The sequence below is a fragment of the Zootoca vivipara genome, chromosome 16 (assembly GCF_963506605.1).
Source record: "Zootoca vivipara chromosome 16, rZooViv1.1, whole genome shotgun sequence".
Lineage (NCBI taxonomy): Eukaryota > Metazoa > Chordata > Lepidosauria > Squamata > Lacertidae > Zootoca > Zootoca vivipara.
The window spans coordinates 39357151-39470934 of NC_083291.1; the positions used below are offsets into that span (position 1 = coordinate 39357151).

Consider the following 113784-nt stretch of genomic DNA (forward strand, 5'->3'; position numbering starts at 1 on the left):
TTTAAGGTTCATTTCTCGTTTGCTATTGTCTGCTATAGTCACAGTTTTTGCAACTGGTAAAGTCTTGCAGTTCCTAAGACTGCCACAAGATGTCGCCGGTATTAAACTGTGCGAAGCCCCACTGTCAATTATCCATTTCAAGGGTTGTGGGTTCCTTTTAGAGCTCTGTTGCACTACCATTGCAGACAGTCCTTTATTAGCACATTTTCCCCCTCTGGGTCGTTGACTCTTGTAGTTCTCACGTCGTTTTCCTCTGTAGCTCTGGAAACTGGCCTTGGGCTGCTGAAATTCCTGTTGCTTTTCTGGGCACTTTGCTATTAGATGAAATCTGCTTCCACATCGAAAACATGACTTGCTGGCCATAGCAGACACTTGTGAGACTTCCTTACAGCTCTGCCTGCCAGTTCCCCCACACTGGGAATTCACCTTCTCTCTGGGCGTGGCTCTATGGTGAATATGCTTAAGGGCTTCCCAAATTTCAAATGCAGACCTTAAGCCTTCCACATGGGGCAGTTGAGAGTCATCTATCGATACCATTAACATGCATCTAGCTTTAGTATCCATTTTATCATGTTCTCTATTCTGAGCATGTGCAGCAGCCTGTTGCTCTGCTGTGGCATCTGCTGCAACAGCCACAATTGGCTTTCGCCTCTGGACATAGTCCGCCCAAACTTCTTTGGCTTCCAACCAGACTTGAGCCCTCTTAGACCACTGCACATAATTAGCAGAGTTCAGCTTTGGAAAGGGAACCTGGAAATTTTCTGCTGCCATTATTGGGGTCTATTGCCACCCCCTCTGAGTGCCCTTGCTTCTCTTCCCCCTTGGGATTTACTTTACTCACTTTTCAGACGCTTCAAGCCTTCTCTGAAGCCTTTTAAACTTTTCCCCTCCGTGTCTTCACTAGCAATCTGCCACCGTCTTGTGTTTATTGGCAAAAAAAAAACACGACGGGAGATCAAACTAGCCTTTTGCAGTTAATTAAAGCTGTAAGCCTTCACTTACGCAGCTCTCTCGGTTCCTCCCTTGTTTTATGGCTTGATTTACGACCAAGCAGGTCTTCTCACATCCAAAGCCACTTTCGCTGCCTCTGCACACGATACAGCAATCAGCACATGAGAGTCCACAGCATTAGAATCCAAAACATAACTCAGTCCATAACCTAAAGAGGTTTTCTGCACTGGTCCAGTAAAAACGCTTTTGCTGCGCTATACAGACCAGAAACAGTTCTCTTTGCAGAGCATTAAGCACAGCGGCTGGATTCTTCTTGTTGTAGAATTCTTGTAGCTTTGCAGCAGAAAACGACTCACCAAGCTCAACTTTTGAAGACAGCTTTATTGTAGAAAAATAACAGAAACACCTCCAGAGCTTTCAGACATGATTGCTCCACACCCCACAGGCAAACAAAACAAACGCTCTATATATACTGAGCATCTTAACAACTTAACAACTTAAATCACATGACCTTGCTAATTTGCCAGCGTCTCAGGTTTAAAGTCCTAACAAAATCCCCACAACGGGGTGAGCTCCCGTTGCTCGGTCCCAACTCCTGTCAACCTAGCAGTTCCAAAGCACGCCCCCCCAAAAGTGCAAGTAGATAAATAGGTACCACTCCAGCGGGAAGGTAAACGGCGTTTCCGTGCACTGCTCTGGTTTCGGTGTTCCGTTGTGCCAGAAGCAGCTTATTCATGCTGGCCACATGATCTGGAAAAACTGTCCAGACAAACGCTGGCTCCCTCAGCATGTAAAGCGAGATGAGAGCCGCAACCCCAGAGTTGTCTGCAACTGGACTTAACTGCCAGGGGTCCTTTACCTTTACGTTTTTATTCTGCCACATATCACTGATGAATGATAGCATTGATGGTGGATTTATACTGGAGCTTCCACACATGAATTCTGCTTTCTTAGTTGCTCTGTGATGCCCATTGCATCATTGGAAGGAACTTGCCCTGCGGGGCTGGGCCTCGGTGACTGCAGCCTCTCCTCCTCCTTGCCTGCTCTGCAGCAGCCGCTACTAGCTGCTCAAGGGATGAGGCCAACAGGGCTGACCATGGAGGGGCCACAGAATGCTCCTTCACAGCTGCCACTGCTGCCACCACCGCTCATGACAAGCACTGACATCCTCCTCCCGGACAGCAGAATTAGGGACATTCCAGAATCAAATCAGAAGCCAGGATCCTAATTCTGGGACTGGCCCTGGAAAGTAGGGGCATAGGGCTTTTCTTGCATTCTTAAAAGCTGATAGTAAGTCAGAGAGGAGCCCCACCAGGTGGGTGTCTTTCTGCGGTTTATTCTGCAACACATCACTGATGCAATAATAGTGCGTTTGTGGTGGATTTATACTGGATTGCCGCCACATCGTTCTGCTTTATTAGTTGTTCTGTATTGCTTTCCTGGTGTTACTGAATTACTGCTATCTTGAGGGGCTGTAGACACACACACACACACACACACACACACACACACACACACACACACACAAAACAACAACAACTAGAACTTTTATGGGATGAAAAGTTATGGAATTTCAGCAGTACGTTACAGGATATGCATTGGTTGAAAATGAAGTGGTATGACTGCCACAAAACCTTTGCAGGTGCAAAGTGGGATCACGCATGACTGCCCTGCTAGAACCATAAGCACACAGGGGCCCTAACTTCCAAACAAAGCAGATAGGGTGCCCAGTGAACAGTAGGCATGGCATCACTTCCATGCCAGCTTTGGACAAAGCAGTCAGGACAAATGATAAATAGAACATCTGGAAGCACCCTGGTACTTCTAAGAAGGGGGAGGTTGGGGAGGGGAAGGAGCTTCTTTCAGGCCTCTAGAATGAAGCAGATCAGGGCAGGAGGACTCTGGTACATCAAGGGTCAAGTGCTGAGAACCGGGAGGCTAGTGTGCTGTCCAATTTTCTGAATTGCTTCTCCTCTGCCAGTTGGCCGGGACCTACCCTGAGTTGCATGAATTATGTTCTGCAGATAAAGTGGGAACATACACACAAGACACTGGCCAGCTGCCCACTCCACTCAACCCTGCCCCTCCCAGCTCTCAACAAGGCCATAAAAGGGATAGGATTGAGAAGAGGGTTGGGGGAATGCTGGGGGTGGGGAGCAAGGGAATGACAGAATTTCAGGAGGTATTGGAGCAGGGGACCCTCTGGATGTTGCAGGACCCCCAACTACCATCAGTCCAAGCTAGCATGGCCAATGGTCGTGGGGCAATGGATTGGGTACTGTAGTCCAACAGCAGCTGGTTCCCCATCCTTGACTTAGGACAGTCTTCAGCTTGGGGCTCTCCAGATGTCTTGGGAGTTGTAGTCCAAAACACCAAGGAAAAGGTGGCAACCTCAGGAGACAAAGGGCTTATCTGTACTTCCTCTTGTCCCGTGGGAGAGCAGGCGAGGAGAAAGAGGAGAGGTTGCCATCGCGGAGGCCCAGCCTCACATGACACGCTGGGTCTGAGGGGCAGGCAGAAGGGAGGGTCCCGTGAAAATGCTTGCTCTTTTTTAAAATGTGTTTATTGGTGTGTGTTTTTCTTTTTGTAAATCTACCAAAGAATAAAATAAAATACAATTGGGGTTAAGGGGTTTTCTCAGGATGTTGCAGGGCTTGCGTGTGGTGTCCCGTTGGTGTAGTGGTGAAGGAAATGTCCCTATTTTCATCTGAGGAAAGTTGGAGGTACACAATATCCCAGATATTATCTAGATTCTGTCATTCATTTATTTCTTGGGTTTAGGGAGTTCCCCCCCCCCTACACATAAATAGCACTATGAACCAAGCTCTGGTTTAGAAGGTGCAACTGTTCTTTGGAATCCTGGGGTTGGAGAGGAGGGTGGGCAGTAGGGTAGGGAGGTGGGCATTTATATTTCTCTCCCATGTTACTCAAAGTGAGATTTTCAGGTCTGGAGTGGTGATACAATCTCTCTGCCCCATAACCCCTTGTCCGATAAGGTGCCAACTGATGTGGAAAAGAAAGGAAGGAACTTCATTCCTTTAAAGTAAGGCTTGGGGAGCGGTACACGTGCACACGTTGGATTGGTAATCCGGGGCTTCTTGCTTCTATCCAAGTGAGCATTCGCTTCCTACTTTGGACTCCTTCGCCTTTAATAGCTGCATGGAGCAGGCAGAGTATTCAGCAGGTGTGGCTTTTTCCTGGACCCTCTGATTTCCTGGCTGTTGTGGAGCTGCTAAAAGCCAAAGCGTGCACACACCAAGGTTTGCCAGAAAACAAGGTGATGGCCTTAGTTCAGGCCTACACAATGTGTGGGTCATAAAATGCACAGGACTGCCCTGGAAGGAAAGCGGTGTCTTATTGGTTAGAGCATGAGGGGCTTGGAGGTAGAATGCTTTGGTCCTAGGAGGCCCAATACATTCACACGAAAGTCAAACCATTCTGGATGTTGAGGTTTCCAAGTACAGAATTGGGGTGAAGTTGGCACTGAGGTCCATGTTGTGTTCCAACCGTTCACACATTTGGTGGCCCACCAGCCCTTCTCCTGCTGCTCGTCCTGTTTCCTGTAGGTTCTCCTTCCCTCTAGAGAGAATCCACCCATTGCAGAGTCAGTGTGTTTGGCACCAGGTCAAGTTCTGTGTCAGCTGTGTTGCCCAGGGGGTGGGAAAAGGGCGGCTCAACTGGCCCTCTCCCCTTCACTGGACCCCTCCCTTCCTCTGCCCCTCCCTCCCTCCCTCCCTCCCTCCTAGCTACCCAAGACTCATACACGGACTTTCTCACCAACTTTCTCCCTGAGAGGAGCATTTCAGCATCCTCACTGCCAAGATTCAGGAGAGAGAACTTGGAGGGCTTCAGGAGATGCCTCTAAGAGGGATGTATCCAGCATCTCTTTGAATGGGCCACAGCTTCTCTTTCCCTGCTGGGTTCTACAAACAAGCTGTGGGCAGCAAACATGGTGAGGTTTCACCTCTGAAGCTACTTGCCAGCTGATGCTCTGACCATGGATGACAAGGTAACTGCTTGAACAGGTAACGCACCAAGGTGGCCTGAGTTTGCTCTTGCATTCTTGTTCTCAGTGAGAGTCCAGCCCCACTGTCTGCCCCATGCACCCTCATTTTATTCTACTGGGCACTCCTGCAATGCCCCCTCTTTTACTCCACTACAGAAACCTTTCTATGAGGCAAGTTGACAGTATAGCAGGCAATGGAGAGACCTGACCTGTGGGGCATGATAAACCAGGACTTTGTCACATGTCTGGCTGGCCTTGGGAACAGGATCTCTTCATCAGCATTTGTAGAATTAGGTGTTCCGTGAACACTCCGCCCCCAAGTGCAAATGAATTATAACTACATCTGGGGAAAGTTATGGAGGAGCCAGTTGCTTATGGGGAAAAGAGGGGGATAACGCAATTGTGTTGCATGCAGCATCCCAGGTTCAATCCCTGGCTTCTCTGGTTGGTGGGTATCCATGCTGCCTGTGACCTTGGAGAGCTACCAGTTGGATAGGCAGGACTGGGCTGGATGGACTTGACAATGTCTGACTCCTTACAAGGCAGCAGCTACATGATATCCTCTTTGGGATAGCGGTACCATTAGACTTTAAGGAAGCAGTTGATCTATGTATCTGCAAGGTGAAGGCTGGGGGAGAAATGCCATCACTTGCTGTCTCCAACTTAGCCATGTCCATTCATAAAGGTAAAGGGGCCCCTGACCATCAGGTCCAGTTGTGTCCGACTCTGGGGTTGCGGCGCTCATCTCGCTCTATAGGCCGAGGGAGCCAGCGTTTGTCCGCAGACAGCTTCCGGGTCATGTGGCCAGCATGACAAAGCTGCTTCTGGCGAACCAGAGCAGCGCACGGAAACGCCGTTTACCTTCCCACCCTATTTACCTACTTGCACTTTGATGTGCTTTCAAACTGCTAGGTGGGCAGGAGCTGGGACCGAGCAATGGGAGCTCACGCTGTCGCAAGGATTCGAACCGCCGACCTTCTGATCAGCAAGCCCTAGACTCTGTGGTTTAACCCATAGCGCCACCTGCGTCCCTGGGTCCATTCATACGCCGCTGCATTTCCCTGTGAAATTATGAACACTTGCCAGGGAAAACCATCTTGCTGCTGTTCACATTGCCCAGTGCATAGGAGCCAACTCCTAGGGGCCAATAAAATATTTGATGGGTACTGCCATTCAGCAGGTGTGTGTGCACCGCATCAAGTGATCAATTATGCAAGACAGGGCTTACTTAGCCCTGCCCCCCCCCGGTATTTTATTCAAGTTGGCACCCCTGGCCCAGTGGCCTCTAAGGTGGCTTGTAACTAGTGACGGGCAGGGGGATTCAATTTATGTTATCTTTCATAAATTACTTGGCTAATTTGTGTGTTCCAAAACACAACCATCCTTTGAAATGCACACTTCTATGAATTTTGCAGTGCAGTTCTCCAGCCAAGTAATGTCTACAGCCATTTTTTATGTGCTCATTAAAAAGCATTTACTGTATTTGTTAAAATTATATATAAAAGGCAACTGGTTTGCAAAAAAACGTGTTTCTTAGGCAAAATCACATGGAAAAATTAGGAGACATTTGTGCCAAAATGCTGAGCGGGGGGCGGGGGGGCAGGGTGTATTATTTTAAAATGCAGATTTTTGTCCCTTTCTGGTTTACCAATGGGCAGCTGGTAGGGCTTAGGACCACACACTTTAAAAAAAAATCCAACTTTGTGGAATTTTGTATCTCAGAAAATGTTCATCCTAAATATTGATTAAAAAAATAGTGCACACACAAGGAAACAAAAACAAATGCCCCACAATGGGGCATGGAGACATTGAGGAGGGGAGGCAGTCAAGACCCCCACTACTTGTAAAGTTCACTCTCCGTACCCCTCTAGTGTGTCAGGATCGCAAAGCAATGTGAACAGAGGAATTCTGGGCTGGAGAACAAGCCCCATCCACTTCAGACTCTTAGTGTTCACACAGTGTTAAACAGCAGGCTAATCCTGTATCAGATTTCCCAAGAGCAACAGTTGAATTCCAGTTTGGGCCAGTTCTGATTTTCTCTGTTCATAGTCACACACACACACACACACACACACAGTGCACTGGGCTCCCCTCCCACCCCACTGATCAATTGCGCATTCAGGAAACGTCCCCAGCCATTAGCTCCCGCTGAGGAAACATCAGTCAACCATCCCTGAGAGTTAGCAAACAACCCATGCAAACGAAACAAGGCAGCCGTTACAATACCAACAAATGCACTTTCAGTAAAACACCCGAGCTAGGCTTGTTTGTTTTGTAATCTGTCAAATATGAAAAGCATGCCATTCCCAGTTGAGGAGGTCAAGGCTGTTGGTGTCGGAAGCATGAAGTGAAAGAAGAGACTGGTTGCTGGACCACCATGAGTGTCCAAACATTCTGTCCCTGGCCTGCAGGAGAGCCGATATGGGATACTGGGCTGGACGGGAGACTGTGCTGAGGGCCCAGGCAGGCATGGAGACAGGCTTGCTCAGCTGCTACGGGGCAAGCAGTGATTTGGGGGTAACAATGGGGGAGGCATTGGATTCAGTTCCCATTTAAGGTGGACTTGCCTACTTCACACTTTCTGAACCAAAACACAGGCACCCTTCAAAATTCGCACCTCCTCAAATTTTGCAGTGCTATTCTCTGGCCATGTTCGGGGTACAAAAATGCACATGCTAGGGCAAAGTGTGCATACAAGTGCAAATATTAAAATAGCATGCAGAAATCTGTTGCATCAGGGGAGATTGCTTTGCTGAAATGTGTATACTAGGCTAAGTTGCATACAAGACTCTATATCTTAAGAGAAATTCACACTAAAATGCCAATGAATTTTCACAAGGACCTTTTAAAAAATCACAAACTGATGTGGAAATATAGCAGACTGCTACAACTGAGAAAAAGAAAAGTAGAGGGAACCTAAAGTTGGCAGATTTGCTGATTCCTATTTAGGGATTGTTATACTTGCTCTCTGTTTATGCTTCTGAGTTGATTAATTCAGATTCTGCATGCATTACAACATTCATCATCAATGGCAAAGGATGATGGGATTTGTAGTCCAAAACTTCTAGAGGGCACTATGTTGGGGAAGTAAGTGTTGCCTCCAAAAAAAACCCTTGTATTGCAATAAACCAGATCTATAGCTGAATTTAGACTAATATCCTTCCCTTGATTCCATCCCTGTGTACCCTTGAGTTGCATGAGTACACCATTTAATCATGCGTCTGTGTTTCATCCCTGTGTTTGCCTTTGTAGTGCTGAGTGACATGGCAGTTGGATTAATGGGTGTATACCATAATGTTGTTTGGATGTTGTTCCCTTCCATTCGCTCTCTTACCTTCTGCAGAAGCAAATGCTCAACGCCTCTTCCACGCTGCCTGTCCCCACCTCCAACACATCCCTCCCTCTATCTGACGACCGTGACGACGCTCTAGCCCGAGTGGAAATCGCCATCTTGGCCTCCATCTTCCTGCTAGCCACTCTGAGCAATGGGCTGGTGCTGGGAGCCCTCTTCCGCCGCACTCACCGGGCCAGCCCCATGCACCGCTTCATCTGCCACCTCTGCCTGGCCGACCTGACCGTGGCTCTTTTCCAGGTGCTGCCGCAGCTCATCTGGGACATCACCGACCGCTTCCAGGGCCCCGATGTCTTGTGCCGTGCCATCAAGTACTTGCAGGTGGTTGGCATGTTTGCCTCTTCCTACGTCATTGTGGCCATGACGTACGACCGCCACCGAGCCATCTGCCGGCCCATGCTGGCTTTCCGGAAGGGCCCAGCTAGCTGGCATCGCCTGGTGGTGGCAGCATGGACCGCATCCTTCCTCCTCAGCCTCCCACAGCTCTTCATCTTCTCCAAAACCAAGCTGCCCAGCGGAGCCCACGAGTGCTGGGCTCACTTTGCAGAGCCCTGGGGAGTTCGGGCTTATGTCACGTGGGTGACTCTGATGGTCTTCGTCTTCCCCACTTTCTTCATTGCTACCTGCCAGGCCATGATTTTCCGTGAGGTCCACCGCAGCCTGCGCCTGGGCCCAGAAGGAGCATTGCGGGGCCGGGACAGCCGGCAGGGACCCTCCCCCATTTCCGGTGCTGTGTCCAAGACCGCAAAGATGACCCTAGCCATTGTGCTTATCTACGTGTTCTGCTGGGCCCCCTTTTTCCTAGTCCAGCTGTGGTCCGTGTGGGATCCTCAGGCCCCCCTAGATGGTGAGTCGTGCACCAGCATTAGGGTGTCAGGTTCCAGACTATGCAGCATTTTGATCCACGCACACATTTGCCCCGCACTTCTGGGCACAGATCTGGGCTTTTCAGGTATGATCCAAGTGCTTCCCGTCCTCCAAAAAAACCCTCTTTACCATTGTATTGGAACAAACTGCAATCCACCCCCCAAACCTAAATTGATGTTTCTTTCAATTCAGCATTAAAGAGTGGGTTTTCCTGGGGGAAATGGGAGGGCAAAAAAAGAAATCACTTGGACCAGGAGCAGGAAAGTGCAGAGCTGTGCCTAGAAAGCACGGGGCAAGTGGTAAGTGTGGATGAGCCCTTAAAACCACCTTCCTCCTTCCTTCTTATTGTATGCTGAGCAGCAGAACAAGGGCACATGAAAAAGGTCAAGGTTACAGCTAGGACACTATTTTTCTTGCTTTTAAAAGAAAGGTCTGCCACTTCTTTACTTCCTTCTGTCTACAACTATGGATCCAAACTACAGGCTATGTTTCACATATGTAAAAGCATGCTTAAGAAAAAATGGTTTACTCTTTAAAAGAAATAAACACACACACAGCTACACACAGGGCCGGTGCATCCATTTAGGTGAACTAGGCAATCGCCTAGAGCGCCAAAATGGAGGGGGCGCAGGCCAGCCTGCCCAGGGCCCTCCTAGCCCTGGGCAGCGCCACTCCGCCGCTTCAGCTTGCTTGCTTGCTTGCTTGCTTGCTTGCTTGCTTCCTTCCTTCCTTCCTTCCTTCCTTCCTTCCTTCCTTCCTTCCTTCTTTCCTTCCTTCCTTCTCTCTTCCTCCCCCCCCCACCCTGCACTATTATTATTCTGTGGTAGCAGGGCTGCCAATGCTTTGGAACATGTAGCAGAGATCATGGTTACAAGGAACAGGTTGGATGTGAAATACATCTGCGCTTGAAATATGATTGGTAGGGGCCTAACCACCACTACCATGATCCAGATCAAGGACTCCCCATGGGTAGCTGTGGAGGTGACTGTCAGTGTGCAGCTGGGGCCTGCAACAAGCTCCAGAGTTTCAGCCTGGCCAGCTGGATCCCATTTATGGCCTATAAATCTACCTGCTGCCTCCTATTCTATTCTCTTATCTCACTGCTCTATGACCAAAGATTCCTGCAATAATGTTTTCATGGGCTCAGGGTAAATCATCACATGGCAAAAGGCAGGTGACTGGGTTTGGCAGTTGCATGCACTGTATTGAATTCCATTATCTGTGAATGAAATTTAAGCACAGCATATGGACTCATATTACTTAAATTCTATGCCTAATACAGACAGTCCTACTGAACCCTCCATTGGGAGTTGGGGACAAGCAAGGATAAGGAGGAGGAGGATTAAAAGGAATTTATATACTGCTTTTCATTTTGAGAAGATATAGCAAGATGGTTCACAGGCCAGTTAAAGCCACCAGCAGAGCAATGGTGCAGGTGGAGTGGAGCTGGCAGGGAATAGAACTGGAGGGTGTTGTCTCAGCCCCCAAGGTGTATTCTCTTAAGGATTTTACTTCCTGCCAGACGTAGAGAGATGGATAGAGATAATCCCACACAGGATCACATTTCTTCCCTACAATGGTTTTCAGCTAGGGAGATATGAGGTCTCTTTGGGAACGACATTGCCTCCCCTGGAAGCCCCAAAACATGTGAGCAGGCTGTGGTTACCCAGTGTTGGGGAAACTGCACTCTATCTATTCTCAGAGGTGCCTTTATTCTTTGTCTTCCGGGACATGTCCCATGGCTGAGCTCTTGCAATTCCCAGGCTGTGCCAACAGCCCAGAACTGATCTTTGCTCCTTTTCTCCTCTCCAGGTCCAGCTTTCACCCTGCTGATGCTCCTCGCCAGTCTCAACAGCTGCACCAACCCCTGGGTCTACGCCACCTTTAGCAGCAGTATTTCGGGTGAGCTGGGTCAAATCTTTTGTCCCAGACTGGCCCGTCAGCAGATTAGTTCCCTGCAGGAGGACTCCACCTTCACGGCCAGCTTCTCCCTGGGACGGGATGCCCTTTCCTGAGCCAGAGTGCCACTGACCCCCATGGTGCACCTAGCAAGGAATATGTTCCTTCTGCTGAACGGTGGCTTCAAAGGCATTGGAGCCTGACCAGAAATCTGGATGCAAAAGAAACTCCCAAAGAGGAGAGCCACTCTCTCACCAGCCAGTTCTATAGGTGGAAGGATGTCCAGCTTAACAGAGAAGCCGGTTCCACCAGAGCAAAGTCCAAGGATGTAGGGACACTTAGCATGACCGGAAGACCATTGTTTTCAGTGCCCCCTGGAACCTGTAAAGTAATGCCTTTCATAAACCTGGTGCGATCCTGGGAAGGTAGGAGTTGCAGCCCAAAACATCTGGAAAGCACCAGGTTGGAGAAGGCTGGATTAGACCAAGCCACCACATTAAACATTGCAGCACTTTTAAGTGAAACATCCTAATCTTTTGTACGATTTTCTCTTTTTCATGCTTAGAAGGGGCAGGTGCAAGATGAGAGGCAGCCCTACCATAGAGCAAAAGAAGTGCCCAGGAAACCTGCTGTTTACCGCAGAATCTGAACAAATGGTCAATTCACAGAAAAACCGATGGACGTTTGTTTCTGATTCATCAATAAACAGCAGGTTTCTCAGGGAAAGCGGCAGGACAGGTGGAAGTGTGGACGAGCCCTTGGCCATGTTTATCAGCTTCAGTGGGTCTACTCTGAGTAGGACTAGCATTAGATATCAGCCATTGATTTGATCCAAGGGCCCAACAGGTGCTTGCCCTTTCTTCTAGGATTGCCATATTTCAAAACCTGAAAATCCAGACACAAAGTTGTTGAGCTTTTTGAGCTACATTTCCAGCACTGGTTGCTAGGTTGCCATATTGCTGGAAGCTGTTTACGAGGGCTGATTGCCGGCTGGGTCCTGGAAATTCCAGGCGTATGGCAACCCTATTCTATTCCAATGTGGCTTCTGCAGAAGAACCTACCACTGGATGGCACCCCATGTTAAACTGGTGAGGAGCTGGATTTCCTTCCTCTTCAGAGAACAAACTGTCTTAAAGGCAAACAAGCAACCACAGAGGTAGCAAGTCATATACCTAAAGGGCATAAGAACGGAAGACCAGAAATCAACTTGGAAAACGGCCCTGCAAAATTTGGAGAAGTGTGGATTTTGAAGGATGGCTGCTTTTCGGGTCATGTATTGTTTCAGGAAGCGTGAAATAGGTAAATCCACCTTTAAATGCAAACTGAATCAAATTTCTTCCTCATCCCTACTTCCCACAGCCCTCCCTCCCTCCCTCCCATAATTTCTAGTTTTATTGAGGTGGCTGCATTACACGGTTGCAGATGGCGACTATATGTGCTGCTGCAGACTTGACCCAAATAACTGTTCTTTATTTCTGTTAAACATTTTCAATAAAAATCATTTTAAAAGAACGGCAACAAAAACAAGTTGCTAGTTGAATGAATTACTTACACAGCGTTGGGTAAAAGGTAAAGGTAAAGGGGCCCCTGGCCATCAGGTCCAGTTGTGTCCGACTCTGGGGTTGCGGCGCTCATCTCGCTCTATAGACCGAGGGAGCCAGTGTTTGTCCACAGACAGCTTCCGGGTCATGTGGCCAGCATGACAAAGCTGCTTCTGGTGAACCAGAGCAGCGCACGGAAACGCTGTTTACCTTCCCACCCACCGGAGCAGTCCCTATTTATCTACTTGCATTTTGATGTGCTTTCGAACTGCTAGGTTGGCAGGAGCTGGGACTGAGCGACGGGAGCTCACCCCGTTGCAGGGATTCGAACTGCCAACCTTCTGATCAGCAAGTCCTAGACTCTGTAGTTTAACCCACAGCGCCACCTGGGTCCCCTTGCAGCGTTGGGCAGCCTTGCGCAAAGACATGTCCCCTCCAGGCAGGTGCTTTATTGCAGGTGCACTCTGCAAGATGTTATTGACCCAATAATGGCGGTGGATTTATTCTGCTTTATTCATTGTTCTGTGACGTTTCCCTGATGCTACCACATTATTATCCAGAGGGTACAACAAAAGCCCAACACAGCACAACAAAAAGCAGAATTTTAGCTGGAAGTTGCAGGAAATGAAGCTGTATGTCCTCCCCAAAGCTTTGGCAGGCACAAATAGTATTAAAAGCAGGGTCATGAATAGCCACCTGATACATCGGAGCCAACTCCTAGGGGCTGAGGTCCCTTTGCATGCCCAATAAAATACTTGAGGCCTCCCCCAAAGTTGATGGGCGTTGCCATTCAAATGGTGTGAGCGCACCGCATTATGTGATCGATTATGCAGGGCGCAGCTTACCTGCCCTCTCCCCCCCAAAATTATTTCATTCAAGTTGGCATCCCTGGCCTGATACCATCAAGAGCACAAATAATCATGAATGCAGTATCAAAAGGATGTCTGGAGGGAGGCTGGGTGAGGGCTCCAGCTTCTCACATTCTTCAGATTCCCAGGAGGAATACACAGTGAGTTAAAGCTATAACTATCCTACCCTAAACTCTGTGGGACTCTGTTGTGCATGAGGAACACCTGCATAAGGAAAGGTTTCCCTGTTCATTTTAATGCCTGTATCCCCCTAAATGCAGTCCAGATGCCAATGAAGGGCCCTGCCAAGTCTCACTCTATTCTGCCTTGGTCAGACCACACCTGGAATGCAGGTACCAGCTCTGGGCGCCACAAGTTAAGAAGGATATTGGCAAGCTGGAACATGTGCAGAGGAGGGTGGCCAAGATGGTCAAGGGTCTGGAAACTAAGCCTTATGAGGAATGGTTGAGGGAGTTGGGTATGATTAGTCTGGATCAGTGCTTTTCTTCTAGAGAAAAGGGTGCCAGTACCCTTGAGTAGCCCCAGAGAAAACCACTGGCCTGAATAAGAGGAGACTGAGATGAGATAGGAGAGCCATTCTCCAATATCTAAATGGCTGTCACATGGATGGTGGTGTGAGCTTGTTTTCTCCTCCTCTGGAAGGAACCAAAGGTTTCAAATTACAAGAAAGGAGATTCCAACTAAACACCAGGAAGAACTTTCTGGTGGTAAAAGCTGTTCAACAGTGGAATGGACTCCCTCATAAGGTCATGGACTCTCCTACCTTGGAAGTGTTTAAGCAGAGGTTAGATCTGTCGTAGATGCTTTAGTTGAGATTCCCACACAGCAGAGGGTTGGACTAGATGACCCTCAGGAATCCTTCCAACTCTACAATTCATAGAATCATAAAATCATAGAATTGTAGAGTTGGAAGAGATCACAAGGGTCAACTAGTCCAACTCCCTGCATTGCAGGAATCTTTTGCCCAGCATGGGCCTTGAACCCAGGACCTTGAGATTAAAAGTCTCACGCTCTACTGACTGAACTGTCCTATGAGAATGAGAATTCTCTGACTGTGTGGACCTTGAATCGGGAAGCCCCCTGCGAGTCCAATGCAACCTATGGGTTTGGGGAAAGTGATGCAGTTCATCATCAGCTTCATTTGGGTCTCCCAGAATCCAGCAGAAGCCTTTAAAATGCCAACATTTTATCCCAGTCCTATAGAACCCAAGGAAAGTTTCAGATGCCACAAAATGCCTCAGATTCCTGCAGTTTTGGTCCCACGAGTGTTGCTGAAAGTTGGCAAAACTGTGCACTGTGTGATCTCTTGACCTGTTGAATGGTAGCTCAGAGCCACTAGATGGTGCCCTGGTATAGGTCCCATTTATCTGCCATTGGTATACACCCTATTTAATTCACCTGGCTCTGAGCCCTGCTGCTGCGACCCACTGCGCCCCATTCTTCTCCCAGTTCCAAGAATACCCTGTGCTTGCATACACTGTATTTAGCTGGGCCGCCTTTCCCCATTTCCGCTCCTCAGCAAAGGAACTCTGGGACGGTGGCATATTTATACCCCTTGTCCCAATGCATCTAGCTAACCCCATGGCTGCAAATACCAGGCGGGGGCGTGCAGCCGCTGAGATCCTCCCTCCTCAACTCCCCTCGCCCTCCAATCTATGTTGGCCAAGGCTGAGAATAGAACGGGAGTCAAGTTCCTGCACACAGATGGAGAGAAATACTGTGCAAGTGAAGAGTGGGCAGGCAGGTTAAATAAGAACAGACAAGACAGTTTCAGTAAAACACGAAGCCTATGCAACAAAAGGAAGTGTTAGAGGCAGAATTATAAAGAGGTGCTTGTCAGCGTTACTGGATTCCCCCTTCTGAGAGAGCAGCCGTGCCTCCGAGTGCTGATCTTCTCCCTCCTAGCAGGATGATCAATAACGATTACCTGATTGAGTGCAAGTTGGATCCAGAAGACCCTCATTTGCAGGAGCCAGGATCTCCCATGTTCCTGCAGTCCACTATCAACACACCACCCAAGGCAGACCCTCGGGACCCACGTGGGATCAACCAGCACCTTAAGGTAACAAAGGGAGCTAACCGGCCTGATGTGTGGCAGGGTGGGGATGCCTAAATTCTGACTTCCTAAAATCTAAGGGCGCAGCTCTCTCCTACCCACCCATGGCGGGAGTTGTATCCTTGTTCAAGCTCAAACTCCTCCCAGCCCTTCACCTGCAGCACAACCGATTCTTCTCCACCCCATTTGCTGATTGCTGCTCCTTACATGCCCCAGAACTACACAGGAGGAAACGGCATGGGTCCTCCTGATCCCAGGATGCTTTGCTCTGCCTCAGAAAATTCTCTCCCTTCGCTGGAGAATCTTCAGTGACCAGATTCCCCTCTTCTTCCCGGCAGCTGGAATTCTCCGACATCCTTGCTGAGCCTTCCTCGTTTCGCAGCTTTGACCGGGTTTGGACCTGGAGTGACATCGTCTTTGAGAGTTCGCGCCTCTGGTGCTACCGCATCATCTCGCTGCTGTGTGCTGTGCCCGTCTCCCTGTTCTCGGGCTTTCTCTTTGCCTGCCTAGGCTGCCTGCACATCTGGTGAGGGTCTGCCCCCTTTGCTCTGCTTCCTCTTGCCCCTTGGCTCTGCCAAGGCCCTTGGCTCATGACCAGCCTCTTGCTTCCAGTTGGTTGCACATTCATTGACCATTAGCAAGGCTAATTCTAGTGGTTACATGGGGGAACGGCCAACAGGAGGAGGCTGTGTTACTCTAACACAGACTTTGCCAACCTCCAGGCCCTTTGGACTACAACTCCGATCAGCCTTATTGCTGGCTTGGGCTGATAGGAGTTGTAGTCCAAAATGTCTGGAGGGCACCAGGTGGACAGAGGCTCTTCTAGCACTTTGACTTTTGACTTGTCCTGTAGGTTTGTGGGTGCTTCAGGGAGTAGACAAACAAATGGCAAACAAATCTCTTAAAAGACACTTTGCCAAATACTTATCCCAGAGGGAGTTGGTGTTAAAGTATGTGTCGCAACCCACATGCATGTCCAGCACTCACATGTATTTATACACACACCAGTGAGGGGTTTGGGGTCTTCATTTGTGTGTAAGAGAAGTGACTGCCAAATCCACTTCTAATTGCACAACCTGAATTTGCCAGGATGTGACTGAATCTGATCTGCAAAATAGCAGGACACTAGATCTGGAAGCACCTACTGTTTGTGGGATGTCCTTGTTCTGCTAGTTGGGGGGAGCAGATAAGTACTGCCTGCCTAACACTGATACTGTATGAGGAATGGAGGAATCTGAAGACAGAAAGCTGTATAACCTCCACTCAATTTTTTTTAGAAAGAATGCTAAATAAATTGGTCACTTGGTGGGACCCAAGAAAACAAGGACATGAACCAAAAAGGAGCTTTCCTTCTTTCAAAAAAGTTGGAAGAATGGGGGGCATCTTCTGGGGGTGTCTGGGGCTGCACGCAGGGTTGTATCCAGTGCTAGGCCTACACAAAGTAGACCCATTGAAAGTTATGAACCTGTTACCCATGTTCATGCATTTCTACTAACAATGCTGTAGGTGAGTATATATTGGCCCTTAGGTTGCCTAATCGGAGTCTAAATGTTGGGATGCTTTGTTGTTTCCTGGAGGCTGCCAGCCACATCTCTCCCCCTCTTCCTCCCTCAGGTGTGTGATGCCCTGTATCCAGCTCTGCACAATGGCAATGCCTCCGGTTCGCACCCTCTGGGCCAGCATCCTGGATGTTGTGGTGGCCCCACTTTTCACCAGCCTGGGCCGCTGCTGCAGTGCCATCTACCTCACCATTACTCAGAAGTGACACAGAGGCGCCTCCTCCCCCAAGACCCACATGCCAAAGACTTTCCTTCCCATTTCATTCAGAGCCACTAAACAGGTTGGATTTCGCAGCAGAGAGTAGAGCTCACAGGGAGCTTTTAGCCTTGGGTCAGAAAAGGGGAATTGTGGGTGAGGGAGCAGGTCAGAGGGAAGGAAAACAAGGAGGCCAGAGGATGAGGGAAATGGTGCTTCAGAGAGAAGTCTCAAAATGAAACATTCGTATTCTATTCTCTTATTCTTCTATTCTCTTTTTTGTCCAGACCTGCAGAAAGAATTCCACATTATTCTAGGAGTGGGCTCTCCATGGTCCTCCCTGTGTTCCTTGGATGAAGGGTGGTATAATTTTTAATAATAATAATAGGTGAGGAAATTTCAAAACTACCCTCCTCTGTCCCTGAGATTCTAGCTGGCTCATCTGTTGGTTAGTATCTCAGAGACAGGGATGGGGATCCACCTGGCTTTGCACACAAGACAGTCTCTGGCTACTGGCCATCCTGTCTGGGGCTGATGGGAGCTGAAGTCCAACCACTTTTGGCCTAAGCGTCTCCTCCCCCATCATTCAGCCCGGACACTGAGGTCCAGCGCCGAGGGCCTTCTGGCGGTTCCCTCGGTACGAGAAGCCAAGTTACAGGGAACCAGGCAGAGGGCCTTCTCGGTAGTGGCACCCACCCTGTGGAATGCCCTCCCACCAGAGGTAAAAGAATAACAATTACCAGACCTTTAGAAGGCATCTCAAGGCAGCCCTGTTTAGGGAAGCTTTTAATGTTTGATGGATTTCTTTGTTTTAATGTTTTGTTGGAAGCCGCCCAGAGTGGCTGGGGGAACCTGGCCAGATGGGCGGGGTATAAATAATAAATTATTATTATTATTATTATTATTATTATTATTATTATTATTACCCTGACTCTGACAGCCCACATAAGAATCTCCTCGAGGAAAAGTAACACTGGGATTCGCCTTCTGACATTTTGCACAGTCGGGAGACTAGGGCAACTCCAGACCCAGCGCTGGGCTCTGGGAGAAGATGTGGTCCTTTCTGTGGGGGGCAGCCTCCACTGCCTCCAGCCCCTCCTCCCACAGCAATAGCTGAGATGTAAAGCTCTGTCGGCGTCGTCCCCCCCCTTATTTAATAAAACAGAAAAGTTGATTTGCTTCCCCTTGTGTTGGAGTTCTTTCGGTTCTGTTCTGGCAAGCCAGGCACAAGTGGGTGTTAAAGGGATGGGATGAAGGAGGAAAAGGTTCTGCGCCTCACAGAGGGGCTGCAGAGGACTTTGGAATTGGGACATCAAAATGCTAGGGGCAGAAGTGACAGGAGAAAGGAGCGGCGGCAGCGCCATGCCTCTCCTCTACAGGGCTCCAGCATGCCAGGGAGCTGTGACGGCCGCATCAATCCTGCACCTCCACTCCCAGGTCAGCCCTGACCTGGAGACAGAAGTGGCAGGGAGAAAAAGTGGTGGGGCTGGGCTTCAGTGGCAGCAGCTGCTAGGAGCAGCGGGGGGGGGGGGGAGGCTGGCAGTGGCGGCCATGGAGAGGCTCGGCTGGCTGGCTCATCCTCCTCCCTGAGCTGAGTGGCGGTGGTGCTGGAGGGGGAAAGCAGGACATTCCTGGATCCAAACGGAAGCAGGAAATCATAGAATCATAGAGTTGGAAGAGACCACAAGGGCCATCCAGTCCAACCCTGCCAAGCAGGAAACACCATCAAAGCATTCTTGACATATGGCTGTCAAGCCTCCGCTTAAAGACCTCCAAAGAAGGAGACTCCACCACACTCCTTGGTAGCAAATCCCACTGCCGAACAGCTCTTACTGTCAGGAACTTCTTCCTAATGTTTAGGTGGAATCTTCTTTCTTGTAGTTTGAATCCATTGCTCTGTGTCCGCTTCTCTGGAGCAGCAGAAAACAATCTTTCTCCCTCCTCTATATGACATCCTGTTATATATTTGAACATGGCTATCATATCACCCCTTAACCTTCTCTTCTCCAGGCTAAACATACCCAGCTCCCTAAGCCGTTCCTCATAAGGCATCGTTTCCAGGCCTTTGACCATTTTGGTTGCCCTCCTCTGGTCACGTTCCAGCTTGTCTGTATCCTTCTTGAACTGTGGTGCCCAGAACTGGACACAGTACTCCAGGTGAGGTCTGACCAGAGCAGAATTCAGTGGTACTATTACTTCCCTTGATCTAGATGCTATACGCCTATTGATGCAGCCCAGAATTGCATTGGCTTTTTTAGCTGCTGCATCACACTGTTGACTCATGTCAAGTTTGTGGTCTACCAAGACTCCTAGATCATTTTCACATGTACTGCTCTCAAGCCAGGTGTCACCCATCCTGTATTTGTTCCTTTCATTATTATTTTTTGCCCAAGTGTAGTACTTTACATTTCTCCTTGTTAAATGCCTGTGTGAATCCGGGAGTGTCCCACTTAAAACAGGGCAGTTGGAGGGTATTGGAGGAATGACTGGTGGGCGGATAGAAGTTAACAAGAATCTGCAGATTGCAATTCACACCCCTCTCCATCTTGTGTGAGACGGAGCCCAATTCAATCTTGAGTTTGCTCAGATGTAAGACCCGCTGGATTCCAGTGGGCATAAAACTGCAGTAGGAGTCTCTTTGTCTTCTCCTGCAGCCCCTCACTAATCTAATACCCATAGGTGACAGAGATAGTGCCAGGAACCACACCTTAAAACGCCACATTTCCTTTGCACGCTGCTGCCAGGAACACTGCATGCTTCAGCTGCTGATGCCCATCATCATGGTACCCCTTAAAACGCTGGCTGGCAGCAAGCCTGTTGCGTGCAAGGGTAACATTACGAGCACATACCTCTCTTTCCCAGCCATGTCTCTGACTTGGCTGGGAGCCCTTCTATAGCTCTGTACAGTTGCACTTAATGTCAGCAGTTGCTGCCCACCACTGTGGTTTTGTTATTGTCGCAGATGTTATAAAAAGAGGCTGCTGGATCAGACCAATGGCCCATCTAGTCCAGCGTCCTGTATTCACAGTGGCAGGACCAAATGCCACAGCAGACTCCTAAATTGCAATTCCCAGCAACTGGAAATCAAAGGCTTAACTGACAGTGGAGCTAGACAATAGCCTTATCTATGTATTTGTCTAATCCTCTTTTAAAGCCATCCAAAATGGTGGCCATCACTACTTCCTGTGGGTGTGAGTTCCATAGTTTAACTATGTGGTGTATGGAAAAGTGCTTTCTTATCTCTGCCTGAATCTTCCAACATTCAGCTCAGGCATCCCCAAACTGCGGCCCTCCAGATGTTTTGGCCTACAACTCCCATGATCCCTAGCTAACAGGACCAGTGGTCAGGGATGATGGGAATTGTAGTCCAAAACATCTGGAGGGCCGAAGTTTGGGGATGCCTGTTTCAGCTTCATTGTATACAATGAGAGAGGGAGAAAAACGTATCTCTGTCAACTTTCTCATAGCTTAGACTGAGCTAATGAAAGGTTAAGGAAAGTTTTCATAACATAGAGCAGAGGTTTTCAACCTTTTTGAGTCCACAGCTCCATTAACCAACTACATTCTTTCTGCGACACCCTTGTGGGGCTCAGGAGCCCAGTTATGTCACCCCTTGCCTGCAGAGCTGGCAGCCTCTTACCAGCGGCATAGCTAGCCTCTCGGGTGCCCGGTGCAGTGTGCACATCTTGTAGCCAAGGGCGGGGCGAGCCGCCCATGGGGGCGGAGCACACTGCATGGAGCCTCTTTGCCACCTCCCCCTCAGCTGTAGGGTGGCTGAGGGAGAGGTGGTAGGTAGATGCAGGTAGGTTTCAGGCAGCGTGGAGCCTGCATGCATCCAAGCCACCACATCACTCCCAGGAGAGATGTGTGGCTCGAGCACGCTGCAGGCCCTGTGGTAAGTGCCAGCCCTCATGGTGTGGCATCCAGTGCTAGCTGCATTTCGTTACGTTTGTTGACTGAACTAAAAATTTTCGGGATAGTATTTAAAGTAGAGTAGAGGCCTAGTTTGTAGGCTGTAGAGCTGAGGCCTAGTCTTCAAAGTGGAGCCGAGGCCTAGTCTGTGAAGTAGAGTCGAGGCCTAGTCTGTAGGCTGTAAAGTAGAGCCAAGGCCTAGTCTGTAAAGTAGAGCCAAGGCCTAGTTTGTAGGCTTTAAAGTAGAGGCGAGGCCTAGTCTGTTGGCCTTGGCTTGGGCTAGTATTTAAATGTGAGCCAAGGCCTCCGCCCTGTATCTCCCATTCCTTGACTCTGTGGGTTGTTTGGTAATGGCCGCCTTGGTGGTTTCAGTTGCTCAGTTGATGACATCATTATTTAGCGCCGCCCTTCAGAGCTTTTGCTGGTGACAGCGCGCGATCTGCCTTTCTATTGGATGCTGCTGGAGTCTTCAGACCTTCTGCTGGTGATGTGTAATTTGGGCACCACTTTTTGTGTTTAATCATTATTTTAGGTATGAAAGGTGTGCTTTTTGGGAAAAAATTATGCAAGATCCCTCCCTGGTTTGGCAAGGTACACTTTGCCCTAATTTGATGCAATTCGGTTTAGCGGTTACGGTGAAAGGCTGTTTCATCCGCACACACAGTGGGAATATTTTTTTATATATAGATGCACTTTTTAAAATTTTCACTAATATATGAATGCTTATTCAAACATTACCCTATTATATGCATTTTTTGTATAAATTCCTTCTAGTAACTATAGGTGAGAGCTGAGTGCAAAATCTGTCAGCAGGCAACAATGGCCACACCTTGGGAATGGCTTCAACAGGCTGGCTAAACCAGAGGAAGGTAGCCGGTGGATCTCAAATCCTCAGTGAGTTAGGGACTTCCCCTGCATGCGAAAACAGGCTCTGGCTCACAGACAATAACTCTATGGGGCTAAGGACACCCCAGTCCCCAGCCCCCCAGTATGTTAGGATGGGACTGAGCCCCCCCCCAATCTTAAGAGGCTGGGCCTCACCAGGCCTACCTGCAGGGGCAGTGAACCTTGTTGGGCCTCACAGCCTCCTCTCAATGCACGTGACATCACACGTCTGTATCACACTTGTGATGTCATGCGCATGCAACGAGCCCCCGCAATGTTGAGCAGAACTTGGCTTCAGTGCTCAGTTCTCATAGGTCTCCGTTGATGAACGTTTCGGGACCTGAACGCCGAAAACCCGGAAGTAAATGCTTCCATTTTTTAACGTGCCTTGGAAGTCATACGGCTTCCGCTGCATGTTTTTCAATTTTCTCAATTGCGTTTGCAGCCAGCCCTTTGCAGCTTGGTTTTCAAACATTTTGGAAGTCGTACAATCTTCCAGAACGAATTATGTTCGAGAACTGAGGTACCACTGCAGGTCAAGAAGGCGGTTTCTGCACATGCTGTAGAGGTAAGTGAGGGGCTGACCTCACTTCCACCTGGGAAGGGAGCCCATCCAGGGGAAGGAAAACACTGGTCCTAAACAGCTGCTGCCTTGCAGGGCATCTCCAGGGAAAGAAAGACTAAGGAGACAACCCTACACAAATCTGGAGTGGTTGGGTGGCGCCTTGTATGCCTCCTTCCAGCAACTCCTGCTGGTGCCAAACGTCTTGCTCTGCTTTCCTTTGGACCACACTAGTGAGGCCAAGGTGGGGGGGGGGGTCCCTCCTGGGCAGCCTGGGACCTCCATACACACTGCCTAGGCTTGTGCCCCAGGGAGGTCACTTCAGTGCTGCCAACACAGCAGTTTGACTTCACTCCATTGTCTCTCAAGACAGACAGATGTCAACAACAATACTGTCAGCAGCACTGCATTCCAAAATCCAGAGAAGTGTGCATTTCAAAGGAATGTTTCAAAAAGTACAGATTTTGTAAGTCCACCTTTAAATGTGAACAGAATCAGATTTCTCCCCCATCTCTAGTGATGCAGGCTTTTAACACTGCTATTATTTAGCAGCAGTTCTTAGAGCAGCTGTTCCCCCACCCCAGCTGCCTCACCTGTTACTGTTTTGGTCCACTGACTTTAGATTGGCTGTATGATCTCCATCACACCTGACCTCACAGTAACCCTGTGAAGTACATGGTACTTGTAGGTGTCTCCTAGGACACCATCTACGAGCTGATCTTAAGTTGGCCATAACGGGGGGGGGGGGGGACAACTTTTAAAAGAGACTGGAATGACACTGTTGAATTACAGTTCATTGAGAGTCTCAGGCCACTTGCTTCTGTCACTTGTGAACTGAACCAGCATGATAGATTTTTATCACACACTATGTGAAAATTGCCTTACAGATGTCAAGGTGTCAATGTGTGTAACCAACACAAGTGGTTTCTGGGAATGATCACTGTCCACAATGTAAGGCTGCAGGCACCCCATACATTTGCAGCACATTGAAAGCCCATTATTTCCCCCCACAGAATCTTGGGAGCTGTAGTTTACCCCTCACAGAGCTACAATCCCCAGCACCCGTAAACTATGGTTCCCAAGATTCTGTGGGGGAAATAATGAGCTTTAAATGTATTGTGTACACAGCCTATGTATCACCATTTGTTCTTCTCTGCATTTCATTTCCCTTTGACACCACAGTTTACAATCTCTCCCCTCCAAAATATGTATGTATGTATGTGTACAAGTGTGTGCATTTAGACACACATGAACACCTACTGCTACACTTCAGGGTAACTGTTAACACTTCATGCATCTGATGACGTGGACTGAATTCTACAAATATATACTGTACACCCTATTAAATGTGCTGGTCTTTAAGGTGACAACAAGACTTTGTTATTTTTGCTGCAAGAGGCTAGTCACTTTCAGATGACCTGATTAATCAACCGGCATCCTGATTGGTTTGTGTAAAGGTTAGATGATGTTGTGTCAAAATGAGCATTATCCCACACTTTCCAGGGCCTTTTCCTGTCACTTTTCTTATTGCAACAAGTTGGATCTTTGGGGGAAATTGGTTTCTTTTGCAAGAGCTCCAAATCAGCTTTAAGTCTGCAGCCCAAATTTGCTGGGTTATGATTGAATACCATCTGTAAAACGACAGATTGTCGGTAGAGCACAAGACTCTTAATCTCAGGGTTGTGAGTTCGAGCCCCAGCTTGGGTGAAAGATTCCTGCACTGCAGAGGGCTAGACCAGATGACCCTCATGGTCCCTTCCAACCCTACAACTCACATGTACATGTGCATTCACATTCACAGTTTTTTCAGGCTGGCATCACACTTGAAAAGACACCTTGACAAATAATAATAATAATAATAATAATAATAATAATAATAATAATATATTTATATCCCCAGCCAAGACAGGGCAGCTAACATCAAAGTATATATATAATACATTAAACATAAAATCAAACAATTGATTGAAATACAGCTTAAAATCAAATTAAAATCAGAATAAAATCAGATGGCAACCCAGAAATTATAACTACTGTACAGGGGTTTGGAACATTAAGTGCTCCCCAGGCCCAGCTATTTGTGCTGGTCTTATATGGGCCGGTGGGAAGAGTTAGAGAGGCCACTTACATGCAGGGTCTTGTAGAAAGAGGGGGGTCAGACTGGGCCCCAACCAAAGGCCTGGCGGAACAGCTCCGTCTTGCAGGCCCTGCAGAGAGATGTCAAGTCCCGCAGGACCCTGGTCTCTTGCGGCAGAGTGTTCCACCAGGCCTGGTTGAGGCCAGTCTAACCTCCTTGAGGCCCGGGACCTCCAAGGTGTTATTATTTGTGGACCTTAAGGTCCTCCACGGGAAATGCCAGGAGAGGCAGTCCCGTAGGTATGAGGGTCCTAGGCCATTTAGGGCTTTAAAGGTTAAAACCAGCACCTTAAACCTGACCCTATATTCCACCGGGAGCCAGTGCAGCTGGTGTAGCACTGGATGAATGTGATCCCGTGGCAAGGACCCCGTAAGGAGTCTCACCGCCGGCATTCTGCACCCACTGGAGTTTCTGGGTCAGTTTCACAGGCAGCCCTTGTAAGAGTGAATTACAATAATCGAGCATGGAGGTGACCGTCGCATGGATCACAGTAGCAAGATCAGTAAGGGAAAGGTAAGGTGCTTAGCACGGCAGAGGTGGGAAAAGTCCGCCTTTGCTGTAGCTGAATTCAGCACCAGCTGAAGTTTCTGAACTGTCTTCAGAGGCAGCCCCGTGTTTAATGCATTGCAGAGAGCACACCATGGACAACAATGCTTCCACCTTCTTACTTTAAATTCTCTTCAATTATTTCATTATTATTATTATTATTATTATTATTATTATTATTTGTTAGTCGCTTTATCTTGTCTAAAACAACCCAAAGCAACATACAAAACAACAACAACATTAAAACCAATGGAGAGGGGGGGATTCATTCAAAACATGGATGCCTACTTCTCAAAGACCAAAGCAAGCAGCTGCTTTGCACCTAAAGATATATAATGATAGTGTCACCAAGTGAGCCTTCCTGGGAAGAGTATTCCATAAACGAGGAGTCACCACAGAAAAGACGCGTCTTGTGCTGCTACCCTCAGGACCTCTCACAGAGGAGGCACACAAGAAAGGGCCTCATATGATGACCACAGGATCCTAGTCAGTTCATATGGGGAGAGTTGGCCCTTGAGATATCCTAAGACTTTTAAGGCTTTATAGGTCAAAACCAGCATTTTGAATTGAACCCGGAAACTAATTGGCAGTCAGACCAGGATCAATATTATATGCTCAAACCACCTTGTCCAAAGCAACCAGCTGAAGTTTCTGAACTGTCTTCAGAGGCAGCCCTGTGTTTAATGCATTGCAGTAATCTAATCTAGAGGTCCTCTGTCCTTTAACATTAAAGGTGATTACTTTCCCTATGCTGTAAAGGTAAAGGGACTCCTGACCATTAGGTCCAATCGTGACCTACTCTGGGGTTGTGGCGCTGATCTCGCGTTATTGGCCGAGGGAGCTGGCATACAGCTTCCAGGTCATGTGGCCAGCATGACTAAGCCGCTTCTGGCGAACAGAGCAGCACATGGAAACGCCGTTTACCTTCCTGCTGTGTTGTTGTTGTTTAGTCATGTCTGACTCTTCGTGATCCCCTCATGGATCACTGCCTTGTCGTGGCGAAGGGGCTTGAATAACTCAGAGAAGCTATGAGTTATGCCATGCAAGGCTACCCAAGATGACAGGTCATAGCTGAGAGTTTAGACTAAATGTGATCTACCTGGAGAAGGAACTGGCAAACCACTCCAGTATTTTGCCAAGAAAACTCCATGGACAAAGACCTTCCCGCTGTAAAGGGTAAAGGGATCCCTGACCATTAGGTCCAGTCGTGACCGACTCTGGGGTTGCGCGCTCATCTCGCATTATTGGCCGAGTGAGCCGGCGTATAGCTTCCAGGTCATGTGGCCAGCATGACAAAGCCGCTTCTGGCAAACCAGAGCAGCACATGGAAATGTCGTTTACCTTCCCGCTATAGCGGTTCCTATTTATCTACTTGCATTTTGATGTGCTTTCGAACTGCTAGGTTGGCAGGAGCTGGGACCAAGCAACGGGAGCTCACCCTGTCACAGGGATTCGAACCGCCGACCTTCTGATCAGCAAGCCCTAGGCTCAGTGGTTTAGCCCACAGCGCCACACTGGAGTCCCCACTCCAGTATTTTGCCAAGAAAACTCCATGGACAAAGACCTTCCCGCTGTAGCAGTACCTATTTATCTACTTGCACTTTGACGTGCTTTCGAACTGCTAGGTTGGCAGGAGCTGGGACCGAGCAATGGGAGGTCACCCCGTCTCGGGGATTCGAACTGCCGACCTTCTGATCAGCAAGCCCTAGGCTCAGTGGTTTAACCCACAGCACTGTAATCAGGAGGAAAAGAAAAAGGGAGGAGAGATACCGGTATTTTCCATTTTAAGAAGATACTGTATAGATGACCCAGATATGACAGATGCCCTTTAATTTAATCTGAAATCCTGGCTGCCACCTAGATGGACAAATACAGAGACCCTTCATAGCAACATTCTATTGCAGTTATTTTATGCTATGAAATAAAAAAGGGATAGAGCCATTAACTACACCATAAACTATACTAAGCCTTACCAAAAAAACCACCCCTCTGCCCTACCCTAGAGCAGATGCATTCTGGCTTTGAAGCAGACTATTTTCAGAACAGACTCCCCTATCTGTGGACTGCAGTCAAGACGGAGTCAGCAGGTGGGAGAGGCAGCTCTGTCCTGACAGCCAGTGACAACTGGCTGGCGCTCTTCAGAGTGAAAGGAGCTGAGCAGGGAACGGCCTAGAGCCATGGCCCAGCAAGGAGGAGGAAGAGAAGAAGAAGAAGAAGAAGAAGTGACCCTGGGGAAAGTAGACTCCCGGGACCCCCTCACCAAAGAGATTGATCTGGTGGAAAGAGACCCCAAGCAGATCAACCAAGAAGTGGTGAAGGTGAGAGAGCATTCCTATTTTAATGACAGAAAGAAGCACACTCCTTAGGATGCAAAATGATGAAGTTCCCTTTAGACTGAGAGCAGGTGGGGCGAGGAGGTGGGGGTGGGGGTGGGCAAAGCTTTCAAAAATAGCCCAGGAACAAAAGAGAAAATTCATTCTGCAGATAGCACCCATGCTCCTTTGCAGTAACAAAGCAGTGTGTGCTCTCTAACCCCCTCCCCCTTACGATATTCATTTGTGCACCAAGTGAGACTTAAAACTTGAAGGATCTGCTTTGTCCCCCATCCGCCTCCCCAGAACCCTAAAGACCACAAGCAGGAGCTGGGTGCAAAAGTTGTGAAGGGGGGGGGGGTAAAGGGACAGTGCTCCTCTGAGTGTATCAGCCCAGGAACTTGTTTTCAGTGCCAGAATTGAGCTCACAGCCCTTTCAGGCAAAAGATCCACCCCTCCTTTCCTCAGCATGCTTTCTTCGTTTCACCAGCCTCTCTGGGGTGGGTGGGTTGCTGCTGTTGTGAAAACAATTGGGACCTACTGCAATACCTGTAGATCCTGATCAACCTTCTGCTCATCTCTGCTATGGCACAAAGCTCCGCTAAAAAAGGGAGAGTGGCATATATGCCCCATGGAACATGCAATCTAAAAGCACCTTGAGCATCTCATATTGTGGCAGAAAGGCAGGACATTAATGTTGTTGTTCATTATATATATAGCAAGGGGAAAGGACTTAAGAATAGGGATGGATAGTGATGAGCAGTAAATGCAGTTACTTAGATGAAGTATAGGTTAGTGGCTATTTGGGGGGGGGGCAAATGTGGCCCTCAGTTGCTTCCCATTTGTGCCCCACCACTGACCCACCCATCTAAACTCACCCTTTCCCTCCTTCTCCTGAGGAGACCCAGGCAAAGGTCTTTTACCCTTTTTAAAGCCCTTTCTCCTTCCAGCATGAACAACAGAAGTTCTTGTATACTTGATCCATGAAGCACTTCATCAACTGAGATACAAACAAAAGCCCAAAGTCTGTTGCTATTTGCTACGGGGGGGAAAGAGTAGATTCTCCAAGGATCCTTTCGTCTGTGTGCTCACCCACACTCCCCATGATCCAAGAGGTTTTTCTTTTGTCCTGCTGCTTTTCCCAGGAAAGCCCACTCTTTATCACTGAATTGGAACAAACATCAATCAGGTTAAGGAGCCAGTTTAGGACCACAGAAGTGTGGCTGAGCCCTGTGTCTGGGTGGATATGGCCATTAAGCAAATGCTGCTGTCTGTTCAGTGCTTATATTTGTTTCAGAACAACGTCCTTGTGGACAGTTAGGGCTGATCCAGACTTCCTCTTGTGCCGCTGCTTTCCCCTCGGGAAAACTGCTCTTTAGCACTCAATTGGAGCAAAAGGCAGCTTGGGTTTTCTGCGGATTGCCATTTGCTCCGATTTAGAGCTAGAGTGGCTTTCTCTGGGAAAGGAGCAGGGCAACCACCCAGACCCATTGCTTTCTCGGCACAGGACAAGCTGAAGTGTGGGTGAGCCCTTAGTTGCCAAGGGATGGCTTTGGGGCAGCTGGGGTGAAGATGGCACGGCAGGGGAGGAAGAGTCAGCCAAGTCTTCACAGAAAAGGTTGGGCTTTGAAGAGGGAGGGGGGGAGAAAGAGGTAGGAGGCAGTTTGTGGCCTAAGGGCAGTGAGAGAGAATGGCCAATGGACTGGACCTCTCACTGAGCCAGAAACAGAATGCAGATGTCTTGGCTGACACCCTCTTTGCATTTATTTCAAAGACATGAGCCTCAGGTGCAGGACTGCAAGGCTAAAATTTCCACAAACATGAAATAATGTTTTTGTGGAACAGAATTAAAACAGGAGAGTGAATGGGAGGTCTCAAAGGCAGCTGGAACATTCCATATGAAGTCCTTCAGCCCATAGTGGCAGTCACTTCCTCCTATTTCATCTTTAGAAAGAATTGGTCATCACCCAAAAATTCAGAGTGGTGACTATTTCTGTAACTCAGACCCATATCCACGTTCATTTCTCCCAAGCACCATAGGCTCATGGGAGTTCACAGGTAGGAATTGGCAATTGGTGGCCATGGGGCCTAATGGAGCCCTTTGAGAAATGCTCTTTGGTGCCAAATCAGGGGCATATGATTTGCTGTTATATTGAGGGGGAGTGGACTGCGAACCTGGCTTGCCACTCCAGTTGTCCTCAGGAACTGAGGCAGGGTGGAGGAGGTCCTAAGAATAAGTAATTCTATCTTCATCTCCCCAGTGGACTTACTATACCCTCGCCTAAAGGTAAAGGTAAAGGGACCCCTGACCATTAGGTCCAGTCGTGACCGACTCTGGGGTTGCGCGCTCATCTCACATTATTGGCCGAGGGAGCCGGTGTACAGCTTCCAGGTCATGTGGCCAGCATGACAAAGCCGCTTCTGGCGAACCAGAGCAGCACATGGAAACGCCGTTTACCTTCCCGCTGTAGCGGTTCCTATTTATCTACTTGCATTTTTGACGTGCTTTCGAACTGCTAGGTTGGCAGGAGCTGGGACCAAGCAACGGGAGCTCACCCCGTCACAGGGATTCGAACCGCCGACCTTCTGATCAGCAAGCCCTAGGCTCAGTGGTTTAACCCACAGCTTGTATAAAAAAGATAGCCAGCTTCCTCACTTGATTCTTTGTTTATCCTGCCTTCCTGCATGTTGCTCAGAGCAATGCTCACAGCATAACAACAGCCCTGTGAGGTAGTTTAGATTAAAAGGAGCTAATTTGCCCCAGATTGCTAAAAGAGACACTTGCAATATTCCACATATTACCGTATTGGCCTGAATATAAGCCACACCTTTAAAATTCATTGGGGGGGGGGGAGAGACAAGCCGCTCCCTTAAAATTCCACAGACACTCACACCCATTCCGTTTTACAGTATGTCTGTTTCAGCAGCGATATCGTAAAAGCCAGTTTTTGTAAGGTTGCGAATTTAAGCAGCACTTTAACTTTTCCCAGTTGGAATTTGGAAAAAAAGTGAGGCTTATATTCAGGCCAATACGGTATGTTATACACCTCAAGTGAGTTTGATTCCCAGTGACTCTTTTTTCCTGCGTCCACACCATACATTTAAAAGCATACAACTCCCCTAAAATATTCCTGGGAACTGTAGTTTCCCCACCTCAGAGCTACAGTTCCCAGCACCCTTAATAAACTACCGGTACAGTTCTCAGGATTGTTTTGGGCAGTGGTTTTCTTCTAGAAAAAATAAGTGTCAGTACTGCATACCTTTGAGTACCTTCAGAAAAAAGCACTGCTTTGCAGGGAAAGCCATGTGCTTTAATGTATGGTGTGCATTGACAAGGAAAGGGTCCATAATGCTGTGGGTTCATAAATTTGACTAGCCTGAAAAAGAGAAGGAACCAATCTCTTTCCATATACAAGTGCTTCCAGTCTTACAGGTCACCTCATTACAATTCTTACTCCCCATAGGTGACCAGGCAAGTGGAGTTTTTTTTATTGTACTCCCCAAGGCTGCAAGCTGTGTGTGTTATTCCAACTGCAGTGGGGAAGCAAAGCCTCCTCTCTCTGTGTTCCATGTTTGGCCCTCAAGAAGTAGAACTAGATGCAGTTCTCTTTTTAGCTTTATGATTCTGTCAACGGTTGGTTATCCCACCGTGCAAGGAAGCTAACAAGGCTATAAAAAGGACAGATTGAAAAGAAGAAAGAAAATGGCACTCTGGAAGGATAATGCTAATGTTTAATCCACTTAATGCTGATCACGTTGCTCTACCTTTGGGAGGTCTGCTCTCATTTCTTTTACATTTTAATCTGACTTTTGCTCATGATTTAAAATACAGTCGTACCTTCAATCCCAAACGTCTTGGTACTCGGGAGTTTTGACTCCCAAATGCCGCAAACCTGGAAGTGAGTGTTCAGGTTAGCGAACGTTCTTTGGAACCCGGACGTCCGACGGGGCTTCCGATTGGCTGCAGGAGCTTCCTGCAGCCAATCAGAAGCCGCACTTTGGTTTCCAAATGTTTTGAAAGTCAAACGGATATCTGGAATGGATTCCATTAAACTTCCAAGGTACGACTGTACACCAACCCTGCCCTTCTTGGCAGAACCTGGACAGCTCCCAACAATTAAAAACGGTCTGTAAATTCACACTTTCTATAATCTAGGATGGTTTATTATCAACTTCCACAGAAGTCCAGGGACTATTTTAGTGCTGCGGGGACAACAGTCATAGCTCTGTAAAGGCTCTGTAGAGCCAGTAAAGGCAAGTTTCCCAAGGGAGGAAGTTTCACAGAACCAGCCAAAGGAGCCCACTGAGGTTTCTACACAGCAAATTGCCATCCAAAGCAAAGCCTTTCTCCTGAATATCTGAACAGCCCAAAGGATTCATATGGTTAGGAGCGCTCTTTGATGTAAGCTGGACCCAAGGCCACAGAGAGCCTTAAAAATCACTAAATTGCAGTATGTTAACATTTGCCATGTAATCTGAGGAAATGATCGTGGAAAATAGAATGAAACATGAGAACATAGCCAGAATAACATACAAGAAAGGCCAGTTGGCTGGCACATATCCTGTTTGGGACAGAATCTTCCCCAAAATTGTTTCATCCTCATGTACATTTCTGCTCATTGATTGTGGACCTCCTGGCTCTTCTAGAAGTGGGTGCAGAACCAGGGCAGAATGACAGGCCACCTAAGAACAAAAGATCCCATCGAGTTCTCACAGGGGCCCAAAAGGTGCCTGCGAGCAGAACCTGAGCAGAAGAGCCCTCATGGTCTTCAGAGGCACTATCATAGCAAGTAGCTCCTGCTAGCCTTGTCCGTCATGAATTTGTCTAATTCTCTTTTAAAGCCATCCAAGTTGGTGGTCATCACAACTTCTCATGGGAGCGGATTCCATAGTTTAACTATGTGCTGTGTGAAGAGATTCCTTTTGACTCTTCAGATGTTCATGATGCAAATGTGTGTGACAAAACATAGCTGGCCACTTCTCATGGGAAAAGGCTGTGTGGAACAGTTTGGAGTACTGAAGCAGCTGGGATGGGACAACTGCAACTCCCCACATAGGGTAGAAGACATATGTCTGTGAGGGTGAGCACATGCTTAGAGCTTCACCAAGAGGAAAAACAGCTTTGGGGAGGGGATTTTAAGCAAGCACCATCCCTTGCTGTCTCTCTGCTCATAGCCATTCCATACCAGAAGCTGCATTGGCTAGCCATTTTGTGACATTCAGCTGTGTGAAATGTCTAGCTAAGGGCAAAGAGCACTTAGCCATCACATGCTAGAACCCGGATGTGCAAGGCTGGTTGCAGCTTCCCCAGAGACAGAGATGCTCAACAACACTGTCTGTTCTGGTTACAGGTAGGTAGCCGTGTTGGTCTGGGTCGAAGTAAAATAAAAAAAATCCTTCAGTAGCACTTTAAAGACCAACTAAGTTTTTATTTTGGTATGAGCTTTCGTGTGCATGCACACTTCTTCAGAACTGTCTGTTCTAAAATTCATATCCTGGTTAAAATTAAGCCCTGCCTTACTCATGGCTTTTCCCCCTACCTTGTCAGGTGGACTTTGAAGATGTGATTGCTGAGCCAGAGGGCACGCACAGTTTTGACGGGGTGTGGAAGGCGAGCAACACCACTTTTACTGTCAGCAAGTATTGGTGTTACCGGATTCTGTCAGGTGCACTGGGCGTGCCCCTCGCCTTGCTCTGGGGCTTCCTCTTTGCCTGCATTTCCTTCTGCCACATCTGGGGAGCCATGCCTTGCATCAAGAGCTACTTCATAGAGGTGCAGTGCTGTGGGCGCTGCTATGCCCTCTGCATACGCACCTTCTGCGACCCGCTCTTCGAAGCTGTGGGAAAGGTCTGTGGTGATGTCCGAGTGGCCCTGCGCAAGGAACGTGCCAAGGACTGAGGCTCTGTTTGGACAGGACTCCGGGATTTGCCTTCCTCCAGCTAGAGGCCTGATCTAGGTGGGAGCTTCTGGCTGGTGGAGCTGTTCCTCTACCATAGTTCCCTGTCCTCCACATGCCAAGTCAAAGTGGTGGTCTGGAATGGGAAATCCAAATAATAGCCCCTAAACATACACACATGACAGAATCTAGTGGGAAGTACTTTGCAGAAGCCTCATCATTTAGCCTGGCATGGCAGGCGTATGTCCTATGGGTCATGCATCTGTCTTCTATTTCTTCCCCCATGAAGCAGCCCTCTGTCTCACAGTGTGCCACAGTATGAATTCCTTTGTGTACAGAATTAAAGCACCATGTCTCATGTTGCGATTAGCTCCATCCTCTCCTAGGACCGACAGTCACAAGACTGGTTTCATCCATCTATTCTCTCGTCCCTTTAAAGCTATAGTATGCCATCAGGGACAGCCTTTCAACACTTGTTTTTTCCAAGCAGGGGAAACAGCAGCACTGTGGCAACTGCACAGAGTTACAAATATCCAAGTTCAGCCACTAGCGTCCTGCTTTGAAAAGAAAGGTGATTATTATCCTTTTGTTAAAAGAAACAAAAACAAATCTGCATTGTATGAAAATAAAGCCCAATAGATCCTTCAGTGCCTTGTTTATTCCATTAAAAAATTCCAGCTGGAAGGTGCTCTCTGTGGAGAGTTTACAAATCCAGTTTATTGCAAGAGACAGCAGGGGGAGATCACAGTACAGAATTGTTTCTGGTAATAGAGAAGAGGATCAATACCAGGGCTGTGTGTATGCTGTGATTCTGTGGGAGAACCAAAAAGGCACAGGATGTGGTATTGGGCACCAAATTCCACTTCCTGAGAATCTCAGCTGTATTTTTAAAATAAAAAATTAAAGCAAGTTTCTAGCCTTAATGGCTGCAAAGATATGCTTGAAAGTGTGTGGTCCAAAGCCTGTTGATATTTTAGAAGCCACAGGAGTGGCTTAGTAAGTTTTCCAGGGGGTGGAATCTCAGAGCACTGTACAGATGCTTCGCCCTCTTTTTGACTAGCCCAAGCAGAATAAATTATGAAAGAGACTCCGCGCAAGTTTGCTTAATTTGCATAATTTATACAGGTTGAAGAATTCAGCTTTTCTTGGCACAGAATTTTAAAGCATAGAGTTACACACAGCCCTGATTAATACTGAGCAGCTCAGACTTTTGTGTTAAAAAAAAGGAAAGAGAGGAACAAAGTAGACCTTCCTTGAATGCAAGGGAAATATTGGCACATGGATGCCCTCCCCCAACTATGTCCCCTTACTTATTGCCCCAATGTAAAAGGGTGATGCGCACAGGAATGAGGTTGCACCGGGGACAGCGTGTGGGGGAAGAGTTTTACAAATCCAGACAAATGTGAGAAGCACCAAGGTATACATTGAAGGGTTTGGGAAGGGGGAGGGAAGAGAGGGAAGAAGGGAGCACAGCTGGCAAAGGCTTGTGTGAATCATGTCAGGAACAGAACACACGTACAAGAGAGAGAATCCTCCTTTTCAACACCTTGCATTGTAACCCACACTAGTCACTATTAGCCCCCCACCCACCTGCCAAGAACAGATCCAAAGGAATCCTGGTCCCCCACCTCACCACTTTCACATGCAAATCCAAGTGCAAACCATGGGTAGCAGAGGAGAGGCTGAACGGGTGGGGGCAGACCATCCTAAAAGTTGCCATATGTTTAAAGCAGCTCCCCACCCCCACCCCCGACACACACACACACACCCGAATCCACAACATTAAAACTTCCAGACTCACCGCCAGTGTGCACAAGGACACTGGATAGCAAATTCCGCTAAATGCATTTGGCTTGGCCCATAAAAATCAGATCACCGCCCTCCCAAATCGTTTTGTAACAGGAGAGAGAGAGAGAGAAACTCACACATCTGCCCTGAGTTGGTATTCAGAAGATGAAGGGGGAAGGGGGAGATTATCACAGTATTGGGCAAGACATGTTGGGGACCCTTTCCCCCACCCCCAAGTCTGGCTCACTCTCCGTTCCCAGAGGATTTGAAGACCCCTCTGCCCCGCAGGAGCACCCTGTTTGAAGAGGCCATTTTCGCAGGGATGGCTCCCTTCTTGCCAGCGGGGGTACCCTTTGGGGGGTCTGGCTGTTCAGGGTGGTTGAAGGGATCGTCAGCCCCCATGGGCTTCAAGCCAGAAGTTTTTCCAAGAAGTTCCTTGAACACAGAATCCATATTTCTGGCAACCTCCTAAAAATGGTGAAATAGAGAAAGGCTGGTGAGGGAGCAGGGCAGGTGGGGGGGGGAGGGATGAACTGCAGAAGCAGCAGAAATGTTATATTAGGAGAAAAAGAGAAAATGATTGGCACTTTACCTTATCTACTTCCACCCGTTTCTCCATCTGCCCCTGCCTCTCTGAGCTGTTGACTCCCCAGGGCCGTGGGCAAACTTCTGGCCTGGGGCAGAGCAAACAGCACAGAAGAGAGTATCAAATTTAAGATCTATTGTCCCTAAGTGCATCATCAGGATTCTAGTCCACATAATTAAATCTCTGCACTTCTCTGCTTGCCTCTCAGCTATGTTGTTCTGCGCTTCCATTTCCCAGAGTGATGGGAAGTTATGGGCAGGGTCACAGGGCGCATTTCCTTGGGAGAAGAGACTTAAGGTGTGTTTGCATTTTGCAAATTACTTCTCTAACCACAATGACAAGTGTGGGAGGGAGGGAGGGAGAGAGAAAGCGCTATCAGGCTACAGCTACACTATAAATCTATGGAGTAAATCTATTCCTTATCTTTGTGCAACACAGGAACAGATTAACAGAGGTAAGATGCCTTTACATCTATTCTGGATCTCTGTTCCATACAAACTCAAGTACTTGCCTGCCTCCTTTGCTTTTTTTTTCTGACACTGCTCTGACAAGCTTATGATGTCAGTAACAACATGACTTATGCTTTCAGCAAGCTGTTTCCCTTCAGTATAAAACTCACTTCACCAAACTCTCCCTGATCTTTCCAGCATCATCTTACCTGCACCTCTGTTGCTCACCTGATTCTTCCTTCCCTACTAATGGATCCCTATGGCTGGATCCACTCAAGCAGTGGCAGAATGAGACGGCAGAATGGACTGTTCCATTTCAATCTGCCTACAGAGGAAAACCATTTTTGAATGCTCTCCCATATATATATATAAGATTTCGACTTGCAGCGAACTTTGTTGTTTTTTAATGTAAGGAAGCATTCATGGGGCAGCGACACAGCTTTGCATGCAATCCCAAGTTCAATCCTCAGCATTACCAGAGACAGGCTTTGTCTGAAATCCTGCAACACTTCTGCAGGTCAGTGTAGCCAATACTGAACTAGACGGACAAATGGTGTTCCTTGTTATAAGCCTTCTTCCTATGTTTGATTCTAAAATGAGAATCTCATGTCTACGGTCACTCTACCACTCCAAGACTCCGCCACTTCATCTGCTGCATAGGTTGTAGATCTAACCCCAAGGCCCAACTATTACATTGCCAGAGTGGTGGTGTGGGAGTCACTTCTGCATGGCCAGGTCCCATGCCACTCTGGTGTCATCAATGCAGTTTGAACAGAGGTTCCAAAGAGAGTTCGGATGGCCATCTGCCAGGGATTCTTTAGTCGCAATTCCGGCATTGCAGGAAGCTAGACTAGGTGAGCCTCAGGTCCCATCCAGCTCTACATTTCTATGATTCTAATGAGAAGCAACCCACCTCCTTCTCTTCTGCCCTGTGCAAGGGCTTCCCATGGAACTTACTAGAGTAGCCTCACAACACTGCTCTGATGCCCTGAGCACACCCAGCTGAAAGAGGACAGACAGAAAGCAGTTTAATTCTTTATTAAAAGGTAAAGGTAAAGGGACCCCTGACCATTAGGTCCAGTCATGACCGACTCTGGGGTTGCGCGCCCATCTCGCATTATTTGCCGAGGGAGCTGGCGTATAGCTTCCAGGTCATGTGGCCAGCATGACAAAGCCGCTTCTGGCAAACCAGAGCAGCACATGGAAACGCCGTTTACCTTCCCGCTGTAGCGGTTCCTATTTATCTACTTGCATTTTGACGTGCTTTCGAACTGCTACCGGTAGGTTGGCAGGAGCTGGGACCAAGCAACGGGAGCTCACCCCGTCGCAGGGATTCGAACCGCCGACCTTCTGATCAGCAAGCCCTAGGCTCAGTGGTTTAGCCCACAGCGCCACCTGGGTCCCTCTTAATTCTTTATTACAAAGCATGAACTTGTGGTAGCTCCTAAGGTGCACCGAACACTCATATACGCTTCTGGTGGCTAAGCAGCTGGCATCCCCAGCTCCCAAGCTGTTGAGCAGAATGGTGACCACGTCTCCACCCAAATTTAGGTACCCTTCCCTGACGGAATGTGTGCAAACAGCCTGCAGCTTCTCCTACATGGATGTTGCCACTATGCCTGCCTCTTCGAGCCCCTCCTGGTCCTTGGAGAAAGCAGGGAAGAGGACGAAGGGGACTGGGGATTCCACCACCCACCTCTCTCAGGAACTGTCTCTTCCTTTGCTCCTGGCGTGCTCTGCACTTCCTCCCCTGACTCCGGCTGCTCAGCCTATTCCCCTTCCTCCAGCCCTGGCTGAGCCCTTCCCCTGCCCCTGCTACACACTCCTCAGAGCCCTGCTAGTCTCTGACATCTGATAATACAAGAGTCATAGAATTGTAGAGTTGGAAGGTCCAGCCCCCTGCAATGCAGGAATCTCAACAAGATCATACCTGGAGAGATTGCCATCCTACCCCTGCCATCCATCTAACGTACATTTGCAACCACGGGGAATTCCACCCACCTACCAATGCTTTCGTCTTCCTTGCTCTCACCTTTCCGTTGGGTGAAAGGTCCTGGAGTGGGCAGGCTGCAGGAGGGGGAAGGACAGGCGGCCCCCGTCCATGAAAGGCGACGCCAGCTTGCGGATGGGGCTGCTCCCTCCACCACGCTGGCGACCCCCACCACCCGCATCCGAATTCATCCGCAGCCTGGGAAAGAGAGAGAAAGAACATCTGCTTATAACACGGATCCAGTCCCAAGGTGCCCAGGCACAGCCATCTCTGGGGTGGAATGCAACCGTTTCCTACAGGTGCCGTCATCCTCCACCACGCAGCGCTGAGATGCTGCCACTTCCTGGGAAGAGGTCTGTCTGCCACACCTTCTCCTACCTGCTGGCGGGTTCAGGGAGCGGCTCATCCAGAGAGGATCCCGTGTCAATCTCTAACCTGGAACTCCGGGGGCTAGATTGTTTCTCGCTGCCAGGGTAAGCGACAGGGGGAAATAGAAACTTGTTAAAAAAAGCCGGTGGGAGGAATTTTCCTCCCGAGCTAGCCTAAGGTGCTTCCCCACAAGTCACCTTTCTAGAGGCCCTCAGAGCATGGCCACAGTGAGAAGCTGCAAACACTAACTTTGCTTAGCCCACCCATGAGGAATAGGGAGTCCTGAATTAACTATTCAGCACAGAGGGGCATCTACCCAGCACTTCCACTGCTGTAAGGATCCCACCTCTTTTCCCTTTTCTTTTTTTAAAACAAACTTCTGACACGCCATACACATCATATATTTAAAGCCCATTACTTCCTGGAAAGAATCCTGGGAACTGTAGTTTACCCTGCCAACAGCCACAATTCCCAATAGCCTTAACAAACTACAGTTCCCACGAATTTTTGGAGGAAATTGTGCACTTTCCATGTATGTTGTGTATGCACCCTAAGTCTCTAGTCCTCATTATGGCACATAAAGCTTGGAAATAAAAAGTCACTATATAGGAGCATCATGGGGCATCTGTTTCCAGTATCTTTATGACTCTCTGTTGCCCATTAGTTCTAAATATCCATGAACTTTCCTCCTGAATCTTGGTCTACACACGCAGTTGAGTGCTGGTCCTTACCTTCTAAGCCCCACATGGCTTGAGACCTGGAAACTTGAGGGATCACCTTCTCACATCAAGCAGCCTCAGAGGTTATGTATCAGGTAAACCCACCAAGGGCTACTGAGGAGAGCATCTTTTTCATAGCGGCATCTCACTGGTGGAATTCTCTCACCAGGGAGGCTCGCCTGGTGCCTACACTCATATATTTCTATATCAAACCCCTTTATGCTTTTACCAGGCTTTTAACCTCCAATGTATTTCTCCTCCTTGCTCCCTGGGCCACAAACATATCAAGCACTGCTTTTCAGTGTTTCTATTAGTTGATCTACCCAGGAAATTTATGATTTAAGAGCAGTATACTTTTTAAATAAATAGAGGCAGCACAGGGCCGGCCCTACTGCGCAGGCTGGGTGGCGCAGGGCATCACAGCGCCGGCCCCCAGAGAAACGGGGCGAGAGGGCGCCAGAGAGATCGCGCTGTGCCTGCCCGCCCGCCCACCGCTGGGAAACGGGGCGGGAGGGCGCCGGAGAGATCCGGTGCACCACGGCGCCAGGGGCGCTTAAGACGGCCCTGAGGCAGCAGAATAAGGGCCCTAGAGTCCCAAGGTGGTAGACTTGATTGTGTTACTTCAGGCTGCAAATGGAGGAACTTGCTTTTTAAAAAACATTCTCTCACATAAAAGAACTCCATGCATGGTAAAATATCAGGAAAGCAGGGAGAAAAGTTCTAGCTCAGCCTTCTGTGTTAGTTTTCTTTCTTTCTTCTTCTTCTTCTTCTTCTGCTTCTTCTTCTTCATGTCATTTCCCATCCCACCCACAGCCTGAACCAATGCAGCCCAATTGCCACCTAAGGACTCTATGACCTCATGCTACTGCGTGCCTAGACCAGGCCTGGCACAGCACCATCAAACAACATCACAGCTCTTCAGCAATGTAAAAAGCTGCTTCTTGGAACAAGGCCAAAAGTTTCCTTAAAGAGACAGGCATATTTTAACTCACAACTGCACTTGTGGGTTCTGGGCAAAATGCAGAACTCCAATGAAACAGAGAGGAGAATGCAACCCGGCTCCCACTCGCCCGCAAAGTAATCTGGCTCAGGAAATCCATATCAGCCTTAATCAGTCTGAGGGAAGCCACAGACCCTTTTCCACCCCCCAGAGGCTGCGGATATCGGTCAGTGGTAAACGTGGCGTGTCTTGTAAACAGCTCCTTTCTGTTCTGCAGCTGAGCCCAGGCATGGCTTCACTGCTGCAGGGGATGCCCTGCGGAGTCCCGCTTAGATGACTCATACACTTTGCGCCACTTCTCATCCCACAAGTGACCCACAGGAACCTGTGGTCCAGCATATTAGCTAGTGACTGGCAGCCTGCTTCTGTGGCTTCAGCCATTCTTTTTTTCTTTTCCAAATAATATTTATTGATTTTCAAACATTTCAAAATACAAAAATTCACAAAAATAGAAACAAAGAGCAAAAAGAGAAAAAAATGGCAATATAACATAAACAAAAGAGAAAAAGAAGGGGGGGAACGTATCAATTCTTACATTAACTTGACATTGTAGACTTCCTTGATTCCCCCCACACTGGGTCCATTTTAAAATCTAAATTAAGCAATTTTCCTTTATCATCTTAAATCATTCTAATGTAATTTTTCCATTATCTCACAACCAATTCTAATCTACACAGAGAAAAAAAACATCAACTATCCTCAACCTATAATTCATTAATTAATCCAAATCTAAATTTATTTTCCCATCCATCTCTAATTCTTCCTTTAGCCTCACAATTTATACCCCAATTTCCCCCCCATACATTCAAATACTATTTCTTCTATCATAATAACCTTTAACCACATTTATCTAATTCTATCCCCCTTCCCCTGGACTCCGGTTCTCCCAGATGCATCAACCAGCTCCATAAAACGTTCCAGTTTTGGACCATCTTAATCAATCAGAAAATAACCTCCTCCTCACCCTATTTCCACTCTTCACCCTATTTCCACTCTACTCCTCACCCTATTTCCACTCTTTTGCCACCTATCCACCACTCTCCCTTCTTTGTCCCCTGCTGCCCCCCAATTTTCTAACTGTAGCACAATACCATCCAGCTATGTTTCCACTTTTCAGCCCTATCTCAATTTTTATTCCACTTGAGCTCAGGCCCCAGCTTGGATCCTGCCCTCCCTCTCTCACTGGGAGGACATTATTCCATGCTGGTTCTTTTTTGAGGACTCCTTGAATCAAACATAAGTCTTGTTCCCCCTCTCCCACTGGGGGAACAATATTCCATACATCTTCCTCCTCTTTTTTAAGTTCAATTATATTGTCCAGGACTGATGGATCTTCTTCCTCTTCTGTAAAGTCATTTACATTGTCCGCTTGTTCATCTTGCTTCTCTTCATTCTCTAGTGAAACCAATCCACCTTCACTTTCCACACAGATCTGTCTTATTTTGCGAATCTGTATATTATTCTGCCGCAATTCATCTCTCACATCCAAAATCAATTCCAAAAGTTTTTGAAAGTCCACAAAGTCCAAAGAGCCAGATGATGTTGTGTCTACTGACATCCTGCTCATCTCAAATTCCATGGGAACTGCACAGATTTACAATGCAGGAAGTGGCACTGCTCATATTTCCAAACCTCAGAAACAAAGTTTACCTCCGATCTGGTTATCAACTCTCATTTTTAATTCTTGTTCATATTTTAAAAATCTTATGTCCATTTCTGAAAAGAGCATTATCAAACTTCTTGTACACAGCCTTATATTTGCGCTCTCTTCAAAGTTAAGAGTTCTCTCACTTCCGGAACGGCGCTCTGGAGACCGGGTGGAGGTTTGCGCTCCCGTTTCATGAGGCAGACCTTCTACTGGGGAAAATCAACGGGGCGACTTGGCGTAAGTCACCCCGACCTCAGGGGGGAATCCTGAGGGCAAAAGCCCACGGCAGAGCAAAGAAGGGGTTTTTCTGAGCATTCCTTAGCCCCCAGCGGAGGCAAAGGAGGAGCGGAGAACTCCAGCGCTAAAGGGCAGACAACACTCCCCAGTAGCGACGCCCCAGAAACCCGACGAGAGAGCGTCGCGCTCTCCAGAGAATAACCGCTAAAAACAGGACGTCTTCCCCCCGAAAGACCGGATTAATTTGAAACAAAACCCCGATAAGAAGCGCAAAGGGGATAAGGGGAAAGACGGGAGCAAACGCGGCGTGTTAAGCGGGAAAAAAAAGCGATAAGGAAAAGGGGACCGCGCTAAGGCACAGCTACAGCCTGTTTATAAACTTACAAGGAATTTTAACTCTTAACATCAAAAGGTCTCAAAAAGAGCGTGCATAAACTAATTAAACTAATTAAAGCAGAAAAGAGACTAGATACCTTTAAGAGCTGATTACAATATCGCCATTCCTGCCGGAACTTGTAAAAGACAAAGGCAGGAAGAGGCAGCGAAGAGGCAACTAGAAACAACGTGTGAGAGAGGAGCTCAGACAAAGAGGTGCAGCAACCTAAACAGCGACGCATGTGGTCAAGAGAGGAACAACAGTCCTGTTAAAGGGAAAGAAGCTGAGGACAGAGAGAAATAGAGACCCCCACCGCCACCTGCAGGATAAAAAATAACTGCAGGGGTAATTTAAAAAGCTCATAAAAGCCCACAAAACAGCTCTTTTTTCAAAACAGCCCGCATTCTCTTTTTGAAAAGGTCTCTAAATTGTAACTGCAATCCAAGTGAATGGGTGTCTAGACAACTAAATTAAGGGAACTCCCGCGAGTAATAACAGCGCCATATTAAACAGTGAAAAAAGCTGAATACTAAGATCAGATAAATGGGCTCCAGGAAAAACAACACTGCAAGTGGTTCAAATTCAACTCAAAACCAACTTCGCAGAACATCAATAATAGAAGGAGAAAACAATACAGATATGAAGGATTTAATAACTATAATGGAAAGAATGGAAAAAAATCTAGGCGACAAGATAATGAACTTGGATGGAAATATTAAAACAATTGATGGCAAGATGGAAAGCATGGGAGCAAAAATTGAAAAAAATTCTAATCTGATTGTTGAGCTTGCCAGTCAAATGAACCAACAAATGGCCAAATATAAAGAACTAGAATCAACAATGCAAGAAATTCAAACTCAAGCCCAGAGGCAAGAGGAAGCAATTAAAAAAACCCAACAAGACCAAAGAGAGCTGAAAAGATTTCAAGAGAAAAACAAAGAGGAGATTGATAAATTAAGAAGGACTCAAGAGGAGACGTATGATGCCCTGGCGATGTTGGAAATGAAACAAAAGGAGATGACTCTCCGTATAAAAGGGGTGAAGGAGACACCAAATGAGGAGTTAACAACTAAATTGACGAAAGACATTGCAGCTTGGCTTGGGGTCGAGGAAGAAGACCTGGCTCTGGACATTGAAAAAGTACATAGAATAAGACCTAATAAGCAGCAAACCAAGAAAGGGCCGGGCGATTGCCTAATCTTTTTGAATTCGAGATTGCTAAGGGATAAATTACTACAAAAAGGCAGGACTGATCCATTGACAGTAGAAGGAGCTTGTGTAGAGATAATGAAAGAAATTCCGACCCGCTTCTTGAAAAAGAGAGACAATTATAAGTTCATGACATCGGCGTTGAAGAAAAGCAATATTAGGTTTAAATGGGAGTTCCCTGAAGGTTTGACATTTACCTATAGAGACAGAAGGCGCACCTTTAGATCGGTGGAGGATACAAAGAGCTTCTGGAGGAAATATTGGGAGGAATTAGGCGGAGACAAACTAACAGACTGAAACACCCCAGAGACCATAGGAAAAGGAACTTTTTTTTTTCTCTCTGTTGTATGATTTTTGAGTGTTAACATTCCTGTTTAAATTTCTTTTGTTTTGCGTATATACTTTAATTTTACAGGTCTTCACAGTAAAGAAATAGTAGAGAATAGCGTGAGAGCTAATTTTAGATAGAAGGAGCGTCCTAATTGAATAAAGTAATGGAGATTAAATGTATCTCATGGAATGTAAATGGAATGAATGGAAAGTATAAAAGGAATAAGATAGAGGGGGTTTTGAAGAAGAGTAAATGGGATGTAATATGCTTACAGGAAACCCATATAGTTAAAAATCATGTAAGAGTCTTAAAGAATAGGAGATTAGGAACAGATTTTGTTGCGGCTGGGGCTGAAAAAAAAAGAGGAATAGTTTTGTATGTTAATCCCATACTGAACCCCCAAGAGCTTTTTCAAGATGAGGAGGGAAGGATACTAGGTGTTGAGATTCAGACGAAAGTGGGAAGAATAATTATAATTGGGATTTATGCCCCCAATAACAGGAAAGATGAATTTTTTAGAAGAGTAGAGGAAAGAATGTGGGAATATACAGGAGAAAATCTGATTCTAATGGGGGATATGAATGGAGTAATATCAACAGAGAAAGATAGAACACAAAGAGATAGAAAAGGAGACTCAGGTAAACTACCTTTGTCCTTTTTTCAATTAACCGAGAACTTCGACCTCTATGATACTTGGAGAACTAAAAACCCTACGGTGAAGGACATCACCCACTACTCTGAAGCAAAAAAGTCTGGAGGGAGAATAGACTCCATATGGGCAACTAAGGCATTAATGCTACATTTAGAGAAGGCGGAAATACTGAATAGGTCAATATCAGATCATAATCCGGTGATAATCAAAATGAAGTTTCAAAATAAAACAAAAGGAAGGTGGAGATTTAACGATGAGGTATGGAGGGATGAACAGAGAGTAATAAGAGCAAAAGAGACCCTGAAAGAGTTTTTTGAAATAAATGAAAAACAGACGAAAGATCAGAAATTAGTTTGGGAAACAAGTAAAGCCTTCATGAGGGGATATGGGATCCAACAAATGGGGAGAATCAAAAAGGAAAAGGGGAAGGATATAATGGGAATAAATAAGCAGATAAGAGAGAAAGAGAAAGAGTTGATAGAAAGCCCCCAAAATGAAGATCTGCTGCATCAGATAAAGAGACTACAAGCACATCTATCAGATTTACTGAACATTGAGGTACAGAATAAAATTTTATGGACAAAACAAAGATACTTCGAATACGCAAACAAACCTGGCAGAATGCTAGCCTGGCTGAATAAAGAACAACAAGCCAGTAGGATAATAAATAAAATTGTAGATGGAAATAAAGAAATTACGGAGCCAAGTCAAATTAAAAATTGCTTTATAAATTATTATAAAAAGTTATATAAAGAGGAAAAGATGGATGAGAAAGAAATACAAAAATTTGTAACAAATAATAATCTACCCGAAATTAGGGAATCAGAATATAAGCACCTTAATGAAGAGATTCAGGAAGAAGAAATAAGGATTGCGATAAAGAAATTGAAGGAAGGGAGATCACCAGGGCCAGACGGGATTTCGGCCAACTATTATAAAAATTTGGAGGAAGTTATAGTACCAAAGCTAAAAATAATCATGAATGAGGCTCTAGAGAAAGGGGAAATACCCGATTCTTGGCAGGAGGCACTGATTACTTTAATACCGAAAAAAGGTGCGGATATGAGTCTAGTAAAGAACTATAGACCGATATCCCTACTAAATATAGATTATAAGATTTTTACCGGGATTCTGGCAAGTAGGCTGAAAAAATTATTGGAGAGGATAATAGGAAGAGAACAGGCCGGTTTCCTGCCAGGGAGACAAATTAAGGACAACATTAGAATAATTATTGATTTAATGGAGTATCTAGAAATGAATCCCAGTAAAAGAACTGCAATGTTGTTGGTCGACGCAGAAAAAGCGTTCGACAGCGTTTCATGGAGTTTCCTCCATGGAACTTGTGAAAGCTTACAATTAGGTCCAAAGTTTTTGAACGGAATTAAAGCAATATATAAAAAACAAAAAGCAAAGCTACTGATAAATAACGAAGTTACGGAGGAATTTAGTATAGAAAGAGGGACCAGGCAGGGGTGTCCCCTCTCACCCCTCCTGTTCATTATGACACTGGAAACTCTACTAAAAATGTTGAAAGAAGATAAGGAAATTGGGGGAATAAAAATGGGTAAATATTGTTATAAAGTTAGAGCTTTCGCCGACGACTTAGTCGTACTAACAGAAACACCAGAAATAGGCATATTAAAAACATTGGAAGACATGAAAAAATTTGGGGAGGTGTCCGGATTTAAATTAAATAAAGACAAATCAAAAATGATAACTAAAAATATGACCGAAAAAGAAAAAGAAGAACTGGCAAAACTCACAGAGATAAAAATAGAAAATAAAGTGAATTATTTAGGGATATGGATTACAAATAAAAACACAAACCTTTTTAAAGATAATTATGTAAAGAAATGGCGAGAAATTAAAAATAGTTTTGAGAAATGGAAACATATGAATCTTTCCATCTGGGGGAAAGTTTCCATGATAAAAATGATAGCCCTACCCAAGATCCTTTTTTTGTTTCAAAATATACCGATAATAATTGGAACTAAATACTTGAAGGACTGGCAGAAAGATTTGGCGGATTTTATATGGCAGGGCAAGAAGGCGAGGATGAAAATGGAGACGCTAACTAGCCCGAAAGAAGCTGGAGGTTTTGCATTACCGGACCTGAAAAGGTACTTTGAAGCGGCCTGTTGGACTTGGCTGAGGGAGTGGTGTGTCTTAAAAACAACTGACACCCTGGAGTTGGAAGGGTATAACAAAATTTACGGCTGGCATGGCTATATGATGTATGATAAGAGCAAAAACCACAAAGGATTTAAAAATCATACGATTAGGAGAGCATTATCAGAAGTGTGGGAAAGAACAAGAGAAAGAATAATAGGAAGAACACCATGGTGGCTGTCGCCGCTGGAAGCGAATGCAACCCTAAATTGCTACAAAAAAGAAAACTGGCTGACATACAGGGAAATAACTGAAATTGTAAATGGGGATATTATTCTGAAAAGTTATGAGGAATTGAAAGATAAAGGTGTATCATGGTTGGAATATTTCCAAATTAAGGCAACATTCGAAAAAGACAAAAGCACTAGGGGGTTTGAAAATAAGTCAACACGATTTGAAAAAGAAATTTTGAATAGTAAGGAAAAATTACTTTCCAAAATGTATAGACTCTTAGAAGAATCAGAAACAAATTATGAAGTGAAAAGCAAAAATATGTGCAAATGGGAACAAGATATTGGATACGAAATAGGCATAGACGATTGGAAGAAGTTTTGGAAAAACAGTATAAAGTTCACATCTTGTTACTCCTTAAGAGAGAACTTTATGAAACTCCACCACAGATGGTACTTGGGACCGGACAGGCTTGCAAAAATGAACAAGAACACGAGCAACAAATGTTGGAGGTGCCAAAGTGCGGTCGGCTCCCTGTTTCATATGTGGTGGACATGCCCAGACGTGCAAAAATATTGGGACATGATACATACCGAAATCCAAAAGTTAATAAAAATAGCATTTTCTAAAAAAGCAGAATCTTATCTTCTGGGCATCATAAGTAGTGAAATACCATATGACAGAACCAATATATTTCTATATGCGACGACAGCCGCCAGAATGTTACTTGCTAAATATTGGAAAGGTACCCTTATACCAACAAAAGGGGAATGGGTAAACAAACTATGTGAATATCTGGAGTTGGCGAAACTCACAGATACAATACGACAAAAACCAAAAAATAGGATTAAAAAACAATGGGAATGTTTAAATGACTATTTAACGAAAACAGACAAGGGGACAAAAACATGGTTATGTTTGGAATAACCTTGTAAGGATGAGTAGTGTTTATACAGTATACATTGTTAGACAGATTTAAAGGTAAAATGTTTATTGAAATATCTTTAACAGGTGGATGAAAATGTAACAAGAAATACTGTGCTGAAAGCGGTGGAAGCACTATACCCTCGAGATGATCTTTTTCAAGTAGACCTTTATATAATTTTTTTTTCTTCTTCTTTTCTCCCCTCTTCTTCCCCCCTTCCCCTCTTACCCTTATTCCGTTTATTTCTTGTTCTCTCCTTCCCCCCCCTTTTTTTTTCTCTCTCGTGCATTTATTTTTATCTTGTATTTTTTCTTCTTTTGGTATTTGCTTACTTTATCCCTCCCTATGGTTCTATATCACTCTTTCTACTCACACCTCACCTCTTCCTCTCTCTCTTTTACTTTTCTTTTCTCTCCTGATATTACATAATTTCGATACTCAAAAAATGTACAAGAATGCTTTTGGACCGATTTGAAGATGTAATGTATTGTTTTATCAACTTTTCAAATAAAAATCTTTTTAAAAATAAAAAAAATAAAAAAAAAGTTAAGAGTTCTCAGCCTCAAAGAGGTAAACAAATTCCTTCCTATTGTGATGTCATAATGGCGGCTGGCTGATCCCTCCAGGGACCCAACTCCAGTTCCTGGGGGGCTTTCCCCAGTCCAAGTTTAAAAATTTACAGGGATTTTAATGTAATCAATCCTTCTCGCCTTTACCCTGCCTCAGGGGGAAGGTTTTAAGTCCAATCCTTGGAAGTTATTAAATTCCTGTCCTGTCAAACTCTCCGGCTGCAGGCAAGTTAACTGCATCACCGTTCTCTCAATGGGGAGATCGACTTCCTGTTTAAATCTCCTCCCATGGCCAATTCTTTTCAGTTGAATTTTTTTCCTTAAATTTCTTTCTGTTACTCACGGTGTCCAATGTCTTCAAATCCTTTAAAAAACAAAAATCCACCACTCCTCCGCTGCCGGCTCGGAGCTTCGATCTGTGAGGGTAGCGGTATACTTGAAAATGGCGCCCACGACTCTGACTCCGCTCTCTCTCGGGGCTCTTAAAAAGAGCTTACCGGGGAGCAGAGGTGTCACTTTGAAGCGCAGCCGAGCTCTCACGCCACCAGAAAGCTCAATCTGGGATTCTTTTGGGGGGCCGCATTGCTCTCGCAGTTCCTCCCCTCCCTCACAGCGCCAGGAATCTCGGAGCTTGAGGATTCCTCGCCAATCAGTGCTGGCGGCAGACTGGTAGTCGGCTTCAGCCGTTCTTTGTCAAAAGCAGTAAAAAGAGCCACCTCAGCAAATGAAAGTGTTTCCCTTCAAAAAGAGGAAAGCATTTACAAGGTGTCACAACTACCGGTAGTTGCCTGGAACAATGAGGTGCTGTATATAGTAGGATAGCCCCAAAGAAACGACAAAGACGAAGGCCATGGTTGTAGGACAGTTGATGGTGTCAGAGGTTTCCATAAACTTCTTTTGGCAAACCCGCCCCCCACGGGGGGGGGGAGATGAACCCTTTCTTCCAAATAAGACAAGTGAATTGCAGTTGCTGGAGGGCATCAACAACAGCCCAAGAGTGGAGACACTCAGACATTCAGACAGGATGCCATTCATGCAATTAGCAAGTGGCTTTTTATAAAGTAAATTGCAGTCAAAAGGGAGAGGAACCCAGATCAAGAATGTGGCATATTAGGCGGTGGGGGGCAGGGATATAGCTTTAGCTCTTTGTCCCCAACCACATCCCTAACCTCGACCAGGCCCCACATGGCTGCTATTGGCTTTTGAGAAAGAGCTCCTTCCTCCCTTGCGTTCCCAGTGTCAAGGAACATAGGGGAGCTGCCTTTTAATGAATCAGACTAATAGTCCACCTTAGTCAGTATTATCTACATGGACTGACAACCACTGTCTAGATTACAGACAGGGTTCTCTTCTGGCTGGGACCTGGAGAGACCAGGGATCAAACCATGTTCTTTCTGCAGGTGATATGAACTGGGGCTACAGTGGGAATGAAGAAACGAAGAGTTAGGGACCCACTGGCACTCAACCCAGGGGGTGTCCTCATCCAGTGCTTTGAATGTGCTTTGGTTGGTTAGCAGAGAGGACTTCGGGAAAACTTCATCCCCATTGACCTTGATACTTCCACTACTATAGCTAATTTCATTCAACCTAGCTTTACAGTTTAGGAGTAAGTAACTCTCTTCACACGAGCCAATTGCCATTCTCTTCCCCAGGTCTTCCCTTCAAGGTGTGCCACTCACCTGTCAGGCAGGACAATGGGAGGCACTAGTCCCCGGTTGCTGCCACGCTCACCTCGCCGCCAGCCAACTGGGCCCACTCGCTGTGGCATAAAGCGCTCCTCATGTTGAACCGCGGAAACAGAGCGAGGCACAGTCTCGGACTGGGAGTCACACTCTGGGAGGGCAAGAAGGCACAAGACCAGAAGTTGGACATGTTCTCAATTTGGGCCTGGGCAAGAGGTTTCTGCACATCCCAAAAGGAAACATTGTGGCTTAAACGTAGAACTGAGGGCTCTTCCCAAGGATCTTTCCCACCTCAGGGTAGTTGTCAATTACTTGTGACAGATGCCAAGGCAAAGCCTGAGCTAGACTATGACCCCAGAGAATTCTTGGTGACAAAGCAGATCTAGCCAGTTCTAGTATTTGCGTGTCCATAAAAAACGAGGGGGCATCCATAACACATTATTAAACAGGAGGTCAAATATTATTTCAAGTGGCTTCTGAAATGGCCATTGGAATAATGTATACTGTAGGGGTGCTCACCTAATATTATTGTTATAACTTGGAGATGGGCTGGTCACTATATGTATCGCTCCTCTCTGTGGGTGTATTTGTGACCCAGGCCATGTCCTTCCAGTAGTGCTGCCTTCAGTAACTGGGGTGGTGGGCATTTTTGGTTCTACCACATGGGCTGCAATCTGGGGCATATGGTAACCCCAGCTGCACATATTTTGCCACCACTCACCATCTTCACTAGCTGGTGTTTCAGGGGTCCCCTCCGTCTCAGGCTCCTCTGCTGTGGCTTCCAGTGGCAACACATCACTGTCAGCAAGAAGGAGGGAAATAAATGAGTGAGACAGTTACCATTTCCTTGCAGGGGTCTTTCCAGTGGGACAGAGGAATGAGCCATTCCCAGCTGTGCTGAACCACATGCAAATTTCACACACACACAACCCCTCACTGCTCCTTTGGCTCATAGCACCCACCCTCTCCCCATCGCCCCTTCATACCAGTACTCCTCCTCAGCCAGGGCCATGACCTTCTCATACTGGGGGCCGGGCAGTTGGCTGGTCCCAGGGAAGATGGCTTCGTGATGCATGATCAGGCACTTAACCACCTCGTTGATGTGGGGCTGCACCGACACGGCATCCTGGCCTGCAGGGACCGTCACCAAGGTAGGGCCAAAGCACACAGCTAGGTTGTGGGGATCCATCATGTTCTCATCGCTATAGTGAGACAAGCTGAGGGAGGAAGAAGAAGGTGTGTGTTACAGGGGAGGGGCCCTCCTAGCCCCAGGAAGCACTCTCTCTCTCTCGCTGTCTCCACCTGGCCACCCAGCATCTAGATACTCACTGGTTGAGGAAAGCAAAGAGGTACCGCAGGACCACCAACACAGCAGGTGGGAGCTGGGAAAGGAGAGCCCGGAGGTGGGAGATACGCTCGGCTGAAGATTCGAGTTCTGAGAAGAGACCATCAGAGGTGGCAGCATTTATCGGACTTGGATTCACATAAACACATGCACAAAGAAAGAGGCCATGAGGTCCCGCATTTGAGTTTGGATTTGTAAGTTGCTGAGCAAACAAACACACAGCTGAAGTCTCCAGGTCTTGGTCTGCCTCCTCTTGCTTCTTGGTGTATTATTTGTGCTTTAACCTTCAGAAGTATCTGAAATGTTCTCATGATTAAGTCATGCCATTGTTCCAGCAGCTGAGACCTAGAGACTTTTCCATTCTGCCCAACAGAGAGTCTCCAAGAACAGAGCAACAGTGGCCTAATACGAATGGACAGAATGTATTTACAACATATGTAATGTCAAACAAGACTAGAATATATAATATAATTCACATGAAAACAATTCCAATAGGTCTCTGGAAGTCCCTGTTGATATGAATGGAACCAAATGGCAAAAAGTCATTCAATAAGAAACAAGCTGAAAAGCTTTGTATTGCAAAGTTCCAAAGTAGTTAAGTAGTCAGCGAACTTGTCGTATTCCAAAGTTCCATAGTAACTGAAGTATTCAGTGAACTAGTCAGACAGTGTTTCCGGAATGTTGCACTGTTTCGTGAGAACATTCAGTGCAGAAACAGAAAATTGATGTATTTCATAAACTGTAAAAAATTAGAGGTACAATGTCCTATATCTACTTAACAATATGAAAACAAAATATACAATAAAGTACAATCGCTGAATACATACCACATCCATCATATGGGTAAATACAACAAGTTCGCTGACTACTTAACTACTTTGGAACTTTGCAATACAAAGCTTTTCAGCTTGCTTCTTTTTGAATAACTTTTTGCCATTTGGTTCCATTCATATCAACAGGGACTTCCAGAAACCTATTGGAATTGTTTTCATGTGAATTATATTATATATTCTAGTCTTGTTTGACATTACATATGTTGTAAATACATTCTGTCCGTTCGTATTTGGCCACATATTGCTCTGTTCTTGGTTTCACTTCAGTGTTTGCAACACAGGGGTTTGGTTTGTTTCTTACAACTGAGAGTCTCAGCAGCTCAAAAGTCCCTCCTCTTTCCCCTCACTTCCGTTTGTCATTTCTGTACAGCACTGTCAACATTTGGAACCATAAGCTGTACTAGGATCAAGTACGTGTGTGCCATAATGTCAACCCCATGTACACTAGTTACTATAGGCACTATATATCAACAAACAAGAATCATAAAACGGGTCTGCACATCTGCGCACAAACTTACGGGCTGTTGCCAGCAGCTCAGGGACAATGTCACTAGGAAAGAGTGGCTTCTCCAATCCCCGAAAATACAGTTTCAGCACTCCAGCTACTGAATCCAAGTCATGCTGCAGGTAGCCATCTGCCAGTGGGTCCTCACCTGGTGGAGAGGGAGCAGTCATTACAGCAATCCCTTTCTTAACCTTATCACATGGTCTCTCATGAACCCAAAGATCTTTCTCCCATCTTTTTACTGTGGCCTTCAGTGGCCGATGATACAGTGAGTTCCAGAAACATTGCTATGGTCTAGTTTTATATGTTTAGGCTGTTCTGAATTATTATTACGTTTGCACTTTTTAAAGTAATATTTTGAAGTTTTAAATGACTCTAATTTATATTTTATTATGTCGTAGCGTAATTTTGTGAGTACAATTTTTTTCTCTTGAAGAGCGGGATATAAATCTGTTCACTGATCACCTTTGAACCGCTGTGTTGCAGGAGCAAAAGCATTTCGACTCAGGAGAGTGTCTTTATTTAGGGAAGCTTTTAATGTTTAATAAATTATTGTATTTTAATACTTCTGTTGGAAGCCGCCCAGAGTGGCTGGGGAAACCCAGCCAGATGGGCGGGGTATGAATAAATTATTATTGTTATTGTTATTATTTACAATCCCTCCTCCTCAGCCATTAAACTTGGACGAATTAGCCTCTCCCACTAACCTACCTCAAAGGGCTGTTGTGAGCATAAAGGAGGAAATAATTGTGCATGGAAATTGTATTGAGATTCCTTTTGGGTATGATATTTAAAAAGAGAATGCTATAGAAGCAATAAATACATAATTGTGTCACAGATTTGGAGAGAAAGGTGGGTGTCTTTCAGAGGAAATCATTCTAGAGGAAGGGCGCTAGATCAGTGGGTGGAACCCAGGCTTCAGAGGCCCATACATGCAAGTTCAACTGCTCGAATTTTCAAACAGGGCTGGGAAAGATCCCAGGCTGTTTGAATTCCTGGAGAGCCCCTGCCAGTCAATGTTGACAATGGGGGGCTAGATGGACCAACAGTCGGACTTGCTATGAGGTAACTTCTTGCATTACCTCTAGCCTAGAATCACCTCCCACTAATAATCCCATGTCTCTGCAGGAAAGCTATGGTGCAAACTTACTGTTAGCCACCCAGAGAACCTTAGCAATTGGGCAGCATATAAATACTGTAAACAAAATAAATCAATATCTAGGCAATGAAGGAAAGGCTTCCTTGCACATGCTCCATGTTGTTGTTTAGTCGTGTCCGACTCTTCATTACCCCCATGGACCAGAGCATGCCAGGCACTCCTGTCTTCCACTGCCTCCCGCAGTTTGGTCAAACTCATTTTGGTGGCTTCGAGAACACTGTCCAACCATCTCATCCTCTATCGTCCCCTTCTCCTAGTGCCCTCAATCTTTCCCAACATCAGGGTCTTTTCCAAGGATTCTTCTCTTCTCATGAGGTGGCCAAAGTATTGGAGCCTCAGCTTCAGGATCTGTCCTTCCAGTGAGCACTCGGGGCTGATTTCCTTAAGAATGGATAGGTTTGATCTTCTTGCAGTCCATGGGACTCTCAAGAGTCTCCTCTAGCACCACAATTCAAAAGCATCAATTCTTCAGCAATCAGCCTTCATATGCTTCATATGCTCCTTCCAGAGCCAGCACACTGACTTCACTGCTTCGCTCTTCCCCTGCACATCAGCTACGCCTTCCTCCCTTGGCGCAACATCCTTCCAAGTCCTTTCTCCCCTGACTCCTGGCTCCTGTACATCCCCTGATCAATATTTTGTGCCCCATGGGAAACTGTGACCCCCACCACCACCACCACTGCCCTTTCTCCACCTTCTGGCAAACTCTAAGGCTCATCAAATTTGCCCTCCTCTCTCTCTCTCTGCTACACACTTTATCACCTTCCATGGTGGCCCCCCACTTGCAGAAGTCTCTCCCCAGGGAGGCTCGCCTGGGGCCTTCATTACATACGGTATCTTTAGGCACCAGGCCAAAACATTTCCCTTCCGCCAGGTGTTTGGCTGATTAATTCTACAGCTTTTTAAATGTGCTTGGGGAAGTGGGGTTATTGGTTTGTTTTTGTCTTTCTTTTATTACGCATTTTGTATTCTCATTTTGTATTTTTTTTTTATTTTTTTTTGTGAACCACCCTGGAATCTTCAGGTGAAGGGCAGTATACAAACTAGATGAAGGAGGAGAAGAAAGAAGGAGAAGAAGCCTCACTCACCTTTCTCAAAGGCATTCCGGATCTCTGATACCTGTGCTTGGGACCCTGGCACTCGAAAAATACCTTCATGCTGGAGCCCTGGGGAGGAGAAGAAGACACATTTTTCAGCAAGGAAATTTCCCCTTACTGCTGGGATCCACTCACTGCTGTGCACAAGTTGGAGATCCCTTTGAAAGTCTTGTCCAAATCCCCAAAGGAAAGCATTTGCTAGGAGGGGAGAGGGGTTCAGCTTACCATGGAGATTGATGAAGCGGATGCAGCTCTCCACGACAAGGGGCACAGCCTGGCCTGAGCTCTGGAATTACGAAAAGGAAAGGAAAATGTCACAGAGCAGCTTCATCACAGAACAACCAGGACTGTGTGGATGGCTCCCTTTCCGCAGGAGCCCATCAAAAGCATAGAGCATAATTTTGGGTGCAGAATTCAGCTTCCTGATAATCCCAGCTTTCTTGATTGTGAATATACTTATTTACTGTATTAATACAGTAATTACATCTATTTTCTCCCTTGGTCAGTATAGTGTGGAAGGGACATTGCCAGTTCAGAGTTTATCTTAGCCTTGGAGTCATTCCTTGGCCTTAGGCTAACCACTCTCCATTCTCAGCCCCCCATCCTCAAGATGGGAAGAGGAATGCTGACCTACTTTACAGGGCTGTTGTTAGAATTACTAGGATAAGAGATAAGAAATGAAATAATGAAAATGCTATATATATGATTATTACTATTGTGAGTATTCTTCTTCTTCTTCTTCTTCTTTATTTCCATAGTGTTCAAGCCCTAACTCTGTTTCCCAGACATGCAAATGCACAAGGTGATCTCTCACCTTCAGCTCTATAAAAAGCAAGGGATCTCTCACTCTGTCTTATATATATATATATATATATATATATATATATATATAGAGAGAGAGAGAGAGAGAGAGAGAGAGAGAGAGAGAGAGAGAGAGAGAGAGAGAGAGAGTCTACCAGCTAGTGCAGTGTAGAATCAGACTGCTGGGAAGACCTGGGTTCAAATCCCTCCCCCTGCCCTGCAATGATGCTTGGTGGATTGCCATGGGCCAGTTGCCGTCTCTCAACCTAAGCTGCCTTACAGTGTTGCTGTGAAGGCAAAGTGGAAAGCGGAGGAAAGAGAGAAGAGCCCCCATGTGCAATACCCTCAGTTTCCTGACGAAAGGGTGGGATTTAAATGCAAATCAGATTCCTAGTGGCTGGGGCTGGTCTTCAGTGCCTTATGGAGCTCCTCACCTCCCCAAGGTTAGCAAGACCAGAATGAATTGTGCACAATTTCCCTTCACCTTCATGACTTCTGCAGGCCAAATAAATTGGTTCTATTTATAGCAGGGTGTTTTTTTTCAGAGCAGTATATACACAGCTCTGACCATGTCCCACCTAGGAAAATGGCTCCACCCTGTCCAGAATATTATTATATAGCTCCAGGTTATAAATACATCCCCACTCCTATTATTGTTATTGTTACTGTTGTTATGCACCCTACAACAATGAAGAAGCGACTCTTGCAGACGTGCAAAAAATAAATGCTAAGCAGGCATAAGTGGAATCTCTCATTTACATGTCATTCCCCTGCACTGCAAATGACTCTTCAGTTGCAGAGTAGAGAGACCTCTGAATAATGAGGAAGAGCCTTTCCAGTCATGTCAAACTCAGGCTTATTGACACAGACAAAGCAAATACCGTAACAGTGTTAAGGCCTAGAAATTCCACTAGATGGTGCCAGAGTGAATGCAATTGTCCCTCTAAGGCAGGGGTGATCTGGAGAGCACAACCATGGCTTCCTTGCCAAGACAGGATGTCAAACATTAACTTCCCTCAGTCCTGTCAGGCCGCTTAGGGGTTTCCAAACTCGACCACCATGAGGGATAGGAAGCTGGTCCCCTTTTTTTATTTTTCACAAGAATAGGCCATGGGGCTGATACACTATTGTCTGTTCTTTGCATGTGAGATTAAATATTGTTTGCAGGTGTACATGGGGGGGGGGGCTACGCATTCAAAGAGCCCCAGAGCTGCCCTGCTGTGTGTCTTGCTCCCCTCTTCCTGGTAATGTCTGTGTGAAGAGATGCCCTCACGCTGTGCACTTCTATCCCTGCAGTGATGTCACACATGTCACACATTGTACATGCTCTCTCAAGCTCACTTCCGTGGGAATGACTGCTTTAGCTATCAAAAATGAGAAGTGGAGCTTAGGTGATTTCCCTAAGCCATTCTGGGGGCTCGGGAAAATGCCCCTGACCGTCCTGGCCAGCCTCTCCCACCTGACAAAAGCTTTCCCCACTGCCGCAACCTGAAGCACAATCTCCTCCTTCCATTTCAGTCAGAGGATTGAAAGGGGCCATCACACTCAGGGTAACATGTGGCTGCAACATGCAGTCGCTATTAATCACAAGCGCAGTCCGAGAGCTCCCTGTTACAAGTAAACAAAGAACGACAACAAAAGGAGACTGGGAGCAGCACGTGCAAAAACACACAAGCAGGGAGGCTTGCCACACACATGCACCCACGGGGATGCAGCTTCACACACCTCGGTGTGCAAAGCATGCACACATGCAAACGCAGCACTTCATATTCCCACAGACACTTGTGCACATGTTACACACAACCAATATGTGCAAACTCTCTTCACAAAAACTAGTGAAGCATCCTCTCCGTGCCTGTCGCGTTGCTGGTCCCATCTGCTCTTCCCGCCCACCCCTGCCCTGCCCTGCCCTGCCTGCCCACCCCAGTCGTGTACCTGCTTCCGTGTCTGCAGCCTCCTCCTCCTTGGGGCAGCACAGACAGGAGAGACAGAGTCAGCAAGCACATTACAAGCAGAGGGAGCAGCGGGTGCAACTGGGAAGGGCCAGAGGCAAAAGCAGGGCCAGGGAGGCAGAGAGTTCTTGTACTAGGCAGAGGGCAAGAAAGCGGGGCTAGAAGGAGCTGGGCAGGAGGGCATAGCTCAGGGCAGCAGCCAGTACCTCCAAAAAGGTCTGAAGGTCACCCTCGAAGAGCTTGTGGTGGCAGCACGAGGGAGGGCGGGAACGCCGGATGCGCTGGGACTGTGGCCTGGAACCAAGGTTTGTGTAGGGTGGGGAGGAAGGAAGATGTCAGAGACTCCCCCAGAGCTGACTCCTTCCCATAGTTCTGCTTGGTTCCTCAACCACAGAATGCACAGTGGAAGCCTTCACTGCCCCACTGGGCACAAGGGAAGGGGCAATACGCAGAGTGCCCATCTCTCCACCCCCAACACTGCCATGTGAGTATCCACCATTTTCATGACCCCTTAGGTTTCCTTTTACCTGGCCAGTTCTCGGTCCACAGCAGCACCTGGGAGAGCAAGGAAATAGAAGACAGGGAAGTTAGCATCTGGAGTCCTGTATCTCTGTGGCCATATTTACACTTCAAATGTATGATGAAGACAAATGTACACAGCTTCATCAGCAAGCATGTGATGGAAGCACCTCCATTGGCCATTTACAGCCTGCTCATTATCAGAAAGTGGAATGGCACAGATTGACACAAGGTCTAGCCAATGAAACGAGGCTTCTTCCTCTCCTGCTTTTTTTAAGCAAGGCTGTGCACAGTGCTGATTGGCCAGCACTTGTTTCAACCATAAAAGCCAAATTCTTCACCTCTTGGAATAGTTTTTATAGTGTTCTAAAACAATGTAAAATCCTAAATAAGTTTAAAATGCCGGATTTACATTTGATCTGGTAAATGTGCCAGCTGCTAGGAGTTTGAGAAGGGGAAGAGGAACAGGCAGCCTTCCTAAAGTATGATGGCCAGCCAATTAGAATTTGATGCACATGCTGTGTGTCTCTTTGAAATGAGTGGAGGTGAGGGAACAAAGCTCCTCTAAAAAGGGACATCCGTCTTCACCCTGATGCTGGAATACCTGCAATCACTTTTCCTATAAGAAACCCTGGAGACAGCAGTTTTGTGGGGAGCCTGGGGGATTCTTAGCAGAGATCCTCAGTACTTCACAAACTCTTGGGTTTATTTGCAAGAAAGGCTGGCAATTAAACATGTATAAAACTACAGATAATTTTTGTACTCCAAGCCATCCCGAATTCCCATGTCACATCTAGCCCAAGGCTACAGTGCCCAGACTGGCAATCTACTCATCACATTCTCACCCTTCTCTATCGCCTCCTTCATCTGGTCATGCTTTGCTTGTAGTTTGGTTTGAATGCTTCGCCCAGAGAGATATTCTTTGAATTTCTGCGCAAGAGACACCAAGAAGTCTGTTATCAGAGAAGATAGCAGGGAGACCTCAGGCTCTAAGATAGAAAGAGGGGCTGGGATTACAGCTCTGTCCCTGGGGAGACCTAGAGAAGCCTTCTGGAGGCAAGAGAAAGGACCTCACTCGGGATAGCCTTGCCATGACCAACAGGGGCATAAGTTCTGGTGGCCTAATCAAAAGTGGGGGCAGGGAGAGATCTCCAGAACAGGATCCCCTGAACTGAACTGCATGGCCACAGCTTGGAAAGGTATCTGCTCCCATGTCATATGCAAGGGTCCTGTGCTTGGCTCTCTTGCTCTATTCACTTATGCACCATTTCCCATCACAGAATGTTGTGGTCTGGACTGCATAGGTGGGACTTGCAAGAGGCTGATGAGCAGACAGGCTCTCATTTTGGGTCATGGGATTTCACCTTTAGGACACCATGCATCAAAATAACTTTGAATGTTAATGGTTCTAAGAATCTTTGGCTAGGTACCATGATGTAGAAGCTCTCTGTCTCCTGCTGGTTGGCCCGGCGCTTTGCCAATGCCTGCTTCCCGCCAGCGTCGGAGCCGGTAGACTTGAGCGACTCCGTCGACTGACAGCCCTGAAAAGCATCCAGTGCTTCTGGCTCCTCCACTGCCAACAGGTCCACCAGGCTTTGCAGGGTGGCCTTCAGAGTCTTGTTTACCTGTGGAAGGAAGCAAAAAACTCTACACCGAGAGCCATTGACAGTGGAAGGTACCTAATGGACTGCTGGCGCTTAACAAAGGGAATCCACTGTTTCCCTTATAATGAAGGAGCTGGGAGTGCGGATGGAAGGTGAATTATTAGCTTTCCCCTGTCCAATAATTGTTCCCTGCAAATGACCCCCAGCTATTCTTTTCTTAAAGGAAAAAAGCAACAAGAAGGAACCAAAACCAAAGTAAGTCATGGGGGCAGCTGACATTGGCAAATCAGTGGGATCAGGAAGGGGTATACCCCAATAATAATAATAATAATAATAATAATAATAATAATAATAATAATAATAATAATTTATTACTACCCCGCCCATCTGGCTGGGCTTCCAACAAAAGATTAAAAATACATTAAAACATCAGTCATTAAAAACGTCCCTAAACAGGGCTGCCTTCAGATGTCTTCTAAATGTCATATAGTTATTTATTTCTTTGACATCTGATGGGAGGGCTCCCATTTGCTAATCCTCTCCTTTCCCGTTTTAAATTGCTTTGAGACTTTTAGTTGTGATAATATATTCATAAATTTGGCAAACTATAAACTAGCTAACTACTGTATGTGCCTCCCAGCTGCCCTGTTTTATCACAGCAAATGTGGAGTTGGGACCAAACATTTGCCACCATAATGCCTACCTAGTAAGGTCTTAAGGACATACACACACATTCCCTGGATCTTGGGTGGTGCAGTGCAGGTTAAGCTCTAGGCTTATTAAATTTGTACATCGCTTCCTGCTAAAAAGGAGCATGGCTATAGCAGATAGAAGGCAAATAGCAGTGGGCTTTGTTCTCAGTAAATCCCACTGACTACTATGGAACTACTATGAAACAAGGCAGGGGAAGAAATGGAGGCAGTGAGAGATTTTACTTTCTTGGGCTCCTTGATCACTGCAGATGGTGACAGCAGTCACGAAATTAAAAGATGCCTGCTTCTTGGGAGAAAAGCAATGACAAACCTAGACAGCATCTTAAAAAGCAGAGACATCACCTTGCCTACAAAGGTCCGTATAGTTAAAGCTATGGTTTTCCCAGTAGTGATGTATGGAAGTGAGAGCTGGACCATAAAGAAGGCTGATCACTGAAGGATTGATGCTTTTGAATTATGGTGCTGTAGGAGACTCTTGAGAGTCCCATGGATTGCAAGAAGATCAAACCTATCCATTCTGAAGGAAATCGGCCCTGAGTGCTCACTGGAAGGACAGATCCTGAAGCTGAGGCTCCAATACTTTAGCCATCTCATGTGAAAAGAAGCCTCCCTGGAAAAGACCCTGATGTTGGGAAAGATGGAGGGCACTAGGAGAAGGGGACGACAGAGGACAAGATGGTTGGACAGTGTTCTCGAAGCTACGAACATGAGTTTGACCAAACTGCGGGAGGCAGTGGAAGGCAGGAGTGCCTGGCGTGCTATGGTCCATGGGGTCACAAAGAGTCGGACACGACTAAATGACTAAACAACAACAACAACTATGGAATGTGGGACATGGTTCATTTACATGCTCTATATCCTGCTCTATCTGAATAAGACTCATCTCAAATATTGGGGGGCATGGCTTAGTGGCAGAGCATCTGGCTTGCATAAAGAATGTGCCGGGTTCGATCCCCAATGGGATCTCCAGGCTGGGCTGTGCAAGACACTGTCTGAAAACTTGGAGAGCCACTGCCTCCGTACTGGAGGTTGATGAGGTCTGACTGTGTTCCTAAAATAAAAACCAAAGGGCTTGGATTTTCCTAAATATTCCACAAAGCCCTCCAAAACACCGTTACCCTACAGCAGTGATTCTGAGTGTACACAGTATTTGCCTAGATGGGTGAGTGACAACCTCCCCTAGCGCTTCTTCCTCTGACCAGGGACACCCACTGATCTCTGCTGCCATAGAGCAATCAAGAGTAGAGGGGAAGCAAAACAGAAAGTCAGCGGCGTCACTAGCCTTCTGGCTGCCCGGGGCGGCAACCCAGAAGGCACCCCCCAAGGGGGCGGAGCGTCCATCGCGTGCATGCGTCACGTGTCTTGACACACGCATCACGACGCACGACACACATGTCACGCTACGGAGCGGGTTGCCGGGCGCCTCGGATCTGGGCGCTGGAGCATCGCCGCCGGCAACCTGCTCCGTAGCGCGACGTGTGCTTCTTCCTACTCAGGCGGAGCGGCGAGGGGCGTCTCCGCTGATGCCCCTCGCCACTCCGCCTCCTCCTGAGTAGGAAGAAGAAAAAGCGCGCTATGGATCGGCTTGCCACGCGCTTTGTCTTCTTCCTACTCAGGCGGAGGCAGAGTGGCGAGGGGCGTCAGCAGGCGCTGCTGACGCTGCTCTCTGGCCCGCCCCTTGCCTCCGCCCCACCAGGAAGAAGCGAGGGGCGAGGCCAGAAACATTGGGGGGCCCTGCCAGCACTGCAGTGAGAGAGAGAGAGTGAGCCAGGCAGGGGCAGAGAGCTGCGAGTGCGAGCGCCCCCCCCAGATGTTGCGCCCGGTGCGGCCGCCCCCCCTGCACCCCCCACGCTACTCCACTGCAGAAAGTGAGGTCACCAAGGGAGAAGACTCCCAAAAAAACCCTTGAAATCTACTGGTGCCTGTACAGACATTCCTCACTTTCTCCCACACTCCAAGAGGAGCACCCTTGGGGGAAGCAAAGCATTGCATGGCTGGTGTGGGCGAAATCCTGAAGTATCCCTGGCTCTCATCCATTTAACCAAAAGGAACACCAACTGCGAAATTTCTAGCTGCTGACCTGAAGCCACTTCCTTCACCTCACCAAAAAGAAAGGAAACAGCCCCAACACTAGAAAAGCACTAGAAAGCAACATGAAAGCCAGGAAAAGCTGTGCAATACAAAAGGATACCTTTCACTATTGCAAAAAATAAATGAATTCAAATACACTTGGCCCACCAGGGCCTGTTCTGGGGGTCCGCGCACAAAGGCAAAATCATGCAGAATCAGGAACCCCAAAAACTGCCTCCTCCCCCTGCAAGGCAGAGGGAAACTTACCGTACCTGTCAGAAAGGAAACCCTGGGATACTCCCAGAGTCTTTGCGATGCCTTCCCAAATATGAGCAAAGGCTTTGGGAGCATCCCAGGGTTTCCTTTCTGACAGGTAAATGACCACGCCGAACTGCTTTTTTAAATGTACGTGTGATTTTATAGCGTTTTATCTCATTTTGAGCTTTAACATTTTATAATTGGTGTTTTTATCTTGATACGGGTCATTGACCGTAATAAAATGACTTGACTTGACCTTCCCAGAGCCTGGTAAACAAGGAAAACCCACTGGGTGCACAGGTGGCGGAGGAATAAATAAATGGAGACAGGAATATCAAGTGCCCCCCCCCCCAATTCATTCATTTATTTCTCCACTACTTGCAAAAGGTTGCGGTAGTATATGTAAAGTGGGTGTAAGTTGCAGGCCCTCTGTATATGGTTATGTGCTCATTTGTGCTTATTTTGAGCCAGTACTCAGCCCTGTGGCTTGTCCTCAATGCTTCTGAAGACATGCAGAGTGTTTCCAGATCATTACTGCAGCCTGAGTGAGCAGCAAGGTTGTGGTGGTGGCTCTGCCACTTTGGCTAAGACTGCTACTCCCCAGCAAGGAATTCAGCCTAAATGTGTTTTCTTTAAAATGTGAAGCCAAGATTTAACATTTTGTCTTTGTATGGAGGAACATTCAGTCGGCTGAACCCCAGCCTGAAGTCTGAAGACACTAGGCCTACCATATGTCTTGCACAATATTAATCCCAGTTCAAGTCGCCACCAGAATCCATGGCTACCATTTGGGAATTTCTGGGCTCAAGCAATTCAGAGGAGAGGGGAATGGGCTTGACTTTGTTCTCTGCTGACACTCACCTCGTCTGTCTCCAGGGTGATGGCATTGAGGCGGGACTGGAGATGCTGGAAGCGGGAAACTAGTTCATTTCTCAGGGGACCCTCGGCCCGAACCTCAGACACCTGGAGATGGCAAGGAGAGAATAAGTACCAGACAAAAGGATATGTTCTATAGGGGGCTAGGAATAAGCAGCCCCTTACCTCGTCGCCCTCATGAGGCTGGTAGTCGAAGCACAGGGGAGGACAGTAAGCTGCAGGGTTGGCCTCCATCAACCTGGACTTGTCCCCCAGTGGGTCCAGGGCATCAATGGCTCCTTCAATGGTGCACAGGCCCTGCTGCCAAGACGCTTGGGCCCGGGACTCTGCTGCTAGGTAAGTCCTCAGCACTTTGCCCAAGGAAAGGTGGAAGCCAAGGTCAAAACACTGGGAAGCGTGAGACAAAAGATACACCCTTAAAACCACATTTGCACTCATCCCTAAAGTGAACTTTTGAATGGGTTGGTCAACTCTGTTTCTGAAAGATGCTCCTGTGCCTTTAATAGCGGCATCATGCAGGAAGGACTGCAACATACAGCAGGCACAGCTTTAGCTGTCCTGATAGCTGCACCTGTTGAATTTCTCTATGCTATGCAACTGTTTACAACCAAAATGTCTCTATCAGAAAACAGAGTCTGATAATATATGTAACATAACACACAATGACATTGATAACAGTGCAAATTATGCATTGTGCCTGGTTTGCAGGACAGGATCTGGAATCTTTTTGGTCCAGCTTTTTTCTTTCTCATGTTCCGAAGGCTAGGAATCCTAATAACAATGGAGGAAGCTGAGATGAACAGAGAAGTCGTACCCCCAGCTTATGTTTCTAACCTGACAGCAAAAACTGCCCGTATATTTTCAGAGGTTCCCCCCTCTCTGCAGAACTAGAAACTTGGGCTAGAATTATAAACTGAGAGCTAGAAACTTGGTGTTTTCAAATGAATGAAAATTACTTGCTAAGGTAGCATATCACCTGCTAAAGCCTTTTCAAGCACACCCGCCAAGTACTCAAAGGGAAGGCATGGCGAAGACACCTGCGCTTCTTGAAGTAGCTTGCCAGTCATGCTCCTTTCTCCCTCCACCCTTGCAGGAATCCTGGGAACTGTAGTTCCATAACAGTAGCTGGGCAGCGCTAACAGAACTCTCAACGTTATCCCCAAACTACAATTCCCATGACTTGACCCTGATAGTTGGTATAAAACCAATATGCAGTTGTTATGTGAACATCCCCTTAGTGGCGAAAAGAGTGAAAATTTGTCACAGCACAGAAATAGCCCAACTAAATGCATGGCACTTATTTTTGTGCTGCCAAATTTTACGGTTCTTGCACCGGCTGAGGTGGAGGATGGACTCACGTCTAGCAGGTCAGCAACATCGCGCACGTAATAGTTGCTGATGGCAGCATTGGCAGCGTGCAGACTCAACAAGTAGTCGTTCCGGGCCTTGGCACATTTCAGCTTGCTCTCCATGAACTTGGACTGTCTCTGCAGGGGATAGAACCATAGAATTGTAGAGTTGGAAAGGACCCCCAGAGCCATCTAGTCCAATCTCCTGTGATGCAGGAATTCGTAGGAGACTCAGTTTGGCTCAGACGGCAGCCAGCCAGCCCTCCCTCCCATCAGCTCCCACCTTCCCCAGTTAGAAACCTAGTTCTTGTACAGGCTATGTTCTTTTCTGACAATGGCAGCAATTCCCCCTCATAAGTCTACCTGCTTGCTAGCATCATTCCTATAGCAATAGCTTGACAAACTGTTGAGCTAGAGAAAAAGCAGCTTTGCACTATATTTATTTGTTTAGGTGGACAAGGGGGATGCAAGAGACAGTTAACCATCTCCTGCTTCAAAGTAACCCCTTTAAGATCCTCTCCTCCCAACATCCTATTATCCCATAATCTTTCCCATGTTACATAATAGTAACCCTCACTGAACACAGTAGGACTTGTACTACCGGTATAAGTCTGCTAACAATGGAGGGGAAGGACAAGGAGAAACAGATTCATGGTAAAGAGCCACTCATTGATGGATTTATCTCATCTTCTTCTAAAGCCATTCAAGAGGGTGGCTATCACTGCATCTACAAAGGTTCAGAGTTGCACTGACATCAGAGAATGATTCACTGGTTATCTAAGTATATTACAAGAACTGTGTTTAGTTGCAGAGTGTGTAACCCATGTTATTATCCTTTTAAGATACTGTACGGGTTAACTTTTGTATAAAAACAGCCTTGGGAGATGGCCCCAGCCAGTCTGTGCCAAGGAGCATGAGGTCGCAGAGCAAGCAGCCAAATCAGCCAGCCACTGCGGAGAAGTAGCCTGTGGCCTGGAGCTCACGGACTGACATGATGACTAATTAGCAGGAGTCCATGAAGACTTGCTGCACACTTTCTGCTGTGCCTGTGAAACAGAGAATGAAGATCAGCTACTACCCACCCCCTGCTCTTCTGAAGCACCTTGAAACAGCAGAGCCAAGATAAACCATGGAGCTGGGGAGGAAGGATGGGGCCGGTTCCAGGGGTTCCTGGCTTTACGCACTTTTGCTTTTACGTGTGAACCCCTAGGACCAACCATTGCATGAGATGTAAGTTATTTGTGGTGGTGGTGGTGGTGTTATAGCTCTTTATTGGTATTTTTAATTTTACACCCTGCCTTTTCCCCTGGCAGGACTCAAGGTAGTTTTCAAATAAAAACATTTTTGAAAACCCTTTTAATGTGCCAACAGTCTTAATTTAAAGCTCATCCTGCCTCTGACGCCAAAGTTTTCTCTGCCACAAGCTACCAGCAAATTTCAGAGTGGATTGGTGACAGCGGAAAATAGGAGAAGCACAGGGATCTAAACCTCTGTTTACAAAGGGAAGCTGAGGGAACAGGTATCCCTAACAGTCCCTCGGTATCTCAAAATGACACATTAGATTTGATTTTAAATCTGTTTAAAAGGCAGACAATGAAGTTAAACTATTGAATAAACAGACCGGCCTACATGAGCAATCCTATGCATATTTATTAACTTCCGTAATATTCAATGGCCTTACTCTAAAGTACAGTGGTACCTCAAGTTACAAACGCTTCAGGTTACAAACTCCGCTAACCTGGAAGAGTCACCTCAAGTTGAGAACTTTGCCCCAGGATGAGAACAGAAATCGTGCGCTGGCGGCGCAAAAGCACACCTCTAGTTAATAACAGTTTCAGGTTAAGAACGGAACTCCGGAACAAATTAAGTTCGTAACTAGAGCGCATGGATCTGTAGCCCTCATTATTAACAGCGAACAGTTACCCCAAGAACCTTCTGGAATATTTAGAGAAAGCCTCACACTCAGGCCCCCAACTCCATTAGGCCCCCTCCCCTACCTTTTCCAGCAGCCGCTCAACTTTCTTGAGTGAGGTGCGACGGGTGGTCTTATCAAGCCCTGCCCCACTGGGGGACCCCCCAGGGTCAGAATGCCTCCCGCCACCACGCTTCTCCTCTTGCCGCTCAGCCTCACGCAGCTTCGCCTCTGCATTCAGGCAGTCAATGCGGTACGTCTGATAAGACTTCATGGCCTGTGTGGAAACAGTGAACATCGAAAGCAGACTGACTTACAGCATAGATGCCAAGTCTCCCGTTTTCCCCAGGAAATCGCCGTTTTTCCACCTGTTCCTAGCTGAGCTGGCTGCCTCTATGGAGGAGCCAGGCTGTTCATGTGAAGGGGCCTGAGCTCCGTGGCAGAGCCTAGGCCTTGCACTCTCAGGGCTCAAGGATAAATCCCCAACAGCCCCAGGTGAAAGAATCTTGGGAGCAGGACTAGGAAAGACCTCTCTGCCGGACAATAAGGCAGCTTCATATAAGACTACTTTTTAAAAAAATAATTTTTATTAAATTTTACATAGAGAAATAGAAAAACAAAAGGAAAAGAATTTTTTTAAAAAAAAGAGATACAAAAACACAAAATGCAAAAAAGAAAAAGACAATGTATATCACCTCCTACTTCTTCCAGCATTTTCCCTTTCTTACTATCCTAGTTTATAATTAACTCTTATCATTTCCAAATCTCATCTGAATATCATAAAATTACATCTTATCACACATTTCATAACCTTATTTTTAAAACATTCTTACTCATTGTATATTAAAAAATGAAGGAAAAATAAAGAAAAGAAAGGGGGAAAGGCCCAAATTAAAAATAAAAAGGCATAAAACATCATCTTCTCCCATTTCTAATCCAAATCTTTTGGACTTCCTCATTTCCCCCTCTTGAGCAGGACTAGGCAAGACCTCTCTGCTGGACAATAAGGCAGCTTCATATAAGACTACTTTTTAACCCAGGAAAATCTTCTCAAAAGTCGGGGGTCGTCTTATACGCCGGGTCGTATTTCTTATACGGCGAGTATATCCCGAAATCTATATTTTAACTGGAAAAGTTGGGGGTCGTCTTATACGCCTAGTCGTCTTATACGCCGGAATATACGGGTATATAAATAGCCATAAATAATATAATAGTTGCCTGCAACACTCATGTAACCACACTATTTTGTTACAATGGTAATCAATGTGGTACTACATTCTCACCCAAGTACAAAAGAGCATTAGCCTAACCATTTTCAAAGCCACATGACGTGGTTTGTATCAGGAACCCCATTACAGTCTGCAGGCAAGATTGCCTCTATTGAGCTACCTGGGACAGTGTGCTCACTCTGGCTTTGAAGCCTAGTCAATTAAGCATCCGCATCATTGACTTACTTGTACGTTGATTTTCCTTGGCAAACCAAACTCAAAACGTCAGGACAGAAAACAGAAAATTTTAAAGGCAAAACATATCAAAGAAATGGAAGTAAACTGTCACCCAAACAATATTAGTAGGTCAATCAAAACTCCTCATACTAATAAATATTCTATTAGGAACAGTCCTGCTCTTGGGGACCCTGGGTCTCAGCTATCCGTGGTCACAGCCTTGGCCTCGACAACATCAACACAGGGCAGATTTCATTTCACTGCTTTAAAAAAAAACTGCAATATCCAACAAATATCCCTGGAAGAGAGGTGAGGATTTTGCACTACAAAGCCACAAACAAAAGTCTATCTAGGCCCATTGCTGCAAGGAAACCAGTGTCATTCCACAACTACCATCACTGGTCCTGTGCTGCAAGAGCCCAGAAGGGTGGTGGTCACCGGTGGGAGTTCTTGCTTGACACTTACCATCTGCAACTCTGAAATTGCCTTCAGTAGCTCGTCCTGCATCTGCTGCTCCATCTCTTTGCTCTGATCAGAGAATATAAAGGTGAGCATGTCAACACAATGTATATTCCCTGGCTATGTGTGTCTTGAGATTCTAGACAACAAGTGCAGGAAAAAACATGGAATTTGGGACTGTAGCATGCTGAGAATCTCAGATTTTATGTTTAATAAACACAAGTTTCTAATCCTTATAGCTATGAAATAAGTTTGCAATTGTGTGACTAATGCTTAATAAATATCAGCTGTGTGAGTGTTTCTAAGCAGGCAATCCCAGTCAAAGGACAGGACTTCAGTGTTCTACATAGTTTCTTGCTCCCCCATGTGACTAGCAAAAGCAGAATGCAAGCAAATATATACATTTCCATAATTGACCAAAATTAGAGAATTCAGCTTTTCATTGCTGAACCTTGGTTACCTTGGTGCATATTTTTAAGTGCAGGTCCAAATCAGGTCAAATGGTAAACCATAGTTTCCACTATGTGAAAGTGATATCCAAACTCAAGTGATAGTCCAGGGGTCAGAGTTTACACACACACTCAACTTGAGAAGAGCCTAAATACAACAACATACTAGGCCCAGAAGGTATGGTGGGCAGCCATGATACTATGTCCCTTCCTCCATAAGTACACCCTGCCCCCCCCATTTTTATTGGCTCTTTGCTTCTACATCCATGTTTGAGATCACCAGCTGTTGTTTTCCCAGCTTAGGGGCTGAATAAGGTGGCTCTGTGGGTTAAACCAGAGCCTAGAGCTTGCCGATCAGAAGGTCGGAGGTTCGAATCCCCGTGACGGGGTGAGCTCCCGTTGCTCGGTCCCTGCTCCTGCCAACCTAGCAGTTCGAAAGCACATCAGAGTGCAAGTAGATAAATAGATACCACTCCAGCGGGAAGGTAAACGGCATTTCCGTGTGCTGCTCTGGTTCTCCAGAAGCAGCTTAGTCATGCTGGCCACATGACCCGGAAGCTGTACGCCGGCTCCCTCGGCCAGTAAATCGAGATGAATGCCGCAACCCCAGAGTCGTCCGTGACTGGACCTAACGGTCAGGGGTCCCTTTATCTTTACCTTTACCTTGCCACAGTTGCCTAGCAAACACAAAAATGGTTCCCAACCACTTCTGAAATTAACCTGGAAGCAATTGGGGAGCATGTAGTGGCATAGATGGTGAAGAGCCACAAAGAGGCTTTCTTCTAAGACATTTCCGTTTGAAAGCAAACAAAATAGCTGGCTGAGGACAAAGTGAGGCTTCAGCAGAGGCTAAATTCCCAGCAGCTGCCACCACATGGCACATTATTTTAGGCCTGGCACCCTGGGAAACTGCTCGTTTTTTCTTACCTTATCAGGAACCTGCCCTTCTATCATCCAAGCTACCTACCTTCCGAGCCAGCCTCCCAACATCTTCACTGATGTGCACCAATCGCAGTGCCAAGTGGCCTGTGTAGATTTCACTCAGTGCTCCGTGATCCCGGCTTGCCTGCCGCGTCTGGTTGAGAATTGTATACCAACAATTCAGAGGAGACGGGAGATTTTGGTCCTTCCTGCGGGGGAAAAGCAGGGATGCTTTTTAATCTTTGACTAGATGAACTACCCACCTCTGTTGTGCCTTCTCCTTGTCTCTCCTAAGCCTCTGGTTCTTTTTATTTTGTTTTGTTCCACCACTATCTAAATTTGAACGGTAAGCCAGGGATGGAGAACTTGTGTGACCTTCAGAGATGTAGATGATGGTCAGAGAAGATGGAGGATGGAGTCCAGCAACAACTGGAGGGCCATGTGCTCTCCCATCCCTGTTGTAAGCTCTCCAGGGCAGTGACCTCTCTTTTACTTATGTCTCCTATATATATATAGGTTTTATAACTAGTACAAAAAATATAGAAAACATAGAAAAACAAATACTCTTTCACATTTGAGCAAACATATCATCAAGCTTTAGTTTCCTTAACAATATAATGCTCCAATATATTTTCTTACTCTATCGACTTCCTCCTTTCCCCCCCCCCTTCCACGTTTCTATTTGTAACTAATATAGCACTCTCTACTTCTTAAATCATTTCTTCTTCTAAGATACTCATTATAAATCTTATTCTTGATCCATTTTAACCACAAGTTTTCCAATATTTCAAAATATCATTTGGGTCTAGAACTCATAATAATTATTTTACATTTAAATTTTATTTCCTCCTTACTATATCTAATTGCTTCTTCAGCCTCTTTGTACTTCCACTTATGTCTCCTTTTTAACTTGTTGGCATCCCTCTGCCTCAAGAGACAATAGAGTGTGCCTCCAGGGGTGAAATCAAACCACTGTTAACAGCACCAAAGTGACCTCTGCGGGGCGCAAGCCTGGGCAGTGTGCATGGAGGTCCTGAACTGCCCAGATGTCAAGACTCCCCTCTCGGCTCTGCTGACATCATCCAAAGGAAAGCAGAGCAATACGTTTGACAGAAGCTTGGCTGTAGGAGTTGTCGGAAGGAGGTGTACATACAAGGCACCATCTTAGGGCCTCTACTCCAGATTTGTGTAGGGTTTACTCCTTAGCCTTTTCTTCTCCCAAAAATATCCTGCAAGGCTGTGGAGGTTTAGGATCAGCATTTCCCTTCTCCTAGATGGGCTATCCTCCCAGGCTGACGGGCCCAATCCACCCTTTGATTGTCTTCACATGGTCTTTTGCTTTAAAAATAGTTATGCAAGCCTTATTGGACTTTTGAAATAGGGATACAAATGTTCTAAATAAATAGCTGCTTTCATGTGCAGTGATGACGCTCTGTAAATTGTAAGTTACATAATGGTCTCCTGTTGTCCTAGCAGGGAATTTCCAATACAGTAATTTAAAATGGATTATCAATACAGTGGAACCTCAGTTTATGAACAGCTCGGTTTACGAATTTTCGGTTTACGAACGCCGCGGACCCATCTGGAACGGATTAATTCACTTTCTATTACTTTCAATGGGAAAGTTCGCTTCAGTTTATGAACGCTTCAGTTTATGAACAGACTTCCGGAACCAATTACACCCATGCTTCGGGTTAAGTATGCTTCAGGTTGAGTACTCCGTGGACCCTCCTGGAACGGATTAATCCACTTTCCATTACTTTCAATGGGAAAGTTCGCTTCAGTTTATGAACGCTCCAGTTTAAGTACTCCGCGGACCGTCTGGAACAGATTAATCCACTTTCCATTACTTTCAATGGGAAAGTTCGCTTCAGTTTATGCACGCTTCAGTTTAAGTACTCCGCGGACTGTCTGGAACAGATTAATCCACTTTCCATTACTTTCAATGGGAAAGTTCGCTTCAGTTTATGCACGCTTCAGTTTAAGTACTCCGCAGACCGTCTGGAACAGATTAATCCACTTTCCATTACTTTCAATGGGAAAGTTTGCTTCAGTTTATGCACGCTTCAGTTTAAGTACTCCGTGGACCGTCTGGAACAGATTAATCCACTTTCCATTACTTTCAATGGGAAAGTTTGCTTCAGTTTATGCATGCTTCAGTTTAAGTACTCTGCGGACCGTCTGGAACAGATTAATCCACTTTCCATTACTTTCAATGGGAAAGTTTGCTTCAGTTTATGCACGCTTCAGTTTAAGTACTCCGTGGACCGTCTGGAACAGATTAATCCACTTTCCATTACTTTCAATGGGAAAGTTCGCTTCAGTTTATGAACGCTTCAGTTTAAGTACTCCGCGGACCGTCTGGAATGGATTAATCCACTTTCCATTACTTTCAATGGGAAAGTTCGCTTCAGTTTATGAACGCTTCAGTTTAAGAACTCCGCGGACCGTCTGGAACGGATTAATCCACTTTCCATTACTTTCAATGGGAAAGTTCATTTCAGTTTATGAACATACTTGCGGAACCAATTGTGTTCCTAAACCGAGGTACCACTGTATTCATTTTGTCACTTTTGATCACTAGTTGGTTCACCCCCAAGCACACATTTCACTCTTGAGCTTCATGCAAACATCCTGATGGGACTGGTCAAATGAGGAGGAAGTGCAGGAGGAGCTTGGGAAGTTGGAGGTCTCTGATCCTGGAAGGAGGCCAGCAGGCTAGGAGGCTATGGTCAAAACTCACAGGAGGCCTTGGACCCTAGAGAGGGTCCCAGTGGTGTAGACCAGAGGGAGGAACCGAGTGTATTGCCAGAACAACAGCCCTCCCCAGTGCCATCAGATACCCCAAGCATTACCTTGCAAGGCTTTGGCTCTGTCTCTGGCACCACTCGCGGTCAATAAAGACTAGAGCCTTCCTCCTTAGGGGAGACACCTGGAGATAGTTCTGACAGTGAGCTGTCCCTGAAGATGCAGAGGTGACTGTGCCAGTGTGAACAAACACACTGTGCTCGGCCTACTCAAAGGAATGCCCCTTGCTTGCCTAGTCTCAAGTCAAGCCTGCCCTGCTCTTCAAAAAGAAAGCACAGGCCATGTGTCAATTGTTGGAACTGCAGTTTATGCCCAGCCATGTATCCTACAGCTTTGCTGTGCCTTATGAACTTGTAGTTCAAGTTCCAAGTCTGATAAGGAGAGGCACACACAATGTCACACAATTCACTGGTGACAGCCGCTCCTCAGACATACCTACACCACAGGCTAAAAGCTGGCTTGGCTGTCAGTCCCAAAATCCAGGACACTTGCAAATCAGTAACAGAATTATCAGCACCCTTCCTAAACTACAATTTCCAGGATTCACTGGTGGCAGCCACACTAACAGTGTAAAACTAATATATGTTTATAGTGTAATTTGCCTCATTCCCACCATATAGCATGTGAAGGTAACAAGTATAACTGTTCACAGAATACCAAACACTGAGTTCCTGTTCCACTTTCTGTTGCCTCATTGGGGTGAAAAGATTTGGCCATCTGCTCTGCACGAGCTGCTTGTTAACTTTGCATTATCAGAGTTCTCTCTCAAAGGGTGGAGATGATGTTGCTGTGATGGCATGGTACCAATTATGCATCAAAACAGGAACTGGGGTGACCTGGAAGTATCATGATGCATGTGATCTTTTGGTTATTTGTTGTAAATATGGCTATATAAAAAATAAGGATGTCAGGGAATTCCAACAAAAACAGAAATGCTGTTGTTGCCTTCAGTCTGCAAATGATTACCCCCCCCCCCATTTGCACTGCATTTCTTTTGCATTGTAACGAACGGGGTAGAATAACATAACAACAATGTAATTTGTTTAAGTTATGTAATTAATTATGTCAGTTAATTCTGCCACAGCAGACAGCAAGAGGAATATTGTAGGTTTTTGCAGAAACTGAACTGCAGTGGAACAGAAACGGTGTTTCATATGATGATGTGACGGGAAGCTCAGCGAGACCAGAGTTTGGTGATGCAAGGCCTCAGAATTCCACCAAAGTGCTGGCTGGAGCCTCTCTTTGATTGGCTGCAAGTACAGCTAGCCAGGAGTGTGGGGGGGGGGGGAGTCCCAGCAGGAAATGGAGAGATGCCGTTCTTGGCATTCAGCTAGTTAGGAGTTTAGCTCCTGAGCTGTGTGTGTAAGATCCACTCTGAGGAAAACATCTACAGTCAGAGAAGGAAGATTGAAAACAATGAGTGGAGTATACAGACAAGACAAAAACTAGGAAGCTGAATTGGGGACAGGAGAAGAAAAGGTGTGAGGGAACTTTCTACTTGGGTCTCCATTCAGTAAGAAGGCAAGAGGTCTTCTAGAAAGAGGAGAATCCCAAACCAGTTGCAAGGGGTGTGATGACCTCCTGGGCCTGTTACACTGCTAGAGATTTATAGAAGGTTGAGAAACTGACAAAAAGTACCACCTTGTTTAAGAACCCAAATATTAAGACCTAAGCTGTAACACCTATACAATTAGCTTAAGAAACTGAAGTGAAAATAAGCTGTGTATTTGCCAGTATCTTTCTCCACTGCTCACCACATTTTAAAATGATAAAACAGTCACTCAGACAAAGGCTAATTCAGGCATTCCTTGATGTGTTGTCAGTGAAGAATGCCTCATGTCTTCTCAAAGGAAGGTTATAATAACTACAGTTCTTAGAACTTAGTATTCCAGTAGCCTTGTCCTCAGCTCCTGCCCCCCAACCACCTCCCGCAATTCCCCCATCATCATTGTCCTGGGGCCTCCTCTGCCAGCATATACCCGTCTCCACCTGAAGTTCTGGTGTTCCTTGGAACCACGAATCTTAGCCGAAAAGCGTTCTGACAGCTTCTCCAGTCCCCGGGAATACTCTTGCTCCACCTCAGCCTTCCGGCGCAAGAAGTCAGCCACATCTTGGAGTAACTGCTGGCGACTCTCAGCCTGGGAGTCAAGACCTCGGACTTGCTCCCCCATCTGCCAGCGCATTTCTGAAAGAGAGGAGCAAAGGTATCAGCATCTGAACTGGTCTAGGATACAGGGTCCTAAAACACTCTTTGGGCACATCCAGACTGCCGCTGGTTTATGGAAAGGATTCAAGCCTCCTGGAACTTTATGCTTAGACATTCAAAGCACTCTGTTACTCTAGGACAGAGGTCCCCAAACTAAGGCCCGGGGGCCGGATGCGGCCCAATCGCCTTCTAAATCCGGCCTGCGGACGGTCCAGGAATCAGCATGTTTTTACATGAGTAGAATGTGTCCTTTTATTTAAAATGCATCTCTGGATTATTTGTGGGGCATAGGAATTCGTTCCTTTTTCTTTCTTTCAAAATACAGTCCGCCCCCCCCCAAGGTCTGAGGGACAGTGGACCGGCCCCCTGCAGAAAAAGTTTGCAGACCCCTGCTCTAGCATAACTTTCCAAAAGAATCAGATTTCTTGCAGTTTGGAAAGTGAATAGGAAACCACGCTGGTAAGTAAACGTAATTGTGCCCAGTGTGAACCACATTTTGTAAGCCTCCCCCATATTGTTATCTATTGCTATTGATAGCTATTTAAATCAGAACCACAGATTTAGTATTAGAATTAAATAAGAAAAGTTACAAATAAGTTTTATGAAGGTGATTTCAATCTAATTAAACTGAGGCTCCAATAAACGCTGTAATTTCACAAAATCACATTATTGTAATTTGTTAACAGTAACTTTGAGCTGAAAATCATTACAATTTAAAAAAAATCATAAATTTAAATATGATTTTTCATATTTATTTCACTCTCAAAAATCAAAATTACCCACATGGGATTAATAAAACAATTATTCACAGTTTGTAACAGTTGAAAGCCAGTGACCTATCTTGGAACACTGTAAAGACCAGGCAAGAGCCATTTTATATAGCCAGAAAAGCCATTTTATAAAAGCAAGCTAAAAGCTAAAATCTATTTCTCTTTCTCCGGCTTGCAACAGCAGTATCAAAAATAGAATTTTGCAAACGGCAGCAAGCTACTGCGGTTAGGGTATTTTGCAAGCTTTAAGCTATTTATGAGAAATGATCCCCTGACATTTGCCTCAAAACTTAGATGAACCACGATAAGCAAGCAAAGAGCAGGATGTTCAGCTCCCCACAAAACTAGTTAGTTCTCGCTTCTCCAGGATGTGCCCACCACAGGACTCCAGGTGCGACACACTGTTATGAGCTGTCAAGACCACTAACTCTCTTGCGTACATTTCTAAGAAGGGGGCCGTGGTTATCGGAATTAGTTAAGTGTCAGGAAGTTTCTCTCAATAATAAGCCTGCAGCACCATCTAGTGGATAGGGCAGCTTGGAACCAAACAAGGCAACCACCAATTTTCATTGGTTGAGCTTTAATGAATATGCATCAGGAAGTATAAGAACTTGCTAGCCATTGGTTGGGGGGAGGTTACTGGGTTGGAAGAGGGGTTGGGCCTTGCTTGTGCTAAGAGTATAAAAGATGGATCAATTTTTGGTCACAGCATGCATTTTTTCCATTTCTAAATGCATCCAACTTGCTTTGTACAAAACAACTTGAATCTATATAAACTTTCTTGTTAAAAGAATATCGCTGCCTGGCTTTCATTTCTGGTCAATCTCTGAAGTCCTGGAACTTGCTTAACAGCACCTTACATTTCTGGTGCCCCAGGTGACTCGGATCAAAAGGACCTTAAGTCCTTAATAAGACCAGAAGGCAGCTCCCTTGCCCTTTATGGGCAGGGCGGGGCGGCAGCCAACCGGCTAACCAGCTACTCCAGCGCGCACCGAAAACCTTTCTTCGGAGGAGAGCGGACGGCACTTGGACCCCCTGCGCCCTGCACCAAAGAGGCAACGGATTGAAGAACCGAGGTTGAGAGGACAGGACAGAAACCAGCCGGCTGGGGGGTGAGTAAAACAAGCCCTAAGGGGGAATAGGAAGACCTCCTTTTAATTAAGGAGAAGGGAGATCCTGATCACATCTCCAGCGTGTTGGTGGTAACAGGGGAAGGATTGTCCCCCTGACAAGCACCCACGCTTAGGAAAAAGGAAGAAAGAGAAAGGGGGGGAACCGGGAGGTTAGAGTGTGGTGCAGCGTCCAGCAAAAGAGGCACCTTTGGTGTGCATGTGTGCTTGACAACCCCAGGGCATTCCCCTGGGGTAGTAGCAACCAGTACCTCGGTTCTCAGCCGGGCGACCGCGTCTGGGCAGGGAAAGTTGCGAACTGAGTCTGTGAGTGCTTGAGTGTGTGAACGCTGCACAGGGCCATACTAAATATGGGAGGGGGAGGCTCAAAGGGTCCAATGACCCCCCTTCAATGCATGCTGAACAACTTCGATAAGGGCTTCTCCGGTGACTATGGCATAGAAATGACACCAGAACGCTTACGGAACTTGTGTGAATTAGACTGGCCAACGCAAGGCACCGGGTGGCCCTCAGAGGGGAGTTTTGATAGGTACCTGGTCGGACGTTTGTGGGCCAACATCATCAAGGACAAGGGAGGTCATCCCGATCAGATACCGTTTGTGGACAGTTGGCTGAACGTCATAATAGAAGACCCCCCTTGGCTGAAGAAATGCAAGACTGACCAATGCAAGGTCATGGCCCTCGGGAATGAAATTAGAGGAGGACAAGTAGGAAAATGTCTTAAGAAGCCCATCTACCAGGGACCAGAGGCAGAAGTCCTCGCTCCACCCCCATATGTTCCAAGTGCCGTGGTGGCCCCACTGGGAGACCAGGGACAAGCACCCCATGTCCCCAACGCTCCACCGCTGCCCCAATATGTGGCCCCAGGAGCCGAAGCAGGAGGCGGGGTGCCCTCAGCCAGCCCAGAAAGCAAAGGGACAGAGCCTACTGAACAGGTTCTGGAGGAATTATACCCCAATCTTAAAGAATTGAGGGAGAAAATGAGTAGGTGCCGGTCCTCCACCACCATGTATCGGAAGGCTGAAGAGGCTTATCGCAACGGGCGAAATAAGGCATTGGGGGACTACATAAAGCGGTCCAGGTCCACCGCAGAGGCAGGAGCAGCAGTCCTGACACCCCTTCGCGTAGTCTGGGACAATCCACCACCGGCACCCCCTGCAGTTCAGGGAGGACAAGGCGGTGCACAAGTTGACCCTCCACGTAGGACATTCACCCTCCAGTACGTCCCCTTCACCACCACCGATTTGATGAATTGGAAGACCCACACCCCTGCATTTGCTGAGAAACCCCAGGCAATGGTGGACTTGCTGTCCTCCATATTTGCAGCCCATGAACCTACCTGGCCAGACTGTCAGCAGCTGCTGAGCACCCTTTTTACTTCAGAGGAGAGGAGACGAATTAATTCACAGGCATGTGAACATCTAAAAGATCAACAGGTGGCCGAACGGGACTGGCCTGGCCGCTATCCCCTGACCGACCCACATTGGGACCCAAATGTCCCAGACCAGCGCACTGCCCTGACAACCTACCGAGAAACTCTCCTGCATGGCGTTCGTAGGGCAGCTAGAAAACCAACAGACTTGTCTAAAGTCTCGACTGTAACACAGAAACCAGATGAAAGTCCCGGTGATTTTCTTGAGCGCCTGATGGAAGCCTATAGAATTTGGACCCCTTTCGACCCTGAAGACGCTGCACATGAGTTAATGGTGAACGCCTCCTTCATAGGACAGTGTGCAAAGGACATCAGAACAAAGATCCAGAAACAGGCCGGGTTCCAAGGCATGTCTAGATCCCAAATCATGGCCATTGCCCAAAAGGTGTTTGAACAGAGGGGAGATGTGGAGAAGAGAGAGAAAAAGCAGTGGATGAAGGAAAAGGCAGCGGTGATAGCCGCGGCAATGGCTCACACCCCAGTGACCCGGGAGGTGCGCCGCAACAACTCAGAAACCCGTGGCCGAGGGGGCGGAAGAGGTCAAGCCTTAGGAAGAAACCAGTGTGCGGTGTGCAAGCGGGAAGGGCACTGGAAGGCCGAATGTCCCCAGAATCAGCCAGGAAGAAGGGGAGAAGACAGAGGACGAGACCGCCGTGGCAGAATAGTGGAAGGAAGATACGCCAGAGGACCGGACAGGACAGACCTTGTGGGCCTGGCAGCCATGGGAGAATACCAAGACTAGGACGGACCGGGTTCCTCCTTTGTAGGCACTCAGCAAGCCTTTTTAGGTTCCCAATCGGAACCCATGGTCCAGATTAAATTAGGGAACCGACTCATGGACTTTATGATAGACACCGGAGCTCAATATTCAGTGGTCACCACTCCCCTCCAACGGGAAAGCCACAGAACAGTGAGCATAGTGGGAGCAACTGGCAACCACTCAAGAAAACCTTTTCTACAACCCTTGGACTGTCAGATCGGGGGGCGACACCTGACCCACCAGTTCTTGTACATACCTGAGTGTCCCGTACCCTTATTGGGTAGAGATGTCCTCTCCAAACTACAGGCTCAAATTACCTTCACCCCCAAAGGACCAGAATTGAAGTTGCCCCCACAGGCAAGCGGCATAATGTCGGTCACGGTGCCCAGAGAGCACTCATGGGAACTTCTGGCAGCCTTAACCACCGAAACCCAGCAAGCCGTCCCCAATGACCAGATCCCTAAAAATCTTCAAGCGCCACCGGGTGTCTGGGCTGAGGACAATCCCCCAGGATTAGCCATCAATATACCACCTATCATAGTCAAATTGAAGCCTTTTGCAACCCCCGTCTCTGTTAAACAATATCCCCTACCACGCCAAGCAGTGGAAGGTATACAGAAGCATCTAGACCGCCTGCTCCACTATGGGCTACTCAAACCTTGCCAATCTGAATGGAATACCCCTTTACTTCCGGTCAAAAAGCCCCAGACCAATGACTATCGTCCGGCACAGGATTTGAGGGTCGTCAACCAAGCCACAGAGACCCTCCACCCCAACGTGCCCAACCCATATACTTTACTAAGCCTCATCCCGCCTGAAGCTACCTTCTTCACCGTGCTGGACCTCAAGGACGCCTTCTTCTGTTGTCGGTTGGCTCCCCAAAGCCAGCCACTCTTTGCCTTCCAGTGGGAGGACCCACTGACCGGTACGAAGGGACAGCTTACGTGGACGAGACTTCCGCAAGGCTTTAAGAACTCGCCCACTCTTTTTGGAACGGCATTGGCACAGGACTTAGCAAAGTACCCCTCAGTACCTGGCCAAAAGGTTGTCTTGCAGTACGTTGATGATATAATCCTGGCGGCAGTAGACTACGAGACCTGCGCAGAGGGTACCGAGGAACTTCTCCACTTGCTGTGGGAAGCTGGCTACAAAGTGTCCCGGAAAAAGGCTCAATTGTGTCAAAAAGAAGTCAAATATTTAGGTTTTAATGTGTCACACCAGCAGAGGTCACTGCGACCTGAAAGAAAGGAAGCTATTTGCTGCATGAAGGAACCTACCACCAGAAAACAGCTGCGGGGATTCCTCGGAGCGGCAGGTTTTTGCAGAATCTGGATCCCAGGCTTCAGTGTCTTAGCAAAACCCCTGAACGAGAGTACCAGAGGCGGGGAAAGGGACCCTTTCGAGTGGGGACCAGCCCAGCAAGCAGCTTTTGAAACTCTTAAGCAATGTCTGATGGCGGCCCCAGCCCTGGGTCTGCCCAATCCCGGGAAAGCATTCCAACTTTATGTGCATGAACAAAGCGGCGTCGCTGCCGGAGTATTAACACAGAAGTTAGGAAGTTGGAATCGCCCTGTCGCCTACCTCTCCAAACAACTGGATCCCACGGCCAAAGGCTGGCCACCCTGTCTGCGAGCTGTTGCTGCAACAGCAACCCTGGTGGCAGAAGCCGATAAGTTCACCTTCGGCCAGGAGATGTATGTGAATGTTCCCCATGCAGTTCTCACCCTCATGGAATATAAAGGGAACTATTGGCTGACCAACCCTCGCATGGCCAAGTACCAAGGACTTTTGTGTGAAAATCCCAGGATACATTTAAGGGTTGTCAACACCCTTAACCCGGCCACTCTACTGCCATTGCCTGACACCGAGGACACGGAGCACCATGATTGCCTCCAAGTGATGGATGAGGTTTACTCCAGCAGACCAGATTTGAAGGATGAGCCAATGAAGAATCCCGATGTAGTGTATTACACGGATGGCAGCAGCTTCATCCTAGACGGCATCCGAAAGGCAGGATATGCGGTGGTAACTAATGAGGAAGTAGTGGAAGCTGAACCATTGTCCCCTGGTACCTCTGCCCAGAAAGCCGAGCTGATTGGACTGACCAGGGCCCTGCAATTGGCAGCTGGATGCAAGGCTAACATCTACACAGATTCCAAATACGCCTTCTTGACCCTGCATGCGCATGGAGCCCTGTGGAAAGAACGAGGCCTGATTGGGGCCCACGGGCAACCCCTGAAATATGGGCCTGAAGTTGAGACGCTACTGGAAGCCGTATGGGGCCCCGAGGAGATTGCTGTGATGCATTGCAAAGGCCATGGGAGAGGACGGGACATGGTCACCAGAGGCAACCGAAAGGCAGACGCCGCCGCCCGTGCAGCAGCTCTGAAACCTCTACCAGCGGTCACCGCAGCCCTCATACCAGACCTCACTCCAGACGATGTGGAACCACATTACACCCCAGATGAAGAGCAGTGGGCACGCCAGGAAGGAGCCAGAGTCCAGAAGGGATGGTTCCTTCTACCAGACAACCGTGTTTTTGTGCCCCACCAACTTGCCAGCATCATTGTGAAAAATCATCATGAGTCCACCCATTTCGGAGGTCCGGCAGCTAGGGAACACCTTGGGAGAATACTCTACATCCCCAATTTATCCCAACTGACTGCTGCTATCTCCCAGAGGTGCATCCTGTGTGCCAAAAACAACCCCAGGCAAGGCCTTCTACCTCCACCAGGCGTGCAACACGTGGGCTACACACCTATGGAAAGCTTGATTGTGGACTTTACTGAATTACCCCAGGCAAGGGGAATCAAATACTTGCTTGTGTTCGTCTGCACGCTGACTGGCTGGGCAGAAGCTTATCCCACCAGGACTGAGAAAGCCCGGGAGGTGACCAAGAAACTGCTACATGAACTCATTCCCAGATTTGGCCTCCCCCGGAGTATTGGCAGTGACAACGGCCCAGCCTTCATTGATAAGGTGGTGCAAGAAGTGTGCAAGGCGCTGCAGATAGACTGGAAGCTACACACAGCCTACAGACCTCAAAGTTCGGGAAAAACTGAGAGAATGAATCGCACCCTGAAGAACCATTTGGCTAAGCTGACCCAGGAGACAGGCCTAGCCTGGCCAGATGTCTTACCTATTGCCTTGTTCCGCATCCGGTGTGCTCCAACCAAGAGACTAAAGCTCTCACCCTTTGAACTCTTGTATGGCCGACCACCCCCTTTCGTCCGTGACATCCCCGCAAGTTTGGGCCGGGTGGGAGATCACATCACCCAGGAACAAGTGCAATCCCTGTCCCGTGTTTTTGCTTCTCTTTCCAGGTACTCCCTCGAGCGTACACCGTGCAGTCTCGCTGAGCCGGTCCACCAGTTCCAGCCGGGCGACAGCGTTTGGGTGAAGGAGTGGAAGCACGATCCCCTCATCCCCAAGTGGCGAGGCCCATATACCGTCCTTCTCTCCACTCCAACTGCGGTGAAAGTGGCCGAGGTGATTCCCTGGGTGCATCACACGCGTCTGAAGAAGTCAGAGGGTGTTTGGACTTGCAAAGGCAACCCGGCTGACCCTCTGAAACTGACTCTCTCCAAGAACCCCTGTGTCTGACGCTACCGGGAGAGCGTTGGGCCACGGGCACCGAGATCCTGCGGCTGATCAGCACAAGGACTTTTCCTCTTTCTACTTTTCCTCTATTCTGTATTGATTTGTTCTATGTCCTATTGGTCTGCCCCCACCGGGCCATACCAACCTCACTGGCCTGCTGACCTCTGCTACGACTGGTTTGTCTTGCCGGTGGTGAGGGACGGCGTGCTCATTGGCTATTGGGAACAGGGATCTAACGCAGCTAAGGTAGTAAAACACCCCACGTCCCCACTGTGGCTCCTCTACCACAACACTGCCCAGCGTGCGTGGGTGTTGCTCCTGCGGGAAGTTGCAGAGACGGTCGAAATCTATCGAGTTCTGGACCGCTCTTGCTGTTGTGGGGGGGTAACCAACTGTCCATCGGGGGGTAGAGCTGTGTACCAACCCCACTTAATAGACCAGGCCCTAATCTTGGTCCAGGTGCTGCATGGGAGGGAGCTTGAATCAGGTGCACATTGAAATTGCTGAACAGGTGCCAGTAAATCCGGCAGCTCCACCTGTGACTGTTGTAGTGGCTCGCACCTCCCAGAATTCCAAAACAACACCTGCGCTTGTAGGCCTGGTGACTCCACACCTAATACCCTTGGATGTGGCAGGGTATTCTTGTGGCTGCATAAGAGTGGCCACCCCAGGGTTTCAACCCCCATACGCCCTAGTCAGGGGCCACATAGGTGACCGCCACCCAGTGGGTCCGGCAGGAAGACAGACAGGGCTCCTAGCTCCGGAAGAATCCAGACCCTGGTACAGACCCTGGTATGCCGACGGCCCCAAAATAGCGGAGATCCTGGACCTTGCATACCTTCAGGCCCAGGCTGGACTCCGGCGGTGGTATCTAGGCAATTAGAGGCAGGGACCTCCTCCTATGCAGAGGCGCCCTTCACCCTCAGACCCCTACCAAGAGGACTGGTCGGAGCTGCAGTGCTATAAGTGGTTTGTCCGACCAGTGATCCGAAGGGGCGTCTTCCTCTGCGCAGGAAGCTTAAGGTGTGGCCACCATAGCTACGTCCTATTCCAACACCCCTGCCTTCCTTTGTGGCTGGTTTACAGAGCCACTGAGGCTCAGGGATGGGCTCATAGCCCCTTCATCCTCATCCGGAGAGTAGGTCCAGCATTTGAACTGTATAGAATTTACTGCCACCTCTACAGCTACCGAGGCTTTGCGGTGTATCAGTCCCAACTTAGTGAGGGAGCCGAACAGTGGTGTCCACGGATGGTCACTTTTCCCTTTATTAAGTGGGAACAATTCGTTTGTCGACGCTGTTCACGCCCCAGTAGGACCGGAGGTTAGAGTCCCACATGCCCTTGCCCTGGTGGACCCCCATCCCTCTGGGTTGTGGTATTACCTCGTTTGTGCTATTTCTGTGTTGCTGGTACAGCCATTTGTTCTGGGGCATCAGACATCCCTCTGATCAGGATGAGGAATCCGATCATACCCTGCCTCCTGATTGTTCTCACCTCCCAGACTGCCACAGGGTGGAGGGAGAACACCTTCCTGAATCTGACCTCTGCTGTAGCAAAAGCCCTGAACCGGTCAGAATGCTGGGTATGTGTGCATGTGCCTATGCACCTAGGACAGGGAATTCCACTAATAGGAGTTCCCCTTTTTATGAACAAGAGTCAGTTTCATGATTTGATGGCCACTCGCCAACGTCTGGGCACCAGATACACCAGATACGTGGTCCCCCAACACCACATCTGGCGTATTGACAGGGTCGAAGAGGGAGGCCCCTGCATCCATAGGGAGATTCCACCCCTCTCGTACGTCTCGGAATGGACCAGACGGACCTATGCATATGCCCAAGATCCTCTCCCGGAAGGGAAATTTGTGGGCAACTACTCGGGGTGCACCAGTCTACACAACTACACCAGACCCCCCCCCCATAGACCCAGTGACAGGGTCGACTAACCCATGGGTAACAAACCCATGGACGTTTGCCTGGTCGGTTCCGGGGAAGAGAGAGGGCTGGTTTTGGCTGTGTGACCACACTGCTTACAAGACATTGCCTGCTAATTGGTATGGAACCTGCACCTTGGGTACCCTGGCCCCGGGGCTCACAATCCACGACACCCTCCCAGGAAGAGAACGCACTCGCTTTCGTAGAGCAAGGAACCCCTATACAGGTAACCCCCTGGTGGTCAGGAAAACCAAATTCCACTCAGGCGTTAGAGCCTTCCTACCCTGGCTTGGGGTTGCTGAACTAGAACGAGCACTGGTCAATGTCTCAGCATCGCTGGAACTCTTCGCCAATTCCACTGCTGATGCTTTAACCACCCTTCAGGGGGAGGTAGAACAGATGGCCTTGATGGCCAACTCTACGGCTGATGCCTTACTGGCCCTTCAGCTAGAGGTCAGACAGATGGCCACAACCTCTCTGCAGAACAGGATGGCTTTAGACTACCTACTGGCCAGCCAGGGAGGGGTATGTGCCCTCCTTAACTCTTCCTGTTGTGTGTACATCAATCAGGACCAGCGGGTGGTCACCGATATTGGAAGGATTAGGAAGTTAGCAAATGTGTACAACCAGAGCACCCGGGTGCAGGGTGATGTTCAAAACATAAAAAAACAGGCTGATCTGTACCACAAAGTTAGCCTAGATGGTGAAGGGCTCCCCAGTGTATGGAGTTGGCTTACTTCCTGGCTCCCAGGGTGGTCATGGTTAAAAGAGATTCTGCTCGTTGTATTGGTTTTCTTTATTATTGTCTTAGCCTTATCATGCATTGTGCCTTGCCTTATTCAGATTGTACGCCGAATGGTAAGCCGCTCAGTTAATGCAGCTACACGTACTCGTGTCCTGGCTCTCTATGATCTGGTACCTAGAGGTTCATCAAGCGAAGATGCAGAACCATAAATGGTTAGCATTTCGTGATGAAAAGGGGGGAATGAAGGAGTGAAAGCCAGTGACCTATCTTGGAACACTGTAAAGACCAGGCAAGAGCCATTTTATATAGCCAGAAAAGCCATTTTATAAAAGCAAGCTAAAAGCTAAAATCTATTTCTCTTTCTCCGGCTTACAACAGGAGTATCAAAAATAGAATTTTGCAAACGGCAGCAAGCTACTGCGGTTAGGGTATTTTGCAAGCTTTAAGCTATTTATGAGAAATGATCCCCTGACATTTGCCTCAAAACTTAGATGAACCACGATAAGCAAGCAAAGAGCAGGATGTTCAGCTCCCCACAAAACTAGTTAGTTCTCGCTTCTCCAGGATGTGCCCACCACAGGACTCCAGGTGCGACACACTGTTATGAGCTGTCAAGACCACTAACTCTCTTGCGTACATTTCTAAGAAGGGGGCCGTGGTTATCGGAATTAGTTAAGTGTCAGGAAGTTTCTCTCAATAATAAGCCTGCAGCACCATCTAGTGGATAGGGCAGCTTGGAACCAAACAAGGCAACCACCAATTTTCATTGGTTGAGCTTTAATGAATATGCATCAGGAAGTATAAGAACTTGCTAGCCATTGGTTGGGGGGAGGTTACTGGGTTGGAAGAGGGGTTGGGCCTTGCTTGTGCTAAGAGTATAAAAGATGGATCAATTTTTGGTCACAGCATGCATTTTTTCCATTTCTAAATGCATCCAACTTGCTTTGTACAAAACAACTTGAATCTATATAAACTTTCTTGTTAAAAGAATATCGCTGCCTGGCTTTCATTTCTGGTCAATCTCTGAAGTCCTGGAACTTGCTTAACAGCACCTTACAATTACAATTTAAAAAAAATCATAAATTTAAATATGATTTTTCATATTTATTTCACTCTCAAAAATCAAAATTACCCACATGGGATTAATAAAACAATTATTCACAGTTTGTAACAGTTATATTAATGACATGTGGGTGATTATGATTTTACAGCATCTTGAAGACTAACACTTTAATTATGGTATTCTTTTAGCTTGTGCTGTTTTATCTGTGTAAGCTGCTTGGAGTCCTGGATTAGGATAAAGGCAGGATATAAATAATAATGATAATGATAATAATAATAATATGTAATAGCTCATTCTGGAGCCCTGTTCTGATTTTGAGATGCTGAATTGTGACCAATGTGTTTAGAATCTGATTATTAGCAGTTCTAAGGTATATATGCTTAACTGAATTATGGATTAAGTAGAAGCTGGCAAATGTGGCCTCTTTTTCGCTCTTCAAAATATGGCAACTGTAAGGGGCAAAGGGGGAATTAAAGGGAGAATTAAAGAATTAAAGGGGAGGAATTAAAGAACCTTTTAATGAGGGTGAAAGAGGAGAGCGCAAAATATGGTCTGAAGCTCAACATCAAAAAAACCAAGATCATGGCCACTGGTCCCATCACCTCCTGGCAAATAGAAGGGGAAGAAATGGAGGCAGTGAGAGATTTTACTTTCTTGGGCTCCTTGATCACTGCAGATGGTGACAGCAGTCACGAAATTAAAAGACGCCTGCTTCTTGGGAGAAAAGCAATGACAAACCTAGACAGCATCTTAAAAAGGAGAGACATCACCTTGCCGACAAAGGTCCGTATAGTTAAAGCTATGGTTTTCCCAGTAGTGATGTATGGAAGTGAGAGCTGGACCATAAAGAAGGCTGATCGCCGAAGAATTGATGCTTTTGAATTATGGTGCTGGAGGAGACTCTTGAGAGTCCCATGGACTGCAAGAAGATCAAACCTATCCATTCTTAAGGAAATCAGCCCTGAGTGCTCCCTGGAAGGACAGATCGTGAAGCTGAGGCTCCAATACTTTGGCCACCTCATGAGAAGAGAAGAATCCTTGGAAAAGACCCTGATGTTGGGAAAGATTGAGGGCACTAGGAGAAGGGGACGACAGAGGACGAGATGGTTGGACAGTGTTCTCGAAGCTACGAACATGAGTTTGACCAAACTGCGGGAGGCAGTGCAAGACAGGAGTGCCTGGCGTGCTATGGTCCATGGGGTCACGAAGAGTCGGACACGACTAAACGACTAAACAACAACAACAAGGGGCAAAGAGTACAGAGAGCCCCCTCCTATCCTGAGGAGCAACTCCTCCACCAGCAGTAGTGCCAGCGGGGAGGGGGAAGAGTCAAGTGAGGAAAGAGAAGAGAGGAGACAGGGCTCTGGCAGCATAGGAGAGCCCTTGCTCCACGTGGGAGAGGAAGAGAGAGGGCGGGAAAGGGGGAGAAGGAAAACAGGGAAAGGAGGCCCTTTTCCCCTCCGGCTCCGGAATTACGCGGAAGGCGATTCGGCGTGCCCAGACTCTTATGCTGGAAGAAGACGCGGAGCGCGCCATTCCAGGGTTCTGGTTCAGACTAAATGGATGTATCCTGTATAGCTCAATCACTGTAAATAGACTGCACTTAATAAAAGCATGAAAAGGCCAGAATGTGCAGTGTCATTACTCTAGAGTAGTCGCAATGCGCATCCTGTGACAGCAACCCTATATATTATTACTATGATTATAATTTTAGCACCAAGTTTCGTTTAGGTTGCTATGAAACTATGAAACATGTATCGGTGAACCTAACATATTTTTAGAAAATCACATCTCAGATTAAGATAGAAACACCATGGTTTGCTCCACCTCCCTGCCAAGTGTAACGCAGTGGCAAAGCAAACCAGATTTGCTTCTCATCTGCATAATATCTGGTATGAGCGACTCCTAATGACTTAGGCCTGGAACAGATCAGAAGTTCACCTCCTTGTTCATATGAACATGTACAAAAGCCAAGGTTGGGGAAAGGTCCAGGCAAGAGAGCTCACACCTCCCATGAGGAAGCAGATATCACTAGATCTGCAGGTGAGGAACCCTGCCAGTTTTATTTGGCTTGAGGACATGTGTGGATGCTTTCACACTCATACAGTATTCTCCCTCTCTCGCCCACGCTCACATAGGCACTCAACTCTCCAAACAGAGGCACATATTCATACCCTCAGTTCCCTAACTCTACCCAAAGTGCCAGCTTGGTTGGAAAGTTAAATAATGAAACAGACCAGATAGGAAAGTTCTCTAACACCTCCATGTATGCTGGCAAATTTAAGCTAAACATACACCAAAACCTTTCCGCTACTATACCCAACAGTGATGTGCAAAGAAAGTCAGCTGCAAACACGTTCAATGCCTGGCAAACCTCTAACAATTTGCGTCTTCAAAACAATGTTTTGGAAACCCAAAAATTAATTTAAAACTCGTATGGCAAAAAAGCGGAAGCATATCTATTAGGTATCCTAAACAGTGACATACCCCGAGATAAGGTAGACATATATCTATATGCAACAACAGCGGCAAGGAAGCTTATTGCAAAAACCCGGAAGGAACCAAGAACACCAACAAGAAGTGAATGGGTCGACAAACTTTGCGAATACCTAGAACTAGCAAAACTAACAGATTTGATACGCAATAAGCCTAGAGACAAGATCAGAAAACAGTGGGAGTGCCTCAATGATTATCTAAGGAAAATGGGAGTGGGGAACAGAACATGGTTGTGTTTAGAATAACTATACAGGATTGTTTATAAGAAATTTAGAGTGTTTACTTTTTTTTCTTACAGTACTTGTGATAAGATGATAATGATTTATGTTGGGTGGCTTAAATATGCAATTACGTTATTTATGTCACCTTTGTTATGCGATGCTACTTAAATTGCTAAGCTATCTTATGTTATTAAGTTATTTCAAACTTTCTAGTGTGTGTATATTTTCTAGTGTGTGTGTACCTTTTTAAAATTCTGTAATAAAGTCTATTTTTAAAATTAAAAAAAAAAAGATAATGATTTAGGTTATGGGATCGGGATCAAGTACGAAGGTCAATGAGACTATGAGCGGTAATTAGAGGACAGTATAAGAAATACCAAAGGGTAAATCCCTGTGTATAGCGCGGTGGAAGTGTCAGAGGATGAAATGTATTAAGTTGAAAGATGACTGTTGAATCAGTCCGAATCGCCTTTCTTTTTTTCTTTTTCTTTTTCTTTTTCCTCTTTGCTCTTTTTTTTCTTTTTCTTACGACTTTATCTTTTCCTTTTCTTTTTTTCTTTCTTTCTCTGCCTCTCTTTTCTTTTTCTTTTTCTCCTTTTTTCTTTTCTTGTTCTTTAGTTCCTTTTTGTATTTTCTTTTCTTGTGATACCTTCTAAACTTCCTCTTTTAAAACTGAAAAGAACATTTCAGGTTAGGCCTTAGCTCCCGTCTATCCTGTCTATTGCTCTTTTCTCTTCCTATCGAACTTTCCTTATAAATGTCCTACTGGACTTTTAAATTTTGATAAGAAACTTGAATATAATAAATACTAGCAATATAGCATTATAGGTAGGAGTGTAATGTGTGTAGGTAAGGCATGTTAGTATAGGTAATCGACTTTTTGTTTATGTCTTGTATGATGAATGGCATGAATGTATGTGTATGTATTATTCTTTGTTTTATCTATGTGCAATAAATAAATAAATTTTAAAAAAAATGTTAGCTCTCTTGACTGCACCTACATTTTTAGAGATAGCATATAAAAAACGAAATGTTACTACTAGTTTTAAAACTTCTGCCAGCAGAAGGATTAAAGAGAAGGCAAACTTTTTTGTGGGGGAGGGGAGAGAATAGAAAAAAGGCAACAATTAATTACCAGGTTGATGTCACCAATTAAAAGTCCTATTCTCCTAATTCCAAGTTCGTATGCAGGGATTTTATGTTACTTAGTGACCAGGAAAATACATTCTGAACATACTTATACATACAGTGGAACCTCGGTTTATGAACACCTCGGTTTATGAATTTTCGGTTTATGAACGCTGCGGACCCATCTGGAACGGATTAATTCATTTTCCATTACTTTCAATGGGAAAGTTTGCTTCAGTTTATGAACGCTTCAGTTTATGAACAGACTTCCGGAACCAATTACACCCATGCTTCAGTTTATGAACGCTTCAGTTTAAGTACTCCACGGACCCGTCTGGAACGGATTAATCCACTTTCCATTACTTTCAATGGGAAAGTTTGCTTCAGTTTATGAACGCTTACTCCTCGGACCGTCTGGAACGGATTAATTCACTTTCCATTACTTTCAATGGGAAAGTTCGCTTCAGTTTATGAACGCTTCAGTTTATGAACAGACTTCCGGAACCAATTGTGTTCATAAACCGAGGTACCACTGTACTTTACTATTATTTCATACATGTTCAGGGGTTGATCCCTGGTTCATATTAATCCCAGGAGAGCAGGGGAAGGCGCAGCAATGATGGACCAGTAATGATGGACAACCTTCCATGCTATTAGCACTCGTAATTTCTCTGCAGCACATGGACACAGGGAAGAAGAGCACTGAGCAATCTGTGCCCATGTGAGGCCACAAAACTTCAGTGGCTCCCTTCGTGATCTGAAAATGCACCATTGAACTTGTCTGAAATCTTTTCAACACAATGAGATTCCTTGGCAGGCAAGGAATTAGACACCACTGTGTTAAACTAAGGGTCAAACTAAGCATGACATTTGTCATGACTATAGTTTGCCATTGAGGACAAATCGGGGCACCTCGCCACCCTCTTGATACCCCCATCATTCACCCACTTGTTGCCTCCCTTGCTTGCTGCCACCGCCCACCCACCCTCCTCCATTGTCCAGTGTCACAGACATACTTCCAGAAATCAGCTTCCGGAAGTGCCGTGATGGAAGGAGGAGGAAAAGCCCAGGGCCAAGGTAGGTATTGCTTCCCTTTTTTTCCTCCACTCTGGTGTGGGCCAACTGGCTCATGCCACAAGGTGGGACAAAAAAAGCCCATCTTTTGGCCCTGTGCTCTGGCCAAAATGGGACATCTGAGATTGGGATAAGAGGCGGGGGGGGGGGCTTTTGTCAATCTGGGATGTTCTGCATTAAATGGGACAGTTGGGCATTATGTAGTTCATAATACTTTAACTAATAGCAGATTGTGGGGGGGGCACTTTGGTGCCATCAGGACAGGATTGAGGACAGACATCCAGGGCCCCACTGAGCAGAAGGGCCCCCTAAACACAGCAGGGCTGGCTTACCCAAATTTCATTAAACTGACAGAAAAACCCACTCAAGTTTTACAAAAAATATTGTTAGTATAAAAGTGGTAGCTACCACCCTCTGGAATGCCCTCCTTCAGGTAATTCAAGAAGCAGAGACAGTACTGTAATAGCATTTAAACAGCTCTTTAAAACCTGTATGCTTATTCAAGCTTTCTGACTTCTGTGTACACACTCCTCGGTTTTATAGATGATGTTGTAACCCTCTCATACACGATTTCATTGTGCCTGATCCTTTCCAAGGCTCCGATTGTTTATCTGAGCGTATGGACAGTTTGGGAACACCTTATGCTTACTTTTCATTGGTCTTAAAAGTATGCTTCTACCTACCAAACTATATCAATTATGCATCATGACATATATCTGTGTGTGTGTGATTTGCTGCTTTGTTTCAGGCAAATTGTCTCACAAAAATACTCACTAACCTCATGGAAGAACCACCTTCGTAAAAGCATCATAAAGGTAAAGGGACGCCTTTCCATTAGGTCCAGTCACGGATGACTCTGGGGTTGCGGCGCTCATCTCGCTTTATTGGCCGAGGGAGCCAGCGTACAGCTTCCAGGTCATGTAGCCAGCATGACTAAGCTGCTTCTGGCAAACCTTCCCGCCAGAGTGGTACCTATTTATCTACTTGCACTTTATGCTTTCAAACTGCTAGGTTGGCAGGAGCAGGGACCGAGCAACGGGAGCTCACCCCATTGTGGGTATTTGAACCGCCAACCTTCTGATCAGCAAGCCCTAGGCTCTGTGGTTTAACCCACAGTGCCACCCACCTCCCATCATATGGATCATATGAAAAGCATCATATGGAAAGCTAATTTGGGGGGTGGAAGTTTTAAAAGAGAAATTAAAGTATACAGTACCTACAAAAGTAGATAGGGAACCATTGTATTTGCATTTTCTACATAACAAGTATTTTTTTTAAAATAACCATCTAGCAACAGGTCAGACAGTCACTGCATTCTAGAATACCAGGAAGGACATTAAATGCTGATCCACACACTCAGACTTGACACATACAAAGGAGGAAACATAAACACCAACCTAACGAAAGCAAATGATGCCTCACACAGATAGACAAAAATGCATGATAAACACATGTAAAACAGCTGTAGCAGCACTGGTGTATCCAGGAATGCAAAGCCAAGGAAAAATCATAGCTTTGAGCATATACATATGTCCACCAAGGTATATGAACATGCATAACGCTGCTGTGCTGGCTCAGCTGAGAGCAACTCCCAAGTATCCAGACATTAAAACACAAACAGGAAAGCCACACATGCATATAAATCATGGCATTAAAATGTATGCAAAAGGGAATCTGATCATTTCTCCATGGCCATTTGTATTCCTTGGGAACAGAAATGGTTCAATTTATACAGGCAAGTGCCGGTACTTTGGCATTGATCACTGGCTGCAAACAGACTCAAGAACCACATCCTTGCAGAAAGTTAGTATTGAAAGACTGCAGGGCCTAAGAAGTGATGCTCGTCTGAGACAAACAGTACAGCTATGACTGGTTTGATTCATCAAGTGTTAGACACCAGGCATCTCACACAAAGGGTTTGCAGGTGCTACAGCTGATATGTATTGGAGTTTTCCCTCAGGTCCTCGTCAGTTGTTTTAGGTGGGAAGTTTAGGCGGGACCTTTGAGTTATGTTTTTGGAGCCAGCCTCTATAAAAGCAGGCCGGCTCAGCAGTTGAGTTCAGTTCTGTTTCAGCTTACAAATAAAGAGCTGCTTAGAGAAATCACTGTGTCGTCTGCTGTGTATATCCACGACTTACTACTGGCAATGAAGATGGGATAGAAGGACAGCAGAGCACAGCCAGAATCGGACATGCAATGAGCTGAAATCACTGAGCTGATCACTGAGCAGAATCACAGAACAGATCCCATTCAGAGCTGATCGTTCTGGCTAGAGCACTGTGCGCCATCCATTGCCATCCACGTCGGCATCAGAACCATGGTTTCATTCATGACTCTACCGCCGTTTGCACTAGCCTCTGAAACGTGGGGCGCATACCTTGCTCAGTTCGCTTGTTACCGTCAGGCAAATGAGCTGAGAGCGGTGTCCGCAGAACGTAAGCAGGGTATTTTCCTCTGTCTTTGCGGCTCCAAGGTATTCGAGACAGCCCAGGCCTTGGTTGCGCCTCTAGCCGTGGAGGCAACGCCGTGGGACACGCTCAAGGAGAAGCTCCGTAACCACTACACGCCCAAGCCATCCCAAATTGCTGCCCATCATGCATTCTACCACTGAGACCAGGCAGAGGGTGAGTCGTTCAACAACTACATCGCCGCACTTCGGAAGGCACTGTGAGTTCCAAGACTTAGAAGATGCCTTGATGGATTGAATCGTCTGCGGAGTCCAGGACAATCGTCTACAATGACGTCTCCTCGCCAAGCTAGACCTCACACTGCAGAAGGCCATCGAGGAGGCCGCGGCCGTGGAAGCGGCTGAACTCTCCACTCAGGAGATCCGCAAGGCCAGCAGCCCACACTCTGCGAAAAAGCCAATTCAGGTGCACCACGAGGAAGCCAGCAGCCACGAGACTTCCTCTTCGGACGAAGACAACGACGTGCACCAAACCAAGCAAGAGTGTGGGAAATTTATCCAAGCTGGGTGCAGTACAGGCCATGGTCATTGTGTCTAAGGCAGCTTCCCCATCCTGGTGCCCTCTACATGTTTTTGACCACAAATCCCATCAGCCCAGATTGTTGGCTTTGCTGGCTGAGGCTGATGGGACTGGGAGTTGTAGTCCAAAATATCTGGAGGGGGGTGGGGGAAGGCTGGTCTAAGAAATAGACTGATTTACTTAGAGGCAGCAGGCTTGTAAATAACCATGTTACTAGTTGCCTGCAGCTAGTAAGAATTAGCTCCAGGTGACTTGGCAGAGCAGCTTTTAAAGTTTAGAAGACATACCCCACTCCACAGGAAGTAAGTGAGATGCAACATTCTCACTTTTCCACATGATTACCAAAACAAGGGTAGATTTACATAAAATATATATATGCAGGATTCAGCAGAACAAGAGTATTACTGCATAATTTCTCAATTTGCACAATCTATCTGGGTGACATGGAATCATAGAATTGTAGAGTTGGAAGGGACCGTGTGGGTCACCTCATCCAACCCCCTGCAATGCAGGAATCTTCTGCCCAATGTGGGGCTCAAACCCATGACCCTGGGATTAAGAGTCTCATGCTCTACCGACTGAGCCACCCCAGCTGCTATATATACATAATTCAGCTTTTGTTGATGAAGGATTTGGGTTGCCATTGTGCAGAATTTTGATTTTACTTAATTCCCATTTATAATTTTCCCATGGTGTATTTCATAGCCTAGACAGAGAAAAGGGGCCACAATGAAGTAGAGGAAGCAGCAAAACAAGAATAAAATAGCAAAAGTGAACAAAAGGAAGAGGAACAAAATAAAAAAATCCTTCCAGTAGCACCTTAGAAACCAACTAAGTTTGTCATTGGTATGCATGCACACTTCTTGGCTGAACCTCCCCCCAATCCTCTCTTCAGGACACAAGGGTTCAAGCTCATAGCCCTGCAGGGGCCAAGGCAGCTAGGAGTCCACTGGGTTAGCAAGGAAGCAAGGGCACAAAGAGACCCCTTCGTCTGCCAGTTTTATCAACAGAAGCCAAGGCAAAGCAGCGAGGGGATGCAGAAATGGTCCACAGCCCTTCCCCCAACCCTCTTCACAAGAGCCTCTGAAAAATCAGAACTGACAACTTGGAAGCTGAACTCAACCCAATGAGCAAGAGGGAAGAGAGAAAGCTCAGTTGGGAAAATGGGGAAAGGAGAATGAGTTGGCTGGAGAAAGAGAGAGAGATAAATTAGGGGGATCTAGGTCCAACCCCCACTGTGTATGGACATGAGATCATGGTGTAGAGGTGGAGGTACTGGAGGCTTGGTACCAAAGACAAGATTGGAAGGCGCTTTGAGCCCCTCTTGGAGGCATCTGTACCAGTCGGCCCGGGTGGTGATGGAGGAGGGGAGGGGGAAAGGGTGTGTGTGATTGCACTGACAAGTGCAAAGGTCAGAAGTTCAAGGGCCTGCAGTCCGATTTATAGCCCACCGTATCCCACAGCATCAGCGCAGGTAAACAATATTTGCTCTCTCATTCATAAAATCGAGGCTTATTAAGAGAGGGCGAGGTTTCACGGATTGCCTTGCTTGAAATTTGTAGTCTTATTTTTAAAAAGAATAAAATAAAGTTGTAAGCCACCTTGAATATTGTGATTGCAATAGAAGGATGAGGAATAATTTATCTTAATGAATACACAATAAACAACCATTTTGTTTTAATGTTTGGTTTTATTAAGGAAGCCACCCAGAGTGTTTGGGGCAACCCACCCAGACAGACAGGGTATGGAAATGATAATAATAATGTCTGTCGGGCATAAACTCCACCAAAGTTCACCTGCCAGCTTCCACCTCAGCTGATATTTAGATCACAGCATTTAAAAACAGGCTGGCCCAGCCTTTTCTCTTCCTGAAGCTAAAGAGCAGTCTCCCTCCCTCTCTCTCTCTCTCTCTCTCTCTCTCTCTCTCTCTCTCTCTCTCTCTCTCTCTCACACACACACACACAACCTGCTTGGTGTCTGTCCCACAGTGGAGGGAGATATGCCAAGGTGGTGCCCCCGCCTACACCTTTACTGTGGACTTGACCTAGGAGCATGCTATCTTCTCCATGATGACAGCCCCCTGAAGTGACCATCTTAGTAAAAACCTGTGAGTTTGTCAAATCAAAATAGTCAAAACCTGACATAATATCTGAGGCAGCAGCAGAACTATTTATTTGCCTGGCAGAAAGGAAGGTTTGCAGTTGTTGGTTCTTTCATTTATTGAGCATTGTGTTTTTGCTGCCTGGGAGGGGGATTTTTTTGCCTCAGGTGCCAAAATAACTTAACTGGACCTGGGTCCTATGCAGCTTGACTTGTGGGTTGTGGGGGCTAAGCCATTTCTTGCTCTGCCTCAGGCAGCAACCATCTTGGGCCAGCCCTACGCAGCTGTGGCACATTTTGCTTCATGGCAGGGCAGTTTCTGTTAGCAGGAGGGAGAGGGATTTGTTTTTCAATAATATTTAACCTCTCCTTCTCTCTTGCTCAAAGCACCTTACTATGAAGTTTGAAACATCCATGCTCACCTAAGATGCAGAATGGCAGAGTGGGGCAGGCACCAACTGTGGGAATGGTGTCCAGCTTTGTAAAGCATTAGGGGAATAGGAGTAGTGGTAACAAGAGGTACTCAAAGAGGTGAGGTACTCAAAGAAGAAATTAGACCTAGCAGCAGGTAGAGAGGCTGCTGCCATAAGACAAAGCAGTTCCTTCAGGCAGGGGTGAATCTGTTATGAAACTAATGAAGCTTAAGCTTCAGGGCCCCTAATCCCAGAAGGGCCCCAGAAGTGGCTTTAGTCCACCTTGCTTAAAATTTTGGGGTCTAGTAGATCTAATTTGAGGCACACTGATTTGAGTAAAATTGATCAATTTTTGTTGTTGTATATACAGTATTGTAACAATCCCAAAGTTTGAGAGTCAGTAGCACATATATTGTAAAAGTGTGGTTGTCTGTCTTGGAACAACCCCGTTGAAGAAGAGAACAGCAGTTACCCAGACCTTGTTGCTGGTTGCAAAGGGACCCTGATGACACTTCAAGCTTCAGGGCCCCAGAAACGTAGGTCCACCACCGCCTTCAGCCTTGTATATTTTTCAGTGGCAGAAAGGGAGACAGGGCCACATCTGCACCATGCATTTAAAGCCCTATTAAACCCACTTTGACCATCATGGCTCCTCTCCCCCTGCAAAATGTCCTGGGAACTGCAGTTTCTTAAGGGTGCTGCTGAGAGTTGTTAGGAGCTGCAGTTCCCAGAACTCCCTGGGAAGAAGGACTAGTTGTTAAGCCACTCTGGGAATATAGGGTGTGCAGCTGGGGTCCAACGAACTGGTTAGTTTACCGGTATGTGCAAGTATCCATTAAGACAAACTGTCGTTTCGCAGGGCACATGCAGGAGAACATCTCAACGAAATTGCTGGGACCACTTGGCCTTTCTGGCTCCAATACCCAAAACGCCTTGCACCAGCCCTGCTAGTGGGACAAGGGCCACTGCGGTGGTGCCAGGATTGCTGGTGCCTGTGCTTGTAGCATTTTGAGCCCCAGAAGGGCTTTGAGTTGGCAGTGAGGTTTGTTGTAAGATAGCAGTAAGGTCCAGAATGGTGCTGTGATCCTGAGGAGGTGGTGAGCAGCAGAGAGCGCTGGGGCAAGCAGAGACAGAATCGTTGCTGGCTGATCAACTCCCCCAGCCTAGAGGAAGTTGAACGACCGGAACCCAAGAAGGGATGTTGCGTTACAATCAACAGCTTTGCTGCGCAAGGGTGTCTTAACGGGGGAAGTGGAAATTAGTGTTTTACAGCCGAGGGAGGTTACAGGGAGGCAGTCAGAGGACGCCTGGGTCCTTTTCCTGTCAGTTCGGCACGCGGCCACGGTATACGTTTTTCTTTTTTTCTGTACCTTAAGAACCTCACCTCTTGCTTACAACCCCTCGACCACGTCTCTCCCGCTAAGAACCCGAGTTTGCAGTCACTCCTCGCCACCACCAGCAACAATATTCTCTCGTCTACAAAATCTGGGTCACATTTCTCTAGGTTTGGGTAGGAGGAGAGAGAGAGAGAGACAGAGAGCGTTCCTTTCGCAGCCATATAAATGGAGCTGCAGTGAAATCCAGCGCGGCTGGTATTTGACGCGGGAGCACCCCGAAAAGGGTGGCGTGTGGGCGGTAGGGCGGCCACTGACCGACTGGAGGTCGGTCAAGCAGCTGAGGACGGATGAAGCAACGGCGCCCTGGTCACCCGCGCCCCCAAGCAGAGGCACAGGGGAGCCAAGAGAGCGTGCTGCCGCCGCCGCCACTTGCACCCCTGCAGGCAGATGTCCGGGTGGCTGCTCCCGACGCCCGCCCCTCGGTGCTGCGTTAGCGCAGCGGCCACCCGACAGCTGCCCACCCCCGGCCAGCAAATGCTTACCCGCAAACGCCACCGACCTCCCCTAGCACACAATGCCCTCCCCCACCTATGGCCTGCCCTTGCGTCCACAGCCCCCCCCCCCCAGCCCTCCCCGTGCAAGGATGCCCCTTGTCCTGCCCGCAGGCGTCGCTGGCTGCCCTCCTTCTCCCCGCGCAGCTTCGCCCGCGCCACCGGCTCCCGCACTGCAACCGCGCACCTCCCTGCGCGACTCGCTCGGCCACCGCCGCCTCCCTAGGACCCCCCCCCCCGAGCCGCCTGCTTCCCCCCCCCAGAGCCGCCTGCTTCCCCCCCCCTCCGCCGCTAATCTTACCTTTCACCTGCGTCTCGTATTCGGCCAGGCTTCCCCGCTCGCGGCGCGCTTTCCCCGGCGCGCTCATGCCGGCGGTGTGGGCCGGGGCGCAGCAGGGCCAGCTTGTCCGCAAAGATGCGCACGGCAGATGCGGCGCGGTGTGCCGCGCTCCCGGGCGAGGCACCGCCCCCTTCCCTTCTTCTTCTGCTTCCCTTCCCCAGAGGCAGAAGCTGGGGCTGGAGCGGCGGCGTTAACCCGCTGCGCTCCGGTTCCCCTCCTCGCGGTGCCAGCCACAATCAACCGCCCGTGCCAGGCGCGCCCTCGCTCGCTCGCTCGCTCTCCCTCTCCTAGGGCTGGAGCCAAAGGCTTTGTGTCGCCCTGTCCAGCACTGTGGCAACGCAGGCAATGCCAGCAACAAGCCCCAGAGAGACAGGAGCGATGGTTGCACCACCAGATCACACCCTCCGCCGCCGCCTTCTGAGCATCAATTGCGCTGGAGTAACTGAAAAGCCGCCGCCACCGCCCAGTTTCCTGGCAATTACTAGCGAGGAGTTAAAACTCAGCTCACAAGGCTCTCTTCGACAACTGGGGCAACTGCACTCGTTAGTGGCGTCGGCGTCTGGCTGGCTGGCTACTGGGAGCAGGCCAGGTATTGGGCGAGATGGTTGACCTGTGATCCAGCCGGGCTCTAAACGAGCGCCCCCACACACACACACCTCAGCAATGTGTGGGTTGCCCCAAATGTTCGGGCATAGGCAGACATGAGCTAGCTCAAGCTCAGTTAGCATGGGCTCATTTAAGCAGGCACCGGGACCCCAAAGTAAGCATGCGCGTGGTGTCAGGGAAAGATGCAGCCACCTTGTTACATGCAGCGATCCTGTGGGGATCCGTGAACAGCTGGATCTGTGAACGAACTCCAGGACGGCTGACTTTGAATCAGCAACACAGGAACCTGTCTGCTCCCAAGTCAGACCATTGTGTCTATTGAGTGCCACATGTTTATTTGTTCATTTATTAAATTTATATACTGCCCTTCATCCAAGGATCATGGGCAGTTTTCAGTATAAAAAGCAAAAACATACATAACATAATAAATAAAAGAATAACCACCCAAGTTAAAAGGCCATATAGATAGTTTAATCAGCCAAAGGCCTGGGGAAAGAGGAATATTTTTGTCTGGCATCTAAATATAGGTACTGAAGGTGCCAGGTGAGCCTCCCTTGGGAGAACATTCCACAAACACTGGATTAGATCAGTCTTCTCCAACCTGGCTCCCTCCAGATGTTGTTCAACTACAACTCCCATCATGCTTGGCCAATGGCTGATAGGAGTTGGGCATCCATCTGGAGGGCACTAGGTTGGGAAAGGAGGGGTGAGGCTTTTCGTTCCTTCCATTGGGTCCTAGCGTGTTATAGCTCTGTAGAGGCAGATTACACCTCCACAGAGCTGTGAATTTACATCCAGAACTAGGATGCTCTTGTTTATATGGTCCTTTATCCTGGGATGAATTCTTTGCTTTGGGCCTCTTGCACAGCATTTCACTTATCCATCAAATGCTTGGTTATTTGCCGGTGGTGTTGCATCCATCACCTGTAAACACAGGACATCGCTAACAGCAATATAGCTAAGTGCTTGGCTCTACCCTTCAATATTTCTATCTAGTATTTCAGCAACATGCAAATGTACAAATACTAATCAGCTATGATATTTAATTGCTTGAACCGTTATGATTGAACATAAAATTGTCACCCTGAGGATTGGTTATAGCAGAAAGGCAGAATGCCATAAATAAACCAATACGTTATGTAAATCTTTAAACTGTAGAATGCACAACTTTGCACTGCTCTTTGGAAAAGACAAACGGAAGACAATTCAACTAAAAGATTAATGCCCCTGATTTTGTGCCCTCTATGACCCATAGCTGTGTGACCCAATAGAACTGTAGCTCTCCGTTGTTAACACCCACAAGCGGCAACTGGAGCTTCCACACTCTTGCAGTCCACTGCAAGTGGGACTTCCCAGCACAGGAAGCTGATTTGCTTACAATTCCACACCCTGCGCTGTCTCAGCAGAGTTCAGATGTCCTCTTGCAGTGCACACCCACCCCAGAGCAGCTGAACAGGCACTCTCAGAGTTGAGATTATCTACCCGCTGCCTGCAAAACCGCACATCTCAAATTATATAGATGAGGCTTTATTTATATATAGGCACATACACAAAGAAGATCTATTCAGAGTGTTTTCACAGTCCTCTCACAGGCAAAAGGGATTGGGAGGGATGCAGCAGGGTGGCAGGGCAGCGGCTGGGAGGGGGGGGTGCACTGGCAAGAGGTGCAACAGCAAAATGCCTGCAGCTCAGGAGCCAGGAGGCCTCGGCAGGGCTGCTAGGCAGACCATAGCTGGCACTTGAGAAAAATGAGGAACTCTGTGAGAGGGGAAGGGACAGGGTGGTGGTGACAACCTCACTTCTTGGCCCCCAAACCACAGGCCTTCCTCTCCCTGGTCATCCAGCCCGTCCTCTCTTGCCCATCACACACACTTATAGCACCCGTGCTAGCACTTTGTATAATCCAGTCAATGGGGGCACATGGAGAGCCACTGGGGAGACTATGTAAACACAGGGTTCACACTTAAGAGGCTTTTCATAACAAAGTGGTGTTTGAAGCTCTCAGCAGCAGCAAATCAAAAGGTAGTTAGGAGCTGGGGAAGCTTGGTGAAGTGGGGCTAGGGAGCAGGGCTCTCTGCCGCATCACCAGGGTCCTGCCTGACAACCTCCTTGCAGAGCTTTCACCAAGCAAAGATGTGCTTATTATGCCAAATTTTTGAAGCTGCATTCACATTAAGGCCCAGTCCAACCCCTCCCTTACATGTATGATTAGGCAGAAAGAGCCCTACATGTATAGGGCAGCCGGGGTTCAGCAGAAGGGGAAATGGTGGAGGGGAAATAAGTCTTCCTCTTTCTATTCAAGCTGCTGTTTCTACCGTGAGGCAGTAGGCTTCTTTTAAAAGTTTTATACATTTAAAAATCTATTTCTGAGCACTGATCTGAGCTCTAAAAAAGCAATACTACGGACATCTCCCTCCTTTCACAGGGCTTACGTTACCAGGTACTGCTCATATACATGAAATCATGCATAGTGGAGAGGGAACAGCGTCTAAAAGGCCCGTAAATATCCTCTAAGCCACACACTGCTTCTTGGGATTCTCAGCACCAGAGGAAAATGATGATGCCTTGCATTTAGGTGCCATCTCAAAAAAAAACCACCTCCAAAAATTCATGGGATTGCCGTTGCAAAGGCTCCTGGGATAGCTAGCTGTATTCCCTCTCTTTTCAGGCCATTTTTGCCCTTTTTATGTCTTTTTGCAGATCAAATCAATTCATTTAATTATTTCCTAGTGCCGCACATATACCGTTTCCCTGAAAATAAGACATACCCATAAAATAAGCCATAGCAGGATTTCTAAGCATTTGCGCAATATAAGCCATACCCCGAAAATAAGACATAGTGATGGGCGCAGTTCTGGAGGGTGCCAAGGAAGAGGCGAGACTGGAAGCATAATAAAATAATAACAATAATAATAATAAATAATAATAATAATAATAATAATAATTTATTATTTATACCCCGCCCATCTGGCCGGGTTCCCCCAGCCACTCTGGTCGGCTTCCAACAAAATATTAAAATACAAAAATTCATCAAACATTAAAAGCTTCCCTAAACAGGGCTGCCTTGAGATGCCTTCTAAAGGTCTGGTAATTGTTGTTCTCTTTGACCTCTGGTAGGAGGGCATTCCACAGGGTGGGTGCCACTACCGAGAAGGCCCTCTGCCTGGTTCCCTGTAACTTGGCTTCTCGTAGCGAGGGAACCGCCAGAAGGCCCTCGGCGCTGGGGGTGGAGACGCTCCTTCAGGTATACTGGACCGAGGCCGTTTAGGACTTTAAAGGTCAACACCAACACTTTGAATCCCCTGAAAATAAGCCATAGTGTGTCTTCTTGAGGAAAAATAAATATAAGACAGTCTTCTTTTCGGGGAAACACAGTATGTGGTCACACGCAAGTGGGGAGACGTGTGATCAATTACTGTAATAGCAATCACAGTTACTAAGCGGTTGCAGCTTTTGGCTGCTTCTGAAAGGGAGTGCCATCATCACACAGCAACTCCACTTATCTGGTTTGGTTGCAGTACACCTGGAAAGCTGTGATAGGGAGTCATGAGTCACCAGGCACGCTGAAACATATGCTGGTGAGCCACAGCCAGGGCTGCCCCCCCATGAGGCAAGGTGAGGCAACTGCCTCAGATGACAGGATCCACAGGGCTGCAGATCCTGCTGTAGATCTTTAGTCCTCTCTTGTTCCTGATGTAGATCTTTGCTTCCCCGCTTCCCTGGTGGGAGGTGGGGGCACCCATTTCATGGTTCGCCTCAAGGGCCAAAATGTTTGGGGCCAGCCCTGGCCAAAGCCACCATTGGCAGCATGTCCATTGCATGTTTGGGGAAATAGCAAACACCAGTGCAACACTTGTGCGGCCAGGTGAAAGATTATTGCCACATGAAGTGGCTGACTAGGCAGACCCTTTCAACAGTATTTGCACTTAAGGGTGCTTAGTGACCTTAACTGCACGCAGTCAATAATTTGCTACAAAGATTCTGGGTTGCTAATTGAAAAGAAGCAGACACATGATATTATTATTATTTATTTATTTATTTATTCCCCACCCATCTGGCTGGGTTTCCCCAGCCACTCTGGGCGGCTTCCAACAGAAAAATGAAATAAAATAATTATTAAGCATTAAAAGCCTCCCTAAACAGGGCTGCCTTCAGATGTCTTCTAAAAATCTGGTAGCTGCTTTTCCTCTTTGACATCTGATGTGGTGAGAACTTCCTATCTACTTAAGGCCCATTATAATCCTGACTCCTGACTAATGGGGATTTCAGTGGAGAACAGATTGAAATGAGATGCTAATTTAGAATTTGGGTTAGAGTACAATTGCACAACTCTTTTAGATCTCTCAAAACTCCAGAGAAGTTGACAATGAGACAGAGTTTACAGAAAATCCTAAGACATGCTATGCCTTTTAAAAAAAACACACAACCCTATACCAATACAATATCTGCACAATTTAATTTAGAGAGGTCCCATCATTTATGCAATTTTAAGATTGTGTTTAACTTATTCATGGGAAAAGGCTGAACAATCTGACCACCAGGAATTCTTCTTGCCTTTTCACCTGCTCCTACTCCTTTCTGAATTGTGAGATTTCATCAAAAACTCATAAAACTTTCAAGCCTACTAGAATGTGATCTAAACCTCCCTTTAAATCCATCTAGCCAAAAGAAGGGAACTCACTCTGAAACTCACCTACTGCTGGCTTCCTTCCTATGGCCTTAAAAGTCTTTCAGGCAAAATCTCTGGCCCAACTTCTTTATGGTTCACAAATTGGACTCTCTGCCAATCTTAAGATTCTCGAAACAGTTCAATCAAAATTTCTTAGATCCCTATTCGGCACCCCTAAAAGCACATCTAATGTAATATTAAGACAAGAGGCAGGAATGCCCAGAGTTGAATTAAAAGTCTGGGAACAAGCAATATCTCTCTGGTTGAAAATTCATTATAACCCAAAGGGAATGTTATCTCATTTCTTGGCCGCAGCCCCTTATCCACCTTGGCTCTCGCAAATTACTAACAAGATCAAACAAATTGGCCTAAACCCAGAAGATCTCTTTAACGGTACTTTGAATAAGGCAAAAACAATTATTACTCAGAGGCTTTTTGACATTGAACTGCAAAAAGAAGATGCATTACTTCCTAAGAACTACAGGTGTCTAAAATTTTGGCCTAATCTGGCAGCTGCCCCGTACCTATCCAATATTATCTATGAATCTTATAGATGGGCCTTTTCCAGAGCCCGATTTGATGCGATGCCTTCAGCTGTCTTACACGGCAAATTCTTGCGTATACCAATCGAAGAGCGCCTCTGTCCTTGCATGTCCAACAAGGTGGAATCTATTATTCACATTCTTCTATTATGTGAATTCTATAATGAAGAACGATCGCGACTCATTTTACCCATTATCAAAATTCACACCCTTGCAATATTATCTGGAATTTCCCCCCGAAACGTTACACAAATTCCTTCTGGAAGACTCTTTTGAGCTCAGTATCCTACGCTGTGGCCAAATTCTGCACCTTAGCTATTAAAAAACATAAATCTCTTTTATTGAATAACATATTATAACAATTTGTCCTGCCCTCCGATGATGATAATGCGGCTACAGCTCTTAAATTTCTTATTCTTTTATGGTGTTTTATTCCGCTGGACCTGTATTTTAAGTATTGTATATTGACTGTTAAAACCCCATATCAGTTGCTTTTATTGTTCATGTAGAGAATTATGCAGAATTTCTGGTTTAATATGCTGGCTGTTTGCCGTAATAAACATTGACTTGACTTGACTTGAAACTCACCTACAGATGGTACCTAACACCATGGAAACTGGTGCTGATATACCCAAGAACCTTACCAAAATGCTGGAGAGGCTAGACCTCCACAGGCACATGCCTCCACGTGTGGTGGTAATGTCTCAAAATCCAACCCTTCTGGACAATGCTTCTACAAGAGATATGGAAAATAACTAAACAGGTACTGTATTAGAACTGGCCCTTGGAAACATCTTCCAAGATCATAGTGACCACTCACATTATACAGAGCTTATAACCCACCTACTCTCACCAGCCTGAGGCCTCATAGACAGACACTGGAGAGACCTGTCTGGAGTAAACATGGACCACTGGTACCAAATGGGAAACAGCCTTACTAGAAAAGCTAACCAACAGACTGAAACTGACACGGGGACAAATAGAAGAGGACTCTTTCACCCCAGTATGGCTTCCCTTTATCTCATACACAGCCCAACAAGAAGACAAAAAGAATCCACCAACAGCATACGAATCAATCTGGCTAATTTGACCCAACAATCCCTCCTCCCACTTCACAAATGCAAACAAACCTCACTGCAGTCAACCACAGACAACCATCCACACCCTGGACTTCCCCAATCCCTCTCACTACCAAGGAAATGTAATAAGCAAATAGAAAGTGAACCTACCCAGTTGACGCTGACACAAAAACCCCCATGTACACTATATAAAAAAATATAAATTTCACCACCACCCCTCCTTTCCCCCCAGCTTCTTCCCGGCCTTATTCTGTAATGTCTCATAACAAATGTAGCTGATGTGTAGAAAAGACTCTACAGCCTGAAAAAAGAGACAAGGCACTTTTGTAAACAAAGAAAATCTTTAATAAAAAATATTTTTTTAAAAAAAGAAAACTTGTAACCCCCTTCTCATCAGTACAAGATTTACAGACTTGTTTTTGAAAACTAGTGATAGCAGAGACCTTCCAGAGGCTGAGTTCTGTCCCACTGCCATATTCTACACTTGCATGGATATTATTATTGGATACATACAACACTTATCTCTATGTGCTCTTCCATTCCTTTTCCACTCCACTCCCAGGGCTCAACAAGGTATTCTGAATTCTGTAACTAGAGGTTTAACAGAAAGCAAATCACACTGGTGCCATGAAGTGTGCATAATTTGTTCCAAGCAGAGAAGTTTGGGTTTCCAAGGCCCATATACAGCAAAACCAATTATACAACTATTTATTTGCTGCTGAACTGAATGATGGCAGGTTCTTAGTCTTTAATTGACAATTCCCACCCCCATGTCAGCACATCATCAAAATTGGAAAAAGAGAAACCTGTGGGAGGAAGACAAATAATGACTGTCTCTAGTGGCCATTTACCACTTCCATATGAGCTAATAAAAAATATTATAGGAGTCAAGAGCCACAAAATATCTTAAGCCATTCTTCAAGCACTAGTAAAATATTAGAAAGGCAGACTTCCGCTGTGAAATGATAAAGTAAATAATATACCAAAAGGGGTGTGCAATGGGCTTTTGTGGGGTGCGAAACCCCAACTTCCATGATATACAAATACTGGAACTCAGAGGCAGAAGGTTTGAAATTACAGAAGAAAAACAGAAACCACAGATGAGTCAGTGTGTTATTTGTAGTGCTATTCTCCAAATGCAAGAAACCATGTGTGTGTGTCTTATATATCTAAACACACAGAAGATCAGATGCTTCGCTCTCTTAACCCTTGCCTACCCGCTGAAGAATTGACGCTTTTGAGAGTCACATGGACTGCAAGATCAAACCTATCCATTCTGAAGGAAATCAGCCCTGAGTGCCTGAAGCTGAGGCTCCAATACTTTGGCCACCTCATGAGAAGAGAAGACTCCCTGGAAAAGACCCTGGTGTTGGGAAAGATGGAGGGCACAAGGAGAAGGGGACGACAGAGGACGAGATGGTTGGACTGTGTTCTCGAAGCTACGAACGCGAGTCTGACCAAGCTGCGGGAGGCAGTGGAAGACCGGAGTGCCTGGCGTGCTCTGGTCCATGGGGTCACAAAGAGTCGGACATGACTAAACAACAAAACCAGATCCAAGTGAGGCAGCCATCTTCAATAATTTAAATGCACAACTATCTAGATGCTTAAATCCTTTTCAGGGCTAGATTCACCAGAACTGAGTCATTCTCCTTAGGCAGGGGGAAGGAAAGGTCCATTTCCACTCTCTTCCCACATTCTTGGATTTCTCCACTACATCGGCTCCGTTCAAGAGTCCAAAGTTCATGGGGGAATTCAGTTACAGAACCGTCAGAGGCTAGAACATGGCAGCCACAACCAATGACACTCAAGGTCTCTTCTGAGTCATGGCAACAGCCTTCTGAAGTTGCTCTCCTGGCACGAGCTGAAGAGTATCCAGGGCGTGAATCAGCTGCTCCCGGGAATTGCCAATGAAAGTGTTGCTAAGGAAAGCTGGGAGCCCCCCAACGCCATCGCGCAGGGTATAGAGGGGGACACGGATGAGCCCCATCACCTGAAGCCACAGAGGAAGGGAAATCAGGTCAAAAATGCCCTTCTGAACCCTTCCCTCCTCTCCCCCCCCCAAATGAAGCAACCAGGAGTATGTGAGTTCAGCAAGAGTACAGAATATCCTATTTGGGCACACAATTCAGCTGCCTGAAGATTTCAACTTCCTTTAAATAACAACATCAGTTTCTAGTCCCCTTGGCTTCCAAATATTTTGGGGCAAAACCTGGTCAAACCTCAGGAACCAAAGAAGGTGGTGAGTGATCAGAGGTGGGGCTTCAGCTCCGTGCATAGCTCTTTTTTCCCCTCCATGACTATTAAGGCCAGAATAAATTGTGCAAAACTGGGAAGGGGGGAAATAGATGAGAAAATTGTTCTAATTAAGAAAACCAGCATAATTATTCTTAATTCACGTAATTCAGGCAAGCTGCAGAATTCAGCAGATTCTGGGGGGAAATTGGCATTATCTTGGCCCAGAAGTTCATAAATACTTAATGCAGGACACCTACAGCAGCCCAGTGTGTGGCAGTCCCCAAACCAGACAAGACCAGCCACACCCTACCCTGTATTTCCCACACCTCTAAGCCATGTTCTTTTGCCTGAGTGGCCCTGTCTTCTAAGGTCCGGAGCTCCTCCAGGCTAAGCTGCTTGGCGTAGAAGTGTGTCACTATTCGCTTTGGCCCCTCAGGCACATGGGAGCTCAAGTAGTGGTCCTCAGCCAAGTGCAGTGAGGCAGCGCCAGGGCCCAACTCTTCATGCAGCTCCCTATTCAGACCCTCCTCCAGAGACACATCCTGCGGGTCCACAAATCCACCAGGAAACCCCAGGCGCCCATCGAACCGCATCTGCATCTGCAAAGGGAACAGACAAAGCTTTGCTTTGGATCTCTTAAAGCAGCAACATTGGATATGACTTTGGATTTATGAAATGATGGGTTGGATTTGTGATCCTGCCTTTATTGTTTAATTACTGCATTTATAGCTCATCTTTCCTCCAAGGAGCTCAGGTTTGCATACATCATCCTCCACACCCTCATTTTATCCTTACAACAACCCTGTGAGATAAGTTGTCTGGACCTGCCCTAAGATAGCTCTAAAACATGCCCAGTTTCATCTGCCATTCAGTAACACTTAACCTTCACCTTTTTCAATTTCTGGGTCTCCTGTTCATCATCACCTACAAATTTCTCTAGTACAGTTTCGCTTTTTGCAGAAGGCTTTCAACATCCCTGCTCACCAAAATTGTTGGAATTGGTCTTCTGACCTCTTATTTACTGGTGTGCTCCAGCGAAGGTCATTTGTTACAAAGGTGAATAAACTAACTCCACATTCTTTGCCTTTCTCCTCCATTCCCAGTACATGGGACAGCCCCCTGCTTTTGGCAAGGTTGCTTGCTCTTCCCTTTGACACAGAAGTGCTCTCGAGGGGTTGCCCTCATGTCCTGCTTTATGGTTAGACTTGCTAGAAAAGGCTAAGAAAGGAAATTATTGGCAACTGTTAGTTTTTCTTGCCGATCTCACTTGGATCCCTAAGGCAGCCCACAGGTTTACAGAGTTCAAGCGCAACCTGGTTTCTTCTCAACAGACAATAACCATTGTTTTGTTGATGGCTCATCTGTCTTAAGATAACAGCCCACCTCCCCACCCACTTCAAAATCAACCGCAGTGTTTATACCAAGAGTTCTGAGACATCACTGTTTAATTTCTAAAATACATGACTCAAAATCACACCTTCTGGCACATAACTTATGCCCCCTAAAGCTTAATTATCACTAAGTTGCTAAACGGGGGGGGGGGGGTATCAAAAAGAAGGCTAGGCTAGGATAGGCTGGACTGGATGGCCCTTGTGGTCTCTTCCAACTCTATGATTCTAGTCATTTCCTCTGCCAGGTCACTATTTTAAGTGGTGTGGGTTTTTTAACAGATGAGCATTTAGTCCTGCGGTACCATCAGAAGATCAGATGCTTCGCTCTCTTAACCCTTGCCTACCCGCCGAATAATTGATGCTTTTGAATTATGGTGCTGGAGGAGACTCTTGAGAGTCCCATGGACTGCAAGAAAATCAGACCTATCCATTCTGAAGGAAATCAGCCCCGAGTGCTCACTGGAAGGACAGATCCTGAAGCTGAGGCTCCAATACTTTGGCCACCTCATGAGAAGAGAAGACTCCCTGGAGAAGACCCAGATGTTGGGAAAGATGGAGGGCACAAGGAGAAGGGGACGACAGAGGACGAGATGGTTGGACAGTGTTCTCGAAGCTACGAACATGAGTTTGACCAAACTGCGGGAGGCAGTGGAAGACAGGAGGGCCTGTCGTGCTCTGGTCCATGGGGTCACGAAGAGTCGGACACGACTAAACAACAACATGGAGCATGTGCAAGGAAGCCATAAGCCACTGTAAACCAAAACAATGGGCACGCTAAAATCTAACAAATCTGCCGTGGCATAAAAAATGCGTTAGTCTTCAAGCCTCTTCGTCGCTTCCTGCTGCAAGATTCACAACGCTGCGCCTCTGAAAAATAGGCCTAACACGCGCAGGAACCATTCATGATTTAATTTATATCCCGCCCTCCTTCCAAAGCAGCCCGTGAACGAAAGGCAACTTCTAGGCACACTTGGGTTTTCGTTCAAGGCAAGAAACCCTGACATTAGTAAGGGGTCGCGCTTTGAGCAAGCCAACCGTGGTATGAAAACGCTCATTTTTTAATGCATGGGGGGCTTACTCTTCCTGCTAACCCTGCCCCCCCCCAGCTCATTTCTCACCAGCGCTGCGAAACGCAGCGGGAACTTCCCGAAGAGGCGTCCGGGGCAAGGTGCGTACAGGAGGGCATGGCAAGCGTGCTGCCAGTCGGGCGGCGCGAGCTGCAGCGCTTCGGCCCTGCTCAGAGCCCGGTACTCGCCCATCGACCGAGCCTGTTACCGACAACCCCTAACTTAGAACCCCTCGGCTTCCGATTTCCACGAGCCGTGTGGCCACCGCTACAATCCCGGTGCAGGAGAGGAAACAGAAAAATAGAGATCAGAGGCACCGCGCCTCCAATCAGCGCGCACCGAACTTTCCTTGCGGCCAATCAGAGGCTCTGGAGGAGGAAACCGTGGAACGTGGAGGCGCGCGGGGTCTCCCCATTCATGCAGTTCGGCGGCGGTGGCCGCGCGAGGGCGCTTGCATAGCTCCTGCGAAACCTCGCGATGCGATGCAGGAGCCCTGCGCCTTTCCTCTTCCCCCTCCCCGCCCCTTTTCTTTAAATGCGCAAAGCAAAAGTGCACCCTCTAACTCACGCGAAGAAGCACTTTGTTGCGTCAGACCGAGGCCTGCGCCCTCCAAGCTCCCATAGGAACCCCAGCAGTGTGGCTGGTAGACTGCGAGGTGACCCGCCAGAATTTGAAAGCGGTCCGGGTGGCCTGCTTAAAGAGAACCAGCCCGCTGCCTGGAGAAGTCATCTATTTGAAGGGTTATCCAGTCCCAAGCCTTTAGATATACGGATGAAGGATGGTATACAAATTTAATAAATAATAATATTGATGGAAAGCAGTGAAATACACATTGAGCGGGTACACAGGGCAGTTTCCCCCCCCTACCCACCCCCATGTTGCAACATCTTGCATTTCTATTTAAATTATAGCACTGTTTTTTTTAAAAAAATGCATCTATATAGTAGCCGATACAATTTTTACGTAAATCTGTCTTGTGCCCCTTTATTTGGTGATATGCCAATGGCTGCTCTATCTGGACTGCTGCCTGCCCTCCAGGCCACCCTGTAGTTAAGAGTGGCTGAGGAAACCCAGCCAGATGGGCAGGGTATAAATAAATAAATTATTATTATCATGGCTGCCATTTTCTAACTTGAGCTCGTGGCCCCTTATAAGGGAGTTCTCAATGAGATCAGAAGTGGTGGGTGAGCTTCCCTGGAGGACTGCTTGCCTAACACTACATTCTTCAGGGATTTAAGGTACTGGGTGTGACCCAGGAGTCAGGACACATTCTCCACTCACACAGAGCAATGGTGGTCCTGGGCAGGATCCCACATGGATTGAGCATGTGCCTAGAGCAGGCATCCCCAAACTTCGGCCCTCCAGATGTTTTGGCCTACAACTCCCATGATCCCTAGCTAACAGGACCAGTGGTCAGGGATGATGGGAATTGTAGTCCAAAACATCTGGAGGGCCGAAGTTTGGGGATGCCTGGCCTAGAGCAACTCCCAGGATCCTCTGCAACATACAGAGGTTGCTGAGCAGTGGACAAGTCCACATGGAGAGGGGCTCCCTGAAGCTGCAGTTTGGAAACCACGGCTTCAAAATTAGAACAGTTGCACATTCTGCATAATTAAATGCCGGTTAGCCAACAGTCATACCTCTACAGACTGTAAATGAGGGCCATACTTTCAAGTACAGTGGTGCCTCGCTTAACGAATGCCCTGCTTAACGAAATTTCCGCTTAACGAAAGGATTTTTCGAGCGGAGGTTACCTCGCTAGATGAATGCGTTTTACGAAAAATTCGTCTAGCGAATCGCGGTTTCCCATAGGAATGCATTGAAATTCAATTAATGCGTTCCTATGGGCAAAAAAAAAAATTCAATGCGTTCCTATGGGATTCGCTAGATGAATTTTTCGCTATAAGAAAAGACCCGTGGAACGAATTAATTTCGTTTAGTGAGGCACCACTGTACTTCCCTCCATAATTCCATGTACTGTGCAAAAACTTAGCACATTAGAAAAAGATTGTCTCTCCATGATGGCTACAAGGTCTGTTTGGCGAATGGAGGAACAAAGACTGCTGGTCTACACAGAAGTCTTCCCAATTAGTTTAGATGGACATAGGGAGGGGGTGTCCTCTCCCTCTTCTGTAATATGAGGCTGTACCTGGATTCAAACTCCAGACACAAGCTATTCCACCCTTCAAGGAAAGACTTCTCTTGAAGCCCCTATGCTCCGAGCATCTTTGAGTGGGTTTTCAAGTTGTTGTTGTTGTTGTTTTTAACAAATGCCCTATGATACATGTCACTGCTCACTGGAAGCTCCCCCCCCCCCGGCATGCAAAAAGTAAATTGATAACTTTCGCGTTCCTTCCCCCTGCTTCCCAATCCTGTCCCCTTTAGAGTAAGTCCCTAGAGGTTGATGCTATTAGTA

At 46.9% G+C, this 113784-nt stretch overlaps 5 protein-coding genes across 9 annotated transcripts; 3 read left to right on the plus strand and 2 right to left on the minus strand.

Annotated features, from left to right (window-relative positions):
• Positions 1-4705: 4705 nt before the first annotated feature.
• On the plus strand, positions 4706-12604 carry AVPR2 (arginine vasopressin receptor 2). Of its 3 annotated transcripts, XM_035141041.2 has the most exons (3): positions 4706-4960; positions 8301-9156; positions 10989-12604. In XM_035141041.2, exons 1-3 carry the CDS (start codon positions 4949-4951, stop codon positions 11189-11191), a joined length of 1071 nt encoding a protein of 356 aa, XP_034996932.1. In that variant the 5' UTR covers positions 4706-4948; the 3' UTR covers positions 11192-12604. The 3 variants fall into 3 exon arrangements, with proteins under 3 accessions (XP_034996932.1, XP_060124796.1, XP_060124797.1); XM_060268813.1 differs by lacking the exon at positions 10989-12604 and having other exon boundaries at positions 8301-9768; XM_060268814.1 differs by lacking the exon at positions 10989-12604 and having other exon boundaries at positions 4892-4976; positions 8301-9768.
• Positions 12605-15140: 2536 nt separating this feature from the next.
• Positions 15141-18469, plus strand: LOC118075486 (caveolin-2). Of its 2 annotated transcripts, XR_004691377.2 has the most exons (4): positions 15141-15547; positions 15880-16067; positions 17156-17381; positions 17584-18469. XR_004691377.2 is itself a non-coding variant. In XM_035097495.2 (3 exons), the coding sequence occupies exons 1-3, from the start codon at positions 15395-15397 to the stop codon at positions 17304-17306; spliced, it is 492 nt and encodes a 163-aa protein (XP_034953386.1). In that variant the 5' UTR covers positions 15141-15394; the 3' UTR covers positions 17307-18469. The 2 variants fall into 2 exon arrangements, 1 of the variants encoding a protein (XP_034953386.1); XM_035097495.2 differs by having other exon boundaries at positions 17156-18469.
• An 8923-nt stretch (positions 18470-27392) lies between these two features.
• On the plus strand, positions 27393-34194 carry LOC118097693 (caveolin-3). Its single transcript, XM_035140831.2, has 2 exons — positions 27393-27656; positions 33199-34194. Exons 1-2 carry the CDS (start codon positions 27516-27518, stop codon positions 33547-33549), a joined length of 492 nt encoding a protein of 163 aa, XP_034996722.1. The 5' UTR covers positions 27393-27515; the 3' UTR covers positions 33550-34194.
• Positions 34195-34210: 16 nt separating this feature from the next.
• ARHGAP4 (Rho GTPase activating protein 4) lies at positions 34211-100139 on the minus strand. 2 transcript variants are annotated; one of them, XM_035140828.2, is made up of 23 exons: positions 99741-100139; positions 75482-75677; positions 70731-70893; positions 69321-69383; positions 67496-67687; positions 65508-65636; positions 64315-64536; positions 64135-64236; positions 60059-60253; positions 59474-59558; positions 58637-58664; positions 58316-58403; positions 55582-55642; positions 55348-55425; positions 53114-53248; positions 51747-51852; positions 51404-51634; positions 51139-51215; positions 50415-50568; positions 38739-38825; positions 38403-38558; positions 35928-36009; positions 34211-35803 (listed from the first exon to the last, which is right to left on the minus strand). In XM_035140828.2, exons 1-23 carry the CDS (start codon positions 99805-99807, stop codon positions 35579-35581), a joined length of 2922 nt encoding a protein of 973 aa, XP_034996719.2. In that variant the 5' UTR covers positions 99808-100139; the 3' UTR covers positions 34211-35578. The 2 variants fall into 2 exon arrangements, 1 of the variants encoding a protein (XP_034996719.2); XR_004694080.2 differs by lacking the exons at positions 34211-35803; positions 35928-36009; positions 38403-38558; ... (3 more) ...; positions 51404-51634; positions 58316-58403.
• A 6825-nt stretch (positions 100140-106964) lies between these two features.
• LOC118075415 (U8 snoRNA-decapping enzyme) lies at positions 106965-111729 on the minus strand. The gene is made up of 3 exons (XM_035097376.2): positions 111420-111729; positions 109237-109509; positions 106965-108665 (listed from the first exon to the last, which is right to left on the minus strand). Exons 1-3 carry the CDS (start codon positions 111558-111560, stop codon positions 108480-108482), a joined length of 600 nt encoding a protein of 199 aa, XP_034953267.1. The 5' UTR covers positions 111561-111729; the 3' UTR covers positions 106965-108479.
• Between the last annotated feature and the right edge of the window lie 2055 nt (positions 111730-113784).

What these genes read in the sequence shown, in the direction of transcription:
- LOC118075486 (XM_035097495.2), top strand. Translation starts at nt 15,395, where the DNA reads ATGATCAATAACGATTACCTGATTGAGTGCAAGTTGGATCCAGAAGAC. An exon ending in GGATCAACCAGCACCTTAAG is followed by an intron (nt 15,548 to 15,879) that starts GTAACAAAGGGA and finishes TCTTCCCGGCAG; the next exon opens with CTGGAATTCTCCGACATCCT. An exon ending in CTAGGCTGCCTGCACATCTG is followed by an intron (nt 16,068 to 17,155) that starts GTGAGGGTCTGC and finishes TTCCTCCCTCAG; the next exon opens with GTGTGTGATGCCCTGTATCC.
- LOC118075415 (XM_035097376.2), bottom strand. Translation starts at nt 111,560, where the DNA reads ATGGGCGAGTACCGGGCTCTGAGCAGGGCCGAAGCGCTGCAGCTCGCG. An exon ending in CGCTGCGTTTCGCAGCGCTG is followed by an intron (nt 109,510 to 111,419) that starts GTGAGAAATGAG and finishes TTCCCTTTGCAG; the next exon opens with ATGCAGATGCGGTTCGATGG. An exon ending in CAAAAGAACATGGCTTAGAG is followed by an intron (nt 108,666 to 109,236) that starts GTGTGGGAAATA and finishes CTGTGGCTTCAG; the next exon opens with GTGATGGGGCTCATCCGTGT.
- LOC118097693 (XM_035140831.2), top strand. Translation starts at nt 27,516, where the DNA reads ATGGCCCAGCAAGGAGGAGGAAGAGAAGAAGAAGAAGAAGAAGAAGTG. An exon ending in TCAACCAAGAAGTGGTGAAG is followed by an intron (nt 27,657 to 33,198) that starts GTGAGAGAGCAT and finishes CTACCTTGTCAG; the next exon opens with GTGGACTTTGAAGATGTGAT.
- ARHGAP4 (XM_035140828.2), bottom strand. Translation starts at nt 99,807, where the DNA reads ATGAGCGCGCCGGGGAAAGCGCGCCGCGAGCGGGGAAGCCTGGCCGAA. An exon ending in CAGAGAGCTTCTACATCATG is followed by an intron (nt 59,559 to 60,058) that starts GTACCTAGCCAA and finishes TCTCTTGCGCAG; the next exon opens with AAATTCAAAGAATATCTCTC. An exon ending in ACCTTTCACCCAACGGAAAG is followed by an intron (nt 36,010 to 38,402) that starts GTGAGAGCAAGG and finishes GCTCTGCCCCAG; the next exon opens with GCCAGAAGTTTGCCCACGGC.